The following is a 144,179-nucleotide window of genomic DNA, read 5'->3' as shown; positions in this document are numbered from 1 at the left end:
GCAGAGAAAACAAAGGATCTGGGTCTAGCGTTATTCCTAAAAGACAATATGATCCAAACAAGGTTGTTTTCAATTTCACTAGTTTGGTGAAAATTAGTAAATTTATACATGAGAAGGATGAGTTTGGTGACTTATTCACTTCAGTAGAGTTGTTCTCACAAGTAAGTCATCTGGCAAGATTAAAATTAGGAGTTGAGAAGATGGACAAATTCATGGAATACAGTTCACAGAGGTTACTGACAGTACCTCTTGATTTATTAAATACTACCCTTATTGTTTAGCAAGTAGAGCACAACGGGGAGCAGACTATTGAAGAGATTTCTGTAGAAGGGGAAACAAGTGGAAAGACAAGTGAACCCCTTAGCACAACTGTTCATATTGACCCCATCTTGATAGAAGAAAGGGAGCAATTTGATTAGCAAATCAAAAGCCAGAGCGACCCCCAAAACATTACCACATCACCATCGCCCTCGACACAATGACCCACCATTCCTGATAGTGTGATTGAAGTAACATGCAATAAGGACATAGCTTAGAAAGAGATTGAAATAATCCCTGAAAACCCTTCAGGAGAAATTATATTAAATATTGAGGAAATACCACCCTTGTATGTAATTTACAGTCCAAAACATGGGGTTGTAGTCAACAGATAAAGAAAAAAAGGAAAATAGACCAGACATCCTCCACAGCTCCTAAATCTGAATTTATGAATATTTTATGGAAGGATTCAGAGGCCAATCCTTCTCAGGATTTGACTAAGTTATCTCAATTTGCAAGTGCATACACAACCGCCACAATTGATAAGGAAACTAAGGTTAACCAATTGATCAAGGAAAAGGATCAAAGGATTAATCAGCTTGAGGGACAGGCAGTAGTACAACAACATAAAATTAATTGGCTTGAAGAACAGTTGGCAGAAGAAAAACAAAAGAACGAGCAGCATGAAGAACAATTAAACCTAGAGAAACATAAGATTGATAAGCATGCCATCCAAAAACAACAACAGTTGTCTCAAAAACTCGAACAAATTCAATTGACACATCAACAAGAAATTAAGACTAAAGAGGAGCAAATCACACAGCTACAACTTTGTATAGAACAGTTCAGAGATTATCCCAAGGTTGAGGAATTTAAGAAGGAAGCTCTAGAATCAAATAAAGCCTTATCTCAACAGCTCAATCTACTTTGCTATAAAATATCTCTTATCGACCCATTATGCATCATAACTACATCACTGATCGATCAAGCAGTTAATACCAGATTAGAATTTGAGGATGCAGATGATAAGGTCACAAATTACCTCTCCTGGCAAAGCACAGTAGAAGGAAGAGCTGCTAACCTACCAACAATTCAAGAGTCGCATAAAGAAATATTATTCTCAGAGTGGGAAACACAGTTGATAAAGGCAGAAAGGGCTACCTCCAGGGCTAGGTCTATAATGAATAATGTGATTGAGCTGGTAAATGATAATTTATATGGAGCCAATTCAATTTATGATTGTTCCATAGGAAAGCTTCCAAAAATGAAAGTGTTAGAAAATCAATGGAAGTAGGATTTAGCCATCAAAGATGAACAACTCAACAAAATACAAAGCCCTAACTGGGATGCGTACTCTTCCTTTTTGGTCAAGCAGCATAGCCAACAGATGACCATCAAATTCCTTGCCGATGTTATTTATCACATGATCCCCTAGCCTTCAGATGCCACTTACACAGGACAACTACACTCTAGGATGAGTCACCCTATGGAAATTCAAAACATGCTTTCAATTTGTTAGTTGCGAATTTAGGAGAAGAAATAGATACGATGAATCTTTTCAGATGTAATCACATTACTATTTTTGCAATTCAAATCCTAGATTTTAATGTTGGCAGTTCCAACAACTCTCAACGATTTTTGTAGACAGTTTGTTTTAATTCTATTATATAAACCCTTTCATGTTATTGGAGAAGGGGTCCTTGATTTGTACAAAAACTAGACTTGAGAATTTGCATCAAGGTTTCGTATTTTTTATGAAAGAAATTTTTCAAGACCTGCATTTTTGTATCTCCTGGAAGTTTTTGGAATAAAAAGGTGTAATCAGAATGTTACTTACATATCAAGACTCAAATGCATGCGATATTTCTATCACTGTTCTTTTTGTCTTGTTCTTTATGTAATTAACATTTCATTTAATTTGCTATTGTTGATGTATTAACATGCTTCCAACAATTCTATATTGAGTCACTTCTAAATGATTGAGAATTGTTATATTATAGATATATGTTAGCAATAAATACCAGTATGTCATGCGATATGTTTTTATAATTACTTTTTTTAATTTCTTAAACAAAGTAATCATTATTTAAATGCATATTTCTATGGATAAGTAAACCATCTATATGATTATTTGTCTATTAGGAATTATCAAAAAATCGCATTGTTATAAGATTTTCCAGGTTATATAGATATATGTGTATATTTTTAGAGTTATAGATTAAATCACCTGTCACCTTTGTTATTCATTTAAAACACTCATTCATCAAACCATACATTATTGGGAAACTTGTCCCATAACATCTAGTCAAAGCTACCACTCCAAATGGAAAAGGAGTTGTACTAAGGTCCGGACCGGGTGGTTATTCCCAATGTTGGTGCTACAATTTTAGAGGCATGAACATTTTTGGTGATAGGAGGGCCTAATTGTGAATGGGGAGTAAATCTAAATCCACAGGCCATTCTAAGAGCAAAACTCCCTCACCATCTCCTCCAACTTCTCCTTCGCATTCAAAATCTCCTATTCCTAAGAGAGAAGTTGAAAAGAATAATACAACACCCACTGCTGAAATCCTAAACCCACCAAACAATTCTTCTCCTGAACCCCCTGAAGTACAGTCTTTGATTCATAAACTACAAGGGTTTTCAATATCCCAAGAAGATTCTGAGTTATCCAAAGGCATTGTAACTTCACAATATATCCCATCGCAGCTGCTTGCTAGGGCAAAGAGTGAAAAACTTGGTATTCCACCAGTTGAATTCCCTCTACCAAGTCAGAAAAGGGCTAGGAAGACACCATTAGAATCTAATAGTGAGACTTTGTCCTCATCATCATTTATCCTATCCATACCATTGCAAGGTCATCCATCTGTTTCCCAACTTCAAATCACAGTCCAAACAGGAACAGAAACTTCAACATCCTCTACCCAATTGCTTTCAATTGCTTCTTCACCCTCTTCTATTGTTAGCTCAACAATGGCACATAATCAACCTCAACTAAGGCCATGGACTAACCCAAGGGCTATCAGAATTCCTGCACCTTTGAGCCAATTACTAGCACATCCCAAGAAATGGTTACCAAAATTTAATCCTGACATTGGTCTGTTAGCAGAAGAACATATAAACAATTTCATGTTATCAATCAACTTGAATGGAGTAATGGAAGAAGATGTTGTAGTTAGATTATTTCCATACAATCTACAAGGAGTAGCAGGATCTTGGTACTTTTCTTTACCACCAGGGTCTATCAATAGCTGGGATGCTTTCCAAGAGCAATTTCTAACCAAGTTTGGAGATGATAGGTCTACAACAACTTTGATTAATGATCTCTCCAATATGAAATCCAAATCAAAGGAACCCATCAAAGACTTCTACTTATGCTTCAATAAGTTGTTCAATGAAATTCCTGCGACATCCAAGCCTAGTGAAGAAGTCCAGAATGAATGGTATATTTCTGCCTTGCCTTCAAACAGAGCCATTTTCGTTGATAAGGCTGCTAAAACAACATTAGTAGAAAATATGAAGGAACCAATCACTGTTGAAAAATGTATCTTTACTCTGGAAAAGAAAAATGCTCTAAAAGAAAGGAAATCCAAAATAGTTACCTTTAGAGATGATTCAAAGAAGAAAGAAGTCAAGGATCCATATGACATGGAAGGTTTACAAAAATTTCTTAAAACTATGTCTAATGAAATGGTTGAAATAAAGAAGCAGGTAGTTGAAACTTCTATGAAAAGAACATTTAGGAACTTTGAAAGAAATTAGCCAACTGATCCCAAACCACCTAATGCCATATCTAATGCAGAATCTGATCTGGATGATGATGAAGATGAAGATAGTGTTTTATCAGTTGAATAAATGAAAGAAGATGAAACACTTGAATGTCATGGAATGTGGGACTTTATCTTTCCGAACTCTGATAATGAAAGTGAATAGGAAGCTCTCCCAGTAAACACCAGGAGAAAAAGTATAGCAAAGCTTAATAAAGAAAATTATAAGAAGAAAAACTCAACTCCTATTACTAAAGACAAAGCTCCTACAAAGAAAACTCCAGTCGTGTCTCCCCACAATCAACCATCATCCTCCAATCCTCCCCCATCTTCTAAAATTATAATAGTTTCAGATTCCATGGATTATAACATTGTGGAAGACATGAAGAAGACTTGAGAAAATATTTCTTTACATGAACTTAGAAAGCTCAAACATCAACAAAAGTTGGTGCTTAAAGAATTAAATGCAGTACCTTCTTCTCCTATTCCAACTGGTGTATTATCCAAGGCTACTAGAGGATCAGGTAAACCACCATCTGATAAGGTAGATGCTACTGATGTTTTTTTAATTGGGGATAGGTCAAATTTTCATACTCCTCCTTTTCTCTGGACTTATGAGATCTATAATAGAATTTTACACAATTGTTTGATAGATTCAAGGGCTTCATCAAATATAATGCCAGCCTCGATTTTCTCTAAGTTAAATATTGAGCCCCAGAAGTGTGCAATTCATATTGTTCAATTAGATCGAACTAAAGTACAAGTCTTAAGAGAAATAAATTCAGTTACTATCAGATTATTAGCTCATCCAAGGGTCGTCCAAAGAAATGATATATTAATTGCTTACATCCCTGAGTTTTATGGTTTGATCCTTAGCAGGGACTGGTCTGAAAAACTTCACGGTTATATTTCGACTAATCGGTCTCACATGTGGCTTCCCTATAATGGGAAACCAAATCAAATCAGAATAGATCGCAAAAAAAAATTTGACTCATACAGTAACCGAGTTTGAAGAAGAAAATCAACCTGTAGCCTTCAATAATAACATTCTTGGAAATTATTCGGCTGAATCATTTTTTGGGAATTTTAATGCTCAGCAATCCCCTTTTCTTGTTAATAGTGTCATGCCACAGATCAAAATTTTTTCCCATATTGATACCTCAAAGTGTGTTAATGTTGTAGATGAACTTGTAAATAAGCCTATAAATAAGCCTTTATTTTGGTTTTTGTATTTTGATGGATCAAAATCTAATGACGGTGCAGGAGCAAGATATATTTTAGTTAGTCCAAAAGGATAAAAAACAATGTTATCATGTAGGCTAGAATTTGAGTGTACCAATAACACTGTAGAATATGAAGCATTGATTCAAGGGCTCTATAAATCAATAGGCCTGAATATCCAATATCTAAAAGTATTTGGTGATTTGGAAATTGTCATTAAACAAGTGAGAAATACTATCCATTGTCTTTCAGGACGTCTCAGACATTATCAATCACTTGTTTAGGAACTCATAACTCATTTTCTGGCATTTGACATTTCTCCTATTCCTAGATCACAGAATGCAACAACCGATCTTTTGGCTAATGTTTCTTCTAAGTTCCTTCCATCTGAGGATTATAGTCCAGATAGATTTTCTATTGAATTAATTTTTAGGCCATCTATCCCAGATAATGTCACCAATTGGCGTGTGTTTAATCATGATGAGGATATCTTAAATTTCTTGACTTCTGAAGGATCTTATGACGATCAGATTATCGATGAAAGCGATCATGATCTTCAATTAAAAGATCTTTATGATATTAAAGATAGATTCAAAAAGGTCACTAATCCAAAAATTCAAAGTTCTACTTTAAGGTTTGAATTAGTAAATCTCGGCACTGAGGCCAAACCAAAAAATGTCAATCTAGGACTTGGACTTTCATCAGATGAAATATTTGCTTTCATCATATTATTAAAGAAATACAAAAATGTTTTCGCTTGGAATTATGGAGATCTGAAAACTTATGATACTTATATCATTCAACACACAATCCCAATGGTTTCTAATGAGAAATCTGTACAACAGAAGCTAAGGAAAATTCACCCAAATCTTGAAATTCAGATTAAAGAAGAGTTGAATAAACTCCTTAAATCCAAAATAATCTTTCCTGTCAGACATTCTAAATGGGTCTCAAACTTAGTACCAGTAAGGAAAAATAATGGTGATATTAGGATTTGCATAGATTTTAGAAATCTCAACAAAGCATGTCAGAAGGATAATTTCCCATTACCAACAATGAAGTAGATACTTGAATCAGTAGTTGGCTTAGAGTTAATGTCTTTTCTTGATGGTTTTTCAGGATGCAATCAAATACTGGTACATCCAGATGATAGATTAAAGACTACATTTAGAACTAAATGGGGAACCTATGCTTATCAGAAAATGCCTTTTGGTTTAATAAATGTTGGAATTGCTTTTCAAAGAGCCATGGATATAGCATTCAAAGGTTTGATCAATAGGACAGTCGTTGTTTACTTAGATGACATAACTGTTTATTCTAAGAAAAGGAGCAATCATCTGCATGATTTAAAATAGATCTTTGAACGTTGCAAAAGATATGGGATTTCTTTAAATCCTAAGAAATCATTCTTTTCTCTTAATGAAGGTAAAATCTTAGGGTTCATTGTATCCAAATATGGCATATACATTGATCTAGATAGGATAAAAGAGATTTCTGATATCCCTTTGCCACATAATAAGAAATCTATGCAATCATTTTGGGACAGATAAATTTTGTGAAGAGATTTTTTCCTGATTTTTCTCATATAGTTTTTCCCTTGCAATCCATGATTAAGAAAAATTCAATCTTCAAATGGGGACATAATGAAAAAGAGGCTTTTGACTTGATCAAACAAGAAATCATTAATTCCCCTGCATTGAATACTCTGAATTTTTCTCGTCATTTTATTTTGTATACTTTGGCCATTGAAACAGCTTATGTTGCTATTTTAACACAAATCAATGACCAGCAAGTAGAAGCACCCATATCTTTCTTTATTTCTAATTTGCAAGGTGTTGAGCTCAACTTTTTGATGTTGAAAAACAAGATTTCGTTGTATTTAAGTCTATCAAACACTTTAGACCTTTCCTCCTAAAAACACACACTAAAGTAATAGCCCCATTCTCTGCAGTGAGACAATTGCTAGTTCAAAGGGAAGTAGGAGAGAAGAGAGCTAACTGCGTAACAATTTTACAAGAGTGTGATATTGATATTAAACCAGTAAAAATTGTTAGAGGGAAAGATTTTTGCAGGTTATTGATAGGAGCTTCCAATATTGCAGACCATGAAGATTCAAACAATACGACACAAGTAAATGAGGTAAGTATCACTAATTATGAATCTCAATATATTGATATGATCTTTTACTTGAAAAATGGATATGATCCCCTTGAACTCAGTTACAAAAATAAACGTGCATCAATATTAAAAGCCAAACACTTTGAAATCATTGATAATGTGTTATTCAGGAGAAATTATGATTCAATTTTATTAATATGCCTTGAAAAAACTGAAGCACAAACTATTTTGCAGGAATTACATGATGGCCCAGCAAGTGGACATTTTGGAGGATACATTGAAACTCACAAAATTACATGCTGGATATTATTGGCCCACTTTGTTTAAATATTCCCATGACTATGTAAGGAAATGCAAGATATGCCAAACTGCTAGCGGAAGACAAAGGAGACCAGCCTTTCCTTTACAACCAGTAAACATTGAGCAACCATTAGGACAGTGGGAACTTGATATTATAGGAGAGATTCTTCCACATTCTTCTAAGCAACATAGATACATCCTCACGGCCACAGACTACTTCACAAAGTGGGTAGAAACAATTCCACTAAAGGTAGCCAACTTTGATGCAATTATTGAATTTATTGATTATTTCATCATTACAAGGTTTGGTTTAACTAACGCGCTTATTTTTTATAATGCATCTTATTTTTCTGGAAATAGTATAGTTGAATTTGCTCTTAAGAGAGGTTTTAAGTTAAAATACTCTGCAAATTACTATCCTCAAGGAAATGGCTTAGCAGAGTCAACTAAGAAGAATCTCATCAAGATTATTAAATGAAATGTTGATCAAAACCAAAATAATTGGCATAAATATTTGATATTTGCATTATGGGTAGGTCGCATAACTCAAAAGGCCTCAATAGATACTTCTCCTTTTAATTTGGTGTATGGGAAAGAAGTTGTAATACCACCAAATTTAGCACTCCCATCCCTAGCCCTAGTACAATTCATTGAAGAAATTCCTTCTTCCTTTATTCAATTGAGGTTTGATCAAATCCTTAAATTGGATGAGGAAAGAGAAAAGGCAAAAATTACTTACGCTAAACATCAGTCGGTCATTAAATCTTCTTTTGATGCAAGTTCCGCTGGCTCAAAAACATTACAGATCGGCGATCTCGTTTTGAAATGGGACAAAACACATGAAGACAAAGGTAATCATACCAAATTTCAGGAGATGTGGCTTGGTCCATTTCAAATCATTGAAAAGAAAGGCTCATCAATGTTTCTATTGCAATATTTATCAGGAAAGAGAGATTCTCTTCCTGTGAATGGGCTTATCTTAAAGAAATTCTTTTTCCTAAGGAGGTAAACCCTTCTTACCTGTAAATATTTTTTATGCAAGCTAGTTTCTTTTAGTAAATAATGTTGTAAATAGTCTACCATTGGCTTTTCACTATTGAAAATCTCTTTGAAAGAATATTGAGAATAGTTGCTTTCAAAGAATAGAAACTTTCAAGGAAATGATTACAGTTTTGGAAATTAGATAAAACGTGAAACTCTGAGATTCTCTTTAATTTGTGAAATCTTCCAAACCTTGAAAACACCTAAATAATTTTGAGTTTTATCAGTTGAGAAAGGTCATTTATAAAAAGGTAAATACTTTCTCCAACTAAGCATCCACAACTCTAGAATTGTCATCCATAAACTCTTAATGAGTAAGTCATTCACCCCATCCACTAGGTTTATGAATTTTTAGAGTGTAATTCTAAATTATATCTAATTTAAAAGATAAGAGGTCTCATGACGAGCCTGCTTACCATGATCATAGGGAACTAATTAAACTGACATAATTACCAATACTGCATACAAAAACAAGGTAATGGCTTATAATCATATACAGGGGGTCTCATTACGAGCTAGCTTGTTGAGTTAAATTACAACTAGTGAGTGGCATTGTCATCTTCTGGCTCCCAAACCAGGACAATGGATTTTATCCAAAAAAATAAAAATGTAAAAAAATGAAAATATGTGTACATATATCTTTTTGGATTTTTCTTTCAAAAGTTATACTCTTAGATGGATGGGACAATGAATGATTGATGGTTAAAAGGTAACCGTCGAGACTATATATGTTTGTTGGCAGCAGAGGCAATACCTGTGACAAAAGAGTAAATTTAAAAGCTAAGTTGGAAGAGCCCCCTAATTTATCTTTAACAACCAATCAAAGCTTGAACAAACAAAAATGTTTTTATCTTATCATAAGGGTTTGTAAAAGAAATCGCAAAATTGATATTTTGTTTATTCAGAGTAAAATTTTTATCTAATAAATTCTTAGATAGTTGTTTTTTTTCCTCAATTGATTTTACTTAAGAAAGTTTTAGAAATTTCAATATTTTTCAAAGATAACTAGTTCTCCCATTGAATTGCCAATTGTTGTGCTATACAACAACTCCTCATTTCAATTTTTATAATTGAAATTTTTAAAATGCTAAATAAGAAATGGGTCCCCTTTAGAATATAAATAAAAGCAATACAACTTTTAAGTAAAATACATTTTCAATAAAATTCACTTTTTGAGTGTTTAGGACCGCTCATCAAAAATCAGGATTCTTTAGAACCCGTGAACATTCATTTGGAAAAGTGCGATGCGATCAGAGTCATAACAAAACCCTCATCGTGAAGTTTTTATCAAAGTGAGCCATTTATAAATACGACGTGATGTAACTATCGCATCTCGCACATCATGAGTCCCATGAAATGACTTATAATATTTCATTGAAACCTTGCGATGCGATAAGTCTATCGCAATCGCATATCGCCGAATCATAGGGAAACATCCAATATACCTCATTGAAAAATTGTGATGCAATTTAATTATCGCATAGCGCACTCTCAATAAAAGTGAAATAATAAATACTATGAATACATTTGGTATAGGGATATATTGATTGTAAAGGAAAAAGTGATTTGCCAAATTTGAAATCTGTCGTCTCCCCATGCTAGCCCAGCACTCATCGCAATCACAACAATGCAAAGAAATCTTTTGAGCATGGTGTTGATAACTCCCGATTTGAGATGCGTGATTGTTACAAAAATATTAAAATAATACAAATCACTAATTTCAAATCGCAGAGTCACGACACCTATTCTAAAAAGGACCGTTACAAAACCTACAATGCGACATATGGCTTCAGAAATAAAGTTTCAAGTTGGAAGTTATGGTAAAACATTAAGGAGTAGTTATGGTTAAGTCATTTAATGATTTCATCAGTGGTATCTATGTACAATAAAAGATCTTTTGTATCTAATGCACATAATTGCTTGTAGTATGTAATTTGTGTATTATCGCCTCTCAAGTTTTTCGCCTATTACACTCCTCTTTCTCATTTTGTAGTGTTGATATAGAATCACACAGTTGGTCAAGATGTCTAATAAATCCAGAAAGGCAAAGGCTCCCATTACAATCGAAGAAGGACCAACAAAATTGGTGTTAATTACAGATACTACCTATCTAGGCCTTGGTAAAATCTCGTGGGAAGGCATATATGCTTTACTTGAAGCAAGAAATCCAATGGAGATAAAAGAAGAAGAAATAGCTGATAGAACTGATCGAATAGAAAGCATGCTCAATGATTTGGCCAGCTCTTTCCTCCATAAAATAGCATCCCAAGCTAAATTTTTACCATATAATGATCTAGTGAGATGGGTAATGGAACGTATTAATATAATAGACAGAGCTTTCTTCACAGCCAATGGGAGGTTGTTCGGGGCATTCAAACCTGAAGATGTCAAGAGAATGCATCACTTGTCAAATCCCCAATGACACTACAACAAATCATTCCTGGAAGCTTTCACTAAGGAGAATGACATAGAGTCAGACCCTATCAAACAGTGGAGACATTTCCCAAACAAGCATAAACATGAATCCTCTGGTATGTACTATGTGGACTCCTTAGCATCTTTGTATTGTTATGCTGCTGCTATGGTATATAGGCTCTTTGGAAGCCTCGTTTCTATTAGATTTTCTATAGAAATGGTTCCATTAATAGAAGCAGCAACCAACTCCTTTATTATGGATTGGGCAACCATTCTATCAGATAAAATGGCCAGTCAAATACTGGATTATAGAAGGAAAAGATTTGTCTCCACTAGAATTGTGCCCCCATTCTATATGAGCGCCTACATAATGGACACAATCTATTTTAATTCCGACTTTCCCATCCTAGACTGGAAATGGATTGTTCAGGATCCAACCCCCATTCATTCATATTTATCATAAATATTTATGGAAGTCTAACTACAAGAATAATTTATACTGGATTTTCCATGGTTTCATTTTACTTGTCCATCAAGCCATCTTTAATCAATCTTCTCCTCGGCTGTTTGACAAGGCTAGCATTGACTTAACTTCAATCGGTAGTTCGTTCAGGGAGGCTAAGTTCACTTATATTAGGGTTTTTGGAAATATTATAGACCCTCGTGTCCTTCCACTCTACATTCCAGATAAGCTATTAGCTACGGAAATCACTTACCAGATAGTGGAAAAAGGGATGTCTAGAAACCTTAAAGATTCTAAGAAACAAGTATGGTCTCCATTTCCCCTCCACTATGGTGTTATCGGGAATAGTGCCTATGCAGAGTTGCTAATCCCACTAAGGCTGGTAGCTACCTTAGAAACAAACACACTAAAAGCTACTTTCGTTTTCCTTTATGAAAAATAGATAAGAGAAGAATAAGGAGACCAACCTCTGTCTTGCGCTTGGTTCCTTGCTCGATTCCTCTCTCTTCTGGTAGGTCTTTGCAACTTGCTTCCTTGTCTACCCAACTTCAAAGAGTACCTGTAGAATCAAAGCAGCATAACACTATCCAAGAACATAGATCTATCATCAGTAACAATATAGGATCAGATGTACATTGACCACACAAATGCATAAATCATCAATCATACAAGAATATGGAGGAAAACTTGAATAGCTTCATTGATAATCAAGAAAGAGAAAAGAGGATTACAACCGATTGTTCTGACCCAGCATCATCCTCTCAGCAAGTAAGCCCTTCTTCACCTCATGAAAAGCTTAGATCACCCAACACTATGATATTGCACCAAGAAACCAACAACACTTCCTTACAAGATACAAAATTCCAGCCCCTGGATCTCTGGGATGAGGGATCCATATATAGATGTCTACAAGGGAGGTGAGTCAGCTTTTGAGATTTGATTAGTGTCTTCTCTCTGATAGTTCTTGATTCCACTTGGATATTGATGATCTCTTACTCATCCCTGGTCGAATTCAGAGAGGCAAGTGTCACAGGAGATGTTTCTGGAAGATTCCATGCTCCTCCACCTTGCAGATTGACCCTGCCATTTGTCCCTTATTGCCCATCGTACCCCATAGAAGAGCTTTTTGACATGCATCGCACCTACTGTGTGTATTTAGGTGGGATGCAACGCACTTTGCCTATGGAGTAGGTGAAATGGTCCAGTTTTGACCAGTTCTGAGTAGTTTTTCATGGAGAACTTCTAGGAGATGTTGTAATTAGTTGACCTTGTTCTTTTAGGGGTTGGAACAACACCTTTAGGGACTTTGGAGCCCTTGGTTTATCGACATTTATGTTTGGGGTTGTAGTGCCCAAAAATGTCTATAATAGTTGCCCCCTAAATCATGAGGTCGTTAATCTTTTTGATGTTGGGTGAAATGCTTTATCATGAGGATCCGAAGTTTTTTTGAGCTGGAAGGCGACCTGTAATAAGATACAATACAATACATTATCTTCATATTATTTTCATGATCTAGCTAAGGCGGGCATTCCCATGCCAGCTTTATAAAGTAATTTTCATGTACATAGGACAGACAATCGTTTGAGTGTAGACTGATGATTCTGGTAGAGCCATCATCCCTTAGATTGGATGATTATCTATGCAGCAATGATGTACATTTGATGTCTTTATTTTCCTGAATATATCTCATAGCCCGGATGGATGAAACTACATCTGGGTTCTTCAATCTCGTTCGATCTTCACTCTAAGTACAAGTCGATTGATGTGAGAGATGTTATGGAGTCGAACATGGAAAGACATCGCCTGATTACCAGCCAATGATGTAAGCTGTTAACAGGCGCAAGAGGAATCACCGATAATGATAATGATCCTCAAGGCACTGCAGTACAATTCACGTGGTGTGAATAAGGGAATTGGCATCGAACACCACTCAAAATCTTTCGGTCGAAGGCCATTGATGTAAACCTATCGCCGGAAGTGAGAAACTCGCCATTGAGGCATGCAAGCTTCAAAGTACTAAAAGGGTTGTTCCCAGATCGAATTCTTGGATAATGAGCTGATGTCGACAAGAAGTGATCTGTCATAGGAGGGCCTTAGTGAATCCCACATCAATGACACAGAACGGAGCAAATGATTTTAATGGAGGTGAAAACGATATGGTGATATACGGTTTAGGGTGGCGGTCATGAAAGAATGGAGCGAAAATGTATTATAGTGGGTGAGACATAGGTGAATTCTCTGAGCGACTTCTCTTGAACATATCGGCGACACTGACATGATGGATTGGTAGCATTAACCCCAAATGGATGGTGTGATGGAACCATGGTGATGTGACCAGCGAATGGAATAACCCAACCCGACTCGGATGCGGAGTGAAAGTGTCATGTTCAAGAGCAACTTGCTACCAACAAAGTTTCTTCAAGTTTTCTTCCCAATTTTTCCCCAGTCATTGCTAACTAGTACCTCTTTATTTTTTTCAAGCTTGAGGAGGATAACATATGCTTGTTCTATAATTTTCCCTTCGGGCAAACCCATCATTATGTTTTAACGAGCCTAGCGATAGTGAAACTTGTTCTTGTCTGTTATGGACAAGTTTGTCGCTATTAGGTTTTAACGAGTTTAACGACAAAGATAACTCAGTCCTTTTCAATTTTAGAGAGTCTGAAAAGGAACGTAAAGGAAACTCCAAAAAATCCTTTTTCGTCGTCTAATCCCTTAAGTCCGAAAAAGTATAAAATAATACAAAAGGGATGAATTTTCGGTACTTTTAACGAGCCGAACAAAACAAGCACTCGATCTTTTTGTGTAATAATCCCTCAGGTCCAAAAAGATTAAAATCTAAAGGATGGATGGAACTTCTAGTCACTTTAACGAGCTGGAGAGGCCAATGGCTTGGTAATCTTTTCATATTTTACGATTCAGTTGAAAAGAGCTTAAAGGAGACTTGTTTTTGAGGAATGAGTGATAGATTCGGGTAGCAGCTGATTCCAGGTAAGGTTTGGAATTTTCCAATCACGACAGTGTCACAAGGATGGCTAACAAGATCACTCTTCGTAGCTGTTCCTCAAAAGGGGTAAACAATCAAGTGGAGGTGAATGATCGACCAATACAGAGTGGAGGTGATGATGAGAACACGACCAAGGATTCAAAGGCTGAAGTACTACATTCACAATGGTTATTTACTAGAAATTGGTTCATTTTTTAATGAGCTTAAACGCTGGGGGAAACACTTGCTCATTGCTTATGTTTATTTTTCAACGAGCTTGAATTCCGCGTTAAAACTGCTCGATTAATCCAGTCGTATAATAAGGATGTCTCATATGTAAAAATGGCATTATTTCAAAGCTTTGCCCCACATCCTTTCTTTATGCAAGTTAGGAAACGACCAATCCTACGAGTTTAAAGGGTTAGAGGGCCTATAAATTTAAAAAATAAATGGTCCCTCTTTGCTTGCATGCCAAAAGGTTTGCATGCCCCCAGGTATAGTGAAATAGAGTTTCAAGGTTACCCCTCAATTTGCAGACAAAAAATATGTTTTATCGGGAAAGGCCTACCTTTTCAGGTTACCCCTCAATTTGCAAACAAAACATTTGTTTTACCGGGAAAGGCCTACCTTTTTTAGGTTACCAAAGATTGTTCTATTTGTGCCACAAACAAAGCACTTCTTCGGCAATGTCTACCGAAATAGACAAAGGTGAGTGGAACAGACGCCTCCACTCACATAACTTTGACGAGGGAATCTTATTGTAGCCTAATCCCCTTTTCCTAAACGGACGGGTGTGTCAGACTAGTCAGATATCCTTCGCGGAAACCTACCCTATACCTGAAGTTTTCCTACCAAAGAAAACCAGGGTGCATGCCCCCTGGGTTTCAATCATGCCCTCCGAATCACTCGCGCTCATCAGGAGGACGGACTGGGGATTGATGAGACATTCCTTACGTGAAAAGACCATTCAGGGTTGGTATACGACTATTTGCTATGTGTGAACCAGGGAATGAAAGCTGGTCTACGAGCTTGACCACTCTTCCTTCGTGCGGAAAACACATTACTCTAAAGAGTGAGGAGACAATGGCTCCCATGCAATAAATATAGTCTCGTCCAAGGAGTAGATTATAATCCAGGGGTCCTTGGACTACCATTACGTTCATGTGAACGGTTTTCCTTCTCAATGTTATCGGCACATCGGGAAGGATCCCTAACGGTCGACTGGTTCCTTTGTCAAAGCCTGTTAGATTTCTCATCTCAGGCAAAAGCGATGGAAAACCAAGCGCTTTCCAAGAAGTTGAGGAAATGATACTCATAGAAGCCCCCTCATCTATGATGGTACCAGCCATAACCATTCTATATACTTGAGCGATGATTCAGAATGGTACACTAGCCGGTAAACGGGGTCTGCCTAGTAGATTCCAGTCAAAGGAAACAACCAGGTTGCTTGGAGGTGGGACCGAATAGACGGCTGGGTATGACTCTGACAAACTTCCTTCCTACGGTAAAGGAACAGGTAGACTGCCCCCATGTTCATCGGAGTCTGTGTTTACGAAGAGAATTTGAACGGTGTTGTTCTTGTTCTCTTCGGTGACTGTATCATCTGAATATTGATCCTCTGAAGGCACGACCAGGTCAACTGCCGCCTCGACCTTTTGACTTTCATTTGGTATGAATTCAGATGGTTTATCTTCAATGATAGATGCTTCGACCAACCACAAGGGGGTGTCAGCTGGATTTTCAACTAGTGACGGACTCGGCAAGAGTTTCTTGTATCCAGGAGGAAGCCGTAATGGTGAAACCAGACAGTCGTCCAAGACTCTTTTAGCTTCATCTAAGAAGGGAAAACGGTGGACGGCGTGATCGCCTTCACACAATTTACAAGGAAATTTATACTTTCCTTTTTGTCCAGGGGCTTCACTTTCACTAGTTGACGGTGTATGCTCAACATGATCGTCAGAGGTTGATGACACCGGATTGTGAAAACGAGGAGACCAGTCCCTTAAGATCCGAGGGATGCAAGGACAATCTCGATGATAGTCGTCTCCTTTGCAAATGACACATGGCGATTTAGGCCTGGTCAGTGCAGTGTGTGGATTTTCACTAGACGATGCTTGGTTGCCCCTTTTCGCCTTTGGCTCCTTCTTCTTCTCAGTTACTTGATTTTGGGCTTTACCAGCTTCATCAAGCGAAGAGGAAGGAGGAGAGGAAGAATTGGATGAAGTAGAGGGTTGGGGGGTAACTCTAATATCGTTTAGTTTCTGACTTGATTGTTCAGGAATTACGGTGTTCTGAATGACAGAATTCGAGAAGAGCCATACGGGCAAGCCGATTGTCAATCCTGGAAGAGACAATGTGGCCATATGGGGTGCACCAACATCTCCCCAAGAGGAGAAGGGACTAGGATTTCCTCCAAGGGGAACTCCTCGGTTGGTGGACTCCATTTTTCTCAACTTAAGATCAACGTAGGAAAGGTGATGATTATTCTGTTTAAAATAAATTTTAGACACTTTGACACAACTTGTTTTTTCAATTTTTAAGAGTCGAGAAAAAACAAAAGTTGACTCTAGTCGCCTTCGATTTTTAATGAGACTGAACTGACAAGTGCTCAAATGGACCTTTTCCGTTAAGGAGTCTGAAAAGGAACGAAAAGGACTACTCTGGAAATCTAGACAGAGGGATTACCAAACCAATCACAAAACTGCAGAATACTTTTTACAGTACGACAGTCAATCTTCCTGAATGCTGTGTTCAATGCATTTCGATCAATAGGGCGGCAGAAACGGCTTCCTATGGATAAAGGATAAAGCCTATTGTGGTCTCCCAAAATATACTCGATGGTATGTGGGAGCACAAGTCCGTACTGGCACTTATCGTCTCAAAGTGGAGGAATCACTCAACCAACAGTGAAAACAATAGTTACCAGGCTTTACGACGCCGGAATACGTCTCTAGCCTAGACTTCTAGATGTTGTGCGTTAGGTTCCAAAGCGTTTTTAGATTCATTAAATTTATTTTATGGTTGATCTTGCTTAAGAAATTTTCCTTTCAGGCTCACCGTGTGATGTAGATGTACAATTCCTAAAATTCAATCTAAGATGATAAACAGTCGTTTATTCTTCTTTTTGCAATGAAAATCCTAGCTACTAAGGAAAGAGAGATAACGTTCTTTCAACAAAGAGCAGAGAGCACACACTATATGCACTATCCTAAATCAAACCAACAAACAGTCTAAATGTAAATGCACATGCATTTATTTGTTTTCAGCCTTCTTAATGTGTGAATGATAAAAAGAAAGCTAAGCGCAAATCTGAATTATTTTCCAAGGCGAAAATTACTAACAAGTTTCTTTTCAAAACAAAATGAGGACAATGACAACACTTTGTGATTTGAAATTGAAAACTTGTTTTCGACACTAGAAAAACTACTAATTTAGATCAAATACAAGGTAACAGTGTAATCGACTATCAAGAACAATCATATTCTCTTCTATGATTGAAAACGACACTTGCGACACTTTCAAATCAAGAAACGACAGTACAATTACACTACTTCTTTGTAAAGGAGAACTAAAAATGACTCAAAAATACATAAAAACATTTACAGTTCTTTGCACAATGGAGGTGGAATAACAACAAGGATAGGGGTTTCAAACAGAGGTGTACTGACTATAGGCAGCAAAACTCTTGAATAGAGCTGAAAAGAGTGAACATAGAAACCAAAATTTAGGAACAAGGCCTTGTCTGATCAGCGCACCTGTAACACAGTGAAACTGAAATGCAACGCACCTACTACACTCGGGAAGTGTGCTGCATTTGAAGTTCACAGAACAGACAGTGCGCTGGACCAGGGACAAGACTTTGATTGGGTTCTGGGTCACAGTTTGGAGTTCACTTCAGGGATTTAGGCCGAGCAAGTGGTAATCAGTAAATCAATCACAGAGGTAGATCTAAGGAGGTTACTAGAGCCACCATGAGGGAAATTAGAAAGCTTTTAAATCAATCGTTTAATTCATAAACAAAACCAGGAGATTGACTAAAGCAACATTGATCTACTTTGCACTTGCATAGCAAATTCAGTTCGAAGGCTAGCTGGCTTGACTTCAGGCTCCGTCTGTGAGTTTATAAAGTAAACAAATGTAGATGAACAAACAATTTACTCGCTCCCCAGCGGAGTCACCATTTTGTTATCAGGAATAGTGTCTATGTAGAGCTGCTAATCCCACTAAGTTTGGTAGCTACCTTAGAAACAAACACACTAAAAACTACTTTTGTTTTCCTTTATGAAAAATAGATAAGAGAAGAATAAGGAGACCAACATCTATCTTGCGCTTGGTTCCTTGCTCGATTCCTCTCTCTTCTGGTAGGTCTTTGCCACTCGCTTCCTTGTCTACCCAACTTCAAAGAGTACCTGTAGAATCAAAGCAGCATAACACTATCCAAGAACATAGATCTATTATCATAAACAATATAGGATCAGATGTACATTGACCACACAAATGCATAAATCATCAATCATACAAGAATATGGAGGAAAACTTGAATAGCTTCATTGATAATCAAGAAAGATCAAAGAGGATTACAACCAATTGTTCTGACCCAGCATCATCGTCTCAGCAAGTAAGCCCTTCTTCACCTCATGAAAAGCTTAGATCACCCAACACTATGATATTGCACCAAGAAACCAACAACACTTCCTTACAAGATACAAAATTCTAGCCCCTGGATCTCTGGGATGAGGGATCCATATATAGATGTCTACAAGGGAGGTGAGTCAGCTTTTGAGATTTGATTAGTGTCTTCTCTCTAATAGTTCTTGATTCCACTTGGAGATTGATGATCTCTTACTCATCCCTGGTCGAATTCAGAGAGGTAAGTGTCACAGGAGAGGTTCCTGGAAGATTCCATGCTCCTCCACCTTGCGGATTGACTCTGCCATTTGTCCCTTCTCGCCCATCGCACCCCATAGAAGGGATTTTTGACATGCATCACACCTACTATGTGTATTTAGGTGGGATGCAACGCACTTTGCCTATGGAGCAGGTGAAATGGTCCAGGTTTGACCAGTTCTGAGTAGTTTTTCATGGAGAACTTTTGGGAGATGTTGTAATCAGTTGACCTTGTTCTTTTAGGGGTTGGAACAACACCTTTAGGGACTTTGGAGCCCTTATTTTATGGACATTTATGCTTGGGGTTGTAGTGCCCAAAAATTTCTATAACATATGGCACTTACACATTGCATGATTTTAAGCATGCTGAGAAAGAAGCAGAGAAAAAAAAGGATCTAAGTCTAGCGGTTATTCCTAAAATACAATATGATCCAAACAAGGTCACTTTCAATTTCACCAGTCAGGGGAAAATTAGTAAATTTATATATGAGAAGAATGATTTTGATGACTTATTTGCTTCAGCAGAGTTTTTCTCACAAGTAAGTCATCTGGCAAGATTCAAATTAGGAGCCGAGAATATGGAAAAATTCATGGAATACATGACATGGAGGTTACTAACAGTACCTCTCGATTTATTAAATACTACCCCTATTGTTCAACAAGCAGAGCATAGTGGGGAGCAGACTATTGAACAAATTTTCAGGGAAGGGGAAACAAGTGGAAAGACCAGTGAACCCCTTAGCACAGATGTTCATATTGACCCCATATTGATAAAAGAATGGGAGCAATTTGATAAGCAGATCAAAAGCCAGAGCGACCCCCAAAACATTATGACATTAACATCGTCCGCGACACAATGGCCCACCATTCCTGATAGTGTGATTGAAGTAACACCCAATAAGGACATAGCTCAAAAAGAGATTGAAATAATCCCTGAAAACCCTTCAGGAGAAAAAATATAAAATATTGAGGAAATACCACTCGTATATTTATTTGCAGTCCAAAACATAGGGCTATAGTCAAGTGACAAAGGAAAAAAAGGAAAATAGACTAGACATCCTCCCCAGCTCCTCAATCTGAATTTATGAATGTTTTATGGAAGGATTCAGAGGTCAATCCTTCTGAGGTTTTGACTAAGTTATCTCAATTTGTAGGGGCATACACAACCACCACAATTAATAAGGCAACCGAGGTTAACCAATTGTTCAAGGAAAAGGATCAAAGGATTAATCAGCTTGAGGAAGAGGCAGTAGTACAACAACAGAAAATTAATTGGCTTGAAGAATAGTTGGCAGAAGAAAAAAAAAGAACGAGTAGCTTGAGGAACAATTAAACCTGGAGAAACATAAGATTGACCAGCATGCCATCCAAAAACAATAGCAATTGTCTCAAAATCTTGAACAGCTTCAATTGACACATCAACAAGAAATTAAGACGAAAGAGGAGCAAATCGCATAGCTACAACTCTGTATAGAACAGTTCAGAGATTATCCTAGGGTTGAGGAATTTAAGAAGGAAGCCCTAGAAGTGAGTAAAGCCTTATCTCAACAACTCAATGTTGGGTATACGACCAAAAGTCCCCACATTGACTAGAGGTGGGGAGGATCATGGATATATAAGGATGGACAAATATCTCCATTGGTATGAGGCCTTTTGGGGTAAGTCCAAAAGCAAATCCATGAGGGCTTAGGCCCAAAGTGGACAATATCATACCATTGTGGAGATATGTGGTGTCCAGAGTCCTTACAAGTGGTATCAGAGCCATGTCCCAAAGTTAGCCAAGTGGATGAATCCTCAGAATACCGAACGAAGGTGGTGGGCCCCGGTAATATCACGATGGGATCCGTGGATGAGCTCGGTTAGACAGGCGGTGTGCTCCGGATTCTTCATGGACGTGTCTTGGTCCCAACACGGTGAAGAGGAGTTGACCTGGGATAGAGCAAGCTCTCGAGGCAGGTGGTGCTCCATGTAAGGCGTGTGCTTCCAACGCATTGGAGCGGAGAATCCTGGTTGGTAGAGAGTGAACGGATGGATAATTGTTTGAGGGGAGGCTCAATGGTCCTTTGTTCAAGTGGAGGATTGTTGGGTATACGACCAAAAGTCCCACATTGACTAGAGGTGGGGAGGATCATGGATATATAAGGATGGACAAATACCTCCATTGGTATGAGGCCTTTTGGGGTAAGTCCAAAATCAAATCCATGAGGGCTTAGGCCCAAGTGGACAATATCATACCATTGTGGAGATATGTGGTGTCCAGAGTCCTTACAAGTGGTATCAGAGCCATGTCCCGAAGTTAGCCAAGTGGATGAATCCTCGGAATACTGAACGAAGGTGGTGGGCCCCGGTAATATCACGATGGGATCCGTGGATGAGCTCAGTTAGACAGGTGGTGTGCTCCGGATTCTTCATGGACGTGTCTTGGTCCCAACACGGTGAAGAGGAGTTGACTTGGGATAGAGCAAGCTCTCGAGGCAGGTGGTGCTCCCTGTAAGGCGTGTGCTTCCAACGCATTGGAGCGGAGAATCCTGGTTGGTAGAGAGTGAACGGATGGATAATCGTTTGAGGGGAGGCTCAATGGTCCTTTATTCGAGGGGAGGATTGTTGGGTATACGACCAAAAGTCCCACGTTGACTAGAGGTGGGGAGGATCATGGATATATAAGGATGGACAAATATCTCCATTGGTATGAGGCCTTTTGGGGTAAGTCCAAAAGCAAATCCATGAGGGCTTAGGCCCAAAGTGGACAATATCATACCATTGTGGAGATATGTGGTGTCCAGAGTCCTTACACTCAATCTAATTTTCCATAAAATATCTCTTATTGACCCATTATACATCATAACTACATCACTTATCGATCAAGCAGTTAATACTAGATTAGAATTTGAGGATGTAGATGATAAGGTCACAAATTGCCTTTCCTGGCAAAGCACAGTAGAAGGAAGAGCTATTAACCTATCAACAATTCAAGAGTCGCATAAAGAAATATTATTCCGAGAGTGGGAAACACAACTGATAAAGACAGAAAGGGCTACCTCTAGGGCTAGGTCTATAAGGAATAATGTGATTTATCTGGTAAATGATAATTTATATGGAGCCAATTTAATTTCTGATTATTCCACAGGAAAGCTTCCAAAAGTGAAATTGTTGGAAAATCAATGGAAGAAAAATTTGGCCACCAAAGATCAACAACTCAACAGAATAAAAAGCCTTAATTGGGATGCGTACTAGTCCTTCTTGGTCAAGCCGTGGTGAGCACCAGTGTTTCAGCAATAATGTTGCAACTCCCGGGCTTCCTACTTTACTTTTATCAACTCGGTAGTTCATAACAAACTTGGAAGCGACGGTGCTGTATGCACAAGTACTAGTTCTTATTGTAGGCTGTCACTTGGTCAGCTGGCACAAGACCTCTAGGAGCTTGAACCAACTTCTATGGATTCCAGAAGAAGCTCTATATGTGATGAAAGAAAGGAAAGCTTATTCTACAAAGGCTACTCTACTTGCAGAAATGAAAAGAAGATTGAAATGTGAAGTAAACCTAGCAAACCCTAATTAACCAACTAATCTTACTTTTGTAGAAAGAGAGATGAAAAACCATAAAATGAATTCCATTACCTAGTTAGGAAGTAAAAAACATCTACTCAAGCTATTTCTAGAAGGAAATGAGAAAAAAAACATCTTTTTGGATTTTTATGTATTTTCAGGTGAAATTGTCATGCATGTAATTTATTTGTTTGTGAATGTGGCAGCGATTAGGTGGCGATGGATGGCGAATTTGGAGTTTCTGGAGGTGTAGGAAGGTGTGGATGGGTCCTAGGAGGTCCTAGGTGGCCTTCTGGAGGCTTTTCCTACAATTGGACTTCAAAAAGACACCTGCAGGGGATCTACAAGAGGTCTACAGGAGGATGCCGAGAGTGGTTTTGGAGGTTTTGAAGGTGGGAAAGTGGGTGGAAAGGGTAGCTGAAGGCTAGGGTGATGTGTTAAGGTGTCTAGGGTTCATCAAGAAGGATAAGGAAAGAGAAAGGTGGTTGGACTTGCTCAAGGAAAGAGAGGAAAGTTGATGAGAAAAGTGTGGAAAACTAAGGCAGATTTGTGAGGGACTTTGGGTGGCTTGTGGAACATAGATCAAAGAGAAATGGTGATGGCTGATTGGTTGACTTATTGTGAGAAGAGGATTGCTACAAGAGAACTGAACTCACATCATGAGATTAAGCAAGCAAGGAAACTAGCTACATCAAAAAACAGAACTCTGCATCAAGCTAGTCTAAATTCTAATCTAGGAAAGTAAATTCTGAAAAATGCTACATGGAAAGAAATCATGGAAGGAAATTTATTGCAAAGACAAAAATGAGCATGGTGAAATAGATCTATAGTAAAGTATTAACCTTCTAACAAACTGCAACACCAGAAATCCTATGGAAAAGGAAAATCTGTGTTTTTGTGGCAGCAAGAGGGTCTTGGCCTCAGTTCATGGTCTCGGAGGAAGGAAAGGAGACCAAGGCTCTATTGATGGCCTTTTTTTATATTTTTCCTATCACTATTCAACCTGCTACAACAAACTGAAATGGAAACATCCTTCTACATCACCAAAAGCAACCTATTCTTAACCAAGAAAGAAATCTATCTAACTGCAACTAATTCATAAACTGAAACAAAGCATATAGATACAAAACAAGAGGAACTTAGCTGCTTGGATTGTGCCCTAACCCAAGAGCTTCAATCCTCTGAGGTCACTCAGTGCTAGCTCGAACAAGATCTCATCTTCATTATCAAAATAATAATAGGATTACATGAAACTATCAACAAAAGTAAGCTTGAAGTTGAGTAGAGCAAAGCTTTTGAAAATTTGAGTAACTTCCAAGAACCTAATGAGGCCCTAGGCCTCTCTACTTATACAACTAAATCTCCCAATAGCTTCCTTAAAATCAGGGAGCCTTGGCTCCCAAAATTTGAGAGAAACAGAAGTTATCGTCCACTTGCTCAGCTGCCTCTTTGGTGCATTGATGTGGCTACTTGTGCTTTGAGCTGCATGATGGAGAATTTGAAGTGGGGAGACATAAATGAGGGAGGTGCCCTCCTATAAATCCTCTCCCTTGTCTACTTCGAATTATTGCTGCCAATTATCCATTAAATCTTTGACTTTATCACCAGGATTGACCAAAAATCTACATTAAACACACATTAGACTCCATGGCATAATGACCAACCCAAATCACTCTATTAGCATAAATATAATAAAAAAACATGCAATAAACTAATGAGAATGGTGGATTAAGCTAAGTTAGGAGGAAAAATGAGCCCATATAATTACCCATTTATGGGGCTCATCATCACCCCCTACTGAAGGTGTTTCTCATCCTCTAAGAAACTCAATCCATCTCCTCATCTTTGATGGCCCTGATGGCTTCCATGACATCCCATGCTTCTGATATGAGGTCCTCTTCTTTGTCATGGAATCATGCGTTTCTGCCCACCTCTTCACACTACTTTTGTTCTTCTTCCTCTTTTCTACCTTCCAGCAAGCCCAGCAGAAGTGGGGGACTCAATTTGAGGTCAATCCAATTGACCTTCAAATTCTTCATAGAGCACTTGTACAGTGGCACTCTCCTTAATGCTTCTTTCATCCTTGTTGGGGAGTGATACTCCCTTATTTGTAGACTATGTGGTAGAGTGTTCCACCTCCTCATACAAGCATGAATACAGTCTTCCCCAAGTAATCTCTCCATATACTCAAAATGTGCAATGGCCTGAGCTTGATCATTGATATACTTAGGGGCACTTTGAGGATTATTTGCAAGCAGCTGGTGTGTGTTGATGAGAGCCATGGGGTCTGATGGCTCAACTCTAATAATTAAGGGTTCATTTTTCTCTTTTGCCATCAACTTTTTGATTTCTGTTGCCATTTTCTCCTCATGATTCATCCATGAAGCCATCGCCATTAGTTGCAAGTCCCCTAGCCTAGCATTTGGGTCCCACATGTTCATGTCTGTGAGGGCCATGTTATGCAAACAAAACTCTGCTATTTTTGCCTTGTGTTTTGAAGAGCTTTGGTCACATAGGTCCATGAACCGTCTGTAATCCTGGAAAGGCATTGTGCCTCTCTGTGCCAAAGTCTTGATCTGAAACTGTAGCCACTGGTCCTTGAGGTAGAATCCATATGATTTTGCTGGTGTTCTGCACTATACTGCCTCCATAGACCAGCTGGCCATGCATGCTAATTGTGTCTCCTTTTCTTGCAACTGTCTTCTTAACAACTCATTTTCTGCTTCCAAGTGAGTTCTTGTGATTGCCTCTCTATGTCTTACAACACTTAAATCCTTGTCCATATCTCTAAGATTGTTCTCCATGTGGCCAATATCCTCTCCCCCTTGGATTTGGTGATTTGCATCCATCTATGGCTCCTTATCCTTTCTTTCTCTAACTCAAAGAAAAGTGGGATTACAAATTTCTGTGGAATGATTCCCCCCCCCCCCCCCCACCCAAGAAGATTGTAGTAAGAGCCCAAACTAGGTTGGGGGTCAGGTTCTTGTGCCTCTGCTGTTTCCTCCTTCCCCTTTAGCTGTTCTTCTACCCTTTTCTCAAGTTTTTTGGTCTCCTGTAGCTTAGTTAGGGTCTCCAGTAGAATAGTCTGTGCCTCCTGTAGAGCTGTTTTTGAGTCCTGTAGTTGCACACTTTCCTTCCAGATGGAAGATTTGGGACTTCCTCTTTCATATGTGATGGGGGTTTTAGAGGGAGATTCTTCCCCTGTGACAGTGGGTGAATCTTCAATTATAATAGGCACTGTTGAAGATGGCTGTGGTTTTCCTGTTTTATTCTTGTGCTTTTCCGAGCCCTGAAATACATTGATGTCTGCCTATTCCTCTTTTGTTTTAGTTTCATTGGGGTGCTGAGGGTAGTGAGGGCGGTTACTACCTCTCTTTCTAGGGTCTCAGGAGACACTTCTGTCTTTTTTACCCCTTTTTCCTCTCCTTTTGTCTTCTCTATCTTTGCTGGTTTTGTTTCCTCTTGCTCTGTTTTGGTTTCTTCCTCCTCTGGTTTAGTTTCCTCCTTCTCTGTTTTGGTGTCTTCCTCCTTTGTTTGTTCCTTAGTTTCCTCCCCTTCTCCCCCTTGCTACTCTTCCCCCTCACTATCAGAAGGACTGTGATCATATGTGAGGGCCTTTATATCATCTTCTTCTGTCATGTTTCTGAAGATTTCCCATGCTATGGGGATTGTGAAGGTATGGAGGGCTTCTTCCACTAATAGTTTAATCAACCCATGGTGAGCCAACTGATCTGGACCTCCTGCCTTCAACTTAATGCTGGAATCTATGAGGGACTGCAGGAGAAAATAGGGGATGCTGAGTTTCTGGGGTGTTGGAGTGTCCATGCCATATCTCAGCTCATGGAGAAGTCTAAAATGGTAGCCATAAACTATGCTATACCTTCCTTCACAGGAAATATACTTGATAATTTGGTAACTGACCTCATCCCAAGGTTAAGGTATGCTTGTTCTTCTAATTCCATTTTTTTCTTCTACAAGATGTTCATTGGGATGGAAGAAGTTTTTCTTGGCAAATTGTCCAATTGGCTTTTCATCTTTGCTCCAAGGTAATCCAAGGGGAAGGCTGGTAACCCTACTGATAAATTCTGGGGTGATTTCCATGGAGATACCCCTCAAAGTAATAGTGGCATGGGTTCTTGAGTGAGGGACTAAATAAAGGGAAAACTCTTGAGCCACTTCTTTGTCAAACCCTTAGAATTTTTCAAAGAATGGCATCCAATTTTCTCTCGTAAAAATGGCTACTACTTTGGGATGTTCATGGATCCTAGCTGAATTTGTGGGCTCCTTCCTCATGAATCCCCTTGTAATTTTGCTGATACCCCCTTTGAACACCCAAAATAGAGATGGAGACAAGAATTTTGAAGGAATAAGAAAATAGAGGAAAAACTGTTTTTTTTTTTTATAGGAAAATAGGTAGAAAAATCTTATGTAATTTCTCTCCTTCTATGGACTCATTTTCTCCTTAAAATTATATCATTCCTTGCAAATATTGATAATCAAGGTGGGTATGCACAGAACCTACCTTCTCAAGCCATAAGTCGAGCAAAAATCCCGTGTTTTCTCATTAAAAATTGCTTACTGCCCCTCCTGTAGAACTTGTTGTAGGTGCTCTTATAGAACCTGTTACTGCTCCTGTAGAATGCCGATAACATAAGGATGGCTGAAAATGATAGAGAACAATGGTTTCGAGGCTATGGAGGTGGTATAGAGCTTGTTGTAGCTAAGTGGACGAGGATGAAATGGAAGAAAAGGTGGTGAAGGAGTTTCGAGGAGGAGTACTTTTGTCTTCTTTTAGATATTTCCGGTGATGGGGTGAGCTGACAGAAATGTACGTTGCCATATTTGGAAGATTGGGCCCCACTGCCTTGTCATCATGACTCCTCATCAAAATTTCCCGCAATCACTCCCATCATTGCATCGAATTTTGTATGCCCTCCACTACCTGTCCTTCGGATTTTCTGCGAGTTGACTAGGCACACATGTGGTGGCATCTCTGGATGAGCGCAGTCAATTGGATGAGGGTGGCCAGTTAACTAGCCACCTTTTCTAGTTCAACCCTAACCATCTCATTCACTTATGAATATTTTTCAATTACACAGATGCAACAAAGGAGAGGGTTAGACACTTACCTGCAAGTCAAATGTTCATGTTCTCGTGCATTTTGGTTCCTTTGCTGCTGCATGCTCATATTTCAATTGCTGCATGCCTGTATTTCCTTTGCTACATGCATTTTGCTATCTGATGTGTGGCTTGTTTTCTTTGTGCAGGTACCCTCTGGTTGGATCTAGCTTCAGATATCCTCTTCAATCCCCTGGTCATACTCCTTTTACTGTTGTGGCTTGATTTTAAAGGGATCAACTGCTATAGGAAATCCTACAGGAGCTCTTGTAGTTGCGTCTCCCTTTAAAAATTTTAGTTGATTTTTGTGCTAGGAGTTATGAGGATGATACTAGAGATGCTGATGGAGGTGGAGAGGTATTTGGTAACCTGCAGGTGAGATTTGGAGGTGTTGTTACTTTTACTCTTTTGTTTTTTCTAAAAAAACTGGTTTATGTGTTTTTCTTACAGGAAGGAAAGAAATCGATGATGATGAGGTGGTGCAAGTGTGGGATGGATGTCCAGGAGGGTGGATGGTTGTATAAAGGCCTACATTCTCTTCATGAAACTTCCCAGCCCCTCAAACTATTTTAAAATCTATTTCTGGCTCTTTGTGATTTTTACAAGAGCCTCATATAGATATCACAAGGCATCCTATAGGATACACAGTCTTTAGAAAAAAACATAGTGAGGTGGAAGAAAGGTCAAAAATGATGGAGAAGAGTGTGGAGGAGGTGAAATAAACTTTGTGGTATCTTCTCTTGCTTCCTGTGACCCACCTGTAACCTGCAATGCACATTAAAAGTCAATTTTCTTTTCCTTTTTTCTATTTTTTTCTTCTTGTTTTTTTTTTGAAAAACAATTAGGGCGCCTCAAGGAGGTTTTCACCCTAATTTCCTGCCCTGGGCACCTCCAAGGGAGGTTTTCACCCAGGGATCTTATTCTCCCTTTTTTGTTTTTGTCATCACTGGGTCGCCTCAAAAGAGGTTTTCAACCCAATGATGGGACTCAAGCGCCTCATGGAGGTTTTCACTTGAGTCCTTATTATTTTTTATTTTTTCTGCTTCTTCAGTCAGTGGGTGAAGTGGAGGCTAAGACATGCACGACTACCATCACTGTCATATTCATATCTTTAATGAAGTCTCACTTGGAGAGGGGCTTCTTGTAAATTTTCAACCTATGTCCATTGACGAGCATGTGGATGGCTTCTTCATCAATGGTTCTGATTAGAATTGAATCATTGTCATTGCATTTTTCTACAGTGTAGGGTCCCAGCCATCTTTTTTTCTAGGGAAATTAATATTTCTAAGAAATGCTAACCCTCTAGGTTTGGTATCTAACCCAGAAACAATAGTCAAAACAATTCACTAATTTTCCTATGAGTGATAGATAAGAGAAAGATTATGAAAGACCAACTTGTAACTTCCGTTTGATTCCTCGCTTGATCTCCCTCTCCTTTGGTCGATCTTGTAACTCCCCCCCATACTTAACATGCTTGGAGAGTAGCTGTACAGTTACAAAAACAAAGACCCATCAAAGCATAATGATCTATCACAGCATAAACATCATAGAATCAGAAATATGATAAACAAATGAATGCATTTACAATTAACACAAATAAATGGGAAAAATCTTGAATAACTTTATTGATAAAAAGGAGAATTACAACCCATTAGTCTGATCCAGCACCATCCTCCCAGCTTCAAGCCTTCTTCACCTCATGAATCAGCAAGAACATGCCAACAATAACACAATACTCTCACCTCAATACTGAAACTTAGCAACACTTCCTTACAACTCAGAATAATTCATCCCCTAGATCTTTTAGATGAGGGATCTATTTATAGATGAATGCAAGAGGTTGAGTCATCAATGAGGATGATGAATGCCATTCTATTTTTAGGAATTGGTTCCATGAAATAGGGGAATTGGAGGTGGTTTCCTAATCCCTTTAGTCATCCTTGGGCAAACTCAGAGGGCCAAGTGGCACAGGAGAAGTTTCTAGAAGTTTGCATGAGAAACTGATTCTCAAACTCTCTCGGAATTTTGTCTTACCTCGCCCATCGCACCTTAAAAAGGGCCAAACTATGATGCATAGCACTTTGACAGTGTGGTACCTACTATGCATGGCACCCTAACACAAGGCTTTCTGCAATGATCCATTTCAGGCACTTTTTGGATGAATTTTGTGATGGAACTTTTGGAGAATGAGGCATCCAGATGACTAAGTTTCTTTAGGGAATAAAACAACTATATTAGGGGTTTATGAACTCTAATATCATCGACATGTGAGTTGGGGTTGATGTGCCCACATATGTCTATAACAATTGGCCCCTAAAGCATGAAGTTGTAAATATTTATGTCGGGTGAAATTCTTTATCATGATGATCGGAAGTTTCAAACTGGAAGGTGAACTACATCAATTAGAATACAATATATCAAGATAATATGATTTTCTCATGAACTAGCTGAGGGAGGCATTCCCATGCTCAACTTATAAACTTTCATTACATGTACGTCGATCATATAGTCGTCTACAGATATAAACTTGTGATTCTACAAATACAGATTTGTGATACATGATTAGTATGACCATCTGTGTAAAGCCTTTGTACATTTGTTGCTTTTGTACTCCTGAATATATCGAAGCCCGGATGGATGAAACTAGATCTGGGGTCTTCAAACTTGTTCAATCTTCACTCAATGTACAAGTCTAACCATGTGAAAATATGTTCTGAGGTCAAACATGGAGAGACATTGCCTAATTACCAGCCAATGATGTAAGCTATTAACAGGTGTGAGAGCGATCACCGATGATGATGATGATCCTCAAGGTACAACAGTACATCTTGCGTGGTGCGAGTAGATGATTTGATGTCGAACACCATCCAAAATCTTTCCGTCGAAGGACATTGATGTCAACCTATTGCCAAAAGAGAGAAACTTGCCATTGATGTATGCAAGCTTCAAAGCACTGAAAGGGCGTTTCTAAGTCAACTTCTTGGATGATGAGTTGATGTCGACAAGAAGTGACTCGTCATAGGAGGACCTTGATGTATCCCATATCTACAACACGAAATGAAGTAAATGATCTTTGGAGATGAAAACGAACTAACGACACAAGGTTCAGGAATGGCGGTCATGAAAATGAAGGTTTGTGGTATTGCAATGGATGAGACTTTAACCGGATGACTTCTCTTGAACATATCGGCGACACTGAGATGAATTGGTAGCATTGACCCAAAACAAAAGTGATGGATGGTGTGATAGACCAAAAATATGATAACCATCAAACGAAATGTCCCAAACCAGCTTAATCATGGAGATGAAGTGAAAGTGTCATGTTCAAGAGCGACTCACTACCATAAGTTTTCAAGATTTTTCCCATTTTCCCCAATCGTTGCTGACCAGTACCTCTTTATTTTTTATCAAGCTTGAGGAGGATAACATATGCTTGTTGCATAATTCGCCCTTCGGGCAAACCCATCGCTATTTGATGTTTTAACGATCTAGCGACAATGAAACTCAGTATTTTCTAGATGGACAAGTTTGTCGCTATTATTTTAATGAGTTTAATGACAAGGATAACTTGGTCCTTTTCATGTTTAGAGAGTTTGAAAAGAGACGGAAAGAAAACTCCATAAGTTATTTTTCGTAAAATAATCCCTTAGGTCCGAAAAAGGATAAAATAATATGAGATAGATGTCATTTCCAATACTTTAACGAGCTGGAAGAGACAAGTGCTCAACTATCTTTTCTTGTTTAAAGAGTCTAAAAAGAGTTTAAAGAGGACTCTATAGTTTTCTTTTCATTTTTATATCAAAGCTCGAAAAGAGAATGAAAAGTTTGCTTGGTGGTCAAAGATGCTCAATTTTCCATTAGCACATCGGATTCTGTTTTCAGTCTGGTCAAAACTCCATCAAAGATGTTTAAAAAAGCATATTTAAGGATGAAAAATTAATAAAACCAACATTTACTTGATTTACATGTAAAAGTAAACATAAAAACTAGTTTTAACAATTAATTTTCACCATTTCATTTCTAATATTGGATCTTGGAGCTCTGAAGTGGTTTTTCCCCCAAATTTCACCAGTCAATTGTGAGAGATTCTGTGGATCATTTTTTGCACCGTCAGAACCAGGTAGGAGCTATCCTTATGCTCTTCAATTATATTCCATTCTTTTTCATTTTTGGGCAACTTTTCTTAGTTTTCTAGGCCTCTAGGGTTTAACTTCTCATTTTTTAACCATCGCACCTTGTCCCTATCAAAAAGTGCGATGCATATTAGGCTGCTAATAGGAAACTAGCTATGCATAGCACTGTCTTCAAAGGACAAGTGCAATGGGCGCGGAAAACCAAGTTTGAACAGTTGTTTTTCATGAAAATTTTAACTAATTTTTGCCCAAGTTGGATCCTAAGTTTCCTAATGATTGTGTTTCAGGTATTCATTGGATCAAAATGGTCATTACATGGTGAGAATGAGAACACGAAGAGTAGGAAACGATTTCCTTAAATTACCCGGGCATAGTAAATGCTTTAAAGAACTGTGGTTTACTAAATTTTTTCCACTTGTCCATCATGAGGCAACAGATGGATTTGCTGTAGTATCTTGTTCATGCTTGGGATCTTATTGACCAGCTGTTTCATATCAAGGGTAAAGCTATTCCTATCACTATCGAGGATATTTATTTTCTGATGGGTTTATCGAGGTGGGGTGCCCCTCTTTCATTATCAGGACTTGCTTGGGGAGGCGAATCGGTGAGAGATTATATTCGTCAGTTCTGTCGGGAAGGATCTCAACCCAACAGAGATGGAAAGATTCATATCCAAGATGTTACTGATTGACCTTTGAGAAATATCCTCTTTACCCTTGCTAGATTGGCTGGCAGTGCGGCTTTACATTTAGAAAACAGATCTTATATGCAGTATGCCTTGGAATGCCTGGAACCGAAGGTATTCAACTGGTGTGAGGCAGTTCTTCCACTTATGAAAGATCAAATGACCAAAGTGAAGGCTGGAAAGACAAAAAAATTTGGTTATGGGTCTATTTTTATTTCCTTCTCTTTGGAAAGAATCCCACTCATGCAACCACAGAACATTTCTCTGGGAGTGCCTGGACCTAGAGAACCATGGATGCAGTGATGGGTATACCTTATGGCTAGGCATGCTGGCTAGTCACAGATCTCATTTTCATCTGCCTTCTTTGAGTGGTTTGACCGTTAGGAGATGGCTTTTTCAGAATATCCATATGTTGGGATGGATTTTCGTGGCGATCCAGATTTAGCATTGCCAGTTAGGATGCAGTGGAGTGCTATTGGTAAATTGATTTGACCACACTTTTCTTTTTGAGTTTTCATTTTTTTTTGGATTGTTACCAAGACTAAATAAACTCATATGTGTATGTAGATATTGGACCAGTTCGACCTGTGGCATGCCCACGGGAAGCAGATGCTCCAGTGGAGGGAGCTGTCGAGAGGGCAGTCCTTAGAGATTTGGACATAGCAGAGACCTTGGCTCAGTTGCAGGATCATGTGGAGAGCTTAACCCTCGGCATTCTGGATGTCTAGATTGATGAGTTACCCATGAGGATGCAATGTCATACCATTGGTGTGCCGAGTCGTTGGATGAGGCTCCTGTGTATGATAACACAGGCGATGACCTGTTATCATCAACATAACTAGTCTAGGATGTTTTCTGCATTCATTTTTGAGTTTCTGGGGTTAGATGACCAATTTTTTCTTGGACACAAAATATTTTTAAAAATTTATATACAACTATCTATTTGACTTTTGGAGTTTTATTGTGGTTAAGTGATGAAATCATATGCAAATGATGATGTGAAATGCTTCCTTTACATATGTTGCAAATGTCTATTTAACACATAGTTTGCTACAGAGTCAGTCAATGTGTTTAAATTTCTAGAAATATGTTGATATTGAATGAATTCAAAATGTCTTTCGAAAATTCGAACTCTTAGGAACATGCGATGAATAGCTGGGTTTTAGACGAAATAAATGCTAGTAAGCTATAGAATGACAAGTTGTGAATCTAGCCTAACAATGATTTGGCATATGCCATGTGAAATTGCATTAGAGAGGAGTTCAATCAACGCACTATACTCAGCGATATTGTTTGTCAATCGACCAATACAAATCCCTTGGAGACTCACTAACTCGTCGTTTGGAGCGAAGATGGCCTAGGCTGCAGAAGATAGGTTCTGTGTGCTACGACTAGCTCCGTTGGCATACCCCACAAATGGTTTCGAAAAGTTCGACATCTGCAACATATGGAAAGTGGATTACCTAATCGAATTGAAACTCTAAAAGAAAACTAACACACAAAAATGCAATGAAAGCATATGTACAGTGAGTTTTACTACACTTAATCAAGCATAGTAACGTTTAAGATACAACCTGTTCCAGGGCTGCGACAATGGAATCCCATCATAATCGACTAGCTCATAGGCTCATTTTGTCAACACATGTTTAACAATATAGGGGCCCATCCATAATGGTTCAAACTTCCCTGCTCATAATTTGTTAGAATCCTGATTGTAAAGCAAGACCAAGTCACCTTCTGAGAAGACACGAGGCTTAACATCTTTGACCTATTGTGCCTTGATGTGTTTCTTATGTGCTTCGTTAGCCAATGTGGCATCACGATAAGTTTAATCCAAATGGATTAATTCCAAGAAACGAGCTTCTTCTTTAGAAGTATCGGGTAGCAGGTCAATTACGAGCTTGAGGGATGAAATTTCACATTGAATTGGTAAGATTGCTTCCAAACCATACACCAACTAAAAAGGTGTAAATCTAGTTGCATTTCTCACCAAGGTCTGATATGCCCATAGATTTGATTACATGATTAAATGCCAATTCCATTTATGGACTCCAATCATTCTTTGCAACATGCGCTTAAGGATTTTGTTGATTGCCTCAACTTGTCCATTAGCTTGGGATAATATGGAGTAGAGCTATCATGAGACAATCCTAATTTGGTAGTTAACTTGATCATCATGTGATTGTGAAAATGTGACCCATGATCTGTAACTATAGCTTGTGGCACACCGAACCTAGAAGCCACATCATTGAAAAAAAGAGAGAAGCCATTTTTCCATTGTTGTTCAATGTAGGCATCGCCTCAGCCCATTTGGTAAAATATTCAATAGCGATTATAATATACCCATGCCCCCTGGCCGAGATGGGGTTACATGTCACAAAATCAATGCCCCATTTTGCGAATGGGCCAACAGCAATGACTGGATGCAGTGGTGCAGATGGTAATCTGGTTTTACGATAAAAAATTTGACAAGCATGGCACTTTCTGACAGCAAGTATGCAATCTTTAAATATAGATGGCTAGAAATAACTAGCTCGTAGGATTTTTTGTGCAGTTGTTTAACCAGATAAATGCCCCCCACAAGCACCTGAATGACATTCATTCAAAGATTTTTCGACCTCCTCATGAGTAAGGAACCTACGTAAAATTGTATCGACACCACGACGATAAAGTGTATCACCAATGATCAGATAATCTTTGGCTTGGTATCGAGTATGTTGTTGTTCAGAGCAAGAGGTGTTAGGCATAAAAGCTTGGGTCTAGAGATAGACCAGTATATCCCCATACCATGGATCACTTGACGAAATCAGAAATAGAGACTCATCCAAGATTGATGCTTCTGATGTTAAATCATTAGAGGACGAGGGAAGGTCGCAAAGTAGCTCTGCAAAGATGAGATATTTCTTTGATTTGGATTTGATGAACTCTAAATCAAAATCCTGCAAGATAACTATCCATTTAGAATATTTTTCCCTCAGCAATTGACGTGATAGGATGTATGTAACAGGGTTGCAATCTGATATAATGGTAGTTTTGTGAAGGAGGACGTAATGTTGAAATCTCTTCACAACTTGAACGACTACTAAAGCTAAGTTTTAAACGTATGAATATTTAATTTCTGTGTCATTAATATTGCAACTCAAATAATATATAGGATATTCAATTCCATTTTCCTCTTGCACTAAAACCATACCAATGGTTGTATCTGCAGTGGCGAGATACAGGTGAAAGTCTTTTTGATAGTTAGGGGCATACATTAATAATGCTTTAATCAAGGAATATTTGAGAGAATCAAAAGAAGCTTGCGCGACTTGGTCCCAATGGAAGGGTACCCCTTTCATCAACAGACGTGTATAACATTTAGCCAATTTAGTGTAATTTGGAATGAACCTCCTCAGAAAGTTTTCCTTCCCTTGAAGTTTCTGAATCTATAACAAATTTGAAGGTAGAGGCATGTCAATAATTTCCTAAACCTTTATGGTATCAAGTCGAATTCCATCTTTCGAAACTATGAAACCGAGCAGACGACCAGAGCCAACACAAAACACACCCTTGTGTGGATTGAGTCTTATTTTGTAGTGTCGACAATGTAAAAATATTGCTCTCAAATGTTGTGGGTGATTAGTCCGTTTCCGTGAATGAGTAGGTAAATCATCAAGATATGGTTGAACAATGTGCTTGATGTCATGGAAGGCATAATTCATTTCCCTCTGGAATGTGGCCCCTGCATTCTTCAAACCGAAGGGTAATTTTCGATATGCGAATGTGCCCCACGGACATAGAAATGTTGTTTTTGATTGGTCCTGTGGGCGGATAATGATTTGGTTGTAGCCAGAAAATCCATCCATGAATTAAAATATTTCGCATCTAGCACATTCATCAATGATATGGTCGATAAAATCTATAGGATAGTTTTCCTTCAGACATGCTTGATTTACCTCCCTATAATCAATGCACACTCGCATTGTTCCTTGTTTTTTCATCACTGGAACAATATTTGATACCCAATCAGTAAGAGGTACAGGGAAAATTAAGCCAGCATGCAAAATTTTTTCAACCTCCACTTTGATGGTAGCAGCTTTCTTAGGATGACTAGGTCGAAGCCGTTGTCGTACTGGTTTGACATTAGGATACATTTTAATCTCATGTTCAACAATGCTTGAGTCAATGCCTGACATTTCTTCATAATACCATGCAAATACATCTCAAAATTCACGGAAAAGAGCACATTAATTATCTAGTTCCAACGGAGAACAAGATTTGCTGACATGAATATTTTATACAATATCGGGCTTGGTCGAAATGTTTATAGAAATTGTTTCTTCTATGTTTGACAGATTACGCTTGGAATCTATAGTATTTACAGAATTCGATAAGAAATCAATGATTGACGGGTGATTGAGTTCATTTGAATAATATTCATTGTCATCTCGAAGGTGGGAATAATGATGATAATCTTCCCATGGCGTCTCTCCTATCATCATTGATTAGACGATTAGGGTTTGCCGCACAATCCCAATAGACTGATTGCTATAATGATTCGATGGGGCTTGGCGGCATCGCCTCGCGATAATCATCACTTTCAAAATAGTTGGAATTCTTCTTAAAATCATATGATGTAGAAGAAATCATGTGGCAGGTTTCCACTCTTGACACTTCCGCAAAACCAGATGGAGATGAAAGGGTAAAAGTACCCATCAAGGAGGGATCTTTTAGGAGACCTACTCCAACATTTTGAAGTGATTGTGAATTTCCATGTATCAATGGAATGCTTCTTGTAACTGTGAACTATTAGCAAAGAAGGTTAGTTGATCGATGACTGTGATTCCACCTTTGAAGGGAAATGCGATCGTTCGAAAGTATGTGATCGGTCCCTATAATACTTGTGATTACCCCATTACTATTGTACTTATATCCCTTATTAATATTGTTGTGCCCCTATTGTCCCCATAATTTTATTACTGTGCCCCAAAGAATCCCTCTATTGTTATTTTTGTATCTTTATATTATTATTGTTAGGTCTGCTGGGCTATATTGTGACTCCTTAGACTCCTATATATAGAAAGGAGGTTTTTTCATTTCAATCATCGAAGAATTGCTCATTTATGTAATGTAAAGGAGGTTTCCCCCTCGAAGAGGCTGAATTCTAAGGCATTGATCTATCTTTTCTATCTTTTTCTTGAGCTCGTTTCATAACATTTCGTATCAGAGCTTTGGATTCTAGGGTTTCACTGCTCCAAACAGGTCATCATGGAATTTTCGCTATAACACTTTTTCTGCGATGTTTTAGAAGCTAAAAAAAAACACATTTGAGAAGAAATCACGCTGAATCTTGGGTCTGAATTTTAGATCTTTTCGCACTATATTTGAGGAGATATGATCTGAGGAAGTTGGTCTTTTTGCAAACTCCTGAATTACATTCCAAACAGGTGTCCTGGGGAAAATTGTCATAACTTTCTTTCTGAGAATTGGATTGAAATTTCATAAGAAGGTACAGAAAGAGGATGGACTGTAGTTTCTTGTATATATTTTTCAGAGCCAAAATTCGAAACAATGACTTGTGGCATGTCGTACAAGTTCGCTCTACTGAACTAGTCTATAATCAAGTCACTATGGGAGATTGTGCATAACTCTTTCTTGGAGAATCCAATTTGGATCAGACTGGTGGCATTGGAAAGAGGACGCAAGGGATACTACATGTCGCAATTTCAGAATTGGATAATCCAAAATCACACAGATACATCAGATTCAATATCAGGCTCCTACAAAGTGAAAAAATGTGTGTAGTTTTTTTTTTTAATTTTTGCATAAGCTTGGTTTGAAAAATTAGTTTGAAGGAATTCAAAGGACATAGTAAAGAATTATTATCGGTAATTGATGCCCCAAGGAAAGAAAATGCAAACATGTAGTAGGCAACCTGAAAGCTCTAGCATGACTCATGAAGAAGAGGAAGAAATGCAACATGATATATCAAAATTACGAGACCAAGTGTAACAAGTGTCACTTGCACAAAAAGGAACAGAATCTAAGATGGATGGTTTAAAGAAAGATGTAGAAGCTAAGATGGATAGTTTAAAGAAAGGCGTAGAAGCTAAGATGGATTGTTTAAATAAAGGCATAGAAGCTAATATGAACGACGTGGAAGCTAAGATGGACGATTTGAAGATAGATTTGAAGATAGACATGGAAGAATTGAAGATAAATATGAATAAGTTGCTACAAGAAATGGTCACTAATGGTGAAAGGGTAGTAAAGGAAACTCATGATGAGAACAAAAGAAATGTTAATCATGATTCCATAGACTCTAATGTTGGATCGAAGACCCACCATATTCTAAAAATCGATATGAGGAAGTTTTATGGCAAGGATCCCGCAACCTGGATATTACAGATGCAACAATTTTTCGATCTCAATAATGTGCAAAACACACAAAAGGTATGTATTGCAACTTTATATTTGGAACCAAATCAGTTTGTATGGTATCAATGGCTTTTCTCTTGTAAACAAATTATCACTTGGGCAATTTTTACGGAAGAATTGACAGCACATTATGAGGATACAAAAAGCAACACTTTTTTAGCCAATTGATAAGTCTCAAACAAAAGGGTTCAATAATGGAGTACATTGAGGAGTTCCAAAAATTGAACATAAGGGTAAAAATATTTCAGAGGAGCATAGGAAATATTTCAGAGGAGCATAGGATTGATGTGTTCATAGGGACTTTAAAGGATAATATCCAATATGATGTTCGCCTTTGGGAACTTGATTCATTAGAGAAGGCATTCAGGTTAGCAAGAAAAATGGAAAGCAAAATTATGGCAACCAGGAAGCATACCAGTCACAACTATAAAGATGGAAGTGTTGTTACCCCTAGCCTTCCATAACCTATAAGGTTGACACCACAAAAATTGGAAGAAAAAAGAGCAAAAGGGCTTTGTTACAGTTGTGATAGCAAATACACTAAAGGTCATAAGTGTACTGAGAAGAAATTATTCTACATAGATTGTGAAGAGGAAGAAGAAAAGGAGCAAGAAAGGTCAAAGGAAGAGGATATACTCAAGGAACAAAGCCTAGATAAAGAAGAAATGAATCTGACCATATCTTGTAATGCATTGGCGGGAATTACCACTCCTCAAACCATCAAGATAGAAGGACAAATCAAGAAGAAAAAGGTAATAGTGTTGATTGATTAATGGAAGTACCTATAATTCTATTCATTGTAAAGTAGAAAAGGAATTGAATTGCTTCCTATATCCAACACCAGAGTGTCAAGTGATGATTACAAATGGAGGACGATAAATTTCTCTGGAAAGTGCCATAATATCAAGCTATCCATGGGAGAATATGTATTGACTAGCCCAATTCTTTCCATTCCAATGGGAGGTGTTGATGTTGTACTAGGAGTCCAATGGCTACAATCCTTGGGTACAATAGCTTTTAATTTTCAAGAACTTTTCATGAAATTTTCTATGGAAGGAAAGGAAGTTGAATTAAGGGGTATTGCAGGGAAACTGGGAAAGATAATCAGCTCTAACAGTATGACAAAGCTTCTAAAAAAGGAACAAAGAGGTGTAATTGCACAATTATGTTCGCTATATGTTTCCACATCAGAATCATCTATTTCTCCAGATCTCCAAAAAGCCTTGGACAATCATTCCAAGGTATTTGAGACTGCCAAAGGTCTCCCACCTATTTGTGATCATGATCATGCTATTCATATGATTCTAGGAAGTGTTCCTCCAAACATCAGGCCATACATATATCCCTATGCCCAAAAGAGTGAAATTGAACGTATGGTTGCAAAAATGCTAGAGGCTGGTATAATTCAACCTAGTCAAAGTTCTTTCTCTGCTCTAGTAGTATTGGTGCACAAGAAGGATGGATCATGGCACATGTGTCCAGATTATAGGGAGCTCAACAAGCTCACTATTAAAGACAAGTTTCCCATTCCTATCATTGATGAATTATTGGATGAATTGCATGGATCAATTTACTTCACCAAGTTGGATCTTCGTTTAGGATATCATCAAATTAGAATGACGACTGAAGACATTCCAAAAACAGCATTTAGAACTCATGAGGGTCATTATGAATTTTTGGTCATGCCTTTTGGCCTTACCAATGCACCTTCTACATTTCAAGGTTTGATGAATTCCACTTTCAAACCCTTAGAAAATTTGTGTTAGTATTTTTTGATGATATTCTAATCTACAGCAAGTCTTGGAAGGATCATGTTGAACATGTTGACAAGGTGCTACAACTATTGGAGGAGAAACAATTATATGCAAAAAGATCCAAATGTTTCTTTGGAGTACAAGAGGTGGAATATCTAGGTCATATTGTATCTCATGAAGGAGTTAAGGTAGACCCTAGAAAAATTAAAGCCATTGACGAATGGAAAATCCTCACATCCATAAAGCATCTGCGAGGATTTCTCGGGTTGACAAGGTATTATCGCAAGTTTGTTAAGAATTATGGGAGATTAGCAGCACCTCTAACAACATTATTAAAGAAAGATGCATTTTCATGGACTCCAAAATCAATAAAGGCCTTCTAACATCTTAAAGAGGCAATGTGCCAAGCACCAGTATTAGCTACACCGGACTTCAAAAAAACCTTTATTGTGGAATGTGATGCTTAAGGAAATGGAATTGGTGTTGTTTTAATGCAAGATGAAAGACCCATTGCTTTTGAAAGCCATCCAATCAAGGGAAAGTTTTTACACAAAGCTATTTATGAGAAGGAAATGTTGGCAATACTACATGCACTTAAGAAATGGCAACCCTACCTAATGGGAAGACACTTCAAGGTAAAAACAGATCATGATAGCCTTAAATACTTTTTAGAACAAAGATTATCCTCTGAAGAGCAACAAAAGTGGGTCACAAAGATGTTGGGTTATGAATTTGAAATCATCTTCAAAAAAGGGAAGCAAAATGCGGCGGCAAATGCACTCTCAAGAAAGGATGAGGATGTGGAAGCGTTGTTGTGCGCCATTTCTATTATCTAGCCAGATTGGATAGATGAAGCAAGGGAGGAGTGGAAGAATGATGAAGAAGTGTGGGCACTTATTTGAAAGTTACAACAAGATTCCAGTACATCTGATACATTTAGCTAGCAAAATGATTCGTTATGGTACCAAGATCGCTTATACCTCTATAAGAATTCGCAACTCAAACAAAAGATTCTTATGGAATTGCACACTTCTCCCTTAGGAGGACACTCAGGATTTTTAAAAACTTACCACAAGGTTAAGAAGGAATTTTTTGGGATGGCCTTAAATTAGATATTCAAAAGTTTGTGGTAGAATGTTTGGTTTGCCAACAAAATAAAGTTGAAACAATTAAGACCCGGGGTCTATTACAACCTTTATCCATTCCAAGCCAATGTTGGGAGGACATTTCTATGGATTTTATCACAAATTTACCCAAGTCTGAGGGAAAGAGTGTCATCATGGTGGTAGTTGACAGACTTACCAAGTATGCACACTTTTGTGCATTATCACATCCATTGAAAGCCAGTACAGTTTCTACTGCATTTATGGAAACAATTCAAAAGCTACATGGAAACCCAAAGATTATTGTAAGTGACAGAGATCCCATTTTCACTGGAAATTTTTGGACAGAATTATTTTCTTGTCTTGGTACTCAGTTAGCTCATAGCTCATCTTATCATTCTCAATCTGATGGGAAAAATGAGATAGTAAACAAATGTTTGGAAGGATATCTTCGTTGCTTTGCATCTGATAAACAGACGCAATGGGTCAAATGGTTGCCTCTAGCTGAATGGTGGTATAACACTTCCTTCCATACAACAACAAAAATGACCCCATTTATGGCACTTTATGGATATCAGCCACCATCCATCACATCATATTTAAGAGAATTCTAAGGTTCAAGCAGTGGAACATCACATTGAACATCAACAACAAGTCCTCCAACTCTTAAAGGATAACCTCATGTTGGCACAGAATAGAATAAAACAACAGGCAGATCAACATCGCAGCGAACGAAGTTTTGATGTAGGTGATTGGGTATTCCTATGGCTACAACCATATAAACAAATGTACCTCAAGAAAGCTAAGAAGGATAATAAATTATCACCAAAGTATTATGGTCCGTACAAGTTGTTGCAAAGGATTGGTACTATGGCATACAAATTGGAGCTTCATACAGTGTCTTGAGTGCACCCAGTTTTCCATGTTTCATGTTTAAAGAAGGTTATAGGTGACAAGCTCCCAGTTCAAACAATATTGCCGGAACTTGACGAGGAAGGAAAAATTATATTGGAACCAGAGGCAGTCACAGAAACAAGAACTCGACAGCTACAAAATCGATCAATCTCAGAGTATCTCATCAAGTGGAAGAACTTATTCGCTGAAGATTCCACATGGGAGGATGAGAATTTTATACAGAAGCATCCATAACTACTCAAGCGTTGAGGACAACACTTTTTTTGAAGGAGAGGGGCATGATAGGTCCCTATAATACTAGTGATTACCCCATTACTATTGTAGTTGTATCCCTTATTAATATTGTTGTGCCCCTATTTTCCCCATATTTTTATTACTGTGCCCCATAGAATCCCTCTATTTTTACTCTTGTGGCTTTATATTATTATTGTTAGGTCGGCTGGGTTATATTGTGACTCCTTAGATCCTATATATAGAAAGGAGGTTTTTTCATTTCTATCATCGAAGAATTGCTCATTTATGTAATGTAAAGGAGGTTTCCCCCTCGAAGAGGCTGAATTCTAAGGCTTTGATCTATCTTTTCTATCTTTTTCTTGAGATGGTTTCATAACAGTATGTGCAAACAACAGCAGCCATAGCATATACCCAAGGTCTTCCCAGCAAAATTTTGCAATCAAGGAGTCCATCAACGACCTCGACTTCAATATTTATTGTTTTGCCTCCTAGTTCAATTTGCAAGTTACTCAAAATCCCATACAGAGTGTATGTTCGTCCATTGAAAGCTTTTAATGTTATTGGTGATCGTGACAAGGGTGGCGAACCAAGAATTTTCCAACAGCTCATTGACATAATGCAAGTAGATGCCCCCTCATCAATAATAATTCGGTGAACATTTTCATTGAGAGATTTTACTTGTATTAGAAAGGCTAGTTGTGTTGGTAACTATGGTGTATATCCCGTATGGTTAAAGACCACAAGATTAGAATCCATAGGATCTATTCTACCTAAATTAACAATAAAGCCACCAAAGGGAGTTGTACACAAATCGAAATTTAATCCAACAAAGTCGCCAATTTGTTTCTGGGAAAATTCATATTTCTAAGAAATTCTAACCCTCTAGGTTTGGTAGCTAACCTAGAAACAACAGTCAAAGCAATTCACTATTTTTCCTATGAGTGACAGATAAGAGAAAGATTATGAAAGACCAACCTGTAACTTCTGTTTGATTCCTCTCTTGATCTCCCTCTCCTTTGGCCGATCTCATATCTCCTCCCCATACTTAACACACTTGGAGAGTACCTGCACAGTTACAGAAACAAAGACCCATCAAATCATAATGATCTATCCCAGCATAAACATCATAGAATCAGAAATATGATAAAAAAATGAATGCATTTACAGTTAACACAAACAAAGAGGAAAAATCTTGAATAACTTTATTGATAACAAGGAGAATTACAGCCCATAAGTCTGATCCAGTGCCATCCTCCCAGCTTCAAGCCTTCTTCACCTCATGAATCAGAAAGAACATGCCAACAATAACCTAATACTCTCACCTCAATACTAAAACTTAGAAACACTTCCTTACAACTCAGAATAATTCAGCCCCTAGATCTCTTGGATGAGGGATCTATTTATAGATGAATGTAGGAGGTTGAGTCATCAATGAGGATGATGAATGCCATTCTATTTTTAGGAATTGATTCCATGAAAGAGGGGAATTGGAGGTGGTTTCCTAATCCTTATATTCATCCTTGGGCGAACTCAGAGGGGCAAGTGGCATAGGAGAAGTCTCTAGAAGTTTCCATGAGCAACGGATTATCAACCTCTCCCAGAATTTTGTCTTACCTCAGCCATCGCACCTTACAGAGGGCCAAACTACGATGCATAACACTTTGATAGTGCGGTACCTGCTATGCATAGCACCCTAACACAGGGCTTTCTGCAATGATCCCTTTCAGGCACTTTTTAGATGAATTTTGTGATGTAACTTTTGGATAATGAGGCATCCAGATGACTAAGTTTCTTTAGGGCATTAAACAACTATATTAGGGGTTGATGAACCCTAATATCATCGACATGTGAGTTAGGGTTGACGTGCCCAAATATGTCTATAGCAATCTTGTCTTTAGCTTGCCTTTGAAGTCTTTAAACCTTGAGTCATAGAGTAGTGCCCAATCTCCCTCTTGGAATTTCTTCTCCTTGATATTTTGGTCATGCCATATCTTCCTCCAAAGCTGAACTACCTTTATGTGGAGAAGGGTCTGCAATCTTTGTTCATCCAATCCATTGAGCTGGAGTAGTCTTTTCTTCTGTGCATGGCTGAGGTCTAGGTCCAGCTGAGCTACCATTCTTAGTGTATTGTATTCAAATTCTATTAACAGAAAATCCTTCTTCCCATAGACCAGTTCATAGGGTGTGAACCCTGTGGTGGTCTTCCATGTTGTGTTGTAGGCCTAGGTGGCCTCAACTAGTCTATCTGCCTAATCTTTTCTACTGCTACTCACTAACTTGGTCAGAATTCCTTCCAAAGCTTTGTTAGTGACTTCCACCTACCCATTGGCTTGTGGAAGGTAAGGGGTGGAAGTCCTGTGCCTAATTTTATGATGTGTAAGCAAATCTTCAATCAGATTGGAAGTGAACTAATTGCCTTGATCTGTGACCAGTTCTCTTGGATACCCGAACTTATAGAATATGTTTTCTCTTAAAAACTCAGCTACTTTTTCCTATGTTGCTACCTTGATTGCTTTTGTCTCTGCCAATTTTGTCAGATAATCGGTGCACACAATGATGTATTGCCTCTGTTTTGAAGGAGGGTTGATAGGACCCAAAAAGTCCATGCCCCACTTCTCAAATGGCTTAAAGGTCACTTGAGGTTGCATGGGCATTTCATCCTTTGGAGTAGGTTTCCCCATCCTTTGACACCGATCACATTGGCTGGTATATCTCCTCACATCTTGATGAAGAGTGGGCCAATAGTAGCCTACTTGTAATATTTTGAAGGTAGTCCTCTTTGCTACAAAATAACCTCCACAAGGCCCATCATGGCAGTTTCAGGAGAATGTCAAAAACTTCCTCCTCCCTGACACATCTTCTCAAGATCTAATTTGGGCCAAGTTTTAAGAGATTGCCCCCAATCTAGGTGAAAGGGGCGCTTTTCCTCATGATCTTGCTCTTCTCTTTTGAGGATAGGTGTGGTGGGAACTATGATGAAACGAAGTAATTTGCCATATCAGCAAACCATGGAGAGAGTACTGAGATAGAAAATAGGTGTTCATCTAACATTTGATCATCCACCATTCCTTCTTCACCTGTAGGCAAATTTACTCTAGACAAAAAGTCAGCAACAACATTTTCTTTACCAGGCTTATCAACAATGGTTAAATCAAACTGTTGTAGTAAAAGCAACCATCTAATAATGTGAGCATTTACATATGGTTTATTCATTAAATGCCTAATTGCAACATGATTAGTGTGTACAAAGGTTTGATAGCCTATGATGTAATATTTGAATTCATTTAAGGAATGCACTACAGCTAGGAGTTCCTTCTCAGTTACCGTGTAGTTTAACTCTACCTTTGACAAATTTTTACTTATAAAATATATGGCATAAGGTAACTTTTCATCAATTTGTCCCAAGGCTGCTCCTATTTCTTTGTTTGAGGCATATGTGTGAATGTGGAGAGGTAGGGCCCAGTTTGGGCCTCTCAAAGTTGTGGCAGTCACAAGTTTGATTTTCAAGGTATCTAGGGCTTCTTGACAGTTTTCAGTCCATATGAACACGACATCTTTTCCCAAAAGACCAAACAATAGAGAGGCTAACTTACTAAATCTTTAATGAATTTTTGTAATATCCAGCTAAACCTAGGAAACTTCTAACATCTCTCACCTTTTGAGGAGGTGGGACCCTTTGGATGATGGCAACTTTGTTGGGGTCCACCTGCAATCCTTGTTGAGATATTGCATGACCTAGCATGGTCCCTTTGGTCATCAAAAATTCACATTTTTCCAGACTAAGGGACGGGTTCATTTCAATACACTTGTCCAAAACTTTTCCTAGGTTAGATAAAGCTTTTTGAAAGTTAGAACCATAAGGAGTAAAATCATCCGTATATATTTCCACTGCATCATGAACCAGTTCAGAAAATATACTCAATACTGCTCTCTGGAAAGTGGCTGGAGTGTTGTACAAACCAAAAGGAAGAACTCGATATGCAAAGGTACCCTAAGGACAAGTGAAAGTGGTCTTATCTTGGTCTTCTGGGCTGATTTGAATCTAATTGTACCCGCTAAACCCATCTAGGAAAAAGAAAAACTTTTTCCCGCTAGACCATCTAACACTTGATCTATGAAAGGAAAAGGAAAATGGTCCTTTTTAGTGGCCTTGTTCAGTTCTCAATAATCGACATAGATTCTCCACTTACCATTTTTCTTTGGAACTAGCACCAAAGGAGAGACCCATTCACTGTCAGAGATGGGGTAGATGAATCGTTCATCAAGTAATTTTTGCAACTCATCCTTAACAATGTCTTTAAGGGCTAGATTCATCCTCCTTTGAGGCTGCTTGACTGGTTTGTAATCTTCCTTAATGTATATATGATGAGTACATACTGAAAGGTGCACTCCCTTCATCTCCTTATAACTCCAAGCAAAGGCATCTAAATGTTTTCTCAATAAGCTGCACAGTTCCTTCTCTTGGGAAGTGGATAAGGATGAGTTGATTTTCAAGGTTCTTTCTGGGTTGAACTCTATATTCTTAACATGGAGAGTGGTCGGGTCAGCCACACAGAGTTCAGTTAATGGATTGTCTTCGGTTTCTTTCACTAGATCTTCTAATGGAAAAATATTGGGGGGTGGATTATGAATTAAATTTTCAATGATATATTTTGTGGTTCCCCCCGATGACAATTTCTACTGCACACAGTGGTGCAGAATAGACTTCATCATCATCCTCCTCCTCCAACTAGAGAGGTAGATCATGTTCTAGCAAGGGTTAGGTAGGAGGGTATAGGATTAACTGCTTGGAAATATGCCCGTTCTTGATGGTCATGTTCGCAGCCCGACAACTAATGTAAGCATCATCAGTGGCCAACCAGGGTCTTCCCAGGATGAGAGGATACCTATTGAGCTTTGCCTTCAGCTGGAGAACTAAATCAGCAGGGTACTCCCAAGAATCAATGAAGACCATCACATCCTCCACAATCCCTTCAGGGGTCATGGTGGAGCTGTCTACTAGTTGTAGTACTGTCGTGGTCTTCCTCAAGGAGCCCTGGAGGTTGAGTTTCAGCATGGTGTCCTTTGTCATCACATTAATGGCACCTCCCAGACCAATCAAGGTATGTGGGATTATGGTTCCATTGATGTGGACATCAACTACTGGACTTCTAGGATCTGGATATTTCGGACAGATTACCTGCCCCAACATCAGGTCAGACAGTTGTCCTATGACATTGATGGTTGGGGCATATCTCTTGTGCCTGCCTGGATGCCTAAAGCACTTATCTTTGATCATCTTATTTTATATAGGCACATCCTTTATGGCTTGGAGAAGTGGTATCTTTACACATAACTGTTTCAATTCTCCCAGAAGTTCAATTTCTTCTAGGGTGGGCTATGTTGTCCCAGATAATCTCTCAGGAAAGGGTGGAATTACTTTCGGTTCAATTTCCTCTTTATCTTCCTTAAGCTCCTGAGGGGGAGGCTGGCTATCTGGGAGAACCTTCCCAGATCATAGGTTAATCATTTGAATCTCCACAGCATAAGTTGGGCATGATGGTTCCCCATTATATACTTGTTGGGCCTGTCTGCTATTTGGGTTCAGGTTCGGCTAGGCAGGCATTTGGGGTTGCCTTGGTGGAGCAAGAGGAAATGGTTTTGGTTGAGTAGGTGGTGGATGCAAAAGAGTGGGAGGAGAGTTGTACTGGGGCCTCCACCACTAATGAGATTCATTCCACTGAGGTTGTGGCTGAGCATAGGATTGAAATGCATGAGCAGCTGGTTAGGCATGATATTGAGATCGATAGGACCAAGGAGGAGGTGTGGACCAGGAAGGATGAGCAGGAGGGCCCCAAGAAGGTATGGAAGTGACCTAGTTGGGGTTGTAGTATGTCTAAGATGTCCCTTGCATCCCCTGATGGTATGGTCAAGGTCCATGCGGTCTCCTTTGGTTCATGAAGTAGAGTGGTCCAGTGGCTCCTTCGGCCCCTTAGTATACAGCTTTAAGTCTGGGCAAGGAAGGGCACTTATCTATAGAATGATCTTCTTCATAGACTAAACAAACCTCTATAGAGTTCAATGGACATTCGTTCCTAGGATGCCTCTTGGTGCACCTGGGACAAAAAATGGCCAAATCCCTCTCTGCTTCCTCTTGTTTCCTTTTGATATGCAAGGTATCCATTTGCATGGAAAGATTCTGCAACATCTCACTCTTGAAGTCTTCCAGCATGTTTCCAAGTTCACTTTTGAGGGATGAACTGGATGAGGAGGTACTCGCTATGTGTTGACTCCCCCTACCTCTCTTTCTAGCTGCCCTAGAATGGTTTATAAAAACAGTCTTTATGTCTTCATAAGGTAGTTGGAAGATGCCCCCCCAACCAGTAGATGGAGGGTGTCTAGAGGGTCTTCCGGAACTCCTCTGAGTAGGACCAACTTCAGAGATTCAGGTTCAAGTGTGCACCTGGCCCTTTTATAACTGATCTGGAACCTCTCTTCATAATCTTCCAAATATTCATCACTTCCCATGGTCATTCAGAAGATTTCTTCCTTGGTGTCTTTTGAACTACAATAGTCTCGATATTTGTTATTAAAGGCTTGCTGCATCTGAGCCCAAGTTGTGATGCCATTGCCAGGTAACCCCACGAACCAGAATAACGCTGCATCCTTGAGAGTAGAAGGAAATAGTTTCAACTTTTTCTCATTTCTGCATAGTCATAGGTTCGACAGATAACAACAAACTCAAACAAAAAGGTGTCAAGATATTTTGTAGTCAATCCATGGAAGTGAGGTAGGGCTTAAGGGCTTATTTTCTTCATTTTAGTGTCCCCATTGGTCTCTCGAATGGGAAAGGTACCCTCTACTCTTTCTCCATTCCCCCTAGCATTTCTATTTTCAGCGATTGCCTCAAGAAGGATGTTTTCTTCTTCTTCTTCCCGTATAGGTTCTTCAAATATCTCTAGTTGTTCACCTAAAGATTCTTCCTGATCACTGCCACCGAAGAAGAGAGAAAGGTGGGTATGTGATGTGGTGGGGGTGTTGGGAAAGAATTTTCCTGAATTATCTCTATTCCTACAAGGCATGAAAAGAAATATTTTAGTTGATTTTTTCTTTTTTCTACTTATACCTGCAAAACTAAAATTTGTTGAACAAACAAATTGCAACTAATTGAAATGAACTTGTTGAAATGAAATTGCAGAACTGAAAAGGAAAGCAAATGAGATGCAGAAAGGAAAGCAAGGAAATGAATAATCTACTTTTGCTGAAATGGAAATTGCAGAATTGAAAGGAAAGCAGGGAAATGACTGATCTACTTTTGCTGAAATGGAAATTGCAGAAATTGAAAAGGAAATGCAAAAACTGAAAGGAACAACTACTCTAGTTTTGCTGAAATAAACTACTTAGCAGAATGTTGCAGTAGAAAATAGAAGAAACATAGTAATCACAAAATACTCTGACGTTTCCCCAGCAACGGTGCCAAAAAGTGGTGAGCACCAGTATTTCAGCAATAATGTTGCAACTCTTGGGCTTCCTACTTTACTTTTATCAACCTGGTTGTTCGTAACAAACTTGGGAGCGATGGTGCTATATGCACAAGTACTAGTTCTTAATGCAAGCTGTCACTTGGTCAACTGGCGCAAGATCGTTAGGAGCTCGAGCCAACTTCTATGGATTCCAGAAGAAGCTCTATATGTGATGAAAGAAAGGAAAGCTTACTCTACAGAAGCTACTCTACTTGTAGAAATGAAAAGAACACTGAAATGTGAAGTAAACCTAGCAAACCCTAATTAACCAACTAATCTTACTTTTGCAAAAAGAGATATGTATTGTTGGGAAAAGTATCCAATACAGAATGACCCTATCCCACTCTAAGGGTGATAGTACCTCAGCAACAATCAAAGCAAAGCTATTCGAGATTACTTCTTTATGAGATGTAAGAGAGGGGAGAAAGAGATCCACTAACCGTTGTCTTCCGCTAATGATTGATCCAATCTTCTCTCTTTGCTGCTTGACCCCAGCTCCTTGCTCTTTCACTGGCCCAGCTACACCAAGATCCTGCAAAATGGCAAGAGAGGGAAACTACAAGAAGCATACATTCATAATTGATTCAAGGATTAGAATAAATCAAATATACAAGTATCAATACGCCATTGAGACACATGCATATAGAAGAACCTCAAATGCTTTATTAATGGAAGAAGTAAAGTTCAGGAAGTAATACAACCATAAAAGGCCCAATCCAGCATCACCTACCAGCAGAAAGAAATCTTCACTTCACCTCCTTCAAACAAATCACCCAATAGTTCTATACTCAAACCAACAACACTTCCTTACATTCACAAGATTCCAGCCTTCCTAGACCTCATGAGAGAGCTCTATATATAGGAGTTTTGGAGAAAGGATGAGTCAGCTTGAGCTTGGCATGGAGCTGACTAGTGTCCTCTCCCACTTCAATTATTCTTCAGTTCTTGAGTCCACTTGGAGGTTCTTGCTTCCACTTGGAGATCTAGACCCTCTTACTCATCACTAGGCGAATTCCCTCATCCAAGTGTCATTTTGGAAGCTTCCTGGGCATTGACACCTTGAGGAATGACTGTGCCACTTGGAAAAACTCACCCAGCGCAGGTAGCCTTCTTTACAGTTGACATTCAGCGCAGGTACAGAGTGGAGCAGTTGACATTCAGCGCAGATGCTCAGTGGAGCAATTGACATGATCCAGAATTAGCTTGTTTTTGAGTGTTTTCAGGTGGAGAACTGATATTCAGTGCTGTGGTTTGCTGACCTTGTTCCTCTAGGGGTAGGAACAACATGTTTAGGGACTTCGGATCCCTTAGATTATTGACATTTCATGCTTCATGCTGTAAGGCACAAAAATGTCTATAACAGTTGCCCCCTAAAGTATGAGGTCGTTTATCGGGTGAAATGCTTTATCAGGAGGATCCGAAGTTCATTCGATCGCTGAGAGGTAACCTGTAATAAAATACAATACAATACATTATTTTTCATTCTGCTTTCATGATCTAGCTGAGGCGGGCATTCCCATGCTCAGCTTTATAAATTCATTTTGGTACATAGAAAAGACGATCGTCTGATGGTAGACTGATAATTCTCTGCTGAAATCATCATCCTTTGAATAGGATGATCATCTGGGGTAATGATGTACATATCAAATGTCTTTATATTTCCTGAATATATATCGCAGCCCGGATGGATGAAACTAGATCCGGGGTCTTCAAACTCGTTCGATCTTCACTCTAAGTACAAGTCGATCCATGCTGAAGTCGAACATGGAAAGACATCGCTTGATTACCGGTCAATGATGTAAACCGTTAACAAGCGCGAGAGGAATCACCGATAATGATAATGACCCTCAAGGTACTGCAGTACAATTCACGTGGTGTGAATAAAGGACTTGGCGTCGAACACCACGCAAAGTCTTCTGGTCGAAGGTCATTGATGTATACCTGTCGCCGGAAGTGAGAAACTTGCCATTGAGGCATGCAAGCTTCAAAGTACTGAGGGGGGGTGTTCCTAGATCAACTTCTTGGATAATGAGCTGAAGTCGACAAGAAGCGATCCGTCAAAGGAGGGCCTTAATGAATCCCACATCAGTGACACGGAACGGAGCTAATGATTTTAGTGGAGGTGAAAACAATCTGTGACATATGATTCAGGGTGGCGATCATGGGTGGATGAAGGATAATGTATGGCAGTGGATGGGACACAGTTGACTCTTTCTGAACAATATCTCTTGAACATATAACGACACTGATGCGATGGATCGGTAACATTACCCCAAATGTGGATGGTTTGCCGAAGACCATGGTGATGAGACCGGTGAATGAAACAACCCAACCCGATGTGATACGGAGGACAAAGTGTCATGTTCAAGAGCGACTTGCTACCATTAAAGCTTTGAGGTTCTCCCAATTTTTCCCCAGTCATTTCTGACCAGTACCTCTTTATTTTTGTCAAGCTTGAGGAGGATAACATATGCTTGTTCTATAACCTGCCCTTCGGGCAAGCCCATCGCTATGTTTTAACGAGCGTAGCGATAGGGAAACTCGTTCTCGTCTAAAGACAAGTTTGTCGCTATTTAATCATTTTAACGAGTCTAGTGACAAAGACAACTCGGTCCTTTTCATTTTTAGAGAGTCTGAAAAGGTACAGAAAGTTAACTCCAAAATTCCTTTTTCGTTATCTAATCCCTTAAGTCCGAAAAAGTATAAAACAATACAGAAGGGATGAATTTTCGATAATTTTAACGAGCCGAATAAAACAAGCGCTCGACCTTTTTGCGCAATAATCCCTCAGGTCCAAAAAGATTAAAATCTAGAGGAGGGATAGCTCTTCCGGTCACTTTAACGAGCTGGAAGGCCAAAACTCGGCAAACTTTTCATATTTTACGAGTCAGATGAAAAGAGCTCAAAGAAGACACGTCTTTTGAGGAACGAGTCATAAACAGGGATAGCAGCAGATTCCAGGTACAGGTTGGAATTCTCCAATCACGGCAGTGTCACAAGGATGGCTAGGTGAAATCACTCTTCGCAGCTGTTCCTCAAAATAGGTAAACAATCATATGGGGGTGAACGATCGGCCAAATGAAATGGAGGTGGCAGGTGTAAAACACGACCAAGGCTTTTTATGGCTAATAAATTTACGATCACAATGGTTATTTACCGGAATAGGTTCATTTTTTAATGAGCTTAAACTCTGGAGGAAACTCTTGCTCAATCTTATGTTTATTTTTTAACGAGCATGAACTATGTGCTAAAACTGCTCGGATCTCGCTTTTCTATTTTTTAACGAGCATAAATTCCGCGGTAAAACTGCTCGATTATATGGTCAAATTTTGATTTTTTTACCACTGCTAGCTTTTCTCTTTTCAAGGATAGTACTGCATTTTCAATTGCTGCAACAAACTTTGTTAGAAATGAATAATATTTGCATGAAAATGAGATTATAACCCTAATATTTCACTTTGAACTATGTAAAAAGCCATTAAAAGGTGTTTTTACCTCTCATTTACCATTTCATTTGCATTTTGTTTGTTGGAGCTCTGGAGGTGCCTCTTCTTCCTTGATTTTCACCAGCTGATTCCGGGAGATTCTGCGGATGATTTTCGGCGCCGTTTGTACCAGGTAGGAGCTAAACCCTAGCTCTTTCTTTTCATGGTTTCATTTTCTAGTTTTAGGCCTGTTTTTCAGTGTTTCTGAGTCCCAGGGGTTTTGCAAAAACGCCCTAACTTCAACGCAGGTTCCCCTTTCGAAACCTGTGCTGAATGTCAAGCTGCCTTAAGGCAGCCTGACCTTCAGCGTAGGAGGGACACTCTCTACCTGCACTGGGCTCAGAAAACTGGGTTTTCAGGTCATTTTTTGATGAATTTTCGCAAGTTTTTCACCAAAATCAGGAACTTACTCCTTCTCTTGTTTGCTTTGCAGGGAACTTTGAACAACATGTCCCTTACATGGCGAGAACGAGAACATGAAGAGGATGACATGATTGCCCTCCATGACCCGGTCACGGTGAACGCGCTGCGGAACTGTGGCCTGCTGAAGTTTTTCCGTATCTCTAGTATGAGAGCACAGATTTCTTTGCTGCAGTATATGCTTGATGCTTGGGATCCTGTTAACCAAGTATTCTAGATTAGGGGAAAGTCCATCCCCTTGACCATAGAGGACATGTACTTCTTGACTGGATTGTCAAGACGAGGTGCCCCCATTTCTTTGTCAGGTACGGCCCGGGGGACTGATTCCACCAGAGATTATGTCCGCCAGTATTGCAGGGAAGGTTCTCAGCCGAGCAGAGACGGCAAGATTGTTATCCGTGAGATTACTGACAGGTCTCTCAGGTCCATTCTGTATACCATTGGTAGGATGGCCGGTAGCGCAGCTCTACACGTTGCCAACAGATCTTATATGCAGCACGCCTTGGAGTGTCTCCAACCGAAAGTATTCAACTGGTGTGATGCAGTACTTGTTCAGATGAAAAGTCAATTGACCAAGGTAAAGGACGGGAAGCTGAAGAACTTTGGATTTGGTTCTATTCTGTCTGCCTTCGCCTTGGAGAAAATCCCACTGATGCAGCCTCAATACATCATACTCGACTTTCCTTCTCCGACCGAGCCACGCATGCAGAGGTGGGTTGATCACATGTCTAGGCATGCTGGTCAACCTCAGATTACTTTTACTGAGGCCTTCTTCAGGTGGTTCGAGCACCAGGAGATGGCGTTTTCCGAGTATCCATATGTGGGTATAGATTTCCGAGGTGATCCGGATTTGGTGCTACCGGATGGCGAACAGTGGGGCGCTATTGGTAAACTCTTTGACCATATTACTATTTACTGTTCTTATTTATAATGTTTTTGTGCTTTATTCTATCAAGACTTTTAATTGTACTCTTGGGTGTATGCAGATATTGGTCCTGTTCGTCCAGCAGTTCGTCTGAGACCGCCAGTTGCTGCCCCGGCAGTGGAGCCCGCTAGGAGAGCTGTTATTCGTGATCTTGACGATACTGAGACCCTTACAGCTGTGCAGGAGCAGGTTGAGAGCCTTACTCTCGGCATTCCCGATGTGAGGATTGATGAGTTACCTTTACAGCTGCAGCGACACACTACTGGTGTACCTAGACGATGGACTCGTCTCTTGCGCATGATTGCACAGGCCGTGACGTGCTATCATGAGCACCACTAGGCTAGGGTGCCCCCTAGCATCTTTTTGAGTTTTAGGTCATATGACCAATTTTGTCTTGGTTACAGAACATTATGTATGAACTATAAACAACTTATATGTATTTTGATTTTCGAGTTTTATTCTTTTTGAGTTATATGATCCATATGTACAATCTTTGATGATGTGTCCTTTTTATAAATGTTGCAAATGTATATCTAACACATAGTTTGCTAATGAGTCAGTTAATGTGTTTAAGTTTCTGGAAATATGTTTATATTGAATTGAATCAAATTGTCTTTCCAAGATCTTAACCCTTAGGAACATGCGATAAATAGCTGGATTGCGAACAGAATATATACCATTGAGTTGTAGTATTACGAGCTGTGAGTCTAGCCTGACAATTAGTCGGCGTATGCCACGTGTGATGGCATCAGAGAGTAGTTCTATCAACGCGCTATACTCAGCGATGTTATTCGTTGATTGCCCAATACACACACCTCTGAAACTTACTAACTCGCCGCTTGGATCAAAAATGGCCCAGGCTGCGGAAGATAGGTTCCGCGAACTATGACTCGCTCCGTCGGCATATCCAACACATGTCTCCAGAAGGTTCGACATCTGCAACAAATGAAAAAGGTGGATCACTCGACTAGAACAAATACTTTAGCGAAAACAAAATACAACAAAAGCATGCAGGTTACTATTTAAGTATAGTAACGCTTGAGGTACAGCCCGTTGCGGGGCTGCGCCAGTGGAATTCCATCGTAATCCATTAACTTGTAGGCTCCTTTTGATAACACCCTCTTAAAAATATAGGGGCCCATCCATAAGGACTTGAATTTACCTGCTTCCAATTTATCGGATTCTTGGTCATAGAGCAAGACCAAATCACCTTCTGAGAAGACACGGGGTTTGACACTTTTGTCAAACTGAGCCTTGACTCGTTTCTTATGGGCTTCGTTAACCAAAGCGGCATCACGACGGGTTTCATCCAATTGGATTAATTCCAAGAAACGAGCCTCTTCTTCTGAAGTTCCAGGGAGGAGGTCAATTGCGAGTTTAAGCGATGAAATTTCACACTGGATTGGCAAGACTGCTTCCAGGCCATACACCAGTTGAAAAGGTGTGAACCCGGTTGCGCTCTTTACCGATGTTCGGTAAGCCCACAAGGCTGAGTACAGGATTAGGTGCCATCTTCTTTTATGAACCCCGATCATCCTTTGCAACATACGCTTCAGGACCTTGTTGATTGCCTCAACTTGTCCGTTGGCTTGCGGATAATATGGGGTAGAGCTGTCGTGAGATAGCCCTAGCTTGGTAGCTAATTCGACCATCATGTGATTGCGAAAATGCGACCCATGATCTGTAACTATAGCCTGTGGTACGCCGAACCTGGCGACTACATGATTGAAAAAGAAAAGGGCAGCTGTTTCACCAGTGTTATCCAATGTAGGCATCGCCTCGGCCCATTTGGTAAAATAGTCAACAGCGACTATAATATACCCATGCCCCCCGGTCGAGGTGGGGTTACATTGCATGAAATCGATGCCCCACTTGGCGAAGGGCCCAACAGCAACTATCGGCTGTAAAGGTGCGGGTGGTCGTCTGGTTTTGCTATCAAAAATTTGACAAGCATGGCAACTTCTGACTGCGGTTATGCAATCTTTGAACATGGTTGGCCAGAAGTATCCTGCTCGTAAAATTCTTTGTGCTGTTGCATATCCAGACTGATGCCCCCCACACGCGCCTGAATGACAATCATTCAGGGCTTTTTCGGCCTCCTCATGGGTAAGGCACCTCCTCAGAACTGTATCGACACCACAACGGTAAAGTGTATCACCGACGATCATGTAGTCTTTTGATTGGTATCGTATACGTTTTTGTTCGGAGCGAGAGGTGTTTGGCCTGAACTTTTGAGTTTGGAGATAAACTATGATAACTCCATACCACTCATTGCTTACAGATATCAGAAACAAACTTTCGTCCACGATTGACTCTTCTGATGTTTCATCGTTGGACAACGATGTGAGATCGCACAATAATTCTGCGAAAACTAGAGCTTTCTTTGATTTGGATTTTACAAATTCCAGATCAAACTCTTGAAGGATTGCTATCCATTTTGAATATTTGCCCCCCAGCAACTGTCGCGACAGTATATAAGTCATGGGGTTGCAATCTGACAAGATGGTAGTTTTCTGAAAGAGGACATAATGTTGAAACCTTTGAATCGCTTGAACAGCTGCAAGCGCTAGTTTTCAACATAGGAATACTTACTTTCTGTATCATTTAAGTTTTTACTTAAATAATAAATAGGATGTTCAATTCCATCGACCTCTTGAACTAAAACCATCGCAATGGTCGTATCCGCTGCAGCCAGATACAGGTTAAAATCTCTTTGATAGTCCGGGGCGTACATTAATGATGCTTTTACTAGACAATCTTTCAGAGCATCAAAGGAAGCTTGCGCCACCTGGTCCCAGACAAAAGGTACATCCTTTTTCAAAAGACGAGTATAACCCTTAGCAAGTTCTGCGTAATTTGGAATGAACCTCCTCAAAAAGTTTGCTTTCCCTTGGAGTTTCTGAATCTGAAGCAAATTTGAAGGTGGAGGCAAATTAATGATTGCCTGAACCTTGCAGGGGTCGAGACGAATCCCATCCTTAGACACTACAAAGCCAAGTAAACGACCAGAACCGACGCAAAACACACATTTGTGTGGATTGAGTCTTATCTTGTAGTGTCGGCAACGTAGAAATATCGCTCTTAAATGCTGCGGATGATCAGTCCGCTTTCACGAATGAGCCGGAAGATCGTCGAGATATGGTTGAACAATGTTCTTGATGTCATGGAAGGCATAATTCATTGCCCTCTGAAACGTCGCCCCTGCGTTCTTTAAACCAAAGGGTAATTTTCGATAAGCGAATGTACCCCACGGACAAATAAATGCAGTCTTTGACTGGTCCTGTGGGCGGATATTTATTTGATTATACCCGGAAAATCCATCCATAAATGAAAAGATTTCACATCCGGCGCATTCATCAATTATCTGGTCGATGAAGGGTGTAGGGTAGTTGTCCTTCGGACAAGCTTGGTTTACATCCCTATAATCGACACACACTCTAATTGTCCCTTGTTTTTTCATAACAGGGACAATATTCGATACCCAATCAGTTAGAGGAACCGGGTAGATGAGTCCAGCATGGAGAAGTTTTTCAACTTCTGCCTTAATGGCCGCGGCTTTCTTGGGGTGCACCTGCCGAAGCCGTTGTCTTACTGGTTTGACATCAGGATACATTTTAATTTCATGTTCAACGATACTCGAGTCAATGCCTGGCATTTCATCATATGACCAAGCAAAGACATCTCTAAATTCATGAAAAAGAGCGTTATATATTTCCAGTTCTGAAGGGGAACAACCTTTGCCGACATAAATATTCTCTACAAAATCTGTTTTAGTCGAGATATTTATGGCTATAGTCTCTTCAATATTGGATAGGTTTCGCTCGGAATCCACCGTGTTTACAGTATTTGTTAGGAATTCAAAAAACTGAAGGGTGATAAAGGTCACTTTGAGTATCTTCTTCATATTCCAGAAGAAGGGAACGATGGAGGTGATCATTCCATGGTGCCCCCTCAATCATCATTGATTGTAAGATTCCTTCGTCAGTCCCATGTACTTTTGACCAAGGATCTAATGGGGTTCCATATTCTCTAGACCTATCTACCCAAACGCTTGACGAGCGTTGATTTGGGCTCGCCTCCCATGCTTGAAACATTGATTGCTACAATATTTCTAAAGGGCTTGGGGGCAAAACCATTGAACGATCCATGTCGACCTTCGTGGAAGATATCATGTTGCAGGTCGCTACAAACGGTATATTTCCCATAAAAATAGGAGGTGGTAGCGCGAAAGTTCCCATCAATGTGGGGTCTTTCAATAATCCTACTTCGATATCTTGAATTGAATGGTTGCTCTCATGGATCATGCGAATGCTTCCTGTAACTTGTGAACCATTAGGGAGGAAGTTCTGTTGGTCGACGACCGTAATCCCTCCTTCAAACGGGAATGCGATCTTCCTAAAATAAGTCGACATGACAGCTGCCATGGCATAAATCCATCGTCTACCCAGTAGGATGTTATAGTCAAGATTTCCATCAATGACCTCAACATCAATTTTTACTGTCTTTCCTCCTAGTTCAACTTTCAAGTTATTAAGGATACCGTAAGGGGTATAAGTCCTTCCGTCGAAAGCTTTTAATGTCGTCGAATATCGCGACAAGGTTGGAGATCCTAAAGTTTTCCAACAACTCATCGACATAATACATGTCGATGCTCCCTCATCAATTATTGTTATGTGAACAGTTTTGTTGAGGGCTTTCACTTGAATAAGGAAAGCTAATTGAGCTGGTAACTGAGGATCGTATCCCTAAATTAGCAGTTGCCCTTTGTAGCAACTCTAGAATTACCAGATCTAAACCGGCTGACGAATGATCCAATTGCTTATGCCCCTTGGTGGCCAACGATTCCGCATAAACTTCCGTCAGATATTCCTAAATTTAATGGAAATCCAGGTGAAGATCCGTCGAATCATGTGATGACATTCCATCTATGGTGTTCATCAAACACCCTGAATGATGATTCGATAAGACTTCGCCTCTTTCAGAGGACGTTAACGGGTCCAGCAGCCAAATGGTACATTGAATTGCCTAGAGCTTCGTTCGACAACTTCAGTACCTTAGCCACAACCTTTTTAACCCATTTTCAATTACCGATAAGGTATGAAACGGGAACAGAACTCCTTACCAACTTCAAACAGACGACCGCCACCCACATATCTGATCATATACATGAGTGGCGACGTCGTCGTAGGATGGTAAAAACGTATGTTCCCGATCAACTATTAGCTGAATGGTTTATCAAGTCATTGCTTCCAGCCATCACGGAAGACGTGGCAAAGGGGGGAGTCGTAACGGAAGAGCAGGTTATCGCTCGTGCGTAATATCTGGACTTGGTCTATACTCAGTCCGGCACGCTCTACGACAAAATACCTGACGCCCCTAGATCGGAATTCTCAATTCCTCCTCCTCCTAAATCAAACAATGACTCTCGCGCCAGCAATGGCGTGTTTGGCAAACACCAAATTTCTAGTCAAAATGCAAATGAGGAACTTCTTACCTCGGAAGTAAATGCCATGTCGACTGACAAGGGCAAACAACTGAAGCAACCAGGGGGCAAGAAGAAAAAGAAAGGGAGAAAAAGGAAACCCCCAGCAGGGTGTCATATATGCGATGAGGATCATTGGATGAAAGACTGTCCACATATAGCTGAAGTTAAGAAACTCTTTAAGAGTTCAAAAACCCCAGCAGTATTGACTGATCCGTTTCCTAATCTAGGTCAAAATCTGGTTGCTAATCAAAATACTTCCCGATCCCAAGTGCTTATGTTGTCTACCTCAAAGCAGCAGAATGATGCTTTGACAAGGAATAAAGATTACGGGAATCCACAGCTGTCGAATAACAAGGCTAATGAACAACCTAGTAGTTCGACAACAACTTTGACCAAAGTTGTGCCACCCACCATTCCTGGACAAATGATAAAGTCGCCAAAGGGAGTAGTACACAAATCGACATTTAATCCTCGTGCCAAAGTAGCACAGAATTATAATATAGTAAAGGACCTGGCCCAATCGCCGTCCGCTATGTCGACACTTGAGGTACCACAAAATTGCCCCTCCCAAGAGCAAGCTTTATTATCAGCAATAGGTGGGATTGGCCCAATGGATTCCAATCTCGTGGCCTTTGATCATAAAGGATATGACCCTCAGTTACCAGCTCAACTAGCTTTCCTTATTCAAGTGAAAGCCCTCAACAAAATTGTTCATTGAACAATTATTGATGAGGGGGCATCTACATGTATTATGTCGATGAGTTGCTGGAAAAATTTAGGCTCACCACCCTTGTCGAGATCGTCAACGACGTTAAAAGCATTTGATGGACGATCGTACACTCCATACGGGATTTTAAGTAACTTGCAAGTTGAACTAGGGGGCAAAACAGTAGGAATTGATGTTGAAGTAATTGATGGAAACCTCGATTACAACATCCTACTGGGAAGGCCTTGGATATATGCCATGGCCGCAGTTGTGTCGACCTACTTCAGGAAGATTGCATTTCCCTTTCAAGGAGGAATTACAGTCGTCGACCAAAAAAATTTCCTCCCCGACAATTCACAAGTTACGGGAAGCATTCCAATGATCCATGAAAGCAATCATTCGCTTCAAAATATTGGAGTAGGTGTCCTAAAATACCCTACCTTAATGGGTACTTTTGCCCTACCGCTTGCAAGTAATCTGGCGGAAATGGCCACAGTGGAAACCTACAATATGAAATCTTCTATATCTAATGGATTCGGAAGATTCCTAAACATTTTGTCAGTGTGGATCATCGCCCTAATAGAAATACTGTAAATACAGTGGGCCCGAGGACGGTTCTTGGGAAAAGTATCCAATACGGAATGACCCTATCCCACTCTAAGGGTGATAGTACCTCAGCAACAATCAAAGAAAAGCTATTCGAGATTACTTCTTTATGAGATGTAAGAGAGGGGAGAAAGAGATCCACTAACCGTTGTCTTCCACTAATGATTGATCCAATCTTCTCTCTTTGCTGCTTGCCCCCAGCTCCTTGCTCTTTCACTGGCCCAGCTACACCAAGATCCTGCAAAATGGCAAGAGAGGGAAACTACAAGAAGCATACATTCATAATTGATTCAAGGATTAGAATAAATCAAATATACAAGTATCAATACGCCATTGAGACACATGCATATAGAAGAACCTCAAATGCTTTATTAATGGAAGAAGTAAAGTTCAGGAAGTAATACAACCATAAAAGGCCCAATCCAGCATCACCTCCCAGCAGAAAGAAATCTCCTCTTCACCTCCTTCAAACAAATCACCCAATAGTTCTATACTCAAGCCAACATCACTTCCTTACATTCACAAGATTCAAGCCTTCCTAGACCTCATGAGAGAGCTCTATATATAGGAGTTTTGGAGAAAGGATGAGTCAGCTTGAGCTTGGCATGGAGCTGACTAGTGTCCTCTCCCACTTCAGTTATTCTTCAGTTCTTGAGTCCACTTGGAGGTTCTTGCTTCCACTTGGAGATCTAGACCCTCTTACTCATCACTAGGCGAATTCCCTGATCCAAGTGTCATTTTGGAAGCTTCCTGGGCATTGACACCTTGAGGAATGACTGTGCCACTTGGCCAAACTCGCCCAGCGCAGGTAGCCTTCTTTACAATTGACATTCAGCGCAGGTACAGAGTGGAGCAGTTGACATTCAGCGCAGATGCTCAGTGGAGTAGTTGACATGATCTAGAATTAGCTTGTTTTTGAGTGTTTTCAGGTGGAGAACTGATATTCAGTGCTGTGGTTTGCTGACCTTGTTCCTCTAGGGGTAGGAACAACATGTTTAGGGACTTCGGATCCCTTAGATTATTGACATTTCATGCTTCATGCTGTAAGGCACAAAAATGTCTATAACAATATGAAAAACCATAAAATGAATGCCATTACCTACTTAGGAAGTAAACAACATCTGCTCAAGCTATTTCTAGAAGTAAATGATAAAAAGAACATTTTTTTGGATTTTTATGTATTTTCAGGTGAAATTGTCATGCATGTAATTTATTTGTTTATGAATGTAGCAGCGATTAGGTGGTGATGGAGGGAAAATTTGGAGTTTTCAGAGGTGTAGGAAGGTGTGGATGGGTCCTAGGAGGTCCCAGGTGACTTCTGGAGGCTTTTCCTACAATCAGACTTAAAAAAGACACCTACAGGAAAATCTACAAGAGGCTGCAGGGGATTTACAGGAGGCCTACAAGAGGTCTATAGGAGGATGCCGAGAGCATTTTTTGAGGTTTTGAAGGTGGGAAAGTGGGTGGAAATGTAGCTAAAGTCTAAGGTGATGTGTTAAGGTGTCTAGGGTTCATCAAGAAGGATCAAGAAAGAGAAAGGTGGTAGGAATTGTTCAAGGAAAGAGAGGAAAGTTGATGAGAAAAGTGTAGAAAAATAAGGCAGATTTGTGAGGGACTTTGGGTGACCTGTGGAACATAGATCAAAGAGAAATGATGATGACTGATTGCCTAAAATTATTGTGAGAATAGGATTTATGCAAGAGAACTGAAACTCACATCATGAGATTAAGCAAGCAAGGAAACTAGCTACATCAAAAAATAGAACTTTGCATCAAGCTAGTCTAAATTCTGATCTAGGAAAGTAAATGCTGAAAAATGCTACATGGGAAGAAAGCATGCAAGGAAATTTATTGGAAAGACAGAAATGAGCATGGTGAAATAAATCTATAGCAAAGCATTAACCCTCTAACAAACTGAAACACTAGAAATCCTATGGAAAAGACAAATCTGTGTTTTTGTGGCAACAAGAGGGTCTTGGCCTCAGTTCATGGTCCCGAAGGGAGGAAAGGAGGCTAAGGCTCTATTGATGGCCTTTTTGTATCTTTTTCCTATCACTGTTCAACCTGCTACAACAAACTGAAATGGAAACATCCTTCTAAATCACCAAAACCAACTTATTCTTAACCAAGAAAGAAATCTATCTAACTGCAACTAATTCATAAATTGAAACAATGCATATAAATACAAAACAAGAGGAGCTTGGCAGATTGGATTGGCCCTAACCCAAGAGCTTCAGCCCTTTGAGGTAACTCAGTGCTAGCTCAAACAAGATCTCATCTTCATTATCAAAATAATAATAGGATTACATGAAACTGTCAACAAAAGTAAGCTCAAAGTTGAGCAGAGCAAAGTTGCAACAAAAATTTGAAAATTTGACTAACTTCCAACAACCTAATGAGGCCCTAGGCCTCTCTGCATATACAACTAAAGCCCCCAACAACTTCCTTAAAATCAGTGAGGCTTGGATCCCAAAACTTGAGATAAACAGAAGTTATCCTCCACTTGCTCGGCTGCCTCTTTGGTGCATTGATGTGGCTTCTTGTGCTTCGAACTGCATGATGGAGAATTCAAAGTGGGGAGTCATAAATGAGGGGGGTACCCTCCTATAAATCCTCTCCCTTGTCTACTTCGAATTATTACTTCCAGTTGTCCATTAAATCTTTGACTTTATCTCCAAGATTGACCAAAAATCTGCATTAAACACACATTAGACTCCATGGCATAATGACCAACCCAACTCACTCTATTAGCATAAATATAATTGAAAAAAATGCAATAAACTAATGAGAATTGTGGATTAAGCTAAGTTAGGAGGCAAAATGAGCCCATATAATTACCCATTTATGGGGCTCATCAAGCCACACAACCAACAGATGACCATCAAATGCCTTTCCAATGTTGTTGATTGCATGATCCCCAAGCTTTCAGATGCCACTTACAAGGGACAACTACACTCCAGGATGAGTCACCCTCTAGAAATTCAAAACATGCTTTCAATTTGTCAGTTGCAAATTCAGGAGAAGAAATAGATACAATTAACCTTTTCAGATGCAATCGCATTACTATTTTTGCAATTCAAATCCCAAATTTTAATGTTGGAAGTTCCAACAACTCTCAACAATTTTTGTAGACAGTTTGTTTTAATTCTATTATATAAACCATTTCATGTTATTGGATAAGGGGTCCTCGATTTGTACAAAAACTATACTTGAGAAGTTTCACTTCTGCACTTCTTAATTTATCTTTTATAAGCATTGGATCAAGGTTTTAGATTTATTGTGAAAGAACTTTTTCAAGACCTACATTTTTGTATCTCCTGGAAGTTTCTGGAATAAAAAGGTGGAATCAGAATGTTACTTAGATATCAGGACTCAAATGCATGCAGTATTTCTATCATTGTTCTTTTCATCTTGTTCTTTATGTAATTAGCATTTCATTTAATTTGCTATTGTTGATGTATTAACATGCTTCAAGCAATTCTATATTGAGTAACTTCTGAATGATTTAGAATTGTTATATTAGAGATATATGTCAGCAATAAATACCAGTATGTCATGCGATATGTTTTTATAATTACTTTGTTTAATTTCTTAAACAAAGTAATCATTATTAAATGCATCTTTCTATGGATAAGTAAACCATCTATATGATTATTTTATGTTAGGAATTATCAAAAAAATGCATTGGTACAAGATTACCTGGGTTATAAAGATATATGTGTATATTTCAGAGTTATAGATTAAATCACCTATCATCTTTATTATTCATTTAAAATGCTCATTCATCAAACCATACATTATTGGTAAACTGATCCCATAACATCCAGTCAGAGCCACCACTCCAAATGGAAAAGGAGTTGTACTAAGGTCCAGACCAGGTGGTTATCCCCAATGTTGGTGCTATGATTTTAGAGGCATCAACAGTGCCTTAAGGACAATTTCCTTTTAACGGTAGTTTTTTCCTTCTAACTGTCATATTTTTGGCCAACTTCGACGAACCTTTCCTCGTGGTACAGTCAACTTTTCTTTGTCGTAGTTCATTCGGACTTCGTCATACTCCTGAGTATTGCACAGTAATCTTCCTTCAACAAAATCCCTTTTGTGTAGAGTAGCTTATAGTACCATGCCCACTTTCAACTGTAGGTGTCACTCAAATTTTCTTTCCTTCATTTTTCAGTGTGAAGCTCCAGGGACAAATTCATCCCTGTATATCTTCAATATGCTCCCATTCACTCATCCTAGAATCAACTGACCATTCAACTTCGCGAGCTTAATTGCACCACCATCAGAGATGTGTTTGATGGTATATGGTCCTAACCAATGTGTTTTAAATTTTCCTGGGAACTTCGTGAATCTTCTGTCATATAATAATGAAAGATCTCCTTATTGGAAAGTCTTCTTCTTGTTCATATACTAACCTGAACAGTGGCTTCCCTGTCAATTTCTTACATGTTGTTCTATATGCCCACAACACCTCTGGAATTCTCAAATCCCAGTCATCTTTGTTCACATTGCATACCTTGGTCAATTCATTCTCTAGAATCTTATTGAAATCTTCCACTATTCCATTTGTTTGAGGATGATAAGGGGTGCTCTTCTGGTGGTAAACCTCAAATTCCTTAGTTAGTGCTTTAACGCTTTTGTTCAAGAAATGTGTGCCTTGGTCACTCATCAGGATCTTTGGACAACTAAACTTAGACAATATATATTCAAAGATGAATTTCACAGCGGTTTCCATGTTGAAATCCTTCACTAGTTGTGCCCCAATCCATCTTGTCAAATAATCAGCGGCAGTGATTATATACCTCACACCAGTCTTCTTTCCTGGCAGACGGATAGGTCCTACAAAGTCAATAGCCCATTTGACAAAAGCCTGCAAAGTTACCTATGGCACTAGTGGCATCTCATCTCTTCTAGATGGCTTTCCTATTCTTTGACATACATCACATGCTTGACATAATTATTTTGCATCCTTATGTACTATGGGCTACCATAGCCTAGTTCTCAAGATTTTTTACGTAGTGGATTTTCTTGCATAGTTCCCACTTACAAATCCTCCATGAGCTTTTGTCAGAACACTTTGTAATTCATGTTCAGGGACGTATATGCACGGTACTTCATCTGGTCCCATTTTGTACAAGTATCCCGCAATTAACGAGAAATTAGCTTCTCAAACAACCAACTCCTTTTGCTTCGTAGTGTACTCCACAGGCACCATTCATGTGGCCAGAAACTGAATAATATCCACAAAGTGATCATATGTGACTCTAATTTCAAATAATTGTGCATCGGGAAGGTTATATTTGATATTTGTGATTTCTTCTCCTGTCTCTATCCTTGATAGATGATTAGGTCCATCATTCAATTTCCCTGACTTCACTATAAATTCGAAGTCATACTCCTGGAATAATAACAACCATCGATAAATATTTCCTCCTAAAACATGCTTATTCAACAAATATTTTAGCACAGAGTGATCAGTGAACATTTTGAAATGCACCCCCAACAAGTAGTTCCTAAAATTATGTAGTGCATCCACCATGGCTAATCCCTCTCTTTCCATCGTGCTATAGTTCTTTTCCATGTTGGACAGTTTCATTCCTTCAAATGCTATGGGATGATCAATTTCCCTTGCTTCTGGTTGCGCTAGCATGACACCCAATGTTATGAAAGATGCATCAAAATGTATATGTAAATCCTTCTTCTAGTTCGGCTAAAATAGAATAGGCGCAGTTACCATCTTCTCCTTCAATGCATCCAATCTCTTCTGGCACTCTTCACTCCATTGAAAAATCACATCTTTCTTTATAAATTTCTCCATTGGCACAATTATCTGCACATACCCCTTTATAAAATTTCTGTAGTAACCAATGTGTCCTAGTGTCGTGCACAGTTGCCTCATTATTTTTTGTGCTAACTGGTTCACAATAACTGCGATCTTTGCGGGATCCACCATTAATCCCTGTTTCCAAACTACATGTCCCAAAAATATACCAAATGGTGCACAAAATGTGCACTTCTTCAAGTTTAATGAGATCTGGTACTGCCTACATGTATTCAACATCAATCTTAAGCTTGCCACATGCTTCTTTAGTAGACCAAAGAATTTCCAATCGTTGAAGTATACTTCCATAAATTTGTGTATATATTATTTAATGGTCACAATTACAACTCTCAAAAATATAACAGTCAAATTCTTTAATCCAAAAGGCATCATTGTGTACTGATAAGAGCCCCACTTTGTCGCAAAAATTATTTTATGTCTATCTTCTATCACAATTATGATCTGATGGTATCCTCAAAAGCCATCTCTGAAAGGATAGGCCTCCTTTCCTCCTAAATTTTCCAATACATCATCTGTAAATGGTGTAGGGAAGGGGTCATGTAGGCATGTGTCCTTCAATTTCCTTAAGTCAACATAAATTTCAAATTCCCATTTTGTTTTCTTTTCCTAAACCACCATGGGACTTACCCATTCAGAATCTTCAATAGGTTTGATTATCCCAGCTATTAACATTTTGTCTAATTCTTGTTTCACCTTCTCCTTGTATTTTGGATTTAGTCTATAAGGTTTCTGCTTGACAAGATTTGTGTCAGGCTTTAGAGGAATCCTCATAATTCCCAAATCTCCTAGTATGCCCTTCATATCTGAAATATTACTAGGGAACAACTCCTGATATTCATGAAAGAGATATTTTATCTTGCTGACTATGTCTACATCCTAGTAATCTCCTATTGTTGTGTACATTGGTTCAACTTCTAACCCTATATTCACCTTCATCATCTTCAATGGATTCATTATATCAGGCATCTCTATCTCAGGTCCATTTACTTTACGATAACCTTCTAATTATTTGATGTCAATGTTGCAAGTATATTCATCTTCTTTGGCCGTGAAATTATAGAATTCCATTACATTGCATATCTACGTAGCCCAATCAGGTTTCTAGATAACTATAACTATGTTCTCAAAAACATTTTTTTTAACTATATTCAAAGCTACATCTATATGTGGCCAATCATCTTCAAATCTGAATGTCATCATAAATCCATCAATCATTTCTACCTAGTTAGTAGTACCATGTCGAAGCTCGGTCTTTAGATACCAATTTTGAGGAATTGTCTCCAGGGTATGGATAAAGCCATGCACCCATTCTTCTTGTGAAATTTCTCCCCAAACTGCCATACTAAGTTGTATGAGGTCTCTAGGGTCATTCTTGCCATCGTACTTGTCTATGAGCTTTGTTTCTACTTGACCAAACCTTACCCAATTCAACCTTCTACATTTTTTCCAATCTCCTATATTCTTCTTATGAGTACCCCACCATCTAGCACGAGTAGCCCTCAGTGCTTGACCCAAAGCTAACAATCTCTAACATTCGGGTACCCATCTTTTATAATCTCTAAAGAAAGTATTTACATGACCCAAACCGTCATACAAAGGTAAATCACATACTCCAACTGTCATACAATGCACTGCTTTAGTGATCCTTGTACATCTCCTTGTAGACAATTCATGCAAACTATTCTACTAGTTTTCCAATTCCTCTTCTGAATCTAAAGTGCAGGAACTATCTTGCTCCCAAGTCAGTTTTCCATCTTCAGTAGGGTTAATACATTCTTCTTCTTTTGTTGTTATTTGATAAATGTTGTTGATGTCTTCCACATTGTACTCTTCTCTCATAGGTTCATGTTGGCATTATGATACAGGTGTTGTCCTTTATGGAAACTCACTCAGATGAAAACTCACAGTGCAATAGGTCAAAGAATTACAGATCAGAGTACAAAGAATGAAGAAAGAGAGGTATACACAAGTTCACCTTGTCCAAGTTGCGTATACACGCATGTTTACTAAACAAAAGGAGTGTATACATACACACGCACTTTCACAAAAGGAAAAGCACGTATATCTTGGAAAAAAAAAATTGGTCCAAGGTATTTGACCCAAGGTAATTGGTCCAAGGTATTAATCCTAAGTAGTTTTGGTCAATGGTATTGAGAAATGCCTAAAACTATATAAGGAGGAGAAGATCATTAGGCCAAGTGGGCAAGTATTCGGAATATCTTATGAGGTGTTAGATCATATATGCAGGTTAATGAGCTTCTGATGGTTTGCTTTATCTGATCTAAGGAGGCACCTATATGGCTGATGAAGGTTTATGAACCGGGATCATAAAGGCTTAAAAGTGTTATCATTATGTGGTTTGAGCTTGAATAGTCTAGATCTAAATACTAACGCATGTTTTATTTTGTAAATATGATGATCTGGGTATGAATGAAGTCTGGAATAGTTGTGATGTTTTTAGTTAGCATTTACAGACCTGTACGCAAGTTCGCTTTAGTAAAAGAGTGTATACACGCTGGTTCAACATATCAAAGTAGCGTATACATCATAAATTTGAATTTGCAGATCTGTATGCTGGTTCCTTTTGGTAAAAGTGCGTATACACGCTGGTTTGACACATGGAAGTAGCGTATACCTTATGAAGTATGATGTTTAAAGTTTCAGTTGTTTCTGTTTGTTGTTGTAGAGTTCTGGGTTATGCTTTGGGTTCTAGTGACTGTATTCTGGTGACAATGTTCTGAATGATCAGATTGATTGATTGTGATTTTCTATAGTGATGATGGGTTGTCAAGTGATTGATTGATTCAGTTGTGGTTGATTCAGAAAGTTATGATTGAGTTTCAATGATTGGTTGATGCAGATGTATTTGATGGTTGTATTGAAGTTATGATTTTCTGAGTTTCAATGTTTTTGATGGGTCCAGTATGAAAATTGGATGAAACGTGGCCTTCAAATTGTGGTGTTGTGTTCCAGGAGTATCCAGTTTGAAAATTCATGAAACGTGGTCCCTGGTGGAAGAGTGGAGTTTTCTGTAGGCTGGCACCTACATACTAGTAAACATATTGGTTAGTACAAGAGCTAGGGGGTTGTAGCTCCCTTCTAGTAGTTGCTAGAGAATGAGAGAAGGTTGTAGCCTTTTGTAGGTGGGTGCCTGCATACTGGTATGAGTCTGCACCAGTACAAGATTGTAAACAAATTTTCTTATTATTAAAAGAAGACAGAGACGACATTAGCAGGTGGTTTTTACCTACATTGGGTTTCCACCTTATAACTTGGTGTTCATGTGTGTTGCTTATGTGTGATGCTTTATTATGCTTTTACTGCACTATCTTATAATCTTTGATATACTACTTTAACCTCAATACATGATAAATTGTCTAAATCAAAAGTTCTCTGCATATACGTTGGTTGCTTTAAGTACAGTCACGTGTACACACTAGTTCACTTCACTAAAGTAGCATATATAAATATGTTTTGGAAATAAAATTTTAGATCTGATAATACTAATTCACGCCCCCTCTCAATATTATTTCTAACAAATGGGATCAGAGCAGGTCCTTCAAAACAAGCTTGATCACTTGAAGGGAGATCCATCATCATGAGTAATCAAGAAAGCATGGGATCCATCAGATTGCCAATCTTTGATGGGAGCAACTTTTTTTATTGGAAAATAAGAACCATATCCTATCTACAATCACTTGGAACGGATGTGTAGGAAATTGTGGAAGGAGGATATTCATTTACAACAGCAATTCCTACAGATATGGCAGGTAAAAAGAAATATGAAACCAATGCCAGAGCTATCAATACTTTATTGGGAAGTATGTCACAATCAGAGTTTGTCAAAGTCATGCAGCTCAAATCATCCAAAGAAATATGGGACAAAATTGTCCTGAGCTACGAAGGAGACTCTTAGGTAAAACGTGCTAAGCTTCAAACTCTCAAAATTCAGTATAAAACTCTTAAAATGCATAGTGATGAAAGCATAGCTAGTTACTTCCTACGTATACATGAGGTTGTCAATTATATGAAGAATCTGGGTGAAGAAATTAAGGAGGTTACCTTATTTGAGGAAGTTTTGAGATCCTTGTTTGCTAAATTTGAATCCAAAGTGTCTGCCATAGAAGAAAAATGGGATCTGCAGAATATCACTATGACGCAACTTCACGAAATTTTAACTGCCTTTGAGATGAGAAAAGGAGGACCATCAGATATGAGAGAAGCACATTCAAAGTTTTAGCAAAAGAAAAAGAAGAACACAATGAATTAGGACATATTTCAGAAGAATAAGATGAGGTAAACTTTGTCAAAAAGCTTCAACGGGGTTCTGGAAGGTTTAGAGATAAGTTACCCTTCAAATGCTTTTCTTGTAGCAGATTCGGTCATTATGTTGCCAAATGTCCTCATAAAGATAAAATTGAAAAAGGAAAGGAATATGCAAAAGGGAATAGAAAACAAGTTGTGAATAGAAGGAGTTACTATACTCATGAATATAGTGATGGTTTATCTAATAGTGATGAAGATGAAACTGGACAAGATTACAAAATTCTCATGGCTTATGATGATGATAATTTTTGGGATGATTTATAAGAGGAAGACCTTCATGAAGAAATATATAAAATCAAAAATTGTTTATAAGAAAAAAATATTATTATAGATACCTTAACATACCAACTTGCTGAAAAAGAAAAACACAATGAAAAAATAGAATGTTAAATCGTGGGTCTAAGAAAGGATCTTGAGAAAACGAAATCTCTCAATCTTAGATTTGCTAAAGGATTAGAAACTCTAAATGAAATTATCAAATTTCAGCATTCTCCTCTGATAAATATAGGTCTTGGATATACTGAAGAAGCATCTTAATCACAGAAGCCATCAACCTCTACCAAAATCTATCTTGATGCAGCAAAGACCAGTGAACATTATGAAAATCGTCAGCAAAGGCTTAAAGTAGATCACCAGGTAAATTAGACTCAATTTACTCCAAGGATGAATAGAAGCCACAACCAACCTCAGGTAAATCACACTCAATTTGCTCCAAAGATGAATATCAATAGAAACTACAATCACTAGGTCAATAGATTTGATAGTCACAGGAACTTCTTTAATGGGCAATGCTTTTCATGTCATAATTTTGGACACAAAGCTGCTCAATGTGTGGCTTACAAAACCATCATAACTAGAGAAGCACAAAATCAAAGGAATGTAACAGGGATCAAGAAAAGTTCCTATAATAACTTTTCTCTTCTTGAAAATGAAATAGAATGCTCTATCTGTAACAACTTTGGTCATGAAGAATCTGAATGCAGGAGAAAATTTCAGCAAACATCTCAAAAGGAGAAAACTCCATTAAATCCCAAGATATGTAGAAGGAAAGAATCTCAAACAGAAAGATGTGGTATAGCCTTGTATGTAGAAGGATAAGAAAATCAGTGGTACATCGAAAGTGGACGCTCAAAACACATGATAGGTGAAAAAGAAAAACTTCACTCATATAATGCCTTAGAAAATGAAAAGAATGTCTCATTTGGAAATGAAACTCTTGCTGTCATAAAAGGTAAAGGCTCTGTTTTCTTGAAAGAAAAGGTTAAAGCTAGAAATGTTATGTTTGTAGACGATTTAAACCATAACCTATTGAGTGTCAGTCAAATGTGTGATCAAGGAAATGAAGTGGTGTTTCTATCAAACGGAGGTGTTGTTCATGAGCTTGATACAAGAGAGACCATGATCAAAGGTAGAAGAACTCCAAACAACTTATACATACTCAAGGGAGGACAACAACAATGCTATCTAAGCAAAAATGATGAAAATTGTCTGTGGCATAGAAGATTGGGACATCTAAGATTTTCTCAAATAAGAAAAACATGCAGATTCAAGGTTGTTCAAGATCTTCTAGATATCAGCATCCCTAAAAGTACAATATGCAAACCATCTCAAATCAGTAAGCAAACCAGAACTCACTTCATGGAAAAAGAAGGTTCAGCTAGTAAGCCTCTTGAACTTGTCCATACGGATTTATGTGGACCATCAAGGAAAAAGTCACCTCGTGGAGAAGAACACTTTATTTTGTTCATTGATGTTTTTTCCAGAATGTGTTGGATAGGTCTTCTAAAGCATAAAGATGAAGCATTCGAAAAGTTCCAAGCCTTCAAAGCTTTGGTTGAAAATGAATCAGATTGAAAAATCAAATGCCTCAGATCTGATCGAGGAGGGGAATTTACCTCGGATGAATTATTTGACTTTTGTGAACAACATGGAATAAAAAGGAAATTCTCCACTGCAAGGACTCCTCAACAAAATGGAGTGGTAAAAAGAATGAATAGAACCATTCAACAAATGGCTCAAGCTATGCTAGATGAATCTAGAACTCCTGCAACCTTCTGGGGTGAAGCTGCATTCACTTCCGTAACTATTCTAAACCAAGAAAATGTTTGGGTAAATAGCACTCAGACTCCACATGAAATTTGGTATGGTAAGACTCCTACTGTAAAATACTTTAAAGTTTTTCGAAGCAAATGTTATATCAAAAGGACCGATGAAAAACTTGGTAAGTTTGAACCCACAGTAGATGAAGGTATTGTTCTTGGTTACTCTTCTCGAAGTAAAGGATATAAATGTTATAATAAAAGACTTGGGAAAATTGTTGAAAGTATTGATGTTGTAGCTGATGAAGCATGCAAAAATCCAAAACAGATAAAGACAAAAGATTATAACAATGAAGAATATGGGTATTATTTTACCACATCAAATCACAATGATACTGAAGAAGAAACCAATGAAGCACCAAAACAAGAGATAATGATAGAAGAAAAGACTCCATCCAGGCATGTTCAGAAAAATCATCTAGAAACTCAAATTTTAGGGGAAAAAGAAGCAGGTGTACAGAAAAGAAGAACTATTATAGAGACCTCAAGATATCTAGCATTACTATCCTCCACCGAATCTCAAAATGTAAATGAAGCATGCAAAGATGAATGTTGGGTCAAGGCCATGAATGAAGAACTTGAGCAAATTGAAAAGAATAATACTTGGGAATTAGTTCCTAGATCTCATGATAAAAATATTATAGGAACTAAATGGATATTAAAAAATAAGCTAAATGAAAATGGAGAAGTCATTAGAAACAAGGCAACACTTGTTTGTAAAGGGTATGCTCAACAAGAAGGTATAGATTTTGAAGAAACTTTTGCACCTGTTGCTAGACTTGAAGCCATAAGGATGTTTCTTGCTCTTTCTAGCTTTTAGAAATTCAATGTATACCAAATGGATGTAAAATCTGCTTTCCTTAATGGAGATTTAGAAGAAGAAGTTTATATTGAAAAACCAGAAGGATTAATTCTTGGAAATGATGCAAAACTTGTATGCAGAATCAAAAAGGCTCTCTATGGTCTGAAATAGGCTCCAAGGGCCTGGTATTACTACCTTGACAAATATCTACACCAACAAGGTTTTTCAAAAGGTTCAACAGATAACAATCTATATACAAAGATTGAAACTGATAAATTGCTAATTATTGTTGTTTATGTTGATGATATCATTTTTGGTAGCAATGAAGAATCCATGAGTCAGAATTTTTCTTCAGTAATGCAACAAGAATTTGAAATGTCCTTCCTTGGTGAACTTACCTATTTTTTTGTTCTACAAGTTCAACAGAATAAAGATGGCATTTTTCTTTCACAAACCAAATATCTCAAACAAATCTTGAAAAGGTATGGAATGGAAGATTCTAAACCTGTATGTACCCCAATGGTAACAGGATGCAGTCTCAGCTCAAATGATGAATCAGCAGTAGTACATCAACCAACTTACAGATCCATGATTAGCAGTCTGTTTTATCTAACTGGTACCTGACCTGAAATCATGCATGTAGTAGGAATAGTTTGAAGATTCCAAGCAAATCCAAAGGAATCACACCTTTAGGCAGTCAAAAGAATTTTCAAATATCTTCAAGGAACTCAAAACTTTGGTTTCTCGTATCCTAGAGATACAGATCTTACTCTTCATGCATATATAGATGAAAATTAGGTAGGAAGTGTTGATGACAAAAAAAGCACTAGTGGTGGTGCATTCTATATGGGTTCTAGGTTAGTGTCTTGGTTCAGCAAGAAATAAATTTCGATTGCATTATCTACAACTGAAGCAGAATATGTGGTTGTTACATCTTGCTACACACAACTACTTTGGATGATGAAAACCTTGCAAGACATTTAGATCACATGTACTCCACCCATCTCCATTCTATGTGATAATACAAGTGCCATCAGTATTTCAAAGAATCTAGTCATGCACTCCAAGACCAAGCACATACCCATCAAGTACCATTTTCTACATGAACAAGTGCTTGAACAAAAGGTCAAATTGGAGTATGTTCCCTCCAAAGAATAGGTTGTTGATATATTTACTAAACCATTGTCCAGAGAGACATTTCAATATCTCAGACAAAAGCTGGGAGTAGTTGTTGCATCATCCTATTGTTAAATCCAATTTTTCAGAGAAAGGTTATTATACGCGTGTTTCATGAAGTATAGTCGCGTACACATGCGGGTTTATATGGGTCAAGGAGCGTATATGTTTTTTAGACAAGAAACATAGTGGGGTAGGCTCTGGTATGGGTGCTCTGACTGATATTGATGATTAATGTCTATCTTTTTTTTGCTCAAGCAAGAGACGATCTTTCTATATCATTAATCCAAAAATAATGTACAAAGTTTACAACTGTCCACCAAGCACTGTGGACTCAGAACAAGAGAGCCAACTGCCTAGGGTATGGTCCCCCCACCCAAAACAACTAACCTTCCAAACCTTCAGAACCCAAACCAAATATTATCTGAAAGAAAGGCTGGACTATTGAAATCCATGTAATTACCCACATCATCACTCACCAAACCTGCCTCTTTAATCATGACCATCCAATCTACTATCTTCATCTGACGGCTGAGGAGAAAATCGCTCCAAGAAGGCACATGGTGCTTAATCCCCCGGCCCCACAAAACTGCATGATCAATCCTGATCATAGATCCAAACCTTGAAATCCAACGGTTGATGGTGATATCACGCTGCTCCATGGTACCAAACTTTAATGTGTGATGAAGGTGGTTTACCGACCCGGCCCCCCACCACATGTCTGACGATGTAAGGGATCGCTCCCAAATCATGAAAACCACTTCCAGCTTGAGAGGGGAATGATCAAACCAAAACCACTCTGTGAGGGGTTTTGTCTCCCGAAGAGGGGAAAAAGGAGAAAACCAGATGCTGGAAAAGACTATTCCTACCTGGGTGCAAGAACTTATCCCAACTTTCCTTTTTAAGCTAAACTGAAAAGTTTGTTTACCATATCCATCGGCATTGGATGTAATCGTGGAACCTTTCCGCACAGCTCTTATCTCCCAAACCCGCCAATATGCACGATCAATCTCAACCGTCAATCCATCATGAATAATCCTACGGACCAGGCACATATCGCACAGGTCAAGTGGATCAACTCCTTGGCCACGTGTCACTGGCTGGATGGAATCACTCCCAAAACTCCAAAACTGCTTCCCACTTAGATCGCTTGCGATAAACCATAAACAGCTCTGAGGGCAGTATAGTATCCATCACGTGAGAACTGAAGGTTTTACTCCTACCGAAAAAACCCAGAATCCGGCCCATCTCACTAAACTGACCATGCCAATCCTCCCGCCAACACTTTGTTGATTCGGTTCTTCCACGCATTATTCCTATGGCGCATCTGTTACTGAAAAAATCTGGGATGGGGAGGCCGACAAAGAGTTGCCTTCCATTGGGAATAGACTGAGAAGAAGACCGAAACAACAAAAGAAACTTAGTCATCTGGAATCAACCTCCATGTCTCTGAGTTGAACCACCCTCCAATCTTCCTCAGCTTGGGCGTGACAAAATGCCTTTAATCTATTCTGAGTCATATCCTACCATTCCATTTTGATCTTACTCTCAGTACAGAGAACTCCTTGATTAGCCAGAATATCCGCCAATTTATTGGCTGATCTTCACACATGATTAAAACGAACTGTGCGAAGGCATTGGAGATGAGTTTGAATCCTTTGAAAGACCTGGATAAGCCTCCAATGTTTAGAGACTTTTTCAGGTGAGTGCCACAGCTAATTCTCTTGACTGAATTAATAGTTAGCTCAGAGTCAGCTTCAACAATCACATTTTGGCAGTTATCCTGTTTCATATACTCCAGACATTATTCCATAGCCATGAGCTCTGCCATGTTGTTAGTAGCCCTTCCTAAATGGCAGTGAAAGATGACTAGAATGTTGCCATTTTCATCCCTTAACACCCTGCCAAAACCAGCAGTCCCTGGGTTGCCTTTTGAAGCTCCATCAATATTGAATTTTAAAAAACCCTGTGGGGGAGGTTGCCAGATATCCTATTCTGTATCCCTCATTTCAACCTTCCTTTGTATGATTTTAGGAATATGACCTTGTAAGCCCAGTTGAAAAATAATCCTCAGTTCTGCAGCTGAGGGAGGGTTCGTAGGGGGGTCCTTACAGAGGTGCCCACCGTTTCCCTGATCTGATTTAAGATCTGCTCCAAAAGACATTGGGGGGGGGATTTTTTCATTCTTGAAGATTCTTTTGTTTCTTTCTTTCCAAACATTCCATATAACAAAGCCTGGCATAAGGACCCAAGCAGTGTTTAGAAACTCGAAATCTAAAAAGTTTTGTCTCCACTTGGTTAGGGTGTTGATAATACACTCTTGGTATTTGTCTGTCTGCTGGAAAATTGCAACAAAAGTATTCCACAACCAAGAGGTGAAGCTGCAATTATTAAGAAGATTCTCCATAGTTTCCTCTTGGTCACCACATAGATGGCATCTGCAAGGCCCCAGAACACCTCTCTTCCTGATGATATCCCAGGTCAAAATTTTCTTATGATAGACCAACCACATAAATAGTTTGATCTTCATCCAGCCTTGATACATCCATAGATTCAACCAGATCCTGTCTGGAGCCTATGGGTTTAGCTCAAGTAGTAAGCATTTTGCCTCCTTAAGATTAAAGGAACTCTCATTGTTGTTGCCCCATCTAAGTTGGTCTTGCCCATCTGTTACCAAAATCCTCCTTTGTTCCACTAAATTACTAAGCTTATTTTCCTTTTCTTTTAAAGGGCTACCATCCCTGTAATTCATGTGCTTCTAGGTTCTCCATTTTCCTACACTATTGCTTTGATCCCATAAATCTTTTACCTTGATTAATCCTTTAGAGCCTATCTCATTCTTGAGTTCCATAAAATCCTCAGTTAATAGTATAAGTTCTTGTAGCCATTTATCCTCCCAAAATAAGGCAAGATTACCTTCTCTGATTTCCCAGAAGCTATTTTTTTGTACTAATTCTCTATTTTCCCAGGAATTGCTCCAGATATGTGAGCCTTTTATACTTCCAGACATTCTTATATGATCACTATAATGCCAATAGCTAGCATATTTTCCTTTCCAAATACTAGCCCATTGTGCCTTTGGATCTTTGACCCATTGCCACCATAATTTTGTCTCTAAAACTTTGCTAAGAGTCTCAGGATCATCCAGTCCAAGTCCCCCATAGATTTTATGTTTGTAGATTTTATCCTAGGCCACCAAGGCCCATTTCTTTCTTTCCTCCCCCTTACCCAAAATAAAGTCTCTTTGAATGGATCTGAAATGATGCAAGACTCCTTTTGGTGCTGGGATGGCTGATAACATGAACAATGGGAGAGCTTGAAGCACAACTTTTGTGAGAAACAACCTTCCAGCCAAGTTTAAAGACCTTATAGTCCATTTCTTGATTTTGTCATGCATTTTATTCATCACTGGCTCCCAAATGCTCTTGTGCAAAGGTTTGGCCATAAGCGGTACTCCCAAATATTTTGAAGGAAGGATATCTCTTTGAAAGCCCAAAATTCTGGAAATATTCCTCTAAGTGGCTATATTAGTATTAAATAAAAAAAAAATTGATTTGGAAAGGTTAACTTCCATACCTGAAGCCAAAGTGAAGTCACACAAGATTTGTTTGTATGTGCGAGCTTCTTTGACCATGGGTATTCCTTGCAGCATGGTATCATCCACAAATTGTTGGTGAGTCAAGGCCTATCCATCATCTGAGAGATGGAGACCTTTAATCTGACCTATTTCTTTTGCATGCCTGATAGACCTACCCAATCCTTCCATCATGAGGATGAAGAGAAAGGGAGAGAGTGGGTCTCCTTGCCTAAGTCCTCTTGAAGGAATGAAAATCTCTGAGGGAGAGCCGTTAACCAGAATAGAAAAGCTGTCAGAAGTCACCAGAGCCATGACCCATCTAACCCAGTTGTGATCAAACCCAAAGGTAATAAGAACTTTCCTTATATAGGTCCAATTTAGCTTATCATAGGCTTTTGCTATGTCCAATTGCATAATCATTCCTACTTTCCTATTGCTGGACAGAGAGTGCACCACTTCATGAGCTTGAATGATATTATCAAGAATTTGTCTACCTTCTACATATCCCGATTGTTCCCCAGAAACTAGAGAAGGAAGGAGAGGTTTGAGCCTATTGGCCACCACCTTAGAGATTATCTTATAAACCAAATTGCACAGAGAAATGGGTCTAAACCTGTCAGGAGTTTGAGCTAAGTCCTATTTTGGGATCAGGGAGATAAAGGAGGTATTGAGCACCTTCAAAATGGTTTTATTTCTCCTGGAATCTTCGACTACCTCCAGAATATCTTGTTTGACTATACTCCAGCAGGCTTTAAATAAGTCCATGTTGAAGCCATCAGAGCCGGGCGCCTTGCCATTCTGCATATCCTTAAGGACCTCACTAACCTCCCCTTCAGTAACTGTCTTATTAAGGTTAAAATTGTCCTCATTAGACACCAGCCTGGGTATATGTCTTGTAAGATCCCGGATGTACTGTTCTCGATCTGAAATGGTTTCCTTTGCTATATCACTAAAGTGCTGAACCAGCACAACTTCAATTTCTTCATGAGAATTGAAAACATTGCCACCCTTATGCTTGATTGAAGAAATCCTGTTATGAGCTCTATTCGCAATAGTGGATCTGTGGAAAATTTTGGTATTTATCTCGCCCTCTTTTAACCATTGAACTCGAGACTTTTGTCTCCAAAATATTTCCTCTTGTTTGCATAAAAACTCCCATTCTTGATGGTATTTGGAAACCTATTCACTTTTATCGTTATCAAAGCCATCCATGATAAGGGCTTGGTTGAGTACCTGCATTTTTCCTTCAATAGATTTTTTGGCTTTAAAAATATTGCCAGATTCCTTTTTGTTCCAATCTTTAATCCTAAGCTTGATTTGTCTTAGTCTATTTTGGAGAAGGAACATTCTTGAGCCTTGAATGTTCAAATCCTCTGCCCACCAGTTGGCAATGTTGCTTATAAAATCTGGGTCGGAGAGCCATATATTCTCGAATCTAAAAGGTCTATTTCTGGGGGTTCCAATGCCCTAAACCTCCAATTGAACTAGCCAGTGATCGAAGCCTCCAAAGGGGAGAACTCTAGTTATCATTTCTTTGTTTATGAGCATAAGATCTTCTGAAATTGAGAATCTATCTAATTTAGAGGCAACCTGAGACTCACCTCCTCTTTTGTTATTCCACGTAAAGAGACCATTACTTGTAACAATGTACACTAACTTCAAGTTATCTATGAAGGTTTGAAAAGCTAAAGAATCTTTGCTTGTAATTCTGGTCCTCCCCTTCTTCTCCAAAAGTGATTTGATCATATTGAAATCACCCCCCAAGATCCAAGGTAATCCTGCATATATATCTCTGAGACCCTCCAGATAATTTAGAAACCTATGTTTATCATCCAATCTTTGACGACCATACACATTTGTTACCAGGTAGGTTTCCTTATCTCCCACAGGCTGTATTACCACTGATAAATCCCTAGATGCCTCAGCATCTATAATGCTAATTTTGTGGGGATTCCAAAGGGTGAGTATACCTCCTGCAATATTCTCTGCTTTGACTTCCAGAAACTCAAATCGATTGAGCCATTTGCTATGGATTTTTTTAAATTTTTGAATGGAACATTTGGTTTCTTGGATGAAGATCACATCCGAAGCTACTTGCTTCATTCTATTACTCAAAATTCTTTTTTTTTTTTCTTTTACTACCTAGACCACTAATATTCTAAGAAGTGAACTTCATAGTTAAATATTTGTGAAGGAGTAGCTGGTAAGGTCTTTCATCTTACCTGCATCTATCATGAGCTTACCACATTCCATCAATAGCTCATTGTGCTTTTTTCTGCCTCTTTTATTTCCTGGGTTTCTGGGTGCTAATCCTGGTTTGGTTTTCATCATTTTCACACCTTCACTGCTATGGTTATCACTGTTTCTTTAGCTCTACATCCCTTTGGTTTGGGCTTTCCATTAAAACAACTTTTGTACTCTTGTGAACTCCTTTGGAGGTAACGAATCCATGCCTTCCCTAGTTCCTTGGTCCAAGAACCCTTCTAGACCTAGGTTCTCTTTCTCAAGTATTTCCTGTAGTTCCTGGTCCTACATTTCCATCTCACTCTGGGTCATTTCATGGTCCATCTCCATTTTTTCCTCATTCATTATAGTTTATTTCTGTTTAATATTATCTTGTGCTTGATCACTGTCTTCCTCTTTCCCCTCCTCCACTAGACTTCCTTCCTTTGTTTGATCTGCATTTGTAATCCCGTCCTCCTCTTCAAGGACATGGAACTTGTTCTGACTGGATTGCTATCCTCCTAATCTTTTTGTCTTTGGCCCCCTTTTGCCTTCTTTTTCCTTATGTGCTACTTTTTGAAAGCTTTCATCATCTTTCCTTTTGTTAGCTTTACTCTTATTCTCCATTTTACTGAGAGGGAAGTCTCTGAATAGGTGCCCATGTTCATGGCATTTGCGGCATCTGAATGGTATATGTTCATAATCTACTGCTTGAACCCATTCCTCATCAAATACTTCCAAGATAACTTCATCTGGTAGAGCTCCAGAGAGATCCATCTCCACACATATTCTAGAAAAGGAAGTATAATTTCCCATTCTAGTGGCCTCAGAAGCTTTGACAAAGCGTCCTAACTTATTTCCTATAGCAGCTAAGGATTCTGTTTGCCAATAATCAAGAGGTACAGAGAAGAGTCTTACCCAAACTAGGACTGAGGTAAAAGTCTCTCGCTCCGAAACAAAATTCATAATCCAAGGTCTCATAGTACAGTTTCCCAGCTATTTACTTGTCAATCCGGGATATGTAAGTTGACGAAACACGTGCACGATATATGCAGGACTAAAGTAGAACTAATCTAGTCTAATCTACATTGCTGAAATCAACTTAATATATGAATGGAGATTCCCATGAAGGAAAAGCATTACAACATGTGAAGAGTTAACAACAAATGACATATGTGAGCTCACATCCATAAATCAATATTACAATAATCAAATGACAAACATGAAAGCATAACAATGAAAGAATCTAAGACAAATCAATCTTCTTAGAATTTCCAACTATCCTCTCCTCCCTATGGAGAGGGAGAACTCTCCTTTATACATGAGAGTATTTGAAGATAAGATAAGAATGCATTAATTACATACCCACTATTCTCTCAACTACTCTTAACCACTTTCCCATTATTACAAAATACAGTTCCTTCAAATCCTCCACACATCTTTTACATATCTTAAATAATATATGCCAACCAAACATTCCATGGTCTTCTCCTTAAGAATAGGCTTGAATAACTATCTCCATGAAATGGTGGAGGAGATATTCAAGAAGTCTCTTTGAATTAATAATTCTCATATTCCTACATATTACAAAGCTCACCCATATTTGAGATATATATGAAAACATGTGTATTTTCTAGTATTAATCATAAATTCACTCTTAATGCTAAAATGAATAGATTGGAAAATAATAATATGAAACCCAAATGAATTTATGAAAATGATATGATGAAGGGTTTAATAGGATGATGGAATGTAAGGAATAGTGAAGGGAAAGGTGGATGAAAAAGTGACATTTCTGAGTCCTAACACCTCCTTCAAACACTCTATCCTTATCTTCAATATTAGCAAATACCACAGTGAAGAAACCTTTTGACCCAAGATGTAGGTCAATGCTTCCTTTTGGTTTCTAGTGATATTTTATCCACATCTATAAAGCTTTTTCAGTGGGCCATAAACCCATGAATTTGCAAATGATTACATATTTTTGCATGTGTTCCCTGTGCACCTGCAAACCAAGATCATTTAAAACAACTCTGGGAGTAACCGCTGCTTTGGGTTTACATGGTCCCTTTTGTGCTTTGTCTTTTCTTTTTTGTTCCTTATCTTCTTCCTCATTATCCTTGGTGCTGTTGTTCTCCCTCGATTTAGAGAAATCTTGTTCCTCTTCACTATTTCTTTGCCTTCCTTCTGAAGGACCTATATCCTACTCCATTGGTTTTTTGCCCCTGACGACTACAGCCTGCTTGTAGGAGGGAGTGTAGCCTTCTCCTTTACTACCATCCATGGCGAAAAAGCTCTGCGCAAGCCTGTAACCCTAGCAAATCGCCTCTTGCAGTCTCGCCGTCTCAGCCTTAATAAAACTGATGATTAATGTCTATCAATATGCTTTGTTCATTAATTTTTATCCGACTAACAAAGATGCCTTGATCATTGACCTGTTAACAATGCATAGGTAGCACAGGTTCAGGGGGAGCATTAGCCTTCACATACATTCAGCATTGTTGGCATTATGGTTGCTGAGTCCAACTATGGTTTCAGATATTTATACCATTTGTTACTTAAATCATGTAAAAGTCTAGGGTGTGATATGTCTTCTCATACATTTGAATGAGTCCTCTTGGACAAATGATGTAATTTGTATCCCCACTTTACATGGGATGGATGATGTAATATTTATTGTTTTTGTCATGTATAAACAATTGGTATATCCCCACTTGGTTGGGTGGATGACTCAAATTTGGTATATCCCCACTTGGTTGGGTGGATGACTCAAATTTGGTATATCCCCACTTGGTTGGGAGATGGATGTATGTATGAGTCATTGGTGATAGGAAGGTCATCCTCACATAGTTCAGTTATAGAATCATATTATTCTTTTAGAAAATATTTTTGCAGACTCTGCTTGTGCTCAAGGGGAGCATGGATGGTTTCAGTGCATCTCAGCATGTACAAAAGGGGAGCTCAATAAGAGAATTCACCATGTACTTAGGGGGAGCATGAACAACATAATGTACAACAAAGGGAGAATATATCTTGGTCCACCCTTTGCCCTTGATGTCAAAGGGGGAGAGTGACTTGGTGTTGTTGTTGCCATCAAGTCCAAAGGGGGAGATTGTTGGCATTATGATACAGGTGTTGTCCTTGATGGCAACTCACTCAGATGAAAGCTCACAGTGCAATAGGTCAAACAATTACAGATTAGACTACAAAGAATTAAGAAAGAGAGGTGTACGCATGTTCACCTTGTCCAAGCTGCATATACATTCAGGTTTAATGAAAAAAAGGAGCATATACATACACAGGCACTTTCACAGAAGGAAAAGTGCATATGTCTTGGAAAAAAAAAAAAAAATTGGTTCAAGGTATTGAGAAAGGCATAAAACTATATAAGGAGGAGAAGATCATTATGCCAAGTGGGCAAGTATTTTGAATATATCATGAGGTGTTGGATCATATATGCAGGTTAATGAGCTTTTGATGGTTTGCTTGATCTGATCTAAGGAGGAACCTATATGGCTGATGAAGGTTGATGTACCAGGATCATAAAGGCTTAAAATTATTATCATTATGTGGTTTGATCTTGAACAGTCTAGATCTGAATACTAATGTGTGTTTTATTCTGTAAATATCATGATCTGGGTATGACTAAAGTCTGGAATAGTTGTGATGTTTTGAGTTAGCATTTACAGATCTGTACACAGGTTTGCTTTAGTAAAAGAACGTATACATGTTGGTTCAACATATCAAAGTAGCATATACATCATAAATTTGAATTTGCAAATCTATACGTTGGTTCCTTTTGGTAAAAGTGTGTATACACACTGGTTCTACACATGGAAGTAGCATATACCTTATGAAGTATGATGTTTAAAGTTTCAGTTGTTTTTGTTTGTTGTTGTAGAGTTCTGGGTTTTGCTTTGGGTTCTGGTGACTGTATTTGGATGACAGTGTTCTGAATGATCAGATAGATGGATTGTGATTTGCTACAGTGATAATGGGTTATCAAGTGATTGATTGATTCAGTTCTGGTTGATTCAGAAAGTGATGATTGAGTTTCAGTGATTAGTTGATGCAGATTTATTTGATGGTTGTATTGCAGTTATGGATTTTTGAGTTTCAATGGTGTTGATGGGTCTAGTATGAAAATTGGATGAAACATGGCCTTTAGATTGTGGTGTTGTGTTCTAGGCATATCCAGTCTGAAAATTCATGAAACGTGGTCCCTGGTGGAAGAGTGGAGTTTTCTGTAGGCTGGCACCTATGTACTAGTAAACATATTAGCTAGTACAAGAACTAGAGGGTTGTAGCTCCCTTCTAGTAGTTGCTGGAGAACAAGAGAAGGTTGTAGCCTTTTGCAGGTGGGTGCCTACGTACTGGTATGAATCTGCACCAGTTCAAATAGATTTTCCTATTATTAAAAGAAGACAGAGACAACAGTAGCAGGTGGTTTTTACCCACATTGGGTTTACACATTATATCTTGGTGTTCATGTGTGTTGCTATCTTATAAATCTATGATATACTGGTTTAAGCTCAATACATGATAAATTGTCTAAATCAAAAGTTCTCTGCATATACACTGGTTGCTTTAAGTATAATTGCATGTACACGCTAGTTCACTTCACTGAAGTAGCATATATAAATCTATTTGGGAAATAAAATTTTAGATCTAATAATACTGATTCACCCCCCCCCCCCCCTCATATTATTTCCAACAGTTTAGTATATCTCTCTCCCTCTGATGGATCTAATGGCACAATAACTCTCATATTATTGGTTTCAAATATCATTTGTGTTTTCTTCAAGTTAATTATAACCATGTTATCAAATGCCCAATGCAATCCAAGAAATGCAGGGTAGGGATTATTGTCATCCATAATTTCAATCACTTCTAAGTCAATAATAGTGCTCACTCCATCAATGTCTACTGTGATACCTGACAATCTTCGTAGAGGGACAATCTTATGTTGATTCGCCATTTTCAGCTAGATAGTTGGCCATTGTAGCTTTGACTTACCCATCAATTCCCAAGTTTTCTTCGACAAGACATTGGAATTAGATAATAGATCCAAGATAACTTGATACATTTCATATTCCCCAATCTACATTGTAAGACTCATTTCCTTTCTAGTTTGCTTCTTATGTCTATGTAGATTATTCACTGCACGCATCTCACTCTGCGGTACCCGTTTAGGAGTACAAGAGTCTATCAATTCCTGCAATCCCTCTACGACCTTCTAATTCCTCAATAGCTTCATGCAAGTCTATAGAAAATACTTCAAAATATTTTCTACCATCTCATAGTTATCCTTTTGGGTCGGTTTCGCGGTAGAGGTCGAGGTCCCATCATCCATAAATTTTCACCTCGCCTCCAAGAATACTTACTTTTCCTTCAAGATATCAAATGCAGGAGATTTTTGAGTAGTTTTCCTTACCCATGTAGCTTCAAATTTCTTTTTTCCATTGGAGTTATCATTCCAGTTGCATCTCTGCTTCTTGTTACAATGTCGATGCGTGGTTTATCCTCCCTTAGCTCAGTGTCATCATTTGGATATTTGTTGCGGTTGCTAGTTTCGTTTCTCCCACATCTTCATAATAAGCATGGGACATTTTTCTATCACATGATCAAAAGACTTACTATAACTGCAGGTTGTTGTAGGGTTCTAACATTCTCTTTTGAAGTGTCCTACTTGTCCACATTTATAACAGATAATCTAGACAGATCCTTGACCAACTCCTCCTCCTCCTCATCCTTGAAATCCACCTCGACCAACATGTTGGCCTGGTTCCTCATGTGTATGTCCTTCAGCTTGTAGTCTATAAGTATCAGAAGTGTGCTCCATCATCAAGTCATAACTTCAGAATTTTTTCTCATCATGGCCTACTGATCTAAAAAAGTTACAAAACAACTACTTTGGGGTCTGTACATACTTTTGTAATAGGTAGCAATCTTTAGAGCAATGTTGGCCTCTCGTTCTACAAATCTCCCACCACAGTCCTGGGGTTACTGGATTAGGCACTGCACTTGCCAAATAATCTCTAAACACGAGGCATTGATTCTTATAATGACCCTTTGCTTTGTATTTTGTACACCATACTTCTCATCTGGTCTCTTTACCTTTCTTGAGATCTTGCAATTCCAAGGTAAAATTGGCTAGCTAACTCTATATATGTTGTATTCCTACATGAGTATCTCCAATTGGTGAAGCTTCTAGCTTCATTGCAATCTCCAATTCTTCAGCTTGAGTCATGATATTCTATTGTGTTAAAGATAACCTAATATGTGGCAGTAGCGCAACTATGAACCATTCTTTATGTTGTTTTGGGGGTATATTAAAGCTTACTTGACCGATCAACACCTTGAATCACTGATCCAACTCCCAAAAAAAATCAGTTTTTTTTTGTTTGATTTCTTTTAGCTTTGTGATGCACTATGATTTTGATTTTGACTTCTTGAATTCTGATACCAATTCTTTCTTAATTTCATCTAATGAAGAAGTCAGGTTAATCACAAAGTATTGCATATACTAGGTTAGCACTCTTTCTCGCAATGACGTGATGAGTTGCACCTTATTTACATCATCACTATTGATCTATCTTGTTGTCCATACCACATCAGCTACAAACCAGAACTAATCAGGATCCTTTGATCCCAGTCCTTTAAAAATAGGCAGCTTAATGTCATCAAACATTTTCCTTCTCGGGGGGCTAGGTGGAGGGGGAGGGGGTGTAGGGGAATTATGGGCAGGGGGATGGGGTGTAACTAGAGTGGATGGATGGGGAATCCCAAATATGCCTTGATTCTTCTCAAATCCTAACTTTGATGTGCCTTCAGGATGGTCGAGGGAATGTCATGGGGTTATGGGGTTACTTCTTTCTTCTTCAATCTCAGATCCTCCGAACAAGGGGTTATAGTCAGTTTCAATAAAATTCTTCGGATCTATTTTGTATTATTTTCCACTTCGCATAGACCCTGTTTAAGGATTAGTTCCTCTTTGTGCAAAACATTAATCCAACTACATTCATAGAATCCCCTTTTCACACAATAACATCTTAATCGATAGATTAAAAGATCTTAGGAACTCACCTTGTGGTCCTTTGAAAAATCTTCGTTCGGCTTCGCTATAGGACACAATCGCATATTTCGTGAACTTAGTGATAAATACTCCCAAAATACTATCGATCTAGAAATAAACAACCCTTGAGATGTTTTTACTGGTGTTCTTGAGTCGTCGTATCAATTCAGGATTGCAATCCTTAGGTTCATCATTCTTGAGACAAGTCTTATGCTTGGTCAACTTAGATACCCACTCATAAAATTCAATTTGGAATGAACCAAAGAATATTTCATATTGCTCTTCAAAGATACAATTCTACAACTAGTCTTTAGCTGATAATCGAGGGTTTTTGTTCTCTTTTTCTGCAAATTCTCTTTCTTTCTGTTCAACCCACTCCTAAATTTCTTTCTTCGATGGATGCCAAACCATATCCCTTAATAAGATCTCGGTCCTAGAAAAATAACCATTTGTTGGTTTAAGGGGGTTTGGCCTAGGTTCAAAGTGTGCTGCACATCAACAAAACGCTCAACCACTAGCCCTTTCAACAACGACCTGCAGGAAAATCACAGTCTCACCCAAAGTGGTTATGGGAGGTTGCAAAACTAGGTTTTAGGGATATGCATGTTGTGGCACCCTTGTATTCGCTTATGTCTTATATCTACCTACAAATCCACGTACATGAATAACTTCACACTGATGATTAACTTCACAAATTGGTGCTTATAACAAAAAACAATATAAAATGTATTCTTCCACATAATTCAATAAAAATCACGCATAACGATATCAATAACAACATAGAATGAACACAAAAAGATACACAATACTTTTCCAAAACTTCTTCTTTATTAACAAGGATCTTCAATACATGCTCTTCCCTGACCTGTGCACCCAGCTATAGGTGGTCTATGCACTCAGATGCAGACTCTTCAAGGCCTCCGCGCACTCAGTTACGGAGCCTTCCCAAAAATGAAGACTTAAGATAGTGAATACGAACAATCTATGCTTAGTTAGTTCTTCTATTTCATATTTGACAAAGTATTACATATTCTTTATATAGACTTCCTTACTACAAGACCACTATCCACATACCATGGATACGAAAACACAATGGACTAATACCCAAAACCCGTTACAAAATAAAGGACTTTTGACCCACCTAAAGCCCCTAAACACTACGCAATGAATAGAACTTTTCCATCATCGCACGCTTTGTTCTTAAAAATACAGAGTCTTTAACAAAAACTTGGACCAATTTGGGTTGTGCCCAACAAGAACGATTCTTGATGATCTGTTGGATAGTGACATAGATATATGGATACATACATACATATACGTAAACATTAGCATAAACAATTATGATCCTGTTAGATAAGATATGCATTCATACATATATATACACGTAAATGTTAGCATTAATAATCATGATCCATGATGACCTTGTCAAACATGACATACATACACACCTACATGTATACATATACAAACATTAGCATAATCATGATCATAACACAATTACCAGATATCAAGGTCAAGGTTTAAGAGAGCTTCCTTTATTCATGCAACACATGCACAACATTAAGAATAGTTTTTCCAAACCTAACCAAGGCATTTAACACCTCAAATCCATTTAATTTACCATTTTGGTTACCTTTCTCATGACTTTACTTTCACCGTATATTTTCCACAATCAACCCATCCAGTCCAACCGACTGTCATAGCCTTACCTTCCACTGTGCTTTATCATGCGGCGAGCTTCACTCTGTCTTACATTACCTATCGGGTACCACATAGCTCTTCCCAAGCTCCATTAACTTTCCTCTTTCACAAAAAAATCCCAAGACTCAAAACAATAAAAGGCAAGAACAGAAACAACAACAGGAAGACCATGAAAACCAAAAGCAATACGACACTGCAACAAAGTGGCATAGCTATGCACCAAACACAATCAAATTCACAAATCAAGTGCAACAATCACAAAAGACCAAAAACACAAGACTAACAACAGACACCATGAATCAATCCCCATGGTTCCCAAGGAAAGCTCAACCTAAGACTTCTTCAAGATTTCATGGAAATTTATTTGCCATGTAATCCCCTACATCACATTGCCATAACACATAATTGTCAATGCATAAATAAATACAAAAATATACCATCTATCTTACCTTGATATGTCAAGCATGTTTCCTTGTATTTGATCACATCTGTGCCACGTCTTAAGGGATTCCAATTCCCTTGATAGATCTACCTGTAATTAGAGACTAGCTAATACACCTATCAAGTACATGTTCATGAATCTATCACATATCCACATAATTTTAGACAAATTATGGTTAAGAAGACTCTTGTATGAAAAATGCTCATTCGTTTGGAATTAGGTTTTCCAAACACAACCAAAGGAATTCTTTCCCAATCCTTTTTTTTTACCTTTTTACCTTGTTACAACTAACTTTTACTATGTATTGTCACATCACCCAACTGTTAGTTATAAAACACATCAAGTGTTACCTTGTCACGCTAATATCTAGCATGTTAGCCTGCAACTTCTCACACATGTCAACCACATGTTCTAAATATCAAGACAATCATATCTATCAATTTGAAATAAACATTTACCAAGACTAACAAACATGTCATAATCCATAGTCAACTCATTGTCATTAAGCATTATGCTAATAATATCACCTACTACACTCAAATACCTATCAAATGTCTCAACACATATGTATTAGTACAATCATCTCAAAAGAAGATCATTTGAACACACTCATATCAGGAAATTCATTAAACATTCAACCAACTTGGAAACATATCATGTTAAATAAATCAACTAGATGACGTAATAGACACCAAACGTCAAACACCAGATAAACGACATAATAAAACAACCAAGTACCAAGTATATGACATAAGTGAACTCATGCCTTAATGTATCTTAGGGGAGGAAACCTTGTATGCACAATCAATCCATATTAGCACAATATTTATTCACAATATATTAACCCAAACATAAATAAGATCATGATATCCAAAATTGTCACTAGCTAAAATGTTTACATCATAACCCATACACAATTATCATTCACACATATGTAAAGTCAATCTAGATTAGTACAACAGCATATCACAAATATGTCTGCTCATACCTGAATGTCATAACCCTAACCATCTGCACAGGTCAATCCAATTTAGCATGATACATATAACATCAAGGTATTAATGTAATAACCCTAATCATCAAGTTACTAGCATATAACAACAAGAAGTTAACCTATAACACACTCATCAACAAATATAACTTGTTAGCTCTGCTGCATAATTTGACATTCTGAGGGTCAAGTGTAGGCTTGGCCCTGTTTTTTACTCTCATAAAAGGAATCACATCGGTCATCTTCTTCTTTCTCCTTCACTCCGCTTGCCCTCTCAGAACCCCGTGGCCTCCATTTTACATCTAAAATCATGTATAAGCCCTTGTTCCTCAGGCCCCCAAGTGCGGAGCTCAAACTGTCATGTGACCTCATTCATGTGACTCTATGCTCCTGTGACCCTTCCTCACCTTTAAACCGTGGCCATTCACTTTCCCCGCTAATCCAACGCTTCCCTGTCACGCCAGTCGAAAACCCGTGCGATCAAGTCTACACTGTCCGATCATCCCCTCTGCAATCGGGTGGCAATTGCTTTCCCTACGCCTTCAAACCACCTGGACATTAACTCGTGATGGAAAGCGGTTTCATTTCCCCTATCTGCCACAGGTCGCATGATGATCAGTATCGCACGCCATGGTACATTTACCACCTTATGCTCTGAGGCGGTGCAATCAATATCGCTCACCACCAAAACCACTTTTCCCACCTGAAAACCTCCATGCACCTTTGACGCCCGATGACCATTGGATCTATCTACCCATGATCCAATGGCCTTCACCCACTCCACTTCCATACCTCCTGGTACTCCTTGCCAAGAACTTCCCGCCATTGATCTCCCCAATATAATGTTCGATCTTCCTCCTCCATTCGTCCCGACTATCAACATCCCGGAACTGTCCCATGCGCCTGAAGGATGAAGGTGGACATTTACCTGTACTCGACGTAATAGCTCCTCAACAACTGCATTCATCAGGGAGGATGGTCGAGAAGGAAAAGGACAAGCCTCGAGTAGATAAATGCATTTAACAGTTATGGAATTTCATCCATACGACACTCCACCTACCCGAGAAGGACAACAGAGCACCCGAGAAGATCAAATTCGTTCACTGAAGTAGGCAGATTGCACCAGAGACTCCAATAGGCAGTTAAAATGGTTAGTTGTCAATTATGACCGCTCATACCTAGAATGGCCTAGTGCCTTTGTAATGAAACTCTATATATACCCAAAAACCATATGTAATCAGGGTTGATGGTTGTTGCTTTGATGTAAGGTTCAACTTCTGGAGACTGTAACTTCTTTAATACTTGCAACGTCTCGTCTTCATTTTCAGCTAATACAAGCTTCTTTTGCTGTTAATTGCCCACTTTCCGTTCTTCTTCTGTTCTAGGTTGTGCCTGATATGCATTTTTCCTGAACTCTTAATGTATAGCATTAGAGGAGTTGTCATCCTACCTTTGTGTTTGAATCTTGCATGTATCACTCAATGCGTTAATCAAGTTTCTTTTCACTTAGTGACAGAGAGTTGTCATCTTGTCTGTGCACTAGGGAATTAGATTTGCAATCCTCTTTACTGCTTGCAACCGACCATCACAAGGTCCTGTGCATCTGCTAGTGTGGTCAATATTCTTCATATTCACCCAGTCCTTAAAACTGTGAGTAATTGGTGGTCTAAAGCCTTGTAGTCTGGGGGTGTTCATGCATGTCTGGAGTCAAGCAAAGTAGAAGTGGTTATCTGGCTTGAATAAGCATCATTCCTTCCATTCATCCATTTCCAACATTAAGTAGAGTTTGTAATGTTCTCGAGCATCTCCGAGCTACAACCTAGGAGAGCTTCTTGGGGTGATAACATTAATTGGAACTGTTGCTGGGGAGAAGAGATTGAAGCTCAACTTCCCTAGGAAAACGACACAATTCCAGTTTTGATGATAGACAAAGTCTAGACACATTTCTGGTTATAATCATCTATCTGGAAACTCTACTGGAGAACCTACCTGGTGGCGACTCCACATTTTAGTTTTGGCTCAATTTTTTAGGCATACCCAGAGAAATCCTCAAAAATCACCAGCTGACCTAGTTCCTGACCCTGAGAAGATTGCTAAGCGAGGGAAAACATCATAGAAAGGAGCATCAGGATTAGGTAAGCCTAAGAAATCTTATGCATCTTTGAAAGAAAATATTATAGTTGAGGATATACAGTTTGAAGGTATAGAGCCTAGCATTGTTAGTGAAGAAATACCTTCAGAGACCCATAAATCTCCTTGTTCAGTCATTTCCCCTTTGGATCTCAGTCCAAAGAAATCCTCCCATATAGTTCATCATATTCCTTCGTGTCTGTCACCAATTTCATTACTTCCTACCATTCAATCTGCTAGCATCCTTCCACCTATTCTAGTCATGGTAGGTCAACAAGCTCCCATGAAGATGGAAAGAATCATAGCTGCTAGGTATGGACCCCTAGTCTTGCTTGTTCCTTTGAATGCCATGCCTACAGGAGAATATCATAAATATATGCCCAAGTTCACTGGTATAGAGGGAGTAACAGCTGAAGAGCACCTTGAGTCTTTTTATAGTTATGCTGATAACTTAGATATCAGTGAAGATGATGTGTGGATGAGAGTGTTTGTCCAGAGCCTTGGTGGAGAGGCTAGAAAATGGTTTAGATAATTTCCCCACAGGTCCATAGCAGACATTGAAGCATTGGATGATGCATTCTTGAGGCAATGGGGAGATAGGAAAGATCTACTCTATTACCATACATAGTTTGGAAACCTAAGGAGGGAAAATGGGGAATCATTGCCTAATTTTAATAAAAGATTTAACTGTATGTATAGTAAGATACCAGCTGAAGTAAAGCCTACCCCCACCTCTACCAAGCTCACTTATGCCAATGCTTTTGACTCGGATGTCTGCTTGCTTTTGAGGGAAAGAAGGTGTGCCACTCTAGCTGATATGCAAGATGTAGCACTGGAGGTGGAGTCAAATATTATGGCTGCAGAAAAGCTTAAAAGTCATGATGATAGAAGGAGGTAGAGAGGTGAGAATTCTTCTTCCTTTGCATCATCTTCAGAACCTAAACTAGATAAAATGACTAAGATGATAGTGTCATTAGCTGGTGAGATATCTAAGGTGAAAGTTGAGTAGAGTTCTGGAAAGACAAGGTTTCAAAACACATTTGCTCCAAGAAATCCAAATCCATTCAGAAGAGCAAATGAACAGTTGCAAATCATTCAAAGGGGTAAAAAAGCAAATGAAGAACAAAAGGTTAAGGCTCCTTTCCATAATGTAGTCATGGAGGAGGAGTAGTTTGAAGAAGAGGATGAAATCCATTGCATGGAAGACAAAGGCAGTGCTGCCTTTTTGACATTGAATGCACATGAAGAATCATTACAATAGGACCAAACCAGTTAAGAGTGGGACAGAGAGGCTATTCTGCAGACCGATGAACAACAAAGATATAATATGAGGTCAAAAGAAAACAACGTCAAGGAGAATCCTGCCCAAAGAGCTGTTGTCCAAACAAAGCAACAGAATATTAGACAGAAGAGACCAGCAGTTGATCCAACCATCCTCAAAGCACCAACTTAAGAGGTAAGAGGTCCTAATAAGTCCCCTTCCCCTTTCAGCTTTGAATCAGAAGTCCAGAAGTTAAAAATATATGTGCCTCTCTTAGAACTTGTGAAGAGTGAAGTTTTTAGAAAGCCTATCCTTGATGCTCTTGAGCTGAAAGCCTCACAAACCCCCACTGACTACGTCAATTAGCAAGATGATAAGCCTATAGTTGTGCTTAGTCCCATGATCAAACCTGCTGATAATAATTCCCCATCATTTTATGTCTCCTTGACCATTCATGACAAAATCCTCCACAATTGCCTACTAGACACAGGGGCCAGCGACAATTTGATGCCTAAAGACGTCATGGAAGAGTTAGGCCTTGATATCACCAGACCATATCATGAATTATTCTCATTTGATTCAAGAAAGGTAAAATGCCTAGGATTAATCAAAGACCTAGCCATCACCCTGACTCAGTTGCCCATGAAGAGCATGATGATGGATATTGTGGTAGCAGATGTCCCTTCCAAGTTTGGCATGCTGCTATCCAGAGGGTGGATCAAGAAACTCGGTGGGACATTACAAAATGACTTATCTTATGCCACTATCCCAGTCTTTGGAGGGGAAAGTAGGAGATTGTACAAAGAAGCACAACTGGCCTACATCATCAGTGATGAGAAGAATCCTTCTAATCATCCCATATATGCCGTGGACACTGACTTTGGAGCTTGTATTCTCCAAATTGAAGAATGCCAGAAGGCGTCAATGCAAATCAAGAAACCAGTGAACTAGGACAAGGGAGAGCAAGGAATCCAGGTTTGGAGATGTTCTTTGATGGAGCATGTTCTAGGGAAACCACAGGAGCAGGGGTGGTGCTGATTTCTCCAAATCAAGAAAGCACACATTTGTCTTTTAATCTAGCTTTTCAAGTCACAAACAATATAGCAGAGTATGAGGCTCTGATATTGGGCCTTAGTGCAGCCAGAGACATAGGAATCAAAAACATAAAGGTGTTTGGAGATGTTGATCTTATCATTCAGTAAGTAAACATAACATTTCAAGCAAAGCACCCAAGGTTGAAAGCATATAGAGATGAGGTATGGAGACTCAAAGATTCCTTTGATGGTTTTTGTATCTCATATATCCCTAGAGTCAGAAATCAGCTTCCCGATTCCCTTGTTGTTTCTGCTAGCATGTTTATTCCTCCCATGCCTCCCAGACTAGTTTATGAAGTTCAAACGAAATATAGACCATCCTTGCCTAATAATGTCCAACATTGGAAAGTTTTTGAGGATGATGATGAAGTGAATAGGTTTCTGCAAGTCATTGATGAATTTTCTGAAATGAAAATTGACCAAGAGAGTGAAGCCTTGGAAGAAAATACCCAATCCCAACTTAGAAACAAAATTGGCAAAGATAGCATTGCCCAATTGCCCAACAATCATATACCTAAGGGTCTGGTTCCATTAGAAAGGTTGCTTGACCAAAATGATGTGCCTTATAAGGCTGCCCAAAAAGAATACCAATCTATAGTCTGTAAGCATAATATAGGGAGTCCAGATCAACCTAGATACATAAATCTGTCCACTCATCTATCTGTGGCCCAAAGTGCTGAATACTGCAATTTAATGAAGCAATTTGCTGATGTCTTTGCCTGGGAATATAGTAACCTTAAAACATATGACCAAAAGATCATCCAGCATAAAATTCCTTTAGAGAAAGACACCATCCCTTTTAAGCAGAAACTGAGGCCCATAAATCCTTTGCTACTTCCTCTGATTGAAAAGGAAATAAAGAAGTTACTGGCTTCCAAAATCATAGTCCCTCTCAGATATTCAAGATGGGTATCCAACCTAGTAGTGGTGAGGAAGAAAAGTGGAGAAATCAGACTCTGTGTTGATTTCAGAAACTTGAACAAATGCTCCAAGAAAGACAATTATCCTCTGCCCAAGATGGAGCATTTGCTGCAGAAAGTCTCAAGGGCCAGAGTGATGTCTTTCCTGGATGGATTTTCATGATATAATTAGGTTGTTGTACATCCAGATGACCAAGAGAACACTGCATTCACCACTCCTTGGGGCACTTTTATTTATTCCAAGGTGCCTTTTCGGTTGATGAATGTTGGAGCCACCTTTTAGAGAGCTATGTATATAACATTTATGGGAGAGAAGGATAAGTTCATCGTTATCTACCTAGATGATATAACAGTATACTCCAGCAGCCATCAAGACCATTTGCAACATTTGAAGAAGGTGTTCCTAAAGTGCAGAAGGTTTGGGATTTCAGTCAATCCTAAAAAGTCACAGTTTGCTTTAAAAGAGGGCAAGCTATTAGGACATGTTGTTTCTGTTGTAGGTGTCCGAATTGACCCAGAAAGAGTAAAAGCAATATAGACTTTGTCTGTCCTGAGATCAAAGAAACATATCCAGCCCTTTCTGGGCAAAATAAATTTTTTGAGGAGGTTTATCCCAAATTTTACAGAACTTGTAAAGCATATTACCTCCATGTTGAAAAATGGGTCAGAGATCAAGTGGACTAATTTAGCAAGAAAATCCTTTGAGTCCATTAAGAAAGCTATTATGGAAGGTCCTACCTTAAGCAGTTCAGATTACAACAAGGAGTTCCATATATTTTCTTTTGCCTCTGAAGACACCCTTGTAGTAGTTTTATTGCAAGCAAATGAGGAAGGCTCAGAGCATCCAGTGGCATTCTTCAGCAAAACCTTAAGGGATGCTGAGCTGAGGTATGATATCATTGAAAAACAGGCATATTCTCTTATAAAGTCTTTGAAAGCTTTTAGAGTTTACATTCTTCATTCTAGGATAATTACATATGTGCCCTCTGCTTCAATAAAGGATGTCCTAACACAACCCGATGCTGATGAAAGAAGGGCTAAATGGATTGCAAGGCTTATTGAATTTAACATAGAACTAAAGCCCACCAAGCTTGTCAAAGGTCAAGGCCTCGCCAAATTATAGGCTGAAGAAAATTGTAGAATGCTAGACATAAATCTCATGAGCACAGATGTAGAAAATGGTCAAACAGGAGAAGAAACAACTGAACAAGAAAAAAATCAGTCATTAGCATAAAATCTAGCTTCTTGTGATTGGTATTCCGTGATAGCCCAATTCTTGCTGAGGCTAGAATTCCCTCCAGGCTTTAGTGCAAGCCAAGCCAGAACTGTTAAGCTCAGGGCAACAAAATATTTCATTCATGAAAATCTGCTCTACTGGAGGGACCCATCTAGAATTCTTTTGAGGTGTCTGGACAAAGAACAATCCATTGAAGTCATGCAACAATTTCATTCCAACATATGTGGAGGGCATCATTATTGGAAAACTACAACTCACAAAATCCTTAGAGCTAGGTACTATTGGCCGACCTTGTTTTCTAATGTCTTTTCATTTTTTAGATCTTGTGACAGGTGCCAAAGATTTGAAGGAAAGCAGCAATTAAAGTCCCTGCCCTTGAAACCAATACATGCAAATGGCCATTTTCAACATTGGGGCTTAGACTTCATTGGATAAATCAATCCCCATTCTACTGGCCAACACAGATGGATCTTAGTAGCTACTTATTACTTCACTAAATGGATTGAAGCAATCCCTACCAGAAAGGTTGATCATAATGTGGTCATGAAGTTTTTGACAGAGCATATCTTCACCAAATTTGGTTGTCCACATAAATTGGTCACAGACAATGCAGTAGCCTACAGGGAAAAAGAATTGGTGGACATGTGTGACTCAATGGGAATTAAGCTGGTTCATTCCACTTCATATTACCCTCAAGGCAATTGTCTGGCGGAATCTTCCAACAAAAGCCTGATAAGGATAATTAAAAAATTGCTGGAAGGCAACAAAAAGAATTGGGCTTCTAAGCTCAAATTTGCACTGTGGGCTAACAGAGTGACAACCAAGAAATCCACAGGTAATTCTCCATTCAAGCTGGTATATGGCACTAAAGCTGTGTTTCCAATCCAGTTAACTCTCCCTGTGGCAAAGTTCCTACAAGAAGAGCAGAATGAAGAAGAAGATATGGCAAAAAGGATCACTGATTTAGCAGAGTTACACCAAATCAGAGAACAGCTAGTTGAAAAGTCTATAGCATATTAGAAGAAGATCAATGAAGCTTTTGAAAAAAGGACAAAAATAGATAATTTTCAGGTTGGAGACTTGGTTCTGAAGTGGGATGCACTGAAAGAGAAGAAAGGAAACCATGGGAAGTTTGATGCTTTTTGGACAGGGCCTTTTATCCTTTCTCAGATCCAAGGGAACAATACCTTCATACTGCAAAGTATGGGAGGGGAGACATTTTTTGATGGCCCATTTAATGGCTGTTTTCTGAAAATTTATGTCATTTAAGGTCTTTTGGCCTTAAGGTTGTAAATATGTTATTCTATTAGGTTTTTAGTATAAGATCGGTTAGACTCCATGCCCAATGGAACACTAGGAAATTTTGCTAATTGGATTTTACAGGAAAGGCATTGATATGCAAGTTCTTGAGACCTCACAGGGAGGATCTCATCCTTAGAAGGAGCCAATGTTAGTTCTGCTACATACTTTGACATTCTGAGGGTCAAGTGCAGGCTTGGCCATGTTGTTTACTCTCATAAAAGGAATCACACCGGTCATCTTCTTCTTTCTTCTTCACCCCGCTTGCCTTATCATAACCCCCTGGCCTCTATTTTACCTCTAAAATCATGTATAAGCCCTTGTTCCTTAAGCCCCCGAGTGCAGAGCTCAAACCTTCATGAGACTCCATTCATGTGACTCTGCGCTCCCATGACCCTTCCTCACCTTTAAACTGTGGCCATTCACTTTCCCCGCTAATCCAACGCTTCCCTGTCACGCCAGTCGAAAACCCGTGCGATCAAGTCTACACCGTCTGATCATCCCCTCTATGATCAGATAGCAATCGCTTTCCCCCTACCTTCAAACTACCCGGACATTAACTCATGAGCGGTTTCATTTCCCCCGTCCGCCACGTGTCGCATGATGATTGGTATCATATGCCATGGTATGTTTACCACCTTATGCCCCGAGGTGGTGCGATCAATACCACTCACTGCTAAAACCGCTTTTTGTGCCCGATAACCTCTTCACACCTTCAATGCCTGACGACCATTCGATCCGTCTGCCCATGATCCAACAGCCTTTGTCCACTCCGCTTCCATACCTCTCAGTACTCCTTGCCAAGCACTTCTTGCCGTCGATCTGCCCAATCTTACGGCTGATCTTCCTCCTCCATTCGTCCCGACTATCCACGTCCTAGAACTGTCCCATGCACCCAAAAGATGAAGGTGGCCAGTGACCTATACTCAGCACAATAGCTCCTCAACAACCGCATTCATCAGGGAGGATGGTCGAGAAGGAAAAGGACAATCCTCGAGCAGATAAATGCATTTGACAGTTATGGAATTTCATCCATACAACACTCCACCTGCCCGAGAAGGACAACAGAGCACCCGAGAAGATCAAATTCGTTCACTGAAGTAGGCAGATTGCACCAGAGACTCCATCAGGCAGTTAAAGCGGTTGGTGGTCAATTATGACCCCTCATACCTAGAATGGCCTAGTGCCTTTGTAATGAAACTCTATATATACCCAAAAACTGGATGTAATCAGGATTGATGGTTGTTGCTTTGATGTAAGGTTCAACTTCTGGATACTGTAACTGCTTTGATACTTGCAGTGTCTCGTCTTCATTATCAGCTAATACAAGCTTCTTTTGCTATTATTTTCCCACTGTCCATTCTTCTTCTATTCTAGGCTGTGCCTGATATGCATTTTTCCCGAACTCTTGATGTATAGCATTAGAGGAGTTGTCATCCTACCTCTGTGTTTGAATCTTGCATGTATCAGTGAATGCGTTAATCAGGTTTCTTTTCACTTAGTGACAGAGAGCTGTCATCCTGTCTATGCACTAGGGAATTAGATTTGTAGAGCTCTTTACTCATTGCAGCTGACCATCACAGGGTCTTGTGCATCTGCTGGTGTGGTCAGTATTCTTCATATTCACCCAGTCCTTAAAATTGTGAGTAATTTGTGGTCTAAAGCCTTGTAGTCTAGGGGTGTTCATGCATGTTTAGAGTCAAGCAAAGTAGAAGTGGTTATCTAGCTTGAACAAGCATCATTCCTTCCATTCATCCATTTCCAACATTAAGTTGAGTTTGTAATGTTCCTAAGCATCTCCGAGCTACAACCTAGGAGATTTTCTTGGGGTGATAACATAACCTAATCATCGAGTTACCTAACATAAACCAACAATAGCAATGCATACAACCACAGGTTACCATCATTCTTGAACATCTGACACATATGCTTATGACTATAATAATCAACCAACATCTATCATGAATGTAACCATAACATCAAAAGACATGTACATAAACCTAATGTATATAAACCTAGTGCATATAACAATCCTTGACTTACATACCTGTATGCCAAACATACAATACCTATATGACGACCTTATCTTACCCCAAAGTCCAATGCTACAACCTCATTATGATGATCTGCATCTCCTTCTCTATCTCAACCAACACATTAGCATCATAACATAACAATATCATCCTGATGACCTAAATTGCATAGCATGACTTCACAAGGCATGTTTGACCTAATATTAGTGCATAACTATAACCAACACCATACATGCATACCGACTGCATATAGACATATAACACATGAGTACAAAACCATATACACGTCCTTGTAGATAGAGTATAATCATCAATGCATGACCATATCAACTTCAAAAACCATGAACTCATGAATGACAACAACCATTACTCCACTGTACACATTGCCACTTGCAACCATCAACATGCATAAGAAATTCATAATCAGCTACACATACGCATGAACGCATGTAGTCAAGCATAAGCGATCAATACTTGTAACCAACCTACAAGACTGATACATGTAATCAAATATACAAGAATGAAACCTAACATACAAGGATGTAATCAAGTGACATATAATAGTGTGTAAGCATCATATAACACTATGTAATGAGTTATATACTCATGATGATGCATTCCACCAAAATCAGCATCAAGTTCCTCACAACCTCAAGTTTCACATGACGACATCACTGCAACCCTGATCGACATAATGCAAATGCAACAAGCACATGGAATGGAATTTTAAGGGACACACATGCAACTTTCATGCATGCATGACCAACACACACTGTCCATCCATTCTGAGGGGTGAATCATGCTCTGATACCACTCTGTAACACCTTCCTCCCATATCTACCCAAGTAACTAGCCAACTGGGGTAAAGATGCGACGAGAGGCTACATTTATTGGATTTGACCTCCTATGTGATCTTAAGGAAGTGGAGTCGAAGGAAACATAACATAGACATTCAAAATTAGCTTTAGGAGCCCCAGGAGCTAATCCACCACTCTAAGTGCCCAATCCCTAAGTTCAACTAGCATTTAGATGAATTAACCCAAATTTTCTCCCATGACATGGTATGCATGCAACTGGAAACATACAATGTCTCCCATAATGCTTGCAAGGGAGAGACTACAATCTCTTTTAGCTAATACTATGCTAGAGATTGCAATATTTAAGTCACATTTTCAAGGTTAGTCTCCAAACCAATGCCTAGAACTTGATGAGACTTTCTAAGACATTAAATGATGTTGACACCTAATCCGAAACAGATGGGTGAACTGGACAGTCATCTAGAAGATGAACTGATCCGTTGTATTCATGTATATAAATATGAGTTAGCTAATGAATAAATATATCCGTTTTCTCTCCCGCTCATCCTGGAGTTACCCTGGCCTGACATGGTATCAGAGCTCAGGTCCCAGTCCCTAAAATAGCTGTAACTCCTGCCTCTGCGCCCTCTGTCCTGACACTGCGCTCTCTGCCCTGCTGAATGTGCGTTTTTGGTGCCTCCGCCCAGGAATACCTGATACTGTCCCTCTCTGCGCATGAATATTTGAATGTATCGCTGCCCCTCTCCGCGCAGGAATACCTGACATACCGCCAGCAAGGAATACCTAACGCTGCCCCTCTCTGCGCATGAATATTTGAATGTATCGGTTATACATTGACTCTCGTCGCTTTTCATCTCTCGCCCAAACTGCAAGTTCACCCATCCAACGCTCCTTAGGGACGTTTTTGCCAGGCCGAAAGCTTACCCTTAATGCACTGCTGATTGATGGTTCTCTCATCCATATTCTTCTGAGAATTTGAGCTTAACATGCTCTGAGGACCTGAGAGAGAAACTTGGGCGTTTTCCAGTTCTCCCAAACCCGACAAACCGCAGTCCGTTGCTCATCCGGAGGCCTATCTCGTCTCCCTCTTCGAGGACTCAAATCTCTGCACCATTTGCGTCGCTGCTCATCACTGATTCAATTGGCGTTACAACTGCAATCTTTACTCTCCAGGAACAGCCAGTGCATGGAGGCATGTGGCCCATCTGGAGAAGATATGAAGCCTGAAGCGTTGATGCGTTGAAGATATGAAGCCTGAAGCATTGATGCGCTAATGGAAAGAAGATAACGGTGTTCCACGGCGTACGCAGTCCGGCCATCACCATAGCCAAGTACCTGGAGCGGATTTACAAGTACACCAGCTATAGTCCTTCCTGCCTCGTCGTAGGCTACGTCTACATCAATCGCCTTGTTCACAAGCAACCGGATTTCCCAGTCATTTCCCTCAATATCCATCGACTGCTTCTCGATTAAATGCGCACTGTCCTGGTTATGAGCTGCTTGAATATTTTTTTGAATACGTTGTTTTTTTCTGAGGCCTGACATGGTATATTGCTGTTGCAAGTATAAAGCTTTTTGTTATTGATGGGATGGTGTCGACAGCAGGGTATGCGCTGTTTTGATGGTAAAAAAACTGCATTCATGGTATAGAAAGTAGTGAGTTCGAATAACCACGCGACAGGAGGATATGTTTTTTATAAGGCTATATTGCACAGTTTATTTATGCATATAACCATATGAATTTAAACCTGATTCATCTCAAAAAGTTTGAGAATGACAAGAAAGATGAGTTTAATGGCGGTATAATGTTATGCTGCTGATATGTATTTATGATAGCAGTTTTAAGTATTGTGTTATAAGCAGTTTTCAAAAGCATTCAAAGTCATATCAGTCATAACATTTTGTATATCAAAGCATTTGTGGAGGTGATATAGTGATATTGCACAATTTTTTGTTGTTGGTAATGCTGTATTGAAGCATAAAGTGATGAAATTCTGATGCCTTCTGTCACACATTAGAGGGATTTGTAGAATTTTTTTTATCAAGCAAAAGTATTTTTTTTACAGAATGCATTCAATCATCTCTATGGTCGGAATAGTTCTCACTGGCAAGGAGAACTATTCTGAATGGTCTCGGATGGTAAAACACACCCTCATCTACAATGAGCTGTGGAAAGGAGTGTGTGTCGGAGAAGAAGACAAAGACCCTGTGCAGCCTACATCAGATAAAGAACTTGTCATTTGGGAAAACAAGAACAGCAAAGCCTATGCATTGATCGTAGCATCTGTAAATGAAGAAGTAAGTCGTCATATTTCATCCTATTCCACTGCCTTTGAAGCTTTACAAAAGCTGAAAGAACTCTATGATTCACATTCTGCACTTGAAGTTGTTCAGCTCATGATTAAACTCTTCACTCTTGAACTGAAAAATAATGATCCCCTTGCTCTTGCATCTGAAATAAATTCTATAATGCATGATATTAAATCCACTAAGGTTGAGCTGGATATCTCTCTTATTGCCTTTCTCAAAGCACTCTATCCTACCTACTCCAATTATCTTGAGTCCTTACAAGCAAATGGAAATCTTAAAGACATAACCTTTGAGTCTCTTGTGAAAAAGTTTGCTGAAAGAGAGAAAGCCTTTGGAAAGAAAACAGTCCCTGAATCTTCTGAAGAGACTGTTTGCCTTGCTCATAAAGAAAAGCATCCTGCTCAAGATTCTACAAAAGGAAGAGGTGGACGAAGAGGAAGAGGAAGATACTTCAGAGGCAGGGGGGACAGACATTCTCAAGCAGAAAAGGCGGATCTCCATTGCATTCACTGCAAACGAAATGGATCACATGATTCTTCTACATGCAAGCTACCATGGGACAAGATTGAGCAGAGAAGAAATCAGCAGAAAGGTAAAACTTATAACACAGACAAAGGTAAAGCACCTGAATCTGCTCACTATATTGAGGCACAATGTAACATTGGAGTAAATGAAGACTTGTTTAATGCTTCACTTGCTTCTTCGAAAAATGACTGGTTGCTTGATTCAGGAGCAACCTGTCATATGACTCATAGGAAAGATTTTTTTGAAGATTTCACTGACAATGTTGATGGAGCAGTATACTTTGCAGATCAGTCAAAAATCAAGCCATCAGGGCTTGGCAAAATCAGGCTTAAATTGCCTGGTCTTCGAGACTTTCTTCTGGATCATGTTCTATATCTCCCACAGCTCAAAAGAAACTTGCTGTCCCTGGTCCACATCCGCCAGCAAGGTCACTCCATTCATATGTTTGATGGCAAGCTTGAGGTAAGAAAGGCATCTGACCACTCACTTGTCATGAGGGGTATAGAAGAAGAAAGACTTCTTAAACTGCAAGGAACCTCTGCTCATGCACAAAATTTTTCATGTATTTCTCATCATGAAGAAGGTACACTTCCATCAAGTTTATTATGGCATGCTAGATTTGGACATTTAAACTATGATAGTCTCCGCTTGTTGAAGAAAAATGGTGTTGCTGGTTTGCCTACAATTCCTAGAAAACATAAACAATGTGATGCTTGCATTCTAGGAAAGCATAGCAAACAGTCTTTTCATGATTCACATTCAAGAGCACATAGGAAGCTTGAACTTATTCATTCATATTTATGTGGTCCAATGCCTGTTCCTTCTGCAAATGGAAATAAATATATCATGACATTTATTGATGATTACACCAGAATGTGTTGGGTTTACTTATTGAAGAACAAATCTGATGCTTTTCAAACATTCAAGAATTTTCATAAGTGGATTGAAAATGATGCACAATCTCATATTGGGTCTATTCGCACTGATAATGGAAAAGAATATACATCAAATGAATTTGAACACTATCTCCGCAAACATGGGATTAAACATCAAACAACTGTGCCTTATAATCCTCAACAGAATGGTGTAGCTGAAAGAATGAACAGAACAATTTTGAATATGGTACGATCCATGCTTTTCTTCAAAAATGTAAAGACAATGTTTTGGGCTGATGTTGTTCTATGTGCTGCATATATAAAGAATAGATGTCCATCTAGTGCTATAAGAAACAAGACTCCTTATGAATTGTGGTATGGACATGTTCCTTCGGTAAAACATCTCAAGATATTTGGTTCCACCTGTTATGCTTTAATACCAAAGGTACATAGAAACAAACTTGGTGCTAGAAGTTGTAAGTGTATCTTCCTGGGGTATTCAAACACATCTAAAGCATACCGCCTCTATGATGAAGTAAATAAAAAGTTTGTTTTATCTAGAGATGTCATTTTTCTTGAATCATCCAAATCTGACAGTGTTGTTGAGCGGCAACTTGATCGCTTGGATAGATTCACAAAACCGAAATCATTCCAAGAGTTTGATAATCAGATTCCACATCTTGAAGGGGGGATTCCTATACTAGATCAACATGTGGAATCTCCTTCTGAAGAACAATCTCCCCTGCATGACACTCCAACAACCGATGATGCTTTAAGTGATGTAATTGATAGAATTGGGAGACTCAATCTTGATTCAGACCCAACTCAATCAACAAAGCAGCCTAGACCATCTCAGAAAGGTCCCCCAAAGTGTCTGACAAAGACACTTGAAAGCGTTCATCCTGATGAAATTGGAAAAACAGGAACCAGAAATACAAACCGACAAGATGGAGGTGATGTAGATAACTCTAATTCACCTGTTGATATGGATGTTACTTATGATTGTGAATTGAACTTGTCTACAGATTTTGAACCAACTTCCTTCAAAGAAGCTGCTTCTCATGATGAATGGAAAGAAGCGATGCAGAAGGAGTATGATGCCCTCATAAAGAATGGCACTTGGAAGCTGGTTGATCCTCCATTTGGAACCAAACCAAATGGCTGCAAGTGGGTCTACAAGAACAAGTACAAAGCTGATGGCTCACTTGACAAGCACAAAGCTAGGCTTGTGGCAAAAGGTTTTGCACAGAAGGAAGGGGTTGATTATGAGGAAAATTTTTCCCCCACAGCAAAATGGGCAACCATCCGGACACTCTTTGCACTAGCTGCTCAGAACGGTTGGAAAGTCCATCAAATGGATGTAAAAACTGCATTCTTGAATGGAGATCTAAAAGAGAATGTTTTTATGTCCCAGCCTGAAGGATTTGCTGTGAAAGGACATGAACACAAAGTATGCAAACTTTTGAAGTCCTTGTATGGCCTCAAACAAGCACAACGAGCCTGGTATGAAAAACTAACTGAGCATCTTCTGAAACTCAACTTCAATCATTTTGATCTTGATGATGCAACTTTATTTGTCAAGAAAGTTGGCAAAACAGTTGTATATCTTGTGGTATATGTAGATGATCTTTTAATGACAGGGAACAATGAAAGCTATATTGCATCCATAAAGAAAGAATTAGGAAATTTTTTTGAAATGACTGATTTGGGCTATGTTCATTACTATCTTGGCATTGAAGTAACCCAACATCCAAAGTCCATATTTCTTTCTCAAAAGAAATACATTGGAGATTTGTTAAACAGATTTGGCATGACAGAGTGCAATCCCCTTTGTACTCCAATGGAACAAAACTTGAAGCTCACATCTATTGAAGGAAAGGAATTTGAGGATGCAACAAAGTATAGACAACTTGTAGGAAGTCTCATCTACCTCACTACTACCAGACCAAACATTTCATTTGTTGTTGGAATCCTCTCCAGGTTTATGCAAAAGCCTTGTGAGGGACATTGGTCTGCTGCAAAAAGAGTTCTAAGGTACTTGAAGGGAACTCAAGACCTTGGAATCAAGTATACACATGTGGACGACTTCAACTTGATTGGATACTCTGATTCAGACTTCGATGGAGACAAAGAAACTGGGGTATCTACTTCAGGATATGCTATGAGTCTTGGATTAGGAGCTGTCTCCTGGAGATCACGCAAAAAATCAGTACCAGTAGATTCCACAACAGAAGCAGAATATGTGGCAGCAGCTGAAGCAACGAAAGAAATTGTGTGGCTCAGGAAAATTCTTGAAGATTTGCAGGTAAAAAAAATACAATCAACTCCACTCATGATTGATAACACATCTGCAATAAAGTTGGCCAAGAACCCAAAGTTCCATGATCGTACTAAGCACATCAATACTAAATATCATCTGATCCGACATCATGTTGAGGCCAAAACAATCCATCTCCGTCATTGTTCCACAAATGAGCAAATTGCAGACATCTTCACCAAAGCGCTTGGAAGAGAAAAGCTTGAAAGATTCAGAACGATGCTTGGACTCACCAACATCCCTTCAGATTAAAGGGGGGAATGTTGACACCTAATCCGAAATGGATGGGTGAACTGGACAGTCATCTAGAAGATGAACTGATCCGTTGTATTCATGTATATAAATATGAGTTAGCTAATGAATAAATATATCAGTTTTCTCTCCCACTCATCCTGGAGTTACCCTGGCCTGACAAATGACACCAAGCCAAACCCTCTAACACAAAACTTGATCAAGGGCTTGACCTAACCAAGCCTAACCATAATAGACATTTTGTCAAACACTTAGTAAATGTGTAACCTACAGGTGTAAATAACAGATCTGAGCATAGGGGTCTCATACTTATCTAAGATTCGCCATGAAGAATTGTTTACTTATCACTTTAACTTCGATTCCATCTGTTAGGTCATAGATAATTTTTTCATTCATTTACAAGTAAAACATGCTGAGATCCATACATAGATGTGGTCATAAAACATACATATAACTAGCATAATAGGGATGGAAATATCATAAACATATCAGCCATAAAATCCACATATACATCAGTACATTTACACATTAAAAGTAAGGGAATGAATTTCTCATTAATTAATTCAATAAACCAACCGCAGATGGGACTACAACATTACACCCGACCATAGATTGGCTGAGCTAGTTCTCTCTTCAACCAATCACCCCCGTGCCATATTACAAGCATGAATGTGGGACTCATAGAACACACCAAAAACACCAACAAGCACAAATTATACTAGAGTTGTCCACCTACACCATGAGGAATTTGAGTGCCTCTTATTCTCTCGGGATTTACAACAATCCATAGTCTGATCCAGGGATCACTAAGCCCTACATGAGACACACTCTCCAAAATTTACCATACATCCCATCCCAAAACTACTAGGCCCAACGGAGAGAAAATCCACCTCTTGGCTTTATCGTATATCCGACCATTCACTGACAAGGATTCTTAGGCCCAATGAGGAACATAATTTGACTTTATTGCAACCCACAGTTTGGTTCAGGGGTTACTAGGCCAGTGGCTTTACCCTCATCCACAGTCCAATTTAGGGACCACTAGGCCATGTGTTTATTAGTTTTGAGATCCACCCCACTCAGCTTCAAATCCAATCCAACCATCCCACACTAACCTAATATGATAACCCACCTCATTATCGTTATTATGAAATGGCAAGGCTAGGCTGAAGAACACTATCACACCTAGAAAAACCAATTCCATGATAGAAAAGAACCACATGAAATCCCATTCATGCCAAATCTAGCAAGGAAAATACACTTGCAATTCAATACCTGCAATGAATCTTGTTGTAGCTGCTTAGTCCTGCCTTTCCCTCCTTGATATTTGTTTCCTCTTGCCTTCTTTGCTTTTCTTGCTCCAATGCCAAAGTGCTCCAAGAAAAATATAAATTTCCAAGAGTGAGAAAGAGAGAGAGCTCCAAAAATCAATTGACCAAGCCTTGCCAATTGATCCTTAGAAGCCTTTTTATGAATGAGGCCTCTAGTTTCTTCATTTTCCATCATTTTCCTTCATTTTCCTCCTCGCATGAAACCTGTGACCTTTCACCTCATTTTTCTCCTAATTTCCTTTTATTTTCACTAATAATTGTGCCAAAAAATCCCTTTTTCCTTTCCAAAGCCTTAGTCATTGCCTTTGCCAATTTCCTTAGCCATAAACAACCAAATGAACACGCCCTAGGATGTATTGCCCAAGATTCAACTTGGAATACATGTCCCATCAATCATGGTCTTATATATTTTTACATGAGTTTCTTAACCAAGGCTGTTACACAAAGTGCATCAACTATCCTATATCACTCTTGACTAAGAAGGCCATGGAAATGAAGAAGGGAAGATGCTGAAGAATGAAAAATCTCAAAGGAAAAACATGCACCACTTGCATAATACATTCAACAAGAAAGTTAGAATGTGACCATTGTACAAGCTATTACAGATTGTATAATTTATAGCAAAACTTCCCTCATAGTTACAAAAATAAACAAGATAAAAATTAGCTTCATACTTATAAGATGACAGGGGTATATGAAGTTATATGAAGACAAAATTTGGACTAGATTATTTGGCACATATCCACCATATTTCATCCTTATATTAGTCTTGAGCAAGGTAAATTCCCTATGCGGTATCATTATTTATAAGTTTTGGAGCCCCACGTTTCTAGCAAATATATCTTTTACAATATAGAAATCACCTACAAAAGTTCTTAAACGAATCATATTTATTAATGAAATGAAAGAATTGCACTTGGATAATCAACATTTTCAACGAAAGTAATGATGTAGATCTTTGTGTTGATTGAAAATTCAGATTCGCGAGGCCAAAACCAAACCAGATCAATAGAAAGTTAACACACACACAAATATATATATATATATATATATATATATATATATATATATATATATTATATATATATATATTCGTATGTATTAACTTTATATTGATATGGTTTGGTTTTGGTATATATATATATATATATATATATATATATATATATATATATATATATGTTGTGTTCAAGTTTGAAAGATAATCATTTAATTCAAAGTATACATGATTCAAGTCTACCATCTTTGACAAAGTAATGTAAAGTGAAGGAAGATTGTTTTGGGTATAATTTTTTTTTTGTTAGCACTGTGATTTATTTCCTTACTTCAAGTCTAGAACAAAATTCATTTCTCATGGTTAAAATACCAATGAATTTATTTTCCAACAAATTTTATATTTTATTGAGTAAATAATTTTTGGGTATAAAATAATTGTTGAGGTATAAATAAATCATATCTAGTATTAGAGATTTAACATGGTATCAAAGAGCAAAACTCTATGGGGGATATCATACAACATAAGGGTTTTACACCAACAAAATTATTTTACCACCAAAAGTTTTATTTTGCATCTTGGTTTTGTGGCTGAAATCAATCTAGTGAGATGGAATCGTCAAGTCTAAGATTTGAAGATGGGTTGGAGGGTGATGCAAAATTCAATCCATGAAATGAGAGCATCACCATTGTTCTGATGGAAAATAGCATGTGGGAACTTATAGAAAAAGAGATCCAAGTTCCTTCAGATCCTACACAAGAAACCAAACACAATCTGGAGGATAAAGGGATCATTTTAGAAGTTGTGAAGGATCACATAATCCCTCTATTGTAGCAACCATAATAACCCTAAATATTTTCAAAATAATCCAAGTTTTAGGGTCCCCCTCAACCAAATCTTAAACATTTGTATGGCCAAGCCCTTGAAGTTATGCTTCATAACCTGACGTTAGAAGGGAATGGGAAATTTCACTTCAGAGTTTTGGGAAGAAGGATGATAGATAACACTGTTATAGTACAACAAGGCCCGACCATCAAGCTTAGAACATCAAAAATTCATAGTGTATGTTTTCTGTCACAAATTATTTTGCAACATCACATTTGTTGCACATTTATTTCTACCACATGCACACAAAAATATATAAACCACTTCCCCCTCCATTCATTTTAACCATTGAGTTTATCACATTTCTCTCTGCCTCCTTGTGCTACACATCGTACTAGCATTTACTTGACATGTGGATGTCTTCCACACCACCTATGCCTATAACGCTCATGCCAGGTGTAAGGTATCTTCTATGTGTCCTACCTTCGCAATCATTGCGCCATACCTTCATAGTCATTTCTGTCATTTTTTTCTTAACATTGCAATATTTTTTCTCATCTATCTAGTTACCTAGCCTATTCAACTTCCAATATATATATATAACTACTCTCCCCTTCGATCACTTAGTCATTTCAGCACCTTGCCACACTAGAGATTTATAGTGCATTACGTCCTAATTTTTCCAACCTTACGCCTCCAAAATACACATTGCAAAATAATGCATAATACCTTAATAATATATCATGTCACAAACATTGTTTATAGAATAGTCTCCCAAGCTGTGGTATGAAAAATTCACTCTTCTTAGCCTGCTACTTCGATCTGCGATTCACATATAACCACACCTGCATCAAACTACAATTTTTTTCTATATTTGTCTTCCATATTTGTGTTATGACACATTTCTACTACCTAGAATGTGATAGGTTAATGTGACACACCATTATAATCATAGAGCAAAAAATATCATTGTTGCTTCACATTCCCTCTTTATTGCTTGATTAATTACCTTGTGCCACAACACACCGTACACCCTCAGTCTACATTGTCTTCTTGCATGATCTAGACTCATAGTGTGATCTAGGTGGATATTGGTGGTCACTCACCTATTCCACTTGGACCCCACCATTGTTTCTTTTAGCATTTTAGTTTCCTTGATTGTAGCACAATTTACTATTTTCGGCAATTTTTCAGGTCCTGAACTTTCGGAGTTGTTTTGAGGCCCTAAACGATACTTTTTTGAAAAATAGAAAAAAATGACTGATTACCTTATGTTTTTATTCTAAAGTTATAGTCCTCAGATAGATATTTCTAACGAGGTATCATGCGCATCAAACAGAGATCGTATGCAAAAGTTACAACCCCTAGAGGTTGATGTACCAATTTACCCCAACGGGGCCCATAGTTTTGGCACTTCATCTCCTAGGGTTAGGTTTTTGGATGTTTAGGTTTTCCATTATTTCTCAATAATAAATAGGCCTTTGAGCCTCATTGTAAGATAGTTCAGAGGCATGTAGTAGCCACATCTCTTCTTAGAGATAAGCTACCATCACTCGAGCTAGTTTATTTCCATTTTGTATGTAAGCATATTTCACTTCTTTGATATTAATGAAATGAAGTTTTATTCCTACTATATATCCGTGTTTATGTTTACATATGCATTATGATGTGTTCCTACATAAGTATGGATCAGTGGGATCAGAGTGGTCTGCTCTTTCTCTATTTTTCTTTGCATGTCCCCAACAAGGTCAGGGTATAAGGAGTTAAGACTCAAAATGGTTGAACCTTTGCAAGGCCATCCTTGAAAACCTTGACAGCCACCCATGGAAAAAGAAATAAAGACGAGGGAGTAGGAGATCCCTTAAAAATATTTCTCAAAGAGGCCCTCGAACGACAGAGGAATGCAAAGATGGACAAGTTTTCCCAGATCCTTCGGCAAATGCCCACAAGTGATGCATCTTCATTTGACAACCACTCTTGGGGCACCACTCCCTTCAAGGTAAAATTCAACTTTGATATTCCCATATTTGAAGGCCAAATAGATGCGAACACCATAGATAATGGTTAAATATGTTTGAAGGGTATTTTTTGGTTCATGATTTTTCCAATAGGGAAAATATTACTTTTGCACTCCTCAAAGCCGCCCCCCACATCAAGGACTAGTGGGAAACTTATTGTGAGCACATGGATGAGAGGGAACCCTCAATTTTTTTAGCCGCACCCACTTGGAACTCTTTCTGAGATGCTATCAAGGGCATTATTACGTTGTCGAAAGCTATGGATATAAGTACATAAAGTGGACCACACTATGGTAGGGAAGGGACCAAGATGTGCCAGAGTTCACAAATAATTTTCATACCCTTCATACGAAGTTGGGTATCAAGGATTTTGAGTGGCATATGGTACTCAAGTATTGTGGTTGTCTACACAAATACATCTAGGGAAAGATGGAGTTCCTAGACATTTCCTTTCTTGGTGCTTACTACCGATACACTGTTAAGATCAAGAAAAAGTTTAAATAGAGGAAGTGATACTTTGGATCTACGAATCTAAAGCAAGGGAAAGGAGTCCCAAACTGCAGAATGAAGGAAAAATCCAAAGTGGGGTGACCCAGGAAAACCCATAAAAGCCACAAGCAAATAATAATATCACGAAGACAATAAGGACACAGGGAAGTGGTGTGAGTTCCACAATAGCCCCACTCAAAACACAAGTGAGTGTCGGGCCAAGAAGTCACTAGTGGCTGAGCTGAAGGCTTTAGAATCTGATGCATATTCTAACTCTAAGTCAAAACCCAACAATAGGAATGAAAAATGGAAGCACATTATTGATCCAGATACCAACACCATTGTTTCCACCACCAAGATCCAAAATATTGAGCCCAAAGATCCAGAGGAGGAGGAGTATCTCTTCCACTCATAGATGTGGGTGAAGGTTTCGCTGATACAATTAATTGTTGACAACTGGAGCCAAAATAACCTCATTTCAGTAGAGGTCATGAAGCGGTTGGGCCTACCAACCACACCACACCTAAAACCTTACACCATTAGGTGGCTTCACCGAGGACGATATATTTGTGTCAGCTAGTAGTGTCGTCTTCCCTACAACATCAAGTCATTCACTAATGAGATATTGTGTGATGTTTCTCCTCTTAAATTGTGTGATGTATTATTAGGCCAACCATACTTGTGGAAGCATCATGTTGTACATGGGTCAAGGTCTTGCACTATAATTATTTATTTGGGTAATAAGTTATACAGGGTACTGGAGGTAGCCTCGCCTACCACCATCTCTTTGATCTCCGTTAAGAAATGTAGTAAGATCATCTCCCAGACTAGGATTTTTTTTTTCTTTCTAATTCACTCTCAAATTAAGGGGAAGGACATGGCCGCATCCATGGCCCCTAGGAAGGGTTCTTCCATGTAGTAGAAGTAGGTGGATAAGGTTGTGGAAGAATACAAAGACATCTTCTCCTCCCCCATAAGGGTACCCTTGCACTGTCAGGTCAAGCATTCAATCATTATGACTCCCATAGCACCTCTACCCAACAAGACGATATATTGCCACTCCATTCTGAAAAATGAAGAGATCAAGTGGAAAATCCTAGAGTTGTTGCAAAATGGTCACATCTGAAAAAAAAATTGTGCCTTGTGGGAGCCCGATTTTACTTGTACACAAGAAGTATGGGACCTGGAGGCTTTGCATTGATTATCAGGCACTAAACAAAAGCATTTTCAGGAAAAGGTATCCAATCCCACATATTAATGACCTTCTAGACCAACTCAAGGGGGAAAATTATTTCATCAAGATCAATCTAAAGTCTGGTTATCACTAGGCTCCAATAAAGCTTGAATATGTATGGAAGGTCGCCTTTGAATCCAAGGAAGGCATTTTCAAATGGTTGGTTATGCCATTTAGGTTGGCAAATTCCCTTGCTACTTGTATGAGACTAATGGAAGACATCTTACAGCCCTTCACCAACTTGTAGTGGTGTTTTAATCAATCTTAACTGAGTGAGACTACAACATTCATTGTCAACCCAAGGTAGGTCTTGTTGTTTCAATGGAGTTCGCACTGTCTGTGCTGATACACTCCAACCAAGCATAAGAAAATGTAGAAAACTATAAAAGATGTTGCTGATATAAATTTTTGAATCAAACCATGCGTATAGATATAAAAACACTCTATAGAATTAAATCACAACTCGTAGCTATCAAAGTAAAGGTGCACCACAAAGGAACTAATATCTACTCCAGTTGGTTACTACCATTTTTTTGATTAACTTAGTGTAACAACATAATATAAATGGAAAGAATAGCGAATGTAATCCACAATTTATATAGAAACAACAAGAACCATAAATCAATTAACTAAACTAGAATGTACACTACCTATATCACTTCAATCCCTACCAAAGAGGAGGGCCCTTCCTCCTCAGCAGGGCACATGAAGAACACAAAAGTGATTAATGAATCAATGGAAGAACAGTAACAACATCACCATGCTGATTGATATTAAAAATAAATTCAGAATTACAGAAGCTGAGTAACAGTGTGTCTCTATATGTCGTATCCTTTTACATGAAAAATCAATTCTTTTATAGTTATTACAACCCGAAATTAGAAACATATCAGTCATTAGAATCTCATGATTCTCATGCTAATAAAAAATAAAACTAGTTACAACCTATTGCTAACTACAAATGTCCATCAGTTATGATTGCAACTTCTTGAGTCTTTTTGCCTAAAAAATAAACAATCCCTACTGCTGACATTTGTTATATTGAATAGTACCCACATTTCCCAACTTCGACACAACAACATCAAGTGAATGGCAGTCGAGATGACGTGACATTACAAGTGACAACAATGTTGGTGTGATGGAAGATCAGCGCGTGGTGTAACAACATCCTGTAATAACATCCAATGTGTAACAACAACCTGTGACTACATATAATGTGTAACAACAACCTATAACAACATCTAATGTGTAGCAACAACTTGTAACAACTGTCTGCTTCATAGTTTTGTTCTCGTGAGCCAACATCTGAAAAGATGGACTTCCCAAAATACTTCTTCAATACTCTCCCAGTTAGCCACAAAAAGGAATAAAGCCTCGTATTATTCAGTTAAATACAACAAGGTAACATGATAGTATAATAGGTTAAAAAGGTAAGAAAACAGGGAATTTGGTCATATAAAGTCATGGGCCTGGGGGAAAAAAAGGTCAAAAGTGGGGAAAGAATGTGTAGAAAATAGGTAAAAAACCACACCCAACACAACTCATTCATGGTTTTGTATTTGGATGTCATCCTCATCTTCAGCAAGCATTGGGAAGAACACTTCCAACACATTCGACAGGTCCTTCAAACACTACGACATTACAGAATGTGTGTCAACTTGGAGAAATGAACCTTTGGCATGAGTCAACTCCAATATATAGGTTACATAATAGATGAGCGAGGAATGCATGTGTATCCGACTAAGATCCAAGTTATTTGGGATTGACCAACCCTGATCACTAATAGAACTTCGTATCTTTTTGGGCGTTGCAATTTTTTATTGAAGTTTCATGTTGGGATTCTCTCATATCACTTGGCCTTTGAGTCAGATTACGAAGGTTGGAGTGAAAGAAAATTTTCCCTGGTCCAAGTCCCAATTGAAGGTGTTCATTGAGTTGAAGTGTTGCCTCTACTCTACACTGGTACTCTCATGTCAGACCTGCAACAACCATTTGAAATTGAGACATACACCTTCAACTATGCTATTGGTGCAGTCCTCACCCAAAACTGGCATCCAATGGCCTATCATAGTGAGACACTTTCTGACACAATTAAGAAGTACCCCACCTATGATAAAGAGTTGTATTTTATTGTGAATTCTTGCCAACAATGGAAGCATTACATTCTAGGGAAGGAGATGCTCATCCACAATGATTATCGACATCTTTAGTTTATATAAACAAAAGGGAAGTTGCAAAACGATCACCATCAAAAGTGGTCTCTATAAATCTGCAACAATTCCACTTGAACATTAATTACAAAAATAGTAGCACCAATCATGTTGCAAGCTACCTCAACTGGACCCCAGTTGCAACATGGTCTACTGTTCTCAACTCTTGTGACCATGAGACCTCTGGATGGCCGCAGCTATACAAAAATGATCTAGAGTTCACCTACACATACTAGATGTTAGTAGATGGCAATAAAGTTCTTTATTTCCACCTCCATGATGCATTATTATGCTACGTGGGTCACCTTTGTGTTACTTCAAGTGAGCATTCCAAGCAGATTTTGGAGGTGCATTATAGTCCGGTCGTATGACACTTTGGTGCAGAGAAAATTGTGGTCATACTACAAAATTACTTTTATTGGCCAAAAATGTGACAGGATGTTGGGAAATATATCAAACCCTGCAATGTCTACACCATTGCCAAGCCAACCATCAGGAAGATAGGCCTGTACACTCCTATGCCTATGCCCAACCAGCCTTGGGAATCCATCTCCATGGAATATCTGTCTGGCCTCCCTTCTACCAAGCATGGTAATGACTACATATTTGTGGTCGTGGACAGATTATCTAAGATGTCTATATTGGCAACCTGTAAGAAGAGTATCACAGCAGAGGACACTGCCAAACTCTTCTCTGAACAAGTGTGGGAACATTTTGGGATCCACAGACCATTATATCATATCTGGATAGTATTTTCCTGAGCACATTCTGGTCAAGCCTATGGACACTATTGGACACCAAGCTCACAAAGTCGATTTCATTTCATCCCTAGACTAATGGCTATATAGAGGTCATCAATAGGATGATAGTGTATATACTCCCAATGTACAACTCCAAGCATCCAAGAACCTGGGATGAGAGCCTTCCCTATGTGAAACACAATTATAACATAAATCTCCATAACTTGACTGGTCGCAATCCATTTCAAGTGGGTCTAGGATGTTAACCATTGTGTCTGATTGATGTTTCCATGCCTCATGCGACTACAAAAACAAAATCAACACCTATACTATATGAGGTTGATAAAGAAAACATATTTATTGAATGCATCCAGCACATCCACTAGTAGGTTCACAACATCTTGGAGAAGTCCAATGCCAAGTACAAGCAGCGACATGATCAACATTGGGTGCCACACAAGTTTCAGGTAGGTGACAAAGTTTCGTTTCATTTGCAAAAAGAATGCCTTATGGAGCCTATCAGAAGCTCAGAACACTTTGATATGGGCCTTACACCATTACCAAGGTTATGGGAGACAATTCTTTTGAGCTCAACATTTCCCCATTCCTTGGCCTACACCCATTGTTCAATGTGGACGAGCTTCGACCATACTTTCAACCATTACCAGACACATCAGACATTACAGAACAACTCACACCAAAGATAAAAAACACTTGCCAACAAAGATCCAACTATATCAGGTTGTCAAATTTGGCCAACTCCTACACCAAGGCAAGTGACTCACCACAGACCAAGTTCAGTAGAAGTTTCCCCATCTCATGGAAGCACTCAATGAAATGGGGACCATTTCTTCCTAAGGAGGGAGGACTGATCCAAGTGGGTATTGGTGGTCACCCACCTATTCCACTTGGACCCCCACGATTTTTTCTTTCATTTTTTCAGTTTCCTTAATTGTAGCACAATTTACTATTTTCAGCAATTTTTCAGGTCTCGAACTTCCAAATCCATTTCGAGGCCCTAAATGATTTTTTTTTTGGAAAATATGAAAATGTGAGTGTTACAACATCATTTGTAGTTGAAATTTATAGTCCTCAAATAGATATTTCTAACAAGGTATCGTGCGTGTCAAACAAAGATTGTATGCCAAAGTTATGACCCCGGGAAGTTGATGTACAAATTTACCCCAACGGGGTCCATAGTTTTGGCACTTCATCCCCTAGGGTTAGGTTTTTGGATGTTTATGGTTTTCCATTATTTCTCAATAATAAATAAGCCTTTGAGCCTCATTGTAAGACATTTCAGATGCATGTAGCCACCATTTCTCTTCTCAGAGATAAGCTATCATCGCCCGAGTTAGTTTATTTCCATTCTGTATGTAAGCATATTTCAGTTCTTTGATAATAATGAAATAAAGTTTTATTTCTGCTTCATATCTTTGTTTATGTTTATATCTATATTATCATGCATTCCTGCATAAGTCCGTATCATACAGGAACACAACATAATACATATACGGACATAAACATCGAGATGCAGCAGAAATAAAACTTTATTTCATTAATATCAAAGAACTTAAATATGCTTGCATACATAATGGAAATAAACTAGTTTTGGGCGATGTTAGCTTATCTCTGAGAAGAGATGTGGTGGCTACATGCCTCTAAACTGTGTTAAAATGACGGTTAGTGGCCTTTTTATAATTGAGAAACAATGAGAAACCCTAAACTTCCAAAAACCTAACCCTAAGAGATGAAGCGCCAAAATCTTGTGGGCCCCATTGTGGTAAGTTGGAACATCAACTTCCCAGGGTCATAACTTTGGCATACAATCTCTGTTTGGATATGATAATAACTCGTTTCAAATATCTCAAAGAGGAGCCCGAAAAAAAATTAAAAATAAATTTTGGCACTTTTCTAGTCTCTTCATTTTCCCTACAAATGTCTTTTAGTCCCTCAAAATGACTTCAGAAGTTTAGGACTTTAAAAATGCCAAAAGTAGTAAGTTGTGTTACAATTAAGGAAACTGAAAAGAAACAACGGTGGGGGTCCAAGTTGAATAGGTGGGTGGCCACCAATATCCCCCTACATCAATCCTCCCCCCTTAGGAAGCAATGGTCCCCATTGCGTTTAGTACCTCCATGAGATGGGGAAACTTCTGCTAAACTTGGTCCCTGGTGAGCCACTTGCATTGGTGCAGCAGTTGGCCAACTTTGACAGCCTGATATAATTGGATATTCTATTGGTGAGTTTTCTTAATCTGTGTGTCCATGATCTGATCAATGGTGGCCTATTCCATGCAGTCTGACTTTAGCTCTGTTGGTGTGAGGTGTTTTGCAATGTCAGATGTGTCTAGTAATGGTGGAAAGTATGGTCGAAAGTGGTCCACATTGAAAAATGGGTGCAGGCTAAGGAAAGAGGGAATCCTGAGCTCAAAAGGATTGTCTCCCATAACCTTAGTGATGGTGTAAGGCCCATCTTGGAGTGGATGAAGCTTGGGGTGGGTCCTAGCAAGACACTCCTTATACAAATGCAACCAAACTATATCGCCCACCTGGAACTTGTGTGGCACCCGACATTGATCATGAGACTACTTGTACTTAGCATTCGATCTATGAAATATGTCATGGACCTGTTGGTGGATGCGCTGAATGTAGTCAATGAATATATTAACCCTATAAGCTTTAGCCTAGACATGAGTCTAATTTACCTGAGTAGTTGCAAATGGTATGGACACATCAATGGGACATAATGGATGGAATCCCAATCCCACCTGAAAGGGGTTATGGCCAGTTGAGCTATGGATAGCTCTATTGTAACTATGTTGGGAATATGGGAGGCTTTCATCCCATGTGCATGGATGCTTTGAGTTGTACATGCACAAAATGTGCACGATCATCCCGTTGACAACTTATGTTTGGCCATCAGTTTGGGGGTGGAAGGTTGTGGACTTAGTGAGCTTGGTATCCAGCATCGACCAGAGGCTTGAAAAGAATGTACTCAGGAAATTTATCTCCTGATCTAATATAATGAACTATGGGATCCCAAAGTGTACCCACACTCGTTCAAAGAAGAGCTTAGTAATGGCTTCTATTGTGATACTTTTCTTGCATGCCGCTAGAATCTCCATCTTAGAGAATCTATTGATAACCATGAAAACGTAGTTGTTTCCATGGTTAATCGAAGGAAGGCCCAACATGTAATACATGGAGATGTATTCCCAAGGCCGACTAGGATTATGTAGATGATTATATAGGTCTTGCTTCTTGATGGTTAGTTTGGCAATGACATAGGCAATGCATGATCTTATGTACTTCCCAACATCCTATCAAAGGTTCGACCAATAAAAATACTTCTACAACATTTCCACTATTTTCTCTACTCCAAAATGTCTAATGACCCGACTATAGTGTGCCTCCAAAATCATCTTGGCACACTCACTTAAAGGAACATAGAGGTGTCCCAGGTGGCATAACAATGCAACTTGGAGGTGAAAATCAAGAACTTTCTTGCCTTCTAGGAGCATCTAGTATGTGTTACAGAATTCTGGATCGCTCTTGTAAAGATGCAGCCACCTCGAAGTCTCGTGTCCACAAAAGTCGAGCACAGTGGTCAATTCCATGACCGACGGTTAGCTGAGACATTCTGCAACATTATTGGTGTTTCTCTTCTTATACGTAATGTTCAAATGGAATTGTTACAGGCATGTGGATCATTTATTATGGCGATCGTTATGCAACTTTCCTTGTGTCTATATGAACTACAGGGGTCAATGGCCTATGTGGTTGATCGTTTCCTTCCCTAGAATGTAATGCCTCCATTGTCGATGGACCTTCATAATGGAATACATCTCTTTGCCATAGGTGGTATACTTTTAGACTGTGTTTGAAAGTTTCTCATTGTGATATGCCACTAGATTCCCCTTTTGATTAAGAAATGCACCAATTTCATAGTCAGAGGCATCTATCTCAATCTCAAACGTTTGTTGCAAGTCTAGTAATGTGAGCATTGGTGCAGATAAGAGATGATGCTTCAAATCGACAAACACCTTATGTTGGGATTCAAACCAAAATAATTTTTATTTCTCTCCACCCTTGGTGACTTGACTCGAAGGCAAAGTGATATGAGGGAACCCCAACACGAACCCACAATAGAAATTGGCAAGACCCAGAAAGCTGCAGAGCATTGTTAGAGTGGTTGGTGATTGCCAATCCAGAATAAATTGAATCTTGATTGGGTCCACATGCACACCCCTCTTATCAATGATATATCCTATATATTAAACCTAGGTCATACCAAAAGTGCATTTGTCTAGATTGTCACACAATTTGTGTTGTCGCAAGGTTTAGAGGACCTGTCGAATATGTTGTAGATGCTATTCCCAACTCTGGATGAAGATTAATATTTCGTCTGAATACACTACCACAAATGATTTGGTGTAGGGCCGAAAGATGTCATTCATCAACCCGAAAGGCATGATCAACCATTCAAAAATGCCGTCATTGAATTTGAAGGAAATCTTCCAAACATTGGAGGGTTCAATTCGTACCTGGTGATAACCAATCTTCATGTCAATCTTGCTGAAATATTTGGCCCCCTTGAGCTGTTCCAGAAGTTCATCAATCCTTGGGATTGGATACCTATTCTGGACAATGATCTTATTCAACGCTCGATAGTAAATACATAGTCTCCAGGTCTTGTCCTTCTTCTGTACCAACACAATTGGACTCCCATAGGGTGATGAACTCGGCCTCATTTTCCATTTCTACACCAATTCTTGAATATTCCTCTTGATTTCATTGTTCTCTAGAATAGAGAGTTGACAGATTGACTTGTTGGGTGGTGGCACGCCTAGGGTTAGATCGATGGAGTGCTTGACCTAAAAATGTAGGGGTACCCTTGTGGGTGAGGTGAAGATATCCATATACTCCTCCATGACCTTATCCATCTGCTTCTACTATGCGAAGGAGCCCTGTCTGAAGGTCACGTATGTGGCCACAACCTTCTTCTTTCCTTGGGGGTGAATCATAAGGAAGAAAATTTCCCTAGTCTTAGAAATGATCTTACTGCATTGCTTCCTAGAGATAAAAGAGATGGTGATAAGTGGAGATATATTTGTTATCCTATATAACCTTTTAGCAAAGAAATGAAAATGGTTCGAGGCATAGACTCATACACAACATGACGCTTCCACAAGTATGGTTAGCCTAATAATACATCAAAAAATTCAAGAGGAGAAACATCACACAATACCTCATTTGTGAAGGGCTTGATGTTGTAGGGAAGGCAACACTACTAGCTAACGCAAAGATCTTGTCCTTTGTGAAGCCAACCGATGGTGTACGGATGCGGGTATGATCTGGTCGGTAAGCCAAAATGCTTCATAACCTCTAATGAAATGAGGTTCTTTTTTATTATGCTGTCAATAATGAACTATAGTGGATAACCCTTCACCCACATCTATGAGTGGAAGAGATGCTCCCCCTCCTCTGGATATTCTGGCACAATCTTCTGAAGCTTGGTGGTGGAAATGATGGCACTAGGCTCTGCATCAATAATATGCTTCCATTTTTAGTTCCCCTTATCGGTTTCTAAATAAGAGTTGGAAAATGCATATGATTTGAAAGCTTTCAGTGCGACCACTAGTGATTGCTTGGCTCAACACTCACGTGTGTTGTGAGTGGGGATCTTATGGAATTCACACCATTTCCCTGTGTCCTTCTTTGTCTTCATGGTGTTGTTATTTTCTTGCAGCTTCAACAGGTTGTCTTGGGTTGCCCCGCCTTGGATTTGTCCTTTGTTATGCGGTTTGGGGGCACTTTTACCTTGCTTCAGATTCACATATCTAAAGTATTGCTTCTTCTCTTTAAATTTATACTCGATATTGACAACGTATCAATAGGTGGCACAAGTGAGAAGATATCTAGGAACTCCATCTCATCCTAGATGTAATTGTGTAGACAACCATGGTTCTTGAGTACCAAATGTCATTCAAAACCCTTGATACCCAACTTTGTGTGAAGGTTATGAAAAATGTTTGTGAACTTCGGAACATCTTGGTCCCTTCCCTACTGCAACGTGGTCCAATTTATGAATTTATCTTCATATCTCCCGACAGGGTAATATTGTATCTCCATGGTGCCTCAGAAATAATTCCAAGTGGGCACAACTGAAAATAGTGAGGATTCCCTCTCATCCTTCTGTTCACAGTAGGTTTCCAACCATTCATTGACGTGGGGGGCAACTTCGAGGAGTGAAAAAGTAATATTTTCTCGATTGGAAATGTCATGAACCGAGAAATATATTTCCAGCAAATTTAACCATCTATCTATGACATCTTCATCTATCTAGCCTTTAAATATGGGAATGACAAAGTTGACTTGTACCTTAAAGGGTGTGGTGCATCCAGAGTGACTGCTAGATGAAGAGGCATTACCTATGGGTAGCTGTTGAAGGATATAAGCAAAATTATCCATCATCACGTTCCTTTCTCGCTTGAGGGATCCCTCGAGTAATATTTTGAAAGGATTTCCTACTCCCTCGTCTTTCTTTTCTTCTGCCATAGGAGGTCGTAGGGGTTTTCGAGGTTGGTCTTGCAAAGGTTCAAGCAGTTTGATCCCTAAATCCTTGTACCTTGACCTTGTTGGGGATATGCAAAGAAAAACAAAGAAAGGGAAAATCGCTCTGATACAATTGATCTAGACTTATACAGGACACAACAAAATACAGTTACAAACATAAACATCGAGATGCAGCAAAAATAAAACTTCATTTAATTAATATCAAAGAACATAAATATGTTTACATATAGAATGGAAATAAACTAGCTTGGGAGATGGTAGCTTATTTCTGAGAAGATATGTGGTGGCTACATGTCTCTGAACTATTTTACAATGAGGCTCGATGGCATTTTTATCATTGAGAAACAATGAGAAACATTAAACATCCAAAAACCTAACCCTAGGAGATCATTAGGGAAATTTTGAGGTCTAAAATGGGCCTCTTAAGAAAAATATACAACCAAAATAAACTTTATAAGAACAAATAGGATTCAATATGATGATGTCAACCATGGGGGATGATTCACCATTTTTGAAGTAAACAAGTAAAATGTTTTAAAAATAATAAAATAGTAAAACTAGTTTTTCAACTCGTATTTTCAATTTATCTCCCTAAGGTTTTACTCAAATTTAGAGCGGGAGTACTCATTGGACACAAAATTTGATTCCTCATCCAAGCAGTACCCATGTTGCATACTTTCGATGGACCCTGCTATATGAAAAATAATAAATACATGAAAAATGTGATTGTTTTTCATGCATTTCTCATTTTTCATGTAGAATGGTTTATCGAAAGTATACAACATGGGTAATCCTTGGATGAGGAATCAAATTTTGCATCCAACGAGTGTTGCTGCTTGAAATTTTAGTAAACCCGTAGGGAGATAACTTGAAAATATGAGTCCAAAAAAAAAAATTCTTTTTTTTTTTCCCTCTAAAATTTGATGATGTAATCTAATATTATTTTATTATTTCCACTATTATTTTATCATTTACTTAGGAGGCCCATTTTAGACTTCAAAATTCCCCTAATGGAAGCATCAAAAGCTTTTTGGCCCTGTTGGAATAAGTTGGAACATCAAATTATCGAGGTTGTAACTTTGGCATGCGATCTCCATTTGGATATCATAATACCTCATTTCAAAGATCTCAAAGAGGAGGCCAAAGTAAACCAATAAATCAATTTCACTCTTTTCTAGTCTCTTTGTTTTCCCTAAAAACGTCTTTTAGTCCCTCAAAATGGCTCTAGAAGTTTAGGACCCGAAAAACTGCCAAAAATAGTAATTTGTGCTACAATTAAGGAAACTAAAAAGAAACAATGGTGGGGGTCCAAGTAGAATTAGCTAGTGGCTACTAATATCCACCTAGATCATTGCACTACACCCCTAGTCCTTCTTTTAGTTCCTAACATAGATATCATCATTGAATATCTTTGATATGTCAGGTTTAGTATATCCATTGGATCTAGAATTTAATTCCAAATCCAATGAGTACCCAGTTTGCAAACTTCTAAGTAGATTGACATTGAAAAAAATTGAAAAAATATTTCAATTTTTTTTTTTTTTTTTATGTGTATCTACTTAGATGTGTAGTGGGTATTCAAGTATGTATAGTGGGTATTCATTAGATGTGGAATTTAATTCCGCATCCAATGAGTTTCTACTCTTGAAATTTGAGTGAAGCTACAAGGAGATAAGTTGAAAATACAATAAAAAAGTAGCTTCCTTTATTTTTCTTTAAGTATTCATAAGTTTTATTTTATTATTCTAAATATAATTTTATTATTTTCATCAGGAGACCCATTTTACACTTCAAAATTCCCCTAATTCTATACCAGGATAAAAGAGGCCTAAAATTGAGGAGAAGGAAAACAATTGACATTCTACATTGCCTCATATTTATTGGACTGTGTACGCACCAAGTGAAAATTTGAAGTAATGGGATGGAAGTGGAATTTCAACCTGGATATTCAACCAGTCCACATATACTACAAAGAGTTGTGGGAAAATCAACATAGAGCATCATATAGAACAATAGTCGAAGGTTTCATTTTGATGTTGTACTACATCCTATTCGACTACGACTCATCTTGCATGTAAGACCACACCAAGGAAATGTTGCAAGATGTAGCTAACTAGTTTTGTCCCCTTGATTCCACATACATCAAAGTGTTTGGAGCATGTAAACCTCCACATGAACTCTTGTTTTCTTCCATCAATAAGGTAATCCTAATGGAGGTTGCTTATCAGGTAACCAAGGGAATTGGAGGAATTCTAGCACAGATAAAGAAAGAACCATGGCCCACATATCCTTTATATGTTGGCAAAAGCTATTGACATAGAACACTTCAAGTTAAAATAACTTAAGTTTCATAGATATGACTGAAGAGGCATGGTCATAGCTCATTTCCCTTAGTGAAAATACGAGTGGTCCCACTCATCGCAAACAAGTGATGATGAGGAGACAACAAATAATTGCTATAATGTTGTAGAGGTTGTAGATGCTCTGAAAAACCAATGGATCTCAATATATGAATGGAGATGAACCCACCATTGGAGAATGTTTAAAGGGGAAAGAAGCTAAAGATGAAAATGTTTCCCAAAAAAGGGAGAGAGAAAAGGAGGTAGCCAAAATGGACAAGGAAAATAAATTAAAGGAAGTCCAATTGTTCTAAAAGGAAAGAGAGAATAAAGAAAAGGCAGAAGTAAAGTAAAATCAAAAGCAGAAAGAGAACATGCATAGATGGAGGATGAATAGAAAATGAAACAAAAAGAAGAGTGGCTAGCAAAAGAGACATTATAAAAAAAAAGCTCAAGATGTAGGCCATGACATCTTGGCCATTATGTTTTTCAATCCATCGATGTCAGTCTCAATGTCACTTACATGAGGTCATCTACCAATCAGAGAAATGTGCATTATTTTTGATGAGGCAAATCAAGTCATGAACCTAACAAGCTTCTGATTTGGCTGAAATAAGAAATGGATTGTCTAAGAGAGACCAATAGGGAAAATTTGAGGTAAAAAGTGGGTTGCAAAAAAAATTGTACTAACAAAATTAACCTTAAAAGAACCAATAGGATTCAAGATGGTGATGTCATCCCTAGGAGAAATATTTTGGAGGGAAAAGAAGAAAACTACTTTTTTAATTATATATTTGGCTTATCTCCTTATAGGTTGAATCAAATTTCAAGAGTAGGAACCTGTTGGATGTAGAATTAAAATAAAAATCCAATGAGTACTCACTTTGCATACTTTTGAGTAGATCCACACTGAAAAAAATGAAAATACACAAAAAAATCATGTTCAACATGCATTTTTCATGTATTTTCAATTTTTTTCATTGTGGATCTACTCAGAAGTATGCAGAGTGGGTGATCATTGGATGTGGAATTTAATTATGCATCCAAAAAGTCTCTACTCTTGAAATTTGATTGAAGCTACAAGGATATAAATCGAAAAAACAATAAAAAATGTAGTTTCTTTTATTTTTCTTTAAAAATTCATAAGCCTTATTTTATTATTTTCCTTAGGATGCCTATTTTAGACCTCAAATTTCACCCTAATGGAAGATATATAGCCTAAGAATTGGAAAATCCTATCTCGGTAGCTAAAAAGATAAACACATTTCCAACACCCTAGACAATCTGCTATTCATAGTCTCGACAGGAACAACTTTCTCTTCAACCACAGAAAGAAACATTGAACATCTAATGGAACAAGTTAAGGAATTTGGACAAGAGCCATTATAATGCACATTAGGAAAAATAATTTCTCCATAAAGAAAATCAAGTCCTATTAGCATGAATTTCTTATGATAGGGATTATCGGGACACAACACTAAAAGCAAATGGATCATTAGAAGACAGTGTAATGCAATTGTACCAAGAGCGGACACCCTAAAATATGGTTTCCATGCTTATAGAAATCCAATATTTAGTTAAGGTAAAATGTGTGCAATTAAACGAAACTTTAACAACCATCGATTTAATGGATGAATGGAGTACAACATACCCAACTTCACCTGAGACATTGCTAAGGAAAGACGAGCCAGGTAGAGAAATAAAGTAGAATTCAAGCTTGACATTCGAGATTAGGAGAATCTCAAAAAGGACGTGGTGAAAACTATGTGTACATATCAACAACACCATAGTATGATGGAGCGGTTGGTCAAAGCACACTATTTAGTCGCAATTAGAGCATAGGGAGAGGTGGGGTTGACACATGAAATGGAATGCGAGGTACATGAGATTATTCAAGGTAAAAGATTGGCTATCACAAAAAATGACATGAAACCAACTAAGGAAGCATTGGAATAACACTTGGTGGAGCCCATCAAATTACACATCATGCTTCTATCATTTCTTCACAGAATCTAAGTCAATATAATGATAGTGGTACCTAACACCTACTTATATGAAGTTATCAAAGAGAAGCTAATTTCAATGAATAATTTGTCTATTGTAGCTAATTACAAGGATTGGTACACCCATGTTATCCAAGGGTTACAAGTTCAAGTCCATGCCTTGTCTATTTTGGAATTAATTTCATAAGATATGTTTATTTTTATTCATATTAATTTTTAGTGTAATTATGTAAGGAAAACATATTTAGAAATAAAGTATGTTAGAAATTAGACATGAGGGTAGGTGAAGGGTCATGGAAGGTGAAAAGTCAGCTCAATTTATACAAATATACCCTCTCGGATAGATATAAAGGAATTTTAGATTTTTCTACCCTTGGATCATTCTTGAAAGGGGGATCTTGTAATACCTTGAAGATAAAGTTCTAGATTTTGCATTCCCACTAATGGGTTTCTTTGTGATATTGTGTGACATTGCATGGAATATTTTATCGTTAATACTCCAAATCATTTTGGGCCACGATGAACATTTTCTCTCATATGTTATCAAATATTGTAAGACTATTCTTTATTTGTATTTGATGGTATATGATTGCAACTCACTTATTGAAGGTTAATGAACTATTTTGTTAACTAGAAACTTCTACATTTATAGGAATTGTTTGTTTATTTTTACATGCTTTGATGCTAATTGTTGGTTGCAAACTATTTTACAGTTAATAACTATAATAATTTTTTTTCATGTATCTTAATTAAATATTGTTATCATTCTTTCCTTAAGGTTGATGTATATTTATAAATATGTTGTAATATTTCTAGTGTTATTCACTTAGGATATTTCCATAAAGTTGTTTTTCACTTGCATCCCATAAAGGGCCTTATTTGGATTTCCTTTTTCTTGACTCATTCATTTAAAATCTAATCTTGACCAAACATAAGATGTAAGCCGGGTGAGAATTTTGTATGGGACTCTCATCGAAAATGATGTGAAGTCTAATTGGGGCATTATACCAAAGAGATCCCATTAATACTATAAGTGGTGCATTTAGTGACATCTATAGTATTTTTTTTCACTAGAAGGGGAGCCTCCATTGTATAGATGATAGGTTTCCTTATTCATATCATCTTTAAATTTTCAGTCAAGATATAAATCACAAGTAAACCCTGAGCATATTCAAGGTCTCAATACTCAGGACTTTCCTCCTCGAAATATCCCTAAAAATTATATGAGCTCACGTAGGACGATTTAAAATCTATTAGAAATTTCACTCCGGCTTATGCAAAACAAATTGGGTGACTTCTTTTTTCTAGTCAGTTACGTCATAGATGTGTTGTCAGGAGATCAACAACTTCAGAAGGTGTATTGGTTGCCTCAATTCAAGATTTGGTTGACTTGTCTCTTGTAGATTTGGTAGAGTCCATTAAAATATTTAAATTGTAACAAGATTTAGTCTTCATAATGTATGGGGTAGTAAAAATATAAAAAATGATTTATTTTAGTCAAAATAAAATTATTTTTGTCATGACCCATTTGGAAATTTAAAAGAAAGAAAAATGAATCTTAAAAAGTATATTTGTTATGTGTCTAGGTTGACCAAGTCTTCCCTCCATAAGACAAGTCAGCGTTCCCAACACTTATGTCCCTTCACATGAAAAAACAACTATAAATAGATCCAATTCATCTGCATTAAACACATACTTCGATGATTTGATCTGAGGCAAGGAGGATGAGATTCCTGAGGCAGAAGTGTGAGATTATCAAGAGCATACATATGCATTTTTTTGAGGCTATATTTCTTTGTTATGATGCAAGTTCATGTGCAACCTTTCCATCTAATGAGGAAGACAAAGGGTCACAAGGTGGTGAAATAACTGAAGGCAAAGGAGAAAAAAATAGTTCTGATAATGAAGGATAACATTTTGATAATGCATTGGTTGGTACTCAACTCACATGGATGGCTCAAGTGGATTTGAATATTCCAAATGTTCTACGTGAATTTCCTTGGTATCCTAAGAAGCTTCTTCCAAAGTTTGATCTGGAGAAAACTACCACTACGGAAGACCACATTCAAAATTTTTACTTGGCCTTGAGATTGATGAGTTTTTAACATGAATATATGGCATGCATATTGTTTCCTTTCAATTTAAAAAAAAAAATTCCACTTGGTATTATAATCTTCTAGCAAGCTCGATTATAAATTGGGATCAATTCTACAGGGTGTTTATGAGTAAATTTGTAGAAGAGAAGACACCCACTACACTATTGAGAGACCTAGGTGAATTTTAAATGGATAAAAAAGAAAAGGTTAAATATTTTAATCAATGATTCATATTAATTTTACAAGCTCCTGCTAATGCTTCTCCTCATGATTCAATAACCATAGAATATTATACATCAACCCTTCATTTTTCTATAAAAATGTCTATTAAGAGAGCTAATACAACCACATTAGTAGAGAAATTTACTGGAGCATTGGATGTTGAGAAGGAATTGTTCTATATCAGTGTTCATCACACTGAGGAAGAATCAAAATCTAGTGGGAAAGAGCCTCAAACAACTACAAGTAAACCCATTGAAAAGGAGACCAGTGATCTGAAAAATGTTGCTAAAAAGGTTAATAAGTTAACTAATGAGGTTGTAGACTTCAAGAAAAGTGTCGAGGAGAGTCCTTTTTTCAAATGTAATAATAATACCTTAACCAAATTTGCTCGAAGTTCCAACGTCAACTTGAATGTTAAATAGTTGAGAATGGACAATTTTTGCACATATCATCAAGCTAATCATTCAAAAAAGACATGTCCCCAAAGAATTCACTCTACTTCCCCCGTAATAAATCATGTTTGAGAACAAAATTCCACAAATATAAATTAGAACAATCATTGGAATAAGACTCCCCTCCATTTGATGATGATTCTAAAGTAGGGTTAACTATGTTATTATGGGATGTGGTGGTTGATAGAGAAATTCAAATGGTAGAAGAATTTTTGGTTGGAGAAAATGAACTGTCCAAAAAGTATTTCAAATTGCAGAGTAAAGGACTGATAACCAACCCTACTCCTTAAGAGAATGGAAGAGATAATTTACTTAGGAAAATACTTCCCCCACCGATTAGTAATTAGAAATCAACTCCTCAAACCAAGAGTATTCAACCAACCAAGGATAGAATGGGTGTTATAGACATATTTCGGCACTGCAACCCCAATCACATATGTCCATAAACCAAGGGCTTCTAACTCCCTAAAAGTGTTGTTTCATACCCTAAATGAGCAAGGTCAGCTGTTTACATCATCTCCCAGAAGTTCTCCATGAAAAGCTACTCAGAACTGGTCAAAACTGAACCATACAGATTGCTCAGTGCTAAGGGTACGATGCCTCTCACCTGCCACATGAAAAAAGTGTGATGCATACTATAAATCCCCTCTGTAGGGTGCGATGAGCGAGAACAGACAAATGGCAGAAGCAGTTTGCTAGTTGGAGAACCTGAGAATCTTCTAGAAGCTGCTCATTTGACACTTTCCTCTTTGAATTCGCCCAAGGATGAGTAAGAGATCATCAAATCTCCAAGTGGAACCAAGAACTATCAGAGAGATGACACTAACCAAAATCCCAGAAGCTGACTCACCCCCCTACAAACATCTATATATGGATCCCTCATCCTAGAGATCTAGAGGCTAGAATCTTGTATTTTGTAAGGAAGTGCTATTGGTTTCTCTATGCAAAATTGTATTGATGGGTGATCTAAGCTTTTCATGAGGTGAAGAGGGCTTTCATGCTGGGAGGATGGCATTGGGTCAGACCAATGGGTTGTCATCCTCTCTTCTACTACTTCTATCAATAAAGCTATTTTAGTTTTCCTCCATATTCTTGTATATCTATGAATCTTGTATTGATATATGCATTTGTATGGTTAATATACATCTTATACTTTATTGTTTATGGTTATAGATCTCTATGCTTTGATGGTATTATGCTGCTTTGACTCTACAAGTGCTCTTTGAAGCAGGAAAAGTAAGGAAGGAGTGGCGAAGTTCTGTCAAAGGAGAAAGGAAACAAGCAAGGAGCCAAGCGAAAGATTGAGGTTGGTACTCTCTGCTTCTTTCTCATCTATCTCTCATAAAGGAAAACACAAGTGACTTTAGTTTGTTTGTTTCTAAGATAGCTACCTGTCTTAGTGGGACTAACAGCTCTGAATGGACACTAATTTTCCCGATAAAAAAATGGTGATTCCAGTGGGGAGTGACTAGTTTGATTGGTTGTCTCTATTTGTTTGCTTTATAAACTACGGATGGAGCCTGAAGTTAAGCCAGCTAGCCTTCGAACTACATTTGCTATGCAAGTGCAAAGTAGATCAAGGTTGCTTTAGTCAATCTCTAGGTTTGTTTATGAACTGAACAACTGACTTGCAAACATCCTAAGTGCCCTGGTGGTAGCTCAAGTAACCTCATTAGATCAGCCCCTACGTTTTGTATTTACTGACTATCATTAGCTCAGCTTAAATCCCTGAACTAAGCTGCAAATTGTGACCAAAAACCAAGTTAAAGTCTCATCCCTGGACCATCGCACTGTCTCCTTTTGACAACCTAGATGCATCACACCTCCCATGTGAAGTAGGTGGGATGCATCCTTGTTTCCCTGTGTTACAAGTGCGATGATCAAATAAGACTATTTCTGCCTCCAGATTTTGGTTTTTCTTCACTCTCTTCAGATTTATTCAGGAGTTTTGCTGTCTGTGATCAGTATACCACTGTTGAAACTCCGTTCCTTTGCATTATTCAACCTCCATTGTACAAAGAATTGTGAATGTTTTTTTATGTATTTTTCGCCATTTACAGTTCTCCTTTACAAATGGTAGCTTAATCAAACTGTCGTCTTTAGATTTGAAAGTGTTGCAAGTGTCGTTTTTAGTCAAAGAAAAGAATCCTCCCCTTTTTGATAGTCGATTACACTATTTTTTTTTTCTCTGCAAATACTAAATTCTATTAACTATAAGGCAAAATATTTTTACATAGTGTCGAGGCCTCAGGAGATATAGTTTGAGAGCACTCAACAAAACAGAACTGCCCCATTACAAACAGAAGTTGGGGAGACCAGTTACAAAGATCAAGAAACCAGATGAAAGACATAGAGAGTGACATATTTAGCTGAGAAGGAGAACTGAGCCACAAAAACACAAAATCAGTGCAAACCAGCACAAAGTGTATCACCAAATCCCCAGCTGGAAGCCAAAAACAACAAGTCATGAGTGCTGAAGCTCTACTGTGAGCCTGAAATAGTAGACGAAACAAAAAATAGAGAGGCAGACCCAGGTGGTGCTACCCCTCCTTTGCCTTGCCATGATTCTTCTAATCAACCAGACCTACACCACCGGTCCTCAAACTTTCATTGCCGCCCAAATCACTGACAGGGATTGCCATGGAATGGCTTGCTTCACCTTGAGTCCCTTCCTCAGTAGCAGGTCTTGTATCTTCAAGGGGAGGAATATTTTTGAGAAATTCCTCCTGTCCAGACTTCTCACTTTTCCAATTCTCCAGGCTATCTTTGTCCATGGACTGCTCACTACTTTGGGAAGGATCAGGTGCAATGCAGGGCAGAGGGGAGACCTGATTTTCCTCTTCCGAAAGAATAATGGTGATGTGAGCAGTAATAAGAGGCCTGTTCAAATTACTTTGAAATTTAAAGTGTGTGGTTTGGAAGGCACTGTTGGGAATTGGCTTGCGTCCAGAGCTCAAAGGTGGCACAGCCTTGTGGATGGGGGGGGGGATTGATGGGAGCCGACTCATTTTCCACAACATGACCGCCCGAGGAATGCAACCCACTGTCACGACGTCCCCTTGAGCGATGCCTCTTGCCCGAGCGAACCATAGTGACAGAAAGGTGGTAGGGCGAAGAGAGATTATAGATAATAGAGACGATAGAATAGAGTCGGTTGAGGCGATAGGGATGCCTAACAGAATTCACAGAATACACCCCAGACGACGACACAATACATCCAATGCGTAAATCTAGAACAGGGGAGAGCTTACCCTTGGTAATGTTGGCCTGGAGCTTGTGGCGGTGAACCAAAATCAGCCCATCACCATCTGCCTCTGCTAACCAGGTTCCGTTGCCGTGAGACTGAGCATAAGGCGTGATGAAAACACTGAGGATCAGCATGATTATAACTGAGAGAATGTTGCGTCGAATAGCACGAGCCATTAATGCAGATCTGCTAACCGATCCTGCCTTAATACCTTCCTCCCGCTCGCACAAGGTTAAGTCTCGGGAAGCCACGCTACTCTGCAGCTGGAAGTACCGGACTTTAATTGTCTGCATGATATGCATTAAGGGTGGTGGTGCCACCCGCATCCAGGGATAGTCGATTACACTGTTACTCTTGTATTTGATTTGAATTAATAGTATTTCATGTGTTGAAAGCAGTTTTCAATTCAAAATCGCAAAGTGTCGTCCTTGTCTTCCTTTCATTTTTTTGAAAAGAAAATTGTTAGTACTATCGCTTTGAAAGAAAAGATAATTCAAATTTGTACTTAGCATTCTTTTTGTCATTCACACATTAAGAAAGTAGAAAACAAATACATGCATGTGCATTTGCATTTAGACTAATTGTTGATTTTGATTTAGGATGGTGCATCTAGTGTGTGCTATCTGCTCTATGTTGAAAGAATTTCACTTCTCTTTCCTTAGTAGCTAAGATTTTCATTGCAAAAATAAGAGTAAATGACTGTTTATCATCTTAGATTGCATATTTAGGAATTGTATATCTACATCACGTGGTGAACCTTAAAGGAAAACTTCTTAAGAAAGATCAACTGTAAAATAAATTTCAAATGAACATAAAAACACTTTGGAACCTAACGCACAACATTTAGAAGTCTAGGCTAGAGACGTATGCTGACATCGTAAAGCCTGGTAACTGTCACTTTCATCTTAGGTTGGGTGATTCCTCCTCTTTGAGATGACAAGTGCCATTACGGACTTGTGCTCCCACATACCGTCGAGTATATATTGGGAGACCACAATAGGATATATCCTTTATCCTTAGGAAGCCGTGTCTGCTGCCCTATCGATCGCAATGCACTGAACATAGCATTCGGGAAGATTGATTGCCGTACCGTAAAAAGTATTCTGCAGTTTTGCGATTAGTTTGGTAATCCCTTTGTCTAGATTTCCAGAGTAGTCACTTTCATTCCTGTTCAGACTCCTTAAAAGAAAAGGTCCATCTGAGCACTTGTCACTTTAGGCTCATTAAAAATCGAAGGTGACTAGAGTCATCTTTATCTTTTTCTCGACTCTTAAAAATTGAAAAAGAAAGTTGTTTCAAAGCATCATAAAATTTATTTTAATCAAAATAACGTCACTGTTCCCTCTTTGGTCTTAGGTTGAGAAAATGGAGTCCACCGATCAAGGATTTCCCCTTGGGGGAAATCCTATTCCCTTCTCCTTTTGGGGAGATGTTGGTGCACCTCATATGGCCACATTGTCCCTTCCAGGACTGATAATTGCCCTGCCGGTATGGCTTTTCTCGACCTCTGTCATTCAAAGCACTGTGATTCCTGAGCAATAAAATCAGCAACTAGATGGTACTAGAGTTACCCCCCAACCTTCTACTTCGTTTGTTTTTCCCTCTCCTTCTTCCTCTTTACTTGGTGAAGTTAGTAAAACTAAAGACCAAGTCACTGAGAAGAAGAAGAAAGGGAAGGAGAAGAAGAAGAAGGAGCCAACGGCAAAAAGGGGCAACCATATATTATCTAGCAAAAATCCAGACACTACACCATCCAAACCTAAATCTCCATGTGTCATTTGCAAAGGGGACCACTATCATCGAGATTGTCCTTTCATCCCATGGATCTTAAGGGACTGGTCTCCCCGCTTGCACAATCTGGTGTTGTCAACCTCTGACGATCATGTTGAGAGTACACTGTCAACTAGTGAAAACGAAGTCAATGAACAGAAAGGAAGATCTAAATTTCCTTGCAAACTGTGTGAAGGTGATCATGCCCTCCAGCATTGTCCCTTCTTGGACGAAGCTAAAAGAGTCTTGGATAACCGTCCTGCGTCACTGCAGCGACTTCCTCCTGGATACAAGAAACTCTTGTCGATTCCATCACTAGTTGAAAATCTGACTGACACACCTTCGTTGTTGGTCTAAGCACCTATCATTGAAGATAAACCCTTTGAGTCCACATCGGACCAAAGTCAACAGGTCGAGACGGTAGTCGACCCTATTTTGTCTTCAGAGGATCCACCTTCAGATGATACTGTCACCAAAGAGAATGAGAATGACACTGTTCAAATTATTTTCGTAAACATAGACTCCGATGAACATGGGGGAAATCTACCCGTTACTTTACCGCAGGAAGGAAGTTTGTCAGAGATTTATCCGACTATTTATTTGGTCCCACCTCCAAGAAACCTACTCGTTTCCTTCGATTAGAATCTACTAGGCAGACCCCATCTACCATCTAATGTACCATTCCGAATCATAGTACAAGCTTACAGAATGATCATGGTTGGTACTATCATAGATGAAGGGGCTTCTGTGAGTATCCTTTCCTCAATTTCTTGGAAAGCGCTTGGTTTGCCATCGCTTCTACCTGAGATGCGAAATCTAACAGGCTTCGACAAAGGAACCAGTCGACCATTAGGGATCCTTCCAAATTTGCCTATAACTTTGAGAAGGAAAACCGTTTATCTGAATGTGATGGTAGTCCAAGGACCTTTAGATTACAATCTACTCCGTGGGCGTGACTACATTTATAGCATGGGAGCTATTATTTCCTCACTCTTTTGAGTGATGTGTTTTTCGCATGAAGAAAAAAGTGGTCCAGCTCGTAGACCAGCTTTCATTCCTCGGTTCACGCATAGCTAATAGTCAAGTGCCATCCCTAACTGGTATTTTTGTGCAAGGAATGTCTCATCAATCTCCAGTCCATCCACATGATGAGCGCAAGTGATTCGGTGATTGTGACTGAAACCTAGGGGGCATGCGCCCTAGTCTGCCTCGGCAAGAAAACTCCAGTTATAAGGTGGGTTTCTACGTAGGAATATGACTAGTCTAACACACTCGTCCATTTAGGAAAATGGGATTAGACTAGAATAAGATACCTCCGTCAGAAGGTAGGCCTTTCCTGACAGAGCAAGTGTTTTGTCTACAAATTGAAGGGTAACCTAGAAACACTACTTCATTATACCTGAGGGAATGCAAAATGTTTTTCATGAAAGTGAAAAGCGACCATTTATTTTCTTAGTTTGTAGGTTCTTAACCCTTTAAACTCATAGGATTGATCATTCCTAGCTTATATAATGAAAGGATCCAGAGCAAAGTTTCGAATGGGGAAAGCTCCCTAAAAAATGAACATATCGATGAGAAATCCTTATCATATGACTGGCACGAGTAGTTTTACACGAAGTTCAAGCTCGTTAAAAAATAAACATAGCAATGAGCATATGTTCCACCAGAGTTTAATCTCATTAAGAAATGAACCCACCTTTGGTAAATAACCATTGTGATCGCATAATTATCAGTTTTTAAACCTTGGTTGTTTTCTTACCATCACCTCCACTCTTTTTTAGCCAATCATACGTCTCCATTTGATTGTTTACCCATTTTGAGGAACAACTGTGAGGAGTGATCCTATTAGCCACTTTCTCTACACTGCCATGATTGAAAAAGTTCCAAACCTTATCTAGAACCAGTTGCTATCCAAAAACATCACTCATTCCTCAAAAAATGAGTCTCCTTTAAGCTCTTTTCATCTGACTCATAAAATATGAAAATATTTCCAAGCAATTGGCCTCTCCAGCTCGTTAAAGTGATTGGAAGTTCCACCCCTCCTCTAGATTTTAATCTTTTTGGGCCTGAGGGATTATTACACAAAAGGATCGAGCATTTGTCTTGTTCGGCTCATTAAAACTATTGAAAAGTCATCCCTTTCGAATTGTTTTATACTTTTTCGGACTTAAGGGATTATATTACGAAAAAGGAATATTGGAGTTCCTTTTCCATCTCTTTTCAGACTCTCTAAAATTGAAAAGAACCAAGTTATCCTTGTCATTAAACGCGTTAAAATAATAGCGACAAACTTGTCCATGCAAACAAGAGCGAGTGTCACTGTCGCTAGGCTCATTAAAACATAGTGACGAGTTTGCCCGAAGGGAAAATTATAGAACAAACATATGTTATCCTCCTCAAGCTTGACAAAAATAAAGAGGTACTAGTTAGAAATGACTGGGGAAAATTGGGAAGAAAACTTGAAGAAACCTTATTGGTAGCAGGTCGCTCTTAAACATGACACTTTCACTCCATCACCATGATTGAGTCGGGTTGGGTTATTTCGCTTACTGGTCATATCACCATTGCTCCACTATACCATCCACTTTTGGGGTTAACGCTACCAATCCATTTCAGTGTTTCCAATATGTTCAAGAGAAGTCGCTCAGATAATTCACCAACCCAGCTTGTGTCTCATCCACTACAATACCTTCACGCTTCATTATTTCATGACCGCCACCCTGAACCTTGTATCATCGGATTGTTTTCACCTCCTCAAAATCATTTTCTCCGTTCCGTGTCGTAGATGTGGGATTCACTAGTGCCCTCCTATGATGGGTCACTTCTTGTCAACAACAGCTCATTATCCAAGAAGTCGACCTAGGAACAACCCTTTCAGTACTTTGAAGCTTGCATGCCTTAATGGCAAGTTTCTCACTTTCGGCTACAGGTTTACATTAATGGCCTTCGACCGAAAGATTTTGCGTGGTGTTCGACATCGACTCATGTATTCACACCACGTGAACTGTACTGCGGTACCTTGAGGGTCATTATCATTATCGGTGATTCCTCTCACACCTGTTAACAGCTTACATCATTGGCTGGTAATCAGGTGATGTCTTTCCATGTTCGACGCCAGAACATCTTTTCACATGGACTGACTTGTACTTCGGTCGAAGATTGAACGAGTTTTGAAGACCCCGGATCTAGTTTCATCCATTCGGGCTACGATATATTCAGGAAAATAAAGACATCAAATGTACATCATTGCTGCATAGATAATCATCCAAACCAAAGGATGATGGATCTACTAAAATCATCAGTCTACAACACAGACGATTGTCTGTCCTATGTACATGAAAATGAATTTATCAAGTTGAGCATGGGAACGATCGCCTCAGCTAGATCATGAAAATATTATGAAGATAATGTATTGTATTATATCTTATTGCAGGTCACCTTCCAGTTTGAAAAACCTCAGATCCTCATGATAAAACATTTCACCCGACATCAAAAATATTTACGACCTCATGCTTTAGGGGGCAACTGTTATAGACATATTTCGGCACTGCAACCCCAATCACATATGTCCATAAACCAAGGGCTTTTAAGTCTCTAAAATTGTTGTTTCATACCCTAAAGGAGAAAGGTCATCTGATTACATCATCTCCCAGAAGTTCTCCATGAAAAACTACTTAGAGCTGGTAAAAAATGGACCATACAGACTGATCAGTGCTAAGGGTGCGATGCATCTCACCTGCCACATGCAAAAAGTGAAATGCATACTGGAAAGCCCTTCTGTAGGGTGCAATGAGCGAGAGCAAACAAATGGCAGAAGCAATTTGCTAGATGGAGACCCTGAGAATCTTCTAGAAGCTGCTCATTTAATACTTACCTCTTTGAATTCACCCAGAGATGAGTAAGAGATCATGAAATCTCCAAGTGGAACCAAGAACTATCAGAGGGATGACACTAATAAAAATCCTAGAATCTGACTCACCCCCTGCAAACATCTATATATGGATCCCTCATCCTAGAGATCCAGAGGCTGGAATCTTGTATTTTGTAAGGAAGTGTTGTTGGTTTCTTTGTGCAACATTGTATTGTTGGGTGATCTAAGCTTTTCATGAGGTGAAGAGGGCTTTCATCCTAGGAGGATGGCACTGGGTCAGACCAATGGGTTGTAATCCTCTCTTCTACTATTTCTATCAATAAAGCTATTTGAGATTTCCTCCATATTCTTATATATCTTTGAATCTTGTATTGATATATGCATTTGTATGGTTAATATACATCTGATCCTATATTGCTTATGGTTATAGATCTCTATGCTTTGATGGTATTATGCTGCTTTGACTCTACAGATGCTCTTTGAAGCGAGACAAGTAAGGAAGGAGTGGCAAAGTTCTATCAAAGGAGAAAGGAAACAAGAAAGGAGCCAAGCGAAAGACTGAGGTTGGTACTCTGTGCTTCTTTCTCATCTATCTCTCATAAAGGAAAACACAACTGACTTTAGTTTGTTTGTTTCTAAGATAGATACCCATCTTAGTGGGACTAGCAGCTCTAAATGGACACTATTTTTCCCGATAACAATGGGGAATGTTAAATAAAATGCAAGAGCACCTAAAGAAACTATTAATTCTACTCCAGATACACCTTCAACCAATGCAACAAAGGATAACATTGAAGGTGGCATAATGGAATACAATGTGAGTTTTGATATGAAAAAGATAAGAGAGAATGCCACTCTCTTTGACTTATTCCATCTTCCACAACAAATAGAGTTGTTACTTAGAACATTCAAGTCAGCTTCTACATAGATCAAGTTTGTTTCCACATTAACGAATTATAGAAATTCCTTATCAATTACTCAAAAAAGGACCACAAACACTAATGATCATGTAATTAATGTTTATAGTATCATAGCACATTAATGATCTCAGACACCACCTTTCCTTCTTAAATTTGATATTTTCAATCACAATGTACATAATTGTTTAGTAGACTCTGGTTCTTCAAAAAATGTTATGCCTTTATTAGTTTTCAAGAAAATAAAAGAAAATATATGAAAAAATAATTCTAAGATTATACTGTTGGATCAAACTAAAGTGAAATCTATTGGTGAGCTTAACGATGTGCTTATTACACTATGTTATGATCCTACAATCCACCAAGTCATTGAAGATCATTGTGGTTGTTATAAGTTTATGGTTTATTATTAAGAAGATACTCGTCTAAGAAGCTTCAGGGATACTTTGCAAATGATTAATCCCATATATGGCTCCCTTACAAAGGAAAGAATAATTATATAAGGGTGGAAAATGAACTGCATATGAAGTACATTGTAAATGTTGGAAGTGTCTAATGAGCCTATAAGTTTCTCTCAGGAATTTGTGAGAAATTTCCTTTTGGAACTAGATCTTGGCTACTACACAACCCAACCATTGCCAGTACCATCAAATATATAGTTGGAACTCCTTGTACTTCAACTAATGAAAATGAAGATTATATCATAGACACAAACAATATTAGTTTAGATAATAATACTCTTGTAAATAATAATATATAGACCCTTTACTATGATGGATCTAAAACTCAAGATGCAGCTTGTGTAAGTTGCATCTTATTAGATCAATCAAAGAATAAAACTCTCATTTATTGTCACTTGGAATTTGAATGCACCAATAATACAACTGAGTACGAGGATTTTATATTTGGATTGAAAAAGGCCATTTAATTTTAGGTAGAATGTATCAAGGTCATTGGTGATTCTAAAATCATCACTCGGCGGGTATGAAACACCATTCATTATTTATCTCCACATTTGAAAAC

Source organism: Pinus tabuliformis, chromosome 8 (genome assembly GCF_031772625.1).
Source record: "Pinus tabuliformis cultivar Carrire ecotype Pingquan chromosome 8, CPIR1, whole genome shotgun sequence".
In the NCBI taxonomy this organism is placed as follows: domain Eukaryota; kingdom Viridiplantae; phylum Streptophyta; class Pinopsida; order Pinales; family Pinaceae; genus Pinus; species Pinus tabuliformis.
The sequence above is the reverse complement of the archived record's forward strand: the minus strand, read 5'-3'. Positions refer to the sequence as shown.